General features: G+C 37.6%; 1 protein-coding gene across 1 annotated transcript; it reads right to left on the bottom strand.

The window, feature by feature from the left end:
- Nucleotides 1–47,633: 47,633 nt before the first annotated feature.
- On the bottom strand, nt 47,634–113,789 carry MUC2 (mucin 2, oligomeric mucus/gel-forming; the record flags this gene model as incomplete). The annotated part of the gene is made up of 50 exons (XM_083359356.1): nt 47,634–47,922; nt 50,314–50,373; nt 50,477–50,606; nt 52,090–52,129; nt 53,481–53,609; nt 55,186–55,284; nt 56,666–56,788; nt 57,678–57,718; nt 58,606–58,710; nt 59,080–59,260; nt 60,013–60,044; nt 60,253–60,353; nt 60,824–60,893; nt 62,095–62,273; nt 63,389–63,587; nt 64,010–64,193; nt 66,823–67,070; nt 68,482–68,662; nt 71,299–71,420; nt 74,006–77,263; nt 79,809–79,829; nt 79,935–79,961; nt 80,134–80,340; nt 82,527–82,570; nt 84,029–84,185; nt 84,934–85,065; nt 86,010–86,166; nt 87,092–87,334; nt 88,589–88,771; nt 89,337–89,441; nt 91,641–91,779; nt 91,941–92,092; nt 92,599–92,699; nt 93,774–93,826; nt 94,567–94,822; nt 95,576–95,702; nt 96,487–96,581; nt 97,186–97,350; nt 98,460–98,597; nt 99,039–99,108; nt 102,012–102,122; nt 103,608–103,746; nt 104,585–104,702; nt 105,570–105,695; nt 107,778–107,994; nt 108,199–108,308; nt 109,086–109,176; nt 110,008–110,122; nt 112,232–112,496; nt 113,720–113,789. 50 exons carry the CDS (start codon nt 113,787–113,789, stop codon nt 47,634–47,636), a joined length of 9,705 nt encoding a protein of 3,234 aa, XP_083215482.1.
- Nucleotides 113,790–142,815: the final 29,026 nt, after the last annotated feature.

Raw genomic sequence — 142,815 nt, forward strand, 5'->3', positions numbered from 1 at the left:
ACTGATGAAAACTTGACAAAGCAAATTAGAAATCAGGGACCAGCACATATCAAACGGATATATCTTGCATTGATAGAGATTGATTCAGAAACAGAGCTTGTTAAGGATTGTATGATAAAATGGGCCCAAAACATTCAGGAAGTTATTACAATGGACACGTGGGAGAAGATTTGGGTGAGGAACGTAAAATTTACTCAAGCTCAAAATCTAAGAGAGAACTTTTACAAAATGTTTTATAGATGGCATTTAGATCCTAAAAAGCTTGCAAGTATGTATCCGAATTACCAGCCTAAATGTTGGAGGTGCGGTGATGAAGATGCAACATATTTTCACATATGGTGGACATGTAAGAAGGTTAAGGTTTTTTGGATAAAAGTCTGGTGGAATATGCAGAAGATTTTTAAACGAAGGATAAAGTTTTGTCCGCAATTTTTTTTGTTGGGAATAATTGTTGACGCTACAGTTGTGGACTCTAAGTTGATGTTGAACTTAGTTACGGCAGCAAGACTTTTGATAGGTCAATATTGGAAGAAAGAGGAACTGCCGACCATAGAAGAGTGGACTTTAAAGGTTTCTGACCTGGCAGAGATGGCGAAGATTTCGTCCTATTTGAAAGATCATTCGCAAGAACGTTACATTATGGAATGGAGAAAATGGATTGAGTTTATCCAGAACAAGTATAGGGTTAATAAGTTTTATGTAGCATTCGAATAAGTCTTCTTTCGTTTTCTTTTTTCTTTTTCTATTTTAGTTTTTTATATATATTTAATATTGCTAAGGTTTGTTTTATCCTATATAAGCTAGAGAGTGATGGATTTTAGAATTTATAGTTGTTAGTATATGGTTGTTTATGATTGCTTTTTTTATATATATATACCTTGTATTTAGCTCTGGGAAGTCGGGGGGGAGGGGGGGAGGGGGGGAGGTAGGGGGGGAGGAGGGAGGGGGGAGGGGGGGAGGTAGGGGGGGGAGGAGGGAGGGGGAAGGGGGGTTATTTAAAGGAAAACTGTATTTTAAAACTTTTCAATAAAAAAAAAGATAAAGCATAAAGCAAGCATGGGGAGGAGATGTCTTCTTCTGGAATAGTTCCCCTCCCCCCCCAAGATGAGAGAAACTCCTAGCCTACTAACCACTTGTAAATCTTCATGTATCCTGGAAGGTCTTTGGTGTTTGAACAGTGGAGGGAATAATCAGATTGCAAATGTTACTATTTTATTTTGTTATTGTATTATTTTTATGTTTACAGTTTACAGTTTTATGCCACTGTCAACTCCCATGGATTGAAATGTTAAATATATATATATATATAGATAGATGATAGATAGATAGATAGATAGATAGATAGATAGATAGATAGATAGATAGATAGATATAGATAGATAGATAGATAGATAGATAGATACATATAGATATAGATATATAGATATATAGATATAGATATAGATATAGATAGATAGATAGATAGATAGATAGATAGATAGATAGATAGATAGATAGAGATAGATAGATAGATAGATAGATAGTGTGTGTGTGTGTGTGTGTGTGTGTGTGTGTGTGTAAAACATTCTTTTCTACAATGTTTTCCCCATTCCTTGGAGTGAATTAGCAAACACCTGACCCTGACGCAGTTATTCAAAGAATATGACAGGTAAGAGCACTTGGAAGTAGAATGAAGGTTCTATTTCATTATACTGTAAATGGTGTGCCAATATTACATGTTAAACATATATTTAAAAAATATTGAGCTTTAGACTTAAAAAAAAAGACTGATTAAAATGAGTCTTCTCTGGCTCTTGCTTTGCTATCTGTTTGACCCTCACTATCCCTCTAAGCCCTGCCACTTGCCTTGTGCACACAGGTGGGACAACCTGTTTGGTGGGATTTTTCTTGAAATGCTTTGTAAAAAAAGAGAGAGATAGAAAGAGAGAGAGAGAACAAGTTACTGTCTTGAGTTCTTAAAAGTTTTGATGGAATCTACAAACCTTGTCAAAATACAAAGCCTTCACTCAACATGTCAAATGTTGCATCACATTGTTGAACACATGATAGTTCTTGTTGGTTATAGTCAGTGCTTTTTTTGTAAAAGAAAAAGGTGCCGGAACTCACACATGTTATACAACCCGCCTTGCCTATCCTACAAGGTTCCATCCAAAAAAGGTGCTGGAACTCCATTCTGAGCGTTCAATGAGAAAAAAAGCCCTGGTTATAGTTTTGGAGAAATTGCTGCAAAAATTCAGTGAGCAGTCCAGTGTTCCACTTTTAAAACAGCATTCCCAAGTGTTCTTTATGATGGTTTGGTGAAGATGTGCTCAGTGTGGCAGGACCAGCAGAAAAAAGCTTTCCCCCAGAACCATCTTAAGACATTTTGCCATCTTGGATTAAAATAAAAGTTAAGCGGTCTCTTTTCCACCTGTCAAAGGTCCCAAACCCAGACCTGAGCCCAACAGAAAACAGATACGTTGGGATCAAAGGAAACCTGGTTTATTCAGGCACGCTTTGTCATATGAAGTGCAAAGCAACTGCAAAACAAATTCATGCTGGGAGCTACTGCTTCCCAGCACGCTAAATAGACGACTCCTGCCTGGACCTGCCCCCCCCACCTAACCAGCATCTGGAGTGATCCTTCTCCCATATAGCCCAAGCCTGCTCAGTTTCAGTCAGCTTCCGGGAGGTATATGCACAGGGCTGTAATGTTCCCTGTTCGTTCACCTTTAGCAGAACTGCCCCAACCACTACGTTGCTAGCATAGGCCTGGATGACGAATGGCTGGTCAGGTACAGGGGGGATGGCTATCGCTGCTGCCAGCTGCTGCCTCCAGCCGCCTCTGTTGCTCCAGTCACCACAAGACAAAAACACACACACACACTGGTTAGTGGCAAGCCCCACAGGGGCTTGACACCACCTAGAAAAGTCAACTATACTATGCTATACCTCAGCACTGGCCACAGCACAGCTTCTACCACTGTAGCCCAGGATATGTCTTAATCAGTCTGAATGGTATTCTGGGTCATAAAAAAAATCATGTGGTTGTAGTTTTCAATTTCATATGTAATATCTTATCTTTGGAATTATTGGAAAATTTATTTCTTTTTAAAAAAGAACAGTGGTACTGTTTTGTGTGGTACTTTAATTTTCCCTATAATCTGAAATCTTGAGGGCGAAGGTTCATTCTTCGAGCTTGTGGGTTGGTTTCCAAACATTTTTTTACCAAGCTAGGTAACATCTTCAGCAGAGATTATGGGATGTCAGTGGCAGTGTTCTTTTGTTTTTAAGGGCTTCAGGTGTGTGTGTGTCAAGTGAGGGTCTTGTGATGGGTCTTGTGATGGGGAGATTACATTAGATCAGGGTCATTGACCTGATGTAACCTCCCTATTACAAGACCCGTCACAAGATTCTTATTGATGACTCATACCTGAGCCATTTTTCTGTATTTTGCATAATATTGCTTTATCCAAAAAGAAATAGTACTCAGTTTGTACGTAGAATTTACGTTTGTAAAGTACCGTAGTTGCTATTGACTTTTACAAGAAATTGTACAAGTCAACTGAATAGTTCCAGATAACACTGCATACAACATTGTGCAAAAGAGACCACAGATACTTTAAAGATACTTCATTACTTTGGTATGAGATCTGTTGATTGTGTACAAGGAAGATAAGAAAAAAGTATGGGGAACTCTAAGAGCAGAATAATTAAACAGGAAATCCTGTTAAGTAATCTGAATCTGTCATCTCACTCCTTTTCTCTCTTTCTCCCTTTCTTTTTACCGTTCTAATCAAAATGGTTTAAGAATAGTTATTAATAATTTAAATACCACTTTCTTCATAATGGAAGAAAATCCATGGAAACTCAGAAGAAATGCTTCTGCAAACTGTCACCTTAAAGCATCAGTTACATTGATTTTTACTGATGATAAATTACACCCATTGTTAAGAATTTACCGTAATTCAGTTTTGTTGACAGATATGTTTAAAACAAGGAAAAAATTACTGTGTGCAGAATAAGGCATCCATATTGCCAAATATTTCTCAGCACTTCCCCTACCCTACTCTGCATATCCTATTTTTGCTTATTAATCTATTGTCATAGAAGCAAAAGGTGGATACTCTTTAACAGGAAAAAAATGAAAGACTTGTTTAATTAAACTAATTTTGGCAGGAAAAAATCTTGTCAAATGAGACACAAAATTTAAAATAACCCTATATATATAATTCATATAGTTTGGTGCAAACAATATTTTTATCTCCATTAAAGCAAAAAATGATATAGTGCAAATATAACCCATGGCAAGAAGAAGAAGAAAATAATAGACTTATGTTTGATAGAAATACAAATTAAGTTTATACTGTAAATAAAATTAAGGGAAAAGCCTTGGTTTTTATGGCACTACTACATCACAATGTAAATGGCTTAACTTGTAAAATCATTGAACATCGTTCCATATTAGACTATTCAAATTCTCAAAAATGGAAATATATTAGTGTCCTTGTTATATTTTTCCATTAATACTTTTTAGCACATTTTCCCATTTAATTATTCTGTGGAAGTTACATGTACTAGCATATCATAAAATATTCATCTTTATTTCTTCTAGACTCTCAGAGACCTTAATATTTGGGTTTTTTTTCCTTTCAATAGATTTTCAATGAGATAATATGTTAAAGAACATGGTTTTGAAGTAACATTTTCTGATTGCAATGGGGAAGTTTAGCTTGTGGTGCTTTCAAATAGATGGATCTATCAATTACTTGATATTGACTGGCATCACAACGATTACTTATGGTGTTCTTCATATCTCCCTAATCATGCTATGAACATGTTCTGGTAATCGTTTTTTATGCCAATTCCTCATGATGTTGCTTTCATCTCATACCAAGACCTCAGCTAAAACAGTTTTTTTTTCTAGTTTACCTTTTTTAAAGTAGTGTTTTCCATCTTCTGCCAGCACAACATTTGCGGTAGACCTGATCAGGCATGGTGAATTATTGAAGTAATTTAAGATAGGGCTAGAGGCTGCAATCTGTTCAGCTACTTGGAAGAGGGCACCCTGTCACTTTACTCCTCTCCCTTCTTCCATGTCCATGACCAGTCAGACAGGCTGTTTTCGAAACTAGGTTTAGAGCTCATTCAAAAAAGAGCTAGATCTCTATTCAAAAATTGGTGCAGAATATATCCATGCACAGTGGATAACATGGCAGGTGTCTTAAACCAGCTATTCTAAGCACCTACATACAATTGTTCATCCCTATAATATTAAAGAGAGACTGGCATTTTCCCCCCTGATAATGCTCAGAGGGAAGGTTGGGGGGAAATCAAAGGGAACCCAGCCATCCCCTTTCTTAACTTTTTTCTCATTAAGGAGAACACCACACTTTGATCTCATCACTGAAGCAAAATTGGGACCAGTGATGAAAATGGTGCCATTTACCTTGGCATATTTTTCTGCTAGCTAAGAGTTTGCAGGAAATTATCTCAACACAGCCTTATGGCCGTGCCCTTAGTTACCACTACCAACTTGTTTTACGAGTAGTGTGATGGATTGGGGATAATAGAATTAGCCTTGTATAACTATAATGTGAATAAACTGCATGCTGTTGGTGTGTACAGCATGGTCATACTGTGTGCACCAACCGTACACACTACACATACAGATATCTAACACCAATGGTTTATTTTTCTCCTCTAAGAATTGAATATAAATCTTCAAATTATGTCACTGCTCAGTGAATTTAAGAGCTGGCTTCACCTTTGGTCACATTGTCTGTGGCAATTAATATGGCAAAAGCATGACTGTCACTGCACTTTATCTTAGAGTAAACAATCAGTGACCCAAAGTGAGTCAGAAAAGTCTATATTAATGGTATTCATGTTATGTTACCAAAGGCAACATATTGAATAGTGAAGATTTATTTTGGTGGGTGTGGTTTTTACTTATTTATCGATGGATCAATTGATTCCCGTCACATGCAGGTTAATTGTTTTACATGCCTGTGATTTTTCTTCTTTTTACTTTTTAACTGCTGCCTCCAGGCTTTGTTTCATCAAAATTTTATTCTGCTCTTGATTCTGTGTCTTTTTGTTTACAGAGTGGGCTGAAATTCATTTCTGGAGTGAAAGTAGATGGAGATATAGTGGGGGAGAAAACTCCTATTTTTTCTATATTCTGGTCTTGATTTTCTTCTGCAAAGGTTGGATCATCCAACCCGAACTAAACAGGAATTACTTTGATTCCTTGTTTTAGTATTTTTTTATTTTTTATTTACCTTGCAAGCCATTTGGAGTCACAGCAGTGAGATGGGTGGCCATATAAATTAAATAAATGAATTTTAAAAATATCACATATCACATTCAGAACTGAATCAAGGACACTCACCAAATACAAGTCCTGAAATGATTATACTATTAGAAAAAAAATGCCATTGCAAAATGTTGGGGAAAAGTCATTAGCAAAATTCAGAAAGCATTGTCTCTGTATGCTATTCTCACCATAAGACAACAAAACCCACTATGAACCATGTCATTAAACATACATTGCATGTATAAATATAATTTGTTCTTTCTCCAAAACAAGCAGTGTTGATGAGACAACACCCTTTTGCTACATCCAAAATCCTTTCTTCACACATACGTTTTGTTCGATTACTGTAGGGATCCGGCTTACAAGTGTCATTAAGATTTCCTGACTGATAGTGGGAAAATGAAGCAGGATCCAATCTGGGTTAGTCACCAGGACCAGAGGCTTAGTTTTCTGAGCCTCTGGACTCATGCTAGAACCGATCCCCAGGGAACTTCTCTCTAGCAGAATGTGTACTTTGGGCTACTCTATATGTGGTATTTATATTGTGCCTAGCTGTGTCTGGCTTTTTAGTCATTTATTGGGGTGGCTCTTAAGTCATTGGCTGTTGTATCCTTGTGCTGCCAAGCCCTTGTCTCCTAAGTACTTGATAAGCTGGTGGTAAACATCTTGTCTTCCAAAAGCTCGGAAGACATACGAGTCTAGTCCTGGTGACTGATCCAGACGGGATCGTGCAACAGGGATATATATATATATATATATATATATATATATATATATATATATATATATATATATATATATATATATATATATATTTGCCAGGGCACATATATTTGCCTTCTTTCATGGGAAAATGAAGGCTTGTCATGGGTTCTGCAAGATATCCAAGGAGTTGTATCAGTCTTTGACCTGAAGGGGTGTGTTTTAGTCACATAGGACCTACTTTTTATTGTAATAGTTGCTGCATGGAATTTTTTTAAAAGTAAAAAAAAGCATTTGTCAAGCAGAAGAATTCTTCCTCTTGACCTCTAATTTCTAGGTGATCCCCAAAACTGCACTGATGATGACAGACAGATTAGACTTCCTGAGAAGTCAAAGAAGGCTTCTTCTAAGAAAAAAAATAACTGGTGACTTTCTCTTATCACTCTGAATCCTTTCCAAATGTAACACATTTCCCATGCCTTAAAAGAACACACAGAACACTTCAACGTGTGAGATTTAATGTTCTGTTGAAAACAATATTTCTCTGAGAATTTTATTAAGTACACTCTGTGCAAAGCTGTGTGTATGCCAGACAAGGGCCCCTATATTGCCAAGAAATTGGTTAATTTCCTAATCTGTCTGGCTATAAGTGATGAAATCCTCTATTGCGCTAGATAAAATTTATAGATACAGTTTTTAAAAACTTGGCAACAGGAAGAAAAGCATGTTGGCATGTTCATTGTTGCATGGCACACAGTACTGGGGGTTCAACCTAAATAACACAAGTTAGTGCTTCTGTTGCTCAGTCTACAGTTAATCCATATGATCAGTTTGCTTCCCTGCAATTCTAAGCATCCATGTTAGAAGTGAAATTTCTCCCAAAACGCTACGGCTACTTAATTAACTTCTTTGGAACTTCTGGAATGAACCGTTCTGAACTTCACCTCTCATGCTAATGGCAGTACTTTGGGCTAAAGAAAAGGCCTATTTGTCTTGTCATGCCATTTAAAAAGTAATTGTACAGAAAGGATTAGGTTCATGTAGCTACATTGGAGAAACATCCATGAACATAAGCTTGCCATCAAAAGACATGAACAATATTCACAAATATGGACACATATGATCGATAATAACTACTCCTTCGACTTTGCAGGGGCACAGACCATTGCCCAAGACACCTCCAAAGGAGGCAAATTACTTAAGAAAGACTGATTCTCAGACAATTAATCACCACATAGAATTGCCATCCGCCTACCAGACATTAAAAGCACATCAACAGCAGCAGAAAGGTCTACCCACGATAAAAAGGAGAGAAGCCAAAAGAGATCAAAGTTGGACAACCAGAACACTGGAAGAGATATCTAAAACACAACAACCCAAAAAACAGGAACAGAAGACAAACAATCATGCAATAACTCCCAAAGATTGGAGGTGGATGGAGCGAGGGAAGAGAACACAACATCATGCGCACGCACGAACAGATGGAGAGCACCCAAAGGACAGGAGCTTAACAGGAACGGATGAACAGACGAAGGCAACCATCCCAGGGCCAGAAAAATAACCAGTGAACGCGTGACCCATTGAAAGAAATACAGCAAACAGAGGATGACACGACTAGTACAAAAAAGAAGATACCAATCATGCAGCAACTGGCCGAGAAGACAAGGAATGTTCTGAAGACAACCCCAATTGAACATATATGGATGAATCAAGGAAAGAGAGCGCTGCAACACACATACACACCAACACACGAGGAACGTCCAAATACAGCAAGATTAACTAAATCAGATAGCGGAAAGCAAGGGCGGCATATAAATAAACCAAAAACATTGGGGTGGCTAGTCCAGGAATCAGATAAAGATCAGTGGATAAGCATTGAAAGAAAGACATACATGCAAGTGAATTGGGGTGGGGAGCTGTTTGCAGAAAACATGGAAGGGAGTCAGTCAGAGGGAAACCCAGGCATAGTCCAGAATAGCCAATCACAAGCAAGGAGGGTAGAGAAGGAGGACACAGAGAACAAGGAAGTACAAATACCAACAGCTATGACATTGGATGAGGAACAACAAAAGAAAACAGGATCAGTCCAGGTTGTCAAACCAAAACAGATAGGGAGGAGAACGATGAAAAAAAAAAGGGACAGTAAGACTGGATTGCGAGGGAACCCTGCGAGACAGTCAGAACAATCACAATTGGCTAGAGCAGGGTCCATCACGCAGCCAATAAGCAGAGCACGGAACCAAACAGGTTTACCAACAGTCTTTCAAACCGTCAATGCTTTCTCTGATGACACTGGCAGAGGACCAGCGAAAGCTTAGATTAGGTAGATATGCTTTAAACAGTTACTTTTTATTGCTTAATATGATCTTTTAGCAAAAAACGGCTGTTTTTTATCCATCCCAGTGTTCGAAGATTTTATACTTTAAGTAAATATGCCAAGGATTCATATTTTTAATTTTGCCTTGGATCATGAGACTGGAAAAGGGACTTAAGAATGGAGCAGTTGGCAGCATTCTGAGTCCTGCTGCTTCTCCAGGAGGGGTGAATTGTAGAAAATGTCCTGATTTATTTTCCTCTGCAGATCTGGTTCATTTCTGAACTCTATTTTTTTTCCTTGGCTTTTCCTTCTGCACTGAATTGGGTACCAGTGTTGGTTTGGGGGTATTATCCTGTGTGGAAACAAAGAGAAAGAGCCACTTTACATAATTTTGTTCCAACGTTCCATAGAATGGGAAAAATGGAAAGGTGGAGCGATTTTCCAAAAGAATTCAGAAGGGTTTTCCGTCGTAGAAAGTGACACATGTACAGGTAGTCCTCAACTTACAACAGTTCATTTAGTGACAGTTCCAACTTACAACAGCACTGAAAAAAGTGTTTTATGACCATTTTTCACACTTACAACCGTTGCAGCGTCCTCAGGGTCATGTGATCAAAATTCAGACGTTTGGCAACTGACCCATGTTTATGAGGGTTACAGTGTCCTGCAGTCATGTGATCACCTTTTGTTTCCTTCTGACAAGCAAAATCAGTGGGGAAGCCAGATTCACTTAACAACCATGTTACTAACTCAATAGCTGCAGTGATTCACTTAACGATGGTGTCAAGAAAGATTGCAAAACGGAACAAAACTCACTTAACAATTGTCTGGCTTAGCAAGATAAATTTTGGGCTCAATTGTGGCTGTAAGTCGAGGACTACCTGTACTGAACAATGAACATTTCTTTGCAAATTTCCTCATGGCAGTTCTGTTACAGATTTTAATATGAGAACAAACCTTCTCTAACTAATACAAATGCAGTTAGTTCTGGCTTAAAGATTACATTTATTACAACACACAGTAAAGGATGTTCTGGGGTTGAAGGAACAGCCAAAACAAATAAGAGGGATTTTTGTCACTGTCAGTGAAACAAAATGTCTGTTTGTTTACGTTTTATATCTGTCTCCTTACAAACCTCTCCGAAAAGGGATGCTAATGGATGTTACACCTCTTTTGCACAGTTATGTAAATAGTTGAATGATCTATCAAATGATATACTATAATAATTATAAGTGATTAGCAATCAGGATTTTAAAATAAATAAATGCAAATGAATTGCATTAGTCTAAACATAAAAGTGTCAGACAGCAATTCAACGAACAATGATCTTCACTAAGCTCCTCACAATGAACTAGATGGAAAAGGAAGTTGGAAGAATTTCATGCAAACTGCTACAATATAAGGATTACCTCTCTGGAGAGTTCAAGCCCATTCATGAACTTTTGAATACTTAGCCAAAAATTGATTCCTATTTGCCTTTCAAGGGGTAGGTAGCAAGGAAACAGGGAAGGAGAAAAAGGTGTGATGGGCCACAGAGAAATTCACTCCCAAAGTTCTGTTGATTTTTCCTATAAGTCAACAGATTTTTTTAAAGAAAACATTTTCTGCATTTTTTAAAATACCAGGGCCATACCGAATCTTAGAATGAGAATTAGAATTCTCTTAGAATTCTCAGAAGCATTCAAAAATAATTGTTCAGCCATGTCTGAAATCTATTTATATGCCTAATGTTTTGTTTCTGTTATTAAAATTGGAAAAATAATTTGCCCTACACAGTCTATATATAGAGGCTATTTTCACTGTTTGCCAGCCTCATATGATAAGACTAATTTTAATGTTTTCATTTTGATTTTGGCTTCACTGATTACATATTTCATTGAATCACATTCATTCCAGTTTTTGAATTTGCTATATTTGTTTGACTACCGATTATACATCTGCAGGATACTTGTAGTTTGCAACTTAAAAGAAATGCCAAGGTGATACTTATTAAGGATATTTATATCAGGTCACAGCATACCAAAGGCCTTCCATGGGTAAGCACCTTCTTCAGGGAAATAAAACATGAAAACATAAATCCTCATTTCACATATAAATAGATGCTAGAATATTATTGTTCCTCTGCATATGCATACAAATGATAGTAACCACAGAGCTAACAACACATTAGACCAAAGAGTTTAGAAGCAAGAAAAAGTGCTTTGAAAGTTGCCCGGGAACTTTAACTCTGTCCTTCAGCAGCCTGCGTAAGTAGTACGATAACAGTTTTTCAGGATACAATCACCTTGAATTGTGGTCATGGGACACATTATCAAGCAAATATTTGTTCTTTGAATATCAGTAAGTTAAATGGCACTACTTCCTCAACATTTGCCTTGGGGCAGAGTTGTCATCAGGGATGCCTTAAAAGAACTGCTGCTGAAACTCACTTAGTCCAACTCTCACTAGTTGTCAGAAATGCCTTCACAGTCCAAGAGCTGATATCCAAGCTCTCTGCTGGACCTTTCTTTTTGTTTTTCACATCATGTTCTGACCTGAGTCATGTTGAAAAGGTAGAGTGAAGTAGCCGAAGGACCACTCGGGACGACAGGCTAGTTAACTAAAAGGTTTATTTAGAGCAAGACAAAACAGAATAACCCGCCCGGCTTTTATAGCCGGCAGCTGTCAGTGAGGGCCAATCAGGAACGTCCATTTTGGCGCCGCGTCTATCTGGACCAATCCGCGTTGTCTGTTCTTGACAGTTCAGGCTTCCGCATGGCTCGGTGTTTTGACAGCCGCGAGCTGTCAGCGGTTGCGCCTGCGCTGTGCGGGGAACTTTGACAGCTGTCAAAGTTCCCACGTGTTCTCCTGTCCGATTTGCTTTTCCTCACGTATACGGTTTAATCACATCTAACTTAACTGTTTACATATATAATACACCCCTTACCCCTCCCCTGGAGCGTTTCCTCCCTCTCTGTCATTGGAACCTGCCCACTGGTAGTCCTTTAGGTAGGTGGGGGCCCTTCGGTTCCTGGTGGAACGACGTGGAAGTGGGGCGATGTCTGGGTCTGCCGGTGGTGCGTCTCTTTGCTCCTCTTCCTCTTGGTTTGGTATAGGTAGTATTTCTGGAGGGGGTTGCAGGTTGAGTTCCGACGTTTGGGGTTCTGGGGTGTATGGCGGTTGTCTGGGTCTGAGTTGGTCGATATGGCGGCGTAGGTTGCTGTGAGTTTGTGTGGATATTAGGTAAGAAATGGGTCCTGTTTGTTTTAGCACTGTCCCTTGGACCCATTTGTTTTTATCTGAGTAAGATCGTGCCCATATCATTTGCCCCGGTTTGAATGTGCGGATGGGGGGGGTTTGTTCGTTTTCTTCCGGGTATGTGTCAGGATGCAGTCTGTCAAGCCGCGTTATCAGCCTCCTCCCCCATCTTAGTTCCGCTGGTGATTTGCCCGTTGTTGTGCATGGAGTTGCGTGTTGTGACATTAGGAATTGGCTGAGTCGCCTTTGCCAGTTCCCCTTGACGAATTTTTTCAAAGCTTCTTTTGTGGAGCGTACCATAATTTCAGCCATCCCGTTAGTCGATGGGTGGAAGGGCGCAGACGTGACCAGCCTAATACAATTCTTCATAGCGAATATCTGAAATTCACGAGAGGTGAATTGAGGGCCATTGTCTGAAACTATGGTGTCTGGGAGGCCGTGTGTGGCGAATATTTTTCTTAGGGCTTGTATAGTGGCTCCTGACGTTGTTTTCTTAAGGGGAGTGACTTCTAACCATTTAGAATAACTGTCCACTACTATTAGGAAACTCTGTCCCTGGATAGGTCCTGCAAAGTCTAAATGTATGCGTGACCATGGGTTTTTTGTTGTTTCCCATTTGTGGATTGGTGCCTGGGGTGGTTCGTTCCAGGTTGCTTGACAGGTATAGCACCCTCCTACATATTTTTCTATTTCCTTATCTATGCCCGGCCACCAAACATAACTTCTGGCCATAGCTTTCATTTTGACAATGCCAGGGTGTCCTTCGTGTAAGATGTCTAACGTTTGATTTGTGTTCTTATTTGGTATTATGACACGATTTCCCCATAGCAGGCATCCCCTATGTGAAGATATTTCATTTTTCCTGTTGAAGTATGGTTGGAATTGGGGGTGTGGGTTTTTTGCTGGCCACCCTGTTGTGGCCCACCTGAGAATTCTGCTGAGTATTTTGTCCCTAGCTGAGTTGTTCGCTATAATCTTAGCAGAGAGGGGACAGTCTGGAAGTTGCGAAATTGCTAAGATCATCCCAGCTGGGTCTGGGTCTGGGTCATTGCTAGGGATTGGCAGTCTGCTGAGGCAGTCTGCGTGTCCTAATTCCTTCCCTGGTTTATGGATTAACTGATAAGAATAGGCAGATAAGAATGTGGACCACCGTAGTATTCTCGGTGAGAGAATCTGAGGTGTTATTTTATTCCAAGTGAATATCCCTAATAGGGGTTTGTGATCTGTGTATATAGTGAAGGGTCTCCCATAAAGATAGTCGTGAAATTTTTTGACCCCTGCAACTATTGCTAGGGCTTCTCTGTCTATTTGTGCGTAATTCCTTTCTGCTTTTGACAGAGTGCGTGAATAAAAGGCTATGGGTCTTTGGGTGCCATCCTTGTATAAATGACTTAATACTGCCCCAATTCCATAGGGAGATGCGTCGCAAGCGATGCATATTGGTGTATCTTCTCTGAAAAGGGTGATCGTTGAACTATTGCAAATAATCTTTTTTAGTGATTGGAAGCTATTTTCATGAATTTTGGTCCAGGACCAGGCAGTTCCCTTATCCAGGAGTCTATGCAGAGGCTCTGCGATAGTGGCTTTGTGGGGGATGAAGGCATGATAAAAATTTAATAATCCTAAAAAGGCTTGGAGTTCTTGTTTATTCCTTGGGCTAGGTGCTGTTTGAATAGCCCTTAGTTTGTCTGTGGTGGGGTGGATGCCCTGTCCGTCTATTTTGTACCCTAGGAACTCTGTGGAGGTGACTCCAATGGAGCACTTTTCCCGCTTAAGTTTGAGGCCGGCTTCTCTGAGCCGGCTCAGCACAGCTGACAGTCTGTCAGCTAAATTTTCTTCATTTTCTCCGGCGATGAGAACATCGTCGAAGTAGGGGCAGACCCCGGGTATTCCTTTCAGGGTTTTCTCCATGATACCCTGGAAGATACCCGGGGCTGCTGATATGCCGAATTGTAGCCTTTTTACTTTAAAGGCACCGCGGTGGGTGACAATTGTCTGGGCTTCCGCGGTGTCGTTTGTGACAGGCAGTTGCAAATACGCCTGCGTGAGATCAAGTTTGGCGAAAATGGCGCCGGAGCGGATGGAAGCAAAAACGTCCCTTACCGCTGGCACCGGGTAAGCATGGGGGCTAAGAGCTACGTTGAGGGTTGCCTTATAGTCCGTGCATAATCTTATTTCCCCATTAGGCTTAACCGGGGTGACTATTGGGGTCTCCCAGCTTCCCCCCTCCGTCGGTTCAAGCACCCCGAGCCCAACGAGGCGCTCTAGTTCCCTTTCAATTTTTTCTTTAAGGGCAAAGGGCACTCTCCTAGCTCTTATCTTAATGGGTTGGATGGCTGGGTTTAATTGTAAAGCGATGGGGGGACCCGTGTATTTCCCTAAAGTGCCATCAAAGACGTCTGCATACTTATTGCAAACGGCTTTGAGACTGGGTGATTGTACAGTATTTACCCCCATTATGGCGATCCCTAACGGTCCGAACCAGTTCAGCCCTATCAGGTTGGTGCGATTTCCCGGCGTTACCAGTACTTCTAGGGGACCCTTAAAAGATCTGTACTCTACTTCCACCTTAGCCCTCCCTTCCAGAGGAATAGGGGTTTTCTGGAAGTCTGCTAGGTGGACCTGGGTTTGCCTCAGGGGAATTTTTCCCTTGCCTTGTTGACAGATCTCCTGATAAGTTTTAAATGAAATTAGGGAGACTGCTGACCCTGAATCCACTTCCATGAGGCAGGGCACCCCCTGAATTCTTACCCTGATCTTAACCTTTGAGCTTAGGCTGTTTACCCTGTCAATTGTTTCTACCAGGGCCCCTGGCGGTTTTTCTCTGCTGGCCTGGGTAGCTGGCCTACCTGGGGAGTTTGCCTCCAAATCATTGATGTTGTCACGGCCCTTGCTGCGGCACACCGGTTTGATGTGGCCGGTCTTCCCACAATTGTGGCACTTAGCGTTTCTGAACCGGCAGCTCCCTCGGGCATGGTTGCCCCCGCAGCTGGCGCAGGCGGCCCGTTGCTCGTAACGCGGCGGTGGCGGAGGGGGGTTCCTGGACCTTCGGCGGTCCGAAGTGTCGCTTCTCCTTGGTTGCCTGCATTCCATTCTGCGCTGCAGGGCTTCTCCGTCGGTGAAATCCACCGACTCTTCGCTGTCGCTGAGGGTGGCGCTTTCTTGGAAGACGGTCGCTGGGCTCTCTGGGGTCGTGGTAGTCGGTTTCTTCTTGTGGTTGTACTCGTAGGCCATGATTTCTCTGGTCAGCTCTGCCAGGCTCATGTCGGTCTTGGATGTCAGCTTCTTCTGTAGGCGTTCGTCCCTCAGGCCGATCACCACCTGGTCTCTGAAGCGGTCTTCTAGGTCGGGGAAACGGCAGTTCCGCACGGCGTGTCGGACCCCGGCGTAGAAATCGTTTGCGGGTTCATCTGGGCGTTGTTTCTTCTGGGCGAATTGAACCCGCCAGTACAGTTCGGATCGGGCTGGCATGTAATGCTTCGTCAGCTGGTCTACCAGGTCCGCGTAGGATACTTCAGTGATGGGCACTGGGCTGAACAGCCCCACGGCAGCGTCGTAGACGGGGGGTCCGCTGATGTATAGCAGCGCCGTGGCCTTTGCTCGGTCATCGGTGATTTTGCTGACAAGGAGGAATCCCTCGACCTGGCCCAGGTGTGATTGCCACCTTTCGGGATGTCGGGTGTCGAATTCCCTCACGCGACCGAAGTTTGCCATGTCGTCCAGTCCTGGGTCTCGCTCCGTTGGAAGTTAAAACTTCCGTGACAGCTCTGGCCGGGAACTCTCTTCCGCGGCCGTGACTTCAGCTCTGGAGCGATCCCACCCTCGTCGCCAGTGAAGTAGCCGAAGGACCACTCGGGACGACAGGCTAGTTAACTAAAAGGTTTATTTAGAGCAAGACAAAACAGAATAACTCGCCCGGCTTTTATAGCCGGCAGCTGTCAGTGAGGGCCAATCAGGAACGTCCATTTTGGCGCCGCGTCTATCTGGACCAATCTGCGTTGTCTGTTCTTGACAGTTCAGGCTTCCGCATGGCTCGGTGTTTTGACAGCCGCGAGCTGTCAGCGGTTGCGCCTGCGCTGTGCGGGGAACTTTGACAGCTGTCAAAGTTCCCGCGTGTTCTCCTGTCCGATTTGCTTTTCCTCACGTATACGGTTTAATCACATCTAACTTAACTGTTTACATATATAATACATAGAGGTTAAGTAGAGTCTGTTTATTGCATATGTAACACAGCGCCAAATGATTGACCAATAGTACCAGTGAAGCTCGACTTCAGCCTGCAGTTGTCCCTCAGACCAAGCTCCCTGGTTCCATGAACTAAGTCCTAGCTGACCCATGAGGTAAAGAGAGCAGTCACAATATCCACAAACACCAAGTCTGCAACACACGGTCCACGGTTCCAAAAATCAAAGCATGATCCCAGAGTCCAAAGTCAGAGAAGCAAGTACAAAGTCTACAAATGAAGTCCAAAGTTCAGAGCCAAGAAACACGATCCAAGATTCACAAGGCAGTGTCCATGAACGCTGGGAAGGTGCGTATCAAAGCAAACAGGTGTTCCTGACAAACATATCTTTTCCCCAGTGTCTGGCTAAATCACCCCATCCCAGGTGTTCATTATGATGAGCATTGGCACTGCTTCCTCATGAGCAACCTCACCAACCTCCTTTGTGCCTCCCTCTGCTCCACTCTCCACACCCAAGGAATGGGTGGTGGCAGCAGTTGTTCCTCACTGTGATGCTCTGTAGCCTGTTGTCACTGCTGGCCCTCTGCAGCTGATCCTCTCCATCAGGCAGCTCCCCATCCAGTTGACTGCCCCTCCCAATGCCTGGTGGCCTGGGACTGCATCATCCTCAGCCCCTGGACTCTTGGTGACATCCCTGTCAGATGGTCCTGGTTCCAACTCCTCCTCCTACTCTGAACTGGGATCCGACGGGGCCATCATATGTCAACAGACCATTGACCTCTTTAATACTGTTGGGCAAAGTAAACCATAGCATAGCCCAAAGTCTTCAAAGATGCCAGACTTTGGATTGATTGCCAGACCAAACATCTCAATAGTCAAATTAACTGTATTGTGGCCATTAAACAAACCCTCAAAGCATGAAATGAGTTTTTCACCTAACTTATTAACCAACATTGAACTGTAGTAAAAATATATAACTCACAAAGGTTGGCTAAGTGACACCTAATTCCAGGTAGGCCAGAAAAAGCTAAGAAGCACACATGCTCTCAGTTCTCGGAACATCCATGATAGGATTGATGTAATGGGGAGAAGAAGTAATATTGAGGAATACTGTAGAAGGAAGAGCTGCAACCAAGACAATGGTCAGATAAAACAGGACTGAGTTTGAGGCAGGAATATACTCCTAGTAAGTATTTCAGACATGACCTTCCCTAGCTCTCATGAAGATAAAGGGAGGGGGAAAGCATTCAGACTTGCAAGATTCTGTTACTGTAAGCTTATAATAAAGAAAAAGAACAATGGAAAAAGAAAGGAATATCTCATGAACTGGAGGACTTCTTATTGAATTGTGTTGTCATAGATTATCCCAGTATAGATAGTCCTTGACTTACAACCACAATTAGGACTATAAAACTTGTCATTCAAAAGTACAGTCATTAAGCTAGACACCATGTGACTGCATCTAATTTTAAGTTATTTTTTTGCCGCAATCATTAAGCAAGACTTCACATGACAATACCTTGTGACCTTCCCAGCCAGCTTCTCCATTACTTTTGGTTGATGAAAGCTGGCTGTGAAGATCACAAATGGTAACCATGTGACTCTGCAATGTTGCAATTTTTGCAAATGTGAGCCAGTTGCCAAGCCCCTGGATCACAATCACATGTCCACAGGGAATCTGTGACAATCATAAGTGCAATGACCAGTTGTGAGACACTTCTTTCTGTGCCGACATAATAGTCACTATTGAATCATTGAGTAAATGTATAGTCACTAAATGAATAGTTGCAAGTCGAAGACTACCTATAGAATAGAGGTCCCCAACCTTTTGGGTACCAGGGACTGGTTCTGTGGAGAGAGGTTTTTCCACGGACTGGAGGGTGTGTGGGTTTGTGTGCTGCCTGCATCCCGTAGATGGGGCTTTGCTTGTTTGTGTGGCCCAGTTGCTGGCATGCTGCAGCCCGGTACTGGTCCACAGAACGGGGGTTGGGGACCCCTGCTATAGAAGGGTTAAGATGGATCAAGGCATTAATTAAAAGCAAAACAAAAGCAAAGTTGCCTAAATATATTTTTCAAGTGTTCTACCAACTATGGTCAAAGGCAGTTGAATCCAATTCAACTTTTTTTTTACATAAATATTTATGTACCTTTTAGCCATACTATATACCAGACCCTATTGTGGAAAATATTTAAACAACTTTAACTCAGCCCTCATAAAGTTTTTTTGATAAACCACAGAGAAAGCAGAAGGAAGGGAATGCAAACTTTACTTTGAAGTGTGCTTTGGAAGATTTGTATGAGATTGGAAGTTCTGGGAGGCAAGGGTTGCAATGCAGAAATGAAAATATGTTTTCCTTTCCATGAAAGTTCTCATTGTGCCCTTCTGCTCAAAAGTATTGATTTATGGCTTTCTCAAATTTGGGCACTGTGGTTTGCAATTTGCTACAGATGATAAACAAGAGATTACAGATTAATAGATGGGTGGCCTTCTCAGTAAAATATTTCAATGTTGATAGTACTTTTTATTTGAGTCAGCACCAGCAATGCTACATTCTTCCAGCCAAATATGATTAGGATTAGTTTTTTTAAAGATAGGGTTAGAATGTACCTCCCAGATTGGCAGGTGCTTTTCACATTTTCTACCTTTAAGAGACTTTTTGAGCAGCTGTCTTACAGAATTGCACAAATGCTGCATTCATCCCCACTTGCAGCATTTAGTACAGATTATAGTGTGTTTTAGCTTAGTCACTCTGAGATAATACAATGAGAGTAACTTTTAAATAAATAAATACACAATAAAACTGGGTGAATCGAATAGATAATTTTAGGAAAATATATTATTGTGAATGTCAGACTAGATTTCCCCTAATAAATTAACTGTAAAATTAGAAGATCATCTTGTTTCCACTGGGATTGTTTTTATCTATAATTCCTGGGTAATTATCAGGGTAACCTTCCACCCCTTCCTTTTGCACAAAATTCTTTTGCAATCCTTGTCTGAATTTTGGCATGGATATTCTTCACTGTAGATATTTTTTTTCATTGCAAGTGTTATCACATTCTTCTGAAACAAAGTTACTTCCTTGAATTGATCTAAAAAATTAGACAATATTATCATTTATAACATACACGTTTACCTGTACATTTAATCTCTTTGTACTCAAAAGTAATGCAAAATTTCAGATATGTGTTTTTCTCATGGTGGACTAGAGAGACTACGCGTGTTGCTTTTCCAGATCTTGCCCTAAATCTGGCATCGAATCAGTTGCCCTATCCCCTGAATAATTTAGAGATAGTCTACATTTCTGTGACTTCAGAATTGGATTGAATGATTCCTGAAGTCCATGCATGTAAAAGGTTCTGCTCAGATAACCTCATATATTTTCCCAGCTGTGTAACTAAAACGGTAAATGGGAATGGGAACTAGAAGACATGCAGATTAAATGTTCAAGAAAGCATCACAATTTTATTTCAACACTCATTTAGTGAAAGGTGTTCAAACACAACAGCCATGATCCAGCCAAAAGGCACTGTTTTTTAACTCTCATTAATTTCATTGGAGGAAATCCGAACGGGTGCTTTTAAATGTACCTACCTTTAATGATTTTTTTTACTTGCTTTTTATTAAAAAGAAGTGTATGATGTTTGTAAAATATAGAAAGCAGATAATCACAGGCAGGCTGATCTTTTGTAGATACAATCAATAACTGAGGAAGCAATGCAGGTAATCCTCATTTAACAACCACTTATTTAACCACCTTTGGAACTTAGGCTGGTGCTGAATGGGTGTGCTGAATGAGTGGTACTTACAGCTGGTCCTTGTAGGAGCCCTGCAGTCACATTTCTCTGCAAAGAGTTCCCGGCTGGAGTTGGGGCTAGGGTTGGCCTCCCAAAAAAGACAGGAAAAGAGTCTGCTTTCAACTTGCTTTTCCTGTTTTGCAGTGCAAAAAATGGCCCATGTGGTCTAGCTCCATAGTACAAAAGGTTGTTTTGGCACACTCTGGCTCAGGGAAGGGCTGCTTTGTGCTTTTCCCCCCCTTTCTTCACTGTGCAAAGAGAACCCATACAGCCCAGCAACCATGCAGGGCACATCTTGTCCGCAGTGGGAATAAAAATGATGGCAAAGGAATATCACGCAAAGTATTAGTACCACTTAATAAAACCCTAGTGAGAACACACCTGGAATACTGCAGCCAATTTTGGCCACCATACTACAGAAAAGATGCTGAGACCTTCAAAAAAGTTCAGAGAAGAGCAACTAAGATGATCAAAGGCCTGGAGACTAAAACATACGAAGAATGGCTGCGGGACTTGAGTTTGGCTAGTCTAAAGAAAAGAAGAAATAGGGGTGACATGATAGCAGTATTCCAGTACTTGAGGGGCTGCCACAAAGAAGAAGGTGTCAAACGATTCTCCAAAGTACCAGAGGGCAGGACAAGAAACAATGGTTGGAAATGACCAAAGAGAGAAGCAACCTGGAATTAAGGAAAAAGTTCCTAACAGTGAGGACAGTTAAGCAGTGGAACAGCTTGCCTTCAGAAATCATGGGTGCTCAATCACTGGAGGTCTTTAAGAAGAGGCTAGACAGTCACTTATCTGAAATGGTATAGGTTCTCCTGCTTGAGCAGGGTGGTTGGACTAGAAGACCTCCAAGGTCTATTCTATTCTACTCTATTCTATTCTATTCTATTCTATTCTATTCTATTCTATTCTATTCTATTCTATTCTATTCTATTCTATTCTATTCTATTCTATTCTATTCTATTCTATTCTATTCTATTCTATTCTATTCTGTTTTCTAGTACCCAAGGGCCCAAAAGGGATAGATGAGGACAGAGAGATGAGTGAGTGAGGTTAATTGCAGTGACCTTGAGGTTGTAAGTGAGGGTGGGTTGTCAACAAATTTTCATCATGTGACCACAGAGGCACTGCAATAAGTCCTTTTGTTTGGCACTATTGTAACTTTGAATGGTCACTTAATAAATGTTGTAAGTCAAGGACTACCCATATTGTGTGAAAGAACAAACCTCATGATAGTCATTGAGTGACGAGCAACCAGCACATGATTTGACCAGTTTAGAAATACTGTATTAGAGGTCATCAGGATAGAAGATGCCATAACAGGTCAAAGGCAATTTGTCATTTGTTCATGACTTGTGGAGAATATAAGTTAATTTTAGTATTCTACTACACACTGTATATAGTAGAAGAACCTATGCTAAAGAAATGGGCTTATGATTTTACACATTATAAGCAAAATCCATTTCTTATCTGTACTCATTGTTCCTTTATATAAGTCATTATAATACTAGACTCTAAAGGATCCAAAATTAGCTGATGTTCTTCCCTTCCAAAGATGGACATTTATTATGAAATAAATCTATTGTCAATTCATTATGAAATGGCAAACGGGATAAACAGGATTTTTTTCTCACAAGGAACAAAATTGACACCAGTAGATTCTCAATTAACTGCAATAGATAGCAGTAACTGAAAAAAGAGAACAGGGAGTGAGTTAAATGATTTAATCAAGTAATTTAGTGTTGCATAGTTCTTGTGTTGAGATTATATAGAATCAAGATTTTAAAGATTTTTCTAATTACCTTTACAAAAAATGTGACTTACATCCAGAGTATGAGGAAGTAATTTGTTTTGAGTACTGTGGATTTCATTCATCAGCTTTTGTAGTTATTAAATAACTTTACCAACAACAATTATTCCAGGTCACTGGGCTTGTGCCTTTTTATAAACCAGCAATTGAAATAAGGTCCTAATTCTCAAGCATCTAAAACAACATGGTAGTAATCAAATCTTTTATTATTGCCTTACATTCCATCTCCTAAACAGAAATTCTCTTATAGAAGTACTTTGGGGAAAAGTAGAAACAAACCCAAGCTTTTGGATAATCCTCAAAGAAATAGAGTTTTTTGATGGTAAAAATTCAGTAATAAAATTATTTATAACTTTTCCAGGTGACTAGGAGTTAAACAAATAATTTGAAGATTCAACCAGTCTCATGGAAATCATAATCTCCAACAGTTTCTCAAAATATGACTATCAGAAAATTAAAGATGTAAATCCCATTCTAATGTAAACTCTAGCTCTCTGTAAATATGCTTCAATGGGTGTTGAGGGGACCCTGATATCTTTTTTTTATTAAAAAGTTTTGTAAAAATTACAATATAATCCCCAAAACCAACCCACCCAAACCCCCCCTCTCCCTCCCCCACTTCCCAAAGCTGAACACAGGGTTACAAATATAATAATCATAATCTAACTAACATTAACCAACTATATAAATAACCAAGTTCATAATGCGCTTTAACTCCCCTTTAACGTAAATACAAACAAAATAAAAGTGAACATAATAATAATAAAAACATAAACAAATTAATATCCAAGTTATTAAACAATACTAATACTAAAAAAATACTAATACCAAATAATTAAAACTAATAAAAATTCCACTATAATAAACCATTAATAATAATAACAATCTAAAATTTACCCATAAGCTAAATGGAACTTTTTGGTCCCATATTTATTCTGAATATAATCTATCCATCTTCTCCAGACCAAAATGTATCTTTCTTGTGAATGATCCTTCAGATAAGCAGAAATCCTAGCCATTTCTGCTAAATTTGACACTTTAAATGTCCATTCTTCTATAGTAGGCAAACTATCAGGAAGACCAGAAAATTGGTTTTTCAATGATTGATGAAAATCTGGTAAAGCAAATTAGAGATCAAGGTCAAGCACATATTAAAAGGATATATCTTGCATTGACAGAAACCTTGCAGCTGTTATCAAGTTCAACATCAAGTTAGTTTCTTTAGTATCACAATCTATAATAACACCCAATAAAAATAGTTGTGGGGTAAACTTTATCTTTCTCTTAAAAATCTTTTGAATGTTCCACCAAATTTTAATCCAAAAAGCTTTTATATTTCTACAAGTCCACCAGATATGAAAATACGTGGCATCCAAAGTGCCACATCTCCAACATTTGGGCTGTAAATTAGGATACATACAAGACAACTTTTTAGGATCCAAATGTGATCTATAAAACATTTTATAAAAAATTTCTCTTAAATTTTGGGCCTGGGTAAATTTTACATTTCTAACCCAAATTACCTCCCATATATCCAATGGGATCGGTTCTTGAATATTTTGAGCCCACTTTACCATACAATCTTTAACTAATTCCATTTGATTCAGAGACAGAACTTGTTAAAGACTGTATGATAAAGTGGGCTCAGAATTTTCAAGAAGTTATTACAATGGATACTTGGGAAAAGATTTGGGTGAGAAATGTAAAATTTATGCAGGCTCAAAACTTAAGAGAGAACTTTTATAAAATGTTTTATAGGTGGCACTTAGATCCTAAAAATTTAGCAAGTATATATCCGAACTGCCAGCCCAAATGTTGGAGGTGTGGCGGTGAAGATGCAACGTATTTTCATATATGGTGGACCTGTAAAAAGGTTAAAGCTTTTTGGATTAAAATTTGGTGGAACATGCAAAAGATATTCAAGAAAAGGATAAAGTTTTGTCCGCAACTGTTTTTACTGGGCATTATTACTGATACTACTGTTGTGGACACTAAGCTGATGTTGAACTTAATTATGGCAGCGAGACTTTTAGTAGCGCAATATTGGAAGAAGGAAGAACTGCCGACTATAGAAGAATGGACTTTAAAAGTCTCCAATCTGGCGGAAATGGCAAAGATCTCAGCGTACTTGAAAGACCAGTCGCAACAGAGATATATTGTAGAGTGGAGAAGATGGATTGATTATATCCAGAATAAATATGGGACTAAAAAGTTTCATCTAGCATTTGAATAAGTATTGATGTGATATTTAAATTGCTTGTAGTTATTTTATAAGAGTTAAAGTGCGATAGATTTAATATTTTATTGTTGTTTGCATAAGGTAGACTATGATTGTTTGTATATTTATACCCTGTATTGAGCTCTGGGAAGTCGGGGAGGGGGGAGGGGGAGGGGAGGGAGGTGTTGGGGAGGGAGGGTTGGGGAGAGGGGAGGGGGTTGGGAGGGGTTTTGTCTTTTTAAAAATGTATTGTAAAACTTTTCAATAAAAAAAATATAGTAGGCAAACTATCCTTCTTCCAATATTGCCCTACCAATAACCTTGCAGCTGTTATCAAGTTCAACATCAACTTAGTTTCTTTAGTATCACAATCTATAATAACACCCAATAAAAATAGTTGTGGGGTAAACTTTATCTTTCTCTTAAAAATCTTTTGAATGTTCCACCAAATTTTAATCCAAAATGCTTTTATATTTCTACAAGTCCACCAGATATGAAAATAAGTGGCATCCAAACTGCCACATCTCCAACATTTGGGCTGTAAATTAGGATACATACAAGACAACTTTTTAGGATCCAAATGCGATCTATAAAACATTTATAAAAAATTTCTCTTAAATTTTGGGCCTGGGTAATTTTTATATTTCTAACCCAAATTACCTCCCATATATCCAATGGGATTGGTTCTTGAATATTTTGAGCCTACTTTACCATACAATCTTTAACTAATTCCATTTCCGAATCCAATTCTATTAAAGCATTGTAAATTCTCTTTATATGCGCTCGATTCTGATCTTTGATCTGTTTTACCAAATTTTCGTCCAGTAGTGTAATGCCAACCTTCTGATCTAACTTCCACCTAGCTTGCAATTGAGTATACTGGAACCAGGACTGTACAATATTTTCTTGTTTTAAATCAACTAACGACTTTAATTGATAATCATTCCCTACCAATCTAAGTAATTCCTTATAAGAAATCATATCCAAACTCACACTCTATTGCATGTCCAGGAATCCCCCAAATTGGTATTTTGTAATTTAACTTATAATAATACTTTTTCCAGACACGCAATAAAGCACTTCTTAAAATATGACATTTAAAAGCCTTGTCAACTTTTTTGTTATAAATTAAATATGCATGCCACCCATATAATAAGTCCCATCCCTCAAGATAAAGTGTTCTTTTATTTGTTAAATTAAGCCAATCACTAACCAATGTTAAAACTACTGCATCATAATATAATTTCAAGTTAGGCACCTTAAGTCCTCCTCTTTCCCGTGCGTCTTATAGAATCTTAAGTTTAACTCTTGGTTTTCTCCCCACCCAGATAAATTTATTAATACCCTTCTGCCATTCATCCAGATTAGCATCTTTTTTCAATATAGGTATCATTTGAAACAAAAAGACAAACTTTGGTAAAACATTCATTTTAACAGCTGCAATTTTCCCCAGCAAAGATAATTGTAGTTTTTTCCAATTATTTAAATCCTTTTGTACTTTTAGCCATAATGTCTCATAATTATTCTTATATAATTTCACATTAGAGGCTGTAATATATACTCCCAAATATTTAACCTTTTTCACTATTTCATAACCTGTCAATTTTACTAAAATTTCCTTTTCATTCGTGGTCATATTTTTAGATAATATTTTAGTCTTATTATTATTTACCTTAAAACCAGAAACTTTCCCATATTGAGTTATAATATCCATCAAGTCTATAACCGATTGAATCGACCCTGGTATCTTGAATACATGCATATCATATAAAGCTCCTTCCTAAAACACTTACTCAACTTTTTCTTCAATTGGAGCAGATGGACACATCTAATTTATTCCTGAAATACACTTCTGCATCAATGCACCATTATATACTAGTTAGTGTACCACTAACTAACTAACTAACTTTCATTTGGATATAACATATCTGACATCAAAAGAGTACATTCATTTGGTTTAATCCCTTGGCTATTAGTCTTTCTCTGAAGGCCCTTTGTTAGGAGACTGGCAGGCTTCGTTGTGCAATTGGTTGGCCTCCATGAGCACAAATTGCTGGGCTAGATGGGCTAGCTAGGGGACCTGCTCCATCAGAGATGGCTTATGTTCCTATCAGTTGATTGGATACATACTCAAACCTTCAAACTAGAAACACTCCACATAGTTTGACCATTTCTGTTGCTTGTAACACTAGCAGCAATAGTTCTGATTGCATTATCACACCTATACTTGTGTAATATGCTTCATGAATCTGGATCTGTGTGAAGCATGGGAAAGATGTACAGGTAGTTCTGAATTTAAACTCATTCGTTTAGTGATCATTCAAAGTTAGAAAAAAAGTGACTTATGACCATTTTTTCACACTTATGACCGTTGTACCATTCCCATGGTCACATGATCAAATCTTGGATCCTTGCCAACTGACTTATATTTATGATGGTTGCATTGTCCTGGGTTCATGTGATCACCTTTTGCGACCTTCTGACAAGGAAACTCAAGCCAGATTCACTTTACAACTGTGTTACTAACTTAACAACTGAAGTGATTCACTTAACTGTGGCAAGAAAGATTGTAAAATGGGGGGAAACTCACTTAACAACTGTTTTGTTAAGCAACATAAATTTTGGGTCCAACTGTGGTCGTAAGTCAAAGACTGCCTGATAATGTCATACATCATGGTAGTAAGCTAGAACAGGGAGAATTTGCATGGTTGGTGGACAAATAGCAGCAATCCATGAATTTTTCCCATTCCCAATTTTCTATCAAATTACCTCTTCTTTTTTATTTTAATGTTTTATTCATTTTTTATTATTACAAAACATAAGTGCTTAGTAAACAACATGATGTCAGGGTCCATTTGTTACTCAATATTACATCTTAGCTTCTTCAATACAAGTCTGTTCAATACTACACAATCCAGTGTTTTTTTCCTGATCCTCCTTCCTTCCCATATTGTTTTCCTTTTCCCAACACTATGCAAATACAGTTCTTGTTATTATTAATACATACAAAATTAGATATACACATCCTCATCATATTTTTCTAGTGTTATACAAATAACAATAATATTAGTTTGTAACCTCTTTTCTAACCAGTTTATATTTCAATTTCAATTCTAGTTTGGTGTCATAGCGATACAGACACAGGAAGCCAGGGCTCTGCTTTCTGCATCTGATTTCGCCCTGCTGGGGGCCCTAAAAGGGCCTAAAATAGCCCTGAAGAAACGATGAAGAAGAAGGGGTCCCTCGTTGATTACAGAGAGATGGTGGTTGATCTGTTTGATCTGAGGAAAGCCCTCCAAACTGGCAGGGAAAAGACTGGCTGCATTTCTGTGGCCAGCCTCCAGCTACTGACAACCGAAGGAACAAAGTACTAATTAGCAGATTGTAAACAGCGTGTTTGGAACTGGGTGAGAATATTGATTCCGTTTTTACTATTTTACAACTGGATTTCCTGGAAAAGGCTCCCAAGAAGCTAAAACCTCCAAACGTGACAAGGAAGGGGACTGCAACCCTACCCTTCCAGAGGAATGGAAGCACCATTTTAATTTTTTATGGGGGACAGAAATATATAATACTGAAGTGGAAGTAATATAAAGCTATAGTTTTGACAAATATGAGAACTGAGAAAACTGTTAAGATTTTCTCTTTGAAAGAATATTGGGGTGAAATACAAGAAATCAATCTTCTGTTTTAAGAGTTGGAAAATGGATACTGAATGACATCTACTGGTGGATTAGAGTATAGCACTACAACTGCAATGATTGATACTGACCTGGCAAGGAGCCTAGAAATAGATAACAACCTAGCTTCTTTGTTGTTCAGTGACTGTTAGCTTAACAGAGCTGGCAACAGAGAAAAATATTTTGGCATACTTACTACCCTGACCTTCTTGGACTATAAACATCTACTGACTTTTAATATTAAGAACTATTTGGACAGAAAGAAAAAAAATGACTTTTGGCTATGTTTGTCTGGGAGGGTCTTTTGGATTGTTTTTAGGGTGGTTGAACATTTTGAACACTTTGAACTTTGTGGATTGCAAACTTTGCCTGACTGGAAATTTTGGATGCCTGAGCAGAAGGACGGTTACAAAGCATTGCTTTTAATGTTGGACTTATATCCTGGAACCTATTGAATTATAAAGGCTATACATAAAGACCAGAAGAACTAAATGAGACTTTGTTCTCTTGACATTAAGATTGGAAATATTAGATAAGACTAGTACTTGGGGATCACATCAGTTTTGACAGAATATCTGGAGGGGGGAAATAAAATGGATGCTTCACTTCCATTTGAAGCCTCCCAGCCAGGTTTATCAAGGATCTGCAGGAGTGACACCTCCAGAAAAAACAAATACTTTCCAGAAGGAAATATATTTTATGCTACAATCAATTCACCAAACAATTGTTTCACATAAAGAAGACACAAGAAGAAACTATGATGAGATTAAGAACAATTTAGTTAACATAAATGAGCAAATCTCTAATTTAAACCTACAACTAGAAAGTTCCCAGAAAATAACCACAAAGTATGAACAAATAACTCAGAAAGCAGAACATAAATCAGAGGAAATGGATTCAAAGACAGAAGACATAAAGAAGGGGAATACAAATTGGCACAGACCAATAAAACCCTGCAAGAATTAGCTACAATAATGGAAATGGAAAAGGGACTCTACACCTTAGGTCTTCAAAATATACCTGAGGACAAGGACGAAGATCTTAAAAATGGACTATAGAGCTGTTAGGGGAAATGCCAGAAAATGGGAGACAAAAAATGAAAAGAGAAGTTGAGGGAGCAGGAAAGTGGGAGCTGTTTAAGGAATATAAATGGGCAGAATTCCCCCTTGAAAATACCCTATTTAAATTGTCTTTCCCATTTCAAGCTACATCCATAAAAATAGAGGAAAAATTCTTTGGCAATTTAATTGCCTTGGCCTGAAAAGCTATTTGACAAAGGGCGAAAGCTAGAGTTAGACTTAACAAAAACAACAGAAGATCTTACCAGAGGGGGCATTATATGATTAAATATCTGTTTGAATATGGTTGAAAGAATAGATAATCCTTAGATATAAATAGACTTTTACAATAAGAAAGATATGATTTATAATTAGAATAGCACCTTTTGATATGGGAAATATGAAAACACTAGGATGACTTGTATAAATGAAATTCTTAGCTGCACAAATATAACTAATTATGAGAAAATCATAGCCGACAAAGATATTCCAACTATTGATGGGAAATCAAACTTAAATAAGAGCTTGAATGACAGGATATTGATTTAACAAATTACCTCTTCTGATAGTACAGTATACCAATGGTTCTCAACATTTTCTCCACCATGGACCCCCTTTAAATACCTTTTGTTGCCATGGACCATTGCCATAGACCACCAAAACTTAATCATAACATTTTTTCAAGGCTTTACGGACCACCTGTGATAACATCACAGCCCCCAAGGGGTTCGCAGATCAAGAGGTGAGAACCACTGCAGTATACCAAATATGGTCCCAAATAACCTATCTGACAATGCTGTTCAAGAGTAGGCTAGTTATAGGGAGAAGAATGTTGTTCATTAGTGCCAGCCTTTATGATGATTTAATTCTGTTCACATATTCTTACAAATGCTCATCTCAGTAAAAGAAAGAATAGGGTCCACCCAATTTTGTCTCCTTCAGCATTATATCTGGGAGATAGGTTCCTGCCCAGTGTTACTGATTTTTTTTTAAAAGAAAGACAAGCTGTCAATATGTTGTTGTTGTTGTTGTTAGTTGCGAAGTCATGTCCGACCCATTGCGACCCTATGGACAATGTTCCTCCAGGCCTTCCTGTCCTCTACCATCTTCTGGAGTCCATCTAAGCTCACGCCTACTGCTTCAATGACTCCATCCAGCCACCTCATTCTCTGTCGTCCCCTTCTTCTATTGCCCTCAATCTTTCCCAGAATTAGGCTCTTCTCCAGTGAGTCCTTCCTTCTCATTAGGTGGCCAAAGTTTTTGAGTTTTAGCTTCAGGATCTGGCCTTCTAAAGAGCAGTCAGGGTTGATCTCCTCTAGGACTGACCGGTTTGATCGCCTTGCAGTCCAAGGAACTCGCAGGAGTCTTCTCCAGCACCATAGTTCAAAGGCTTCAATTCTTTGGCGCTCAGCCTTTCTTATGGTCCAGCTTTCACTGCCATACATTGCAACTGGGAAGACCATAGCCTTGACTATACACACTTTTGTTGGCAGGGTGATGTCTCTGCTTTTTAGTGTGCTGTCTAGATTTGCCATGGCTTTCCTCCCAAGGAGCAAGTGTCTTTTAATTTCTTGGTTACAGTCCCCATCTGCAGTGATCTTGGAGCCCAGGAAAATAAAATCTGTCAATATAACATCTGCCTAAGGAAAAGAATTTGGCAGTTATAGCTTCTGGTTATCTTGAGAAATATTAGCCATTCTCACCGCTTACTAATCTTGCCTCCCTAATGAAGAATGATGGGCATATTGATCTCATGGTGATATTGCTTGCCTGAAGGAGAGAAAGTGGCTATGAAGATTTCATTCTGATGCTATCAGGTTGATTAAGTGAGGCCATTATTATCTCTGCTTTTTTGGTATATATATTTTTTTAAAAAAATATTATATCAACCAACAAAAGAAAACATACACATAAGGTACAATCATTACCAATGTGATTGTACCTTTACATCAAATAACAACAGAAAAAAGGACCTGGAAAAATGTATAATAAACAAAAAGCTTGACCAAATTAGCATTTGTTCTGATTTTCTCAGGCATATAAAAATGGATGGCAAATCTCATAAATATTGAAGGTATGTCTCATACTTGTAAGTGAAACAAACCTCTTTCTATGTTCTTGGACTTTCTTAGATAGAAGATAATGTGGGATGTCTTTTTCCTCCAATTAGTTGCTCCAGCAAAAAATACTCCTTATTAATAGATTGTCCTTCATGGGAATTCTAAGAAACTTCAGAATAAATAATAGTACAGAGCTGGAAGGGACCTTAGAGGTCTTCTAGTCCAGCCCCCCACTTAAGCAGGAGAACCTATACCATCTCAGACAAGTGACTTTCTAGCCTCTTCTTAAAAATCTCCAATGATGGAGCGCCCACGATTTCTGGAGGCAAGCTGTTCCACTGGTTAATTGTCCTCACTGTCATGAAGTTTCTCCTTAATTCCAGGTTGCTTCTCTCTTTGGTCAGTTTCCAACCATTGTTTTTTGTCCTGCCCTCAGGTGTTTTGGAGAATAACATGACCCCCTCTTCTTTGTGGCAGCCCTTCAAATACTGGAATACTGCTATCATGTCATCCCTGTTTCTTCTTTCCTTTAGACTAGCCAAATCCAAGTCCTGCAGTCATTCTTTGTATATTTTAGTCTCCAGGCCTCTGATCATCTTAGTTGCACTTCTCTGAATTTTTCCCAAACTCTCAGCATCTTTTTTGTGATATGGTGACTCAAATTGGCTGCAGTATTCCAGGTGTGGTTTTATAGGGTTTTATAAAGCATAATTGCAGCTTATCAGGTGTTCAGAAAAAAGAACTTGGAATGAACTGAGCCTCTAGTTTAGACATGTCAAACTCGCTACATCACATGACATCGTGCAACGTACCGGAGCGTTTTCCCCATTGCCAGCAATTGGGTGGGCACGGTTTCCTGATGATGCATCCGACCCGTGGGCCGGCAGTTTGACACCCCTGCTCTAGTTATTTAACTGATCATCTTCTGATCTATCTTAAAGAGAACAGACTGGCCCTTGTCTACTTCTTCTGGAATTCTAGCATGTATCAAATAGATTAGTGATGTAGATATTTAAAGTTGATGTTGCAGTCTCAATGATCTTACAGGTGACTTATGACCACAGTTGGGACCAGAATTTCCATTAGTAAGCAACGCAGTTGTTAAGTGAGTCATGCGCAATTTGACAACCTTTTTTTGCCACAATTGTTAAATGAATCACTGCAGTTCTTCAGCTTGTTAAGCAAATCCAGCTTCTGCCATTGACTTGACTTGTTAGAAGTTGACCAGGAAATTTGCAAATGTCGATCACATGTCTTTGGGATGCTGCAATGCTCATAAATTCATGCCAGTTGCCAAGCACCTAAAATTGGATGAGGTGAGAGAACTGGAGAAAATTGAAATACAAAGAGATGCAAATATAAGTAGAACAACTATGGCAAAAGGAAGCAAAGATAGTATCAGTAGTAATGGGTGCAATGCCAAAATATCTGGAGCACGACTTGAACACCACTGGCATTGAGAAAATCACATCAGTAAATTTCTTTGAACAGATTACATCCTGTGATGATACTTTTAACACAATAAATCAGTATCTGCCTATCTCAGGTCCCTGAGAAGGACTGAAGAAATAGAAAAACATCCAGTCTAAACTATTTGGTTGGTTGTATGACAAACCCTGATAATACATCACCTGTTTCTGACAATTCCAAGGGCGATGGTATAGCTATCAAGACGATAACAAAAGAACAGGGTGTGCAAAATAAGTCACTGCCCATGCTACTTCATCATTTTCTGCAGGGCTACCTGATTTGAGTTGAAAACATCAAGACGACTCTTACCTGTCACCTGGTGGTCATTTGAAGCTTTGTAGCATACATCTGAAAACCCTCATTTTGTCTAAAGGAGATTCAATGGTAATTGTGTAATTGTTTGCTTGTTTATTGTTATATCTATCTGGAAGTAATTTACAAAGAGTAAATTACTCTTGAGAATCTAAAATAGAATGGAGGGGTCCCCTTCTTTAAGATCTTCTCAGATTTGCTCCTTGAGACTCAGAGGATAGAAGCTCAGTTAATGAAGAGATTAGAATAGAATAGAATAGAATAGAATAGAATAGAATAGAATAGAATAGAATAGAATAGAATAGAATAGAATAGAATAGAATAGAATAGAATAGAATAATAGAATAGAATAGAATAGAATAGAACAATAACTTTATTGTTACTTTGAATGTATACTAATCACCATGCATTAAAATGAAATTTTGTTGCATACAGCTCTCAAAAGGTCACCACCTCCCATATTCACTACATAAATATGACAAAAATAAATAAATAAATGCAGAATTATGCATATACCCACACATATTGTAGAATACAATACAGAAACAACACAGTCTAGTTCAGATTAATTTACCAAATGGATGGCATAGGGAACAAAGCTATTACAGAATTGGATAGTCTTGCTAGAAATACTTGGAAAGCAGATGGTCTCCTGAATAATGGAGTAAGTGTGAGCCCACCTTCTACACTTCAAAGCAATCTCTGTTAGGATGCAGGAGAACTTTAAGGATAATTTGGAGGACTTAACTTTAGAAATATTCAGTTTTAAGATACATTGCTGAAATAATTGTTATAATACATTTCATTTTACTTTCTTTTAACGTCCTTTGTTTCTGATTTTGTTTGTATTTGTTTCTTGGGTGTTGTCAGCATTCTGGTTCTGCTGCTTAGTTTTGTTTTTTATCCTAAATAAAGAAACTGGCCATTGTCTCTTTGTTAGGACCAATCCATATGATACCTTTGCTTCTGTATAAAAGAGAAGAAATTATAGGTTCCCTGAATTTCAGCGAGTAGTGCATGCACTTACAAGAGGTTGTAACAAACTAATAACCAGTAGCTGGTGGCATTTTTACCTATGAACTTAAAAGTGCTGGATGGATACAGGAAATATTTGTTTCTTTTTCAGTATGAAAGAAGAAACAAGAATTCCATATATTTGTGCCTAATAACATTTTGTGTGTGTGTGTGTGTCTGTGTGTCACTGAACAGAAAGTGCTGCCTTCGGAGTATTTTATAAGATTTGAATTTCCTGCTACAGAAGGCCTGTCCTTTGGTTCTCTACTGTAAATAACAGAAAGGCAACTTATTTTAAATCCTAAAGTAGGACTACGTTCTTACAAGTGAGCATAACAAAAGCAGCTTATGTTTCTGAATAGCTTGCCTTCAAAAGTTGTGGGTGCCACGCCACAGCTTTCAAAAAGATACCTGACAACCATTTGTCTGAAATGGTATAGGGCAGGGGTAGGCAACCTCGGCTCTTTTATGAGTCATGGACTTCAACTCCCAGAATTCCTGAGCCAGCTATGCTGGCTCAGGAATTCTGGGAGTTGAAGTCCATGACTCATAAAAGAGCCGAGGTTGCCTACCCCTGGTATAGGGTCTCCAACTTGAGACCTCTGAGGTCCCTTCCAACTCTATTGTTCTATGTTCTAACATATATTAGAAATAAAAAAAATATTTAATAAATGATAAATAATTCCAGCAATAAGAGACACGCACACAAAACAGTTATTGGGCCAAAAGAAAAAAAAACTGAAGATTTTTAGGCAAATTCATTTTAATATATATTGAAACATTTCATTTAAGGAAAGCTTATACTCTTAGTTACAGTTCTCTGTCCAGCAGGCACAGGCTCAAAATAAATTATAGGCGTGTTTTTTTTTTAGCTTTAACGAGCTCATCTCTTGTCTCTTACCCGATTTTCTTCACAGTATTAATAAGTGCTAACTGCTAGTTAACAAGCTTTGTTTTGTACACTTAATTAGTTGATTAGTTCCTTTCCTGACCTGACTGCTACCTGAAATTGACAAGACCTTAATCCAGGGGCCTTCAAACCTGGCCCTTTTATGACTTGTGGACTTCAACTCCCAGAATTCCTCAGTCAGGCACGCTGGGAGTTGACATCCACAAGTCATAAAAGGGCCAAGTTTGAAGACCCCTGGCTTAATCCATTAATACTGAAGGCTTTTGCCTCCTAAGATGCTTTGGCAGACTCTTGTAATTGAAAATCCAGTTTTTCTGATGCTGGAAATGTAGTTTCATCTACATGTAGGCTTATCTGAGTCCAAAATTTCCATTGCTAAAGGAGGCAGTTAGGTGAGTTTTGCCCTATCTTAATGACCTTTTTTTGCCACAGTTGTTAATTGAATCACTGCAGTTGTTAAATGAATCTGGCTTCTCCCACTGACTGCTTTTCAGAAGCTGACTGGGAAGTTACAAATGGTGATCAAATAACCCAGGGACAAGGCAACCGTCATAAATACAGGCCAGTTGCCAAGTGCCTGAATTTTGATCAAGTGATCATGGGGATACAGAAATTGTCATACGTTTGAAAGATGATCATAAGTCACTTTTTCAGTGCCATTGTCACTTTGAATGGTCACTACATTTTTATTTATTTTTTATTTTAATCCCATTTATATCCCTCCCTTCTCCGAAGACTCAGGGCGGCTTACAATCTAAGCACAAATCAATGTGCTTAGCAATAGCCTTCATTCTATGTATATGCCTGCTTATTAGGGCTTTCGGGGGGCCCCCAAGCGGCATTATTACAAAGTCAACTTATTGCCCCCAACAATCTGGGTCCTCATTTTACCTACCTCGGAAGGATGGAAGGCTGAGTCAACCTTGAGCCTGGTGGGATGCGAACCTGCACTAATTGCAGGCAGCTGGTGTTACTTAAGGAGGAGGCATATGATTGTAAGTCGAGGGCTACCTGTAGTTTCTCCAGATCATCCCAGGATGAGCACCAGGAGAGAGCATAATGCTTCCACCTCTTTTTCCATTCCAGCCCTCAGACAAAGTTTCAGCCAGACTGCCAAGCAGATCCTCTGCTAAACCTCCAAACTCTCTCCCAACAGTCCATTTGGCACCGAGTTCTAATTAAGTTCAAGAAGAAATAGGAAAAGGGAGAACATTTTGCTTATGCGTACAGTAATGGTTTTTTTTTCATTAAAATGGCATGGTTGCAATTAATTTCTAAATTTCCAGAATCATTTTAGAATTATTTCCTCAGCCTTTTAGCCCTCCTAAAAATAACATGCTTTGCTTGGTCATCTTGCATAGGAAGGCATTTTTCAAACAGTTTTTTTAAAAATTGTGTATAACTAGTTCTGTCCCCCATCATCAGCCACAATTTTGGGGAGAAGTAGCATCTTTTAAACCTGAAAAAAGCTTAGTATAGTAAACTTACTTCAAAACAGAGCAAGAGAACCTGAAAATGGAGTTTATTTGACAAATATCAAATTGGGGGAGTGTCTTGTTATTTTTGTCATTAATTTCCAGGAGCATTCAAAACAGGAATCAAGCCTAGTGATTTATAATGTTTTGTAGTGCCACCCAACCATCACATTGCTGATATAATCATCATTAGTGATTTATTGCAACAGCAATGCCTAACATAAACTCCAACATACTGTAAATCACTAATGAGGAAATGCCCCAAATTGCAGCGTGGAATGACTTTTAAAATCAAATCCTAGCCATCTAACTTCACTGGGGAAGGAGCATGTAAGTTCACATGCATGGACAAATTAATCTTGTTTCCCGATGAACATTAAATTGAAGACATTTTATGATGCTTTTGATTCACAGCTTTATGTGGGGCATCTCTGAGCAGACACAGTCATCTGTATGGAGATATGAAATCTCTGATTTATTTTCTTCAGTTCAAATGAAATTCACTCTCTCTTTATGGTATTTTGTAGCTTGGCAACATTTGCCTCTGTGCTTAATTTCACGAGTGACAAAAGAATGTCTGAATGGGAGGGGTTAAAAAACACAAATGAAACATTTGCAATTATTTTCCCCAATGGCACAAATGTCATTAACTAAATGGCATCTGCCCATGCCTTTGGCTTAGTGTAAATTGTACTTTCCCTTGTTCTCCTCTTTACAGCAATGTCCCCAAATACCAATGAAAATAAAAGGATGGCATTGTTGATTTCTGGGAGATATTGATCACTCAGGTAAATTGCTATGAATCAGCTACAGAAAGAAGGCAACTTCTTTTCTTCAGTATAAGAAAGAAGGCAACTTCTTTCTTATACTTAATAAATGTTGCCATGTTGGCTGAAAGAACAGGAGTATGCATTGGAGCTGGGTGTGTATGTGTACCTGTCTTGATAACTGCATTCTTCATTTGCTGCTGTATAAATCAGCTATGGAGGAGGAGGAGGAGGAGGAGGAGGAGGAGGAGGAGGAGGAGGAGGAGGAGGAGGAGGAGGAGGAGGAGGAGAAGGAGGAGGAGGAGGAGGAGAAGAAGAAGAAGAAGAAGAAGAAGAAGAAGAAGAAGAAGAAGAAGAAGAAGAAGAAGAAGAAGAAGAAGAAGAAGAAGAAGAAGAATCCAGCAACCACAAAACAGAAAGAATATAGATCTCTTGAGAAGATTTCAACCTGGGCTATAAGAGGACAGGTTATCATTTTCCTGTTGTATGGTATCTCTGCAGATAATTTGTACATCTATGCGATCTGTTCACAATCATGCTATGTCTTCAGTAGCGATACATCAGGAAAGAAATGTCTACTACAGTTCTACCTAAAATATAAGAGACTTGGTGGATCAGTGGGCTAATGCCTCCTTAAGTAGGCATTAGCCCACTGCTCTTTTTTTTATTGAAAAGTTTTAAAATACAATTTTCCTTTAAAAAAACCCCCTTCCCCCTCCCTCCCCTACTTCCCAGAGCTGAATACAAGGTATATATATATATATATATAAAAGCAAACCTAAGCAACCATATACTAACAACTATAAATTCTAAAATCCATCACTCTCTAGCTTATATAGGATAAAACAAACCTTAACAATATTAAATATATGTATAAAAAAAAACTAGAATAAGAAAAGGACACTCTCTAGCTTATATAGAATGGAACAAACCTTAATAGTATTAAATATATATTAAAGACAAAAAAAAAGGAAAAAGAAGAAAAAAAACCCTTCTCAACCCTATACTTATCCTAAATAAACTCCATCCATTTTATCCATTCCATGATATAACATTCTTACAAATAATTTTCCAAATTAACCAAGGATCCCAAATCAAAAAACTTTAAAGTCAACTCTTCTGTAATCGGCCGTTCCTCTTCCAGTACCACAATCCAAAAAAGCTCACCCTTTCCACAGAACCACCAAATATAAAAATATATTGCGTCTACACCCAAATCTTTTCCCCCCTCCCCTACTTGACTACTTGACTATATCGTAAAAGTTCCACAGACTTCTGCAATTCCTGCTACTTTCTCTTCTTAGATCGTTTTGCAGCAGCACGCGTCACCCTCTGTTTTATAGATTCATCCGACGAGGTTGTATCTTGATCTCCTCCAACACCGTTGTCTTCTATCTGACCATCTTCGGCCTCTTGATGCACTCCTTCTCCAGATCCCTTTCCAGCTTCCAAAAGTGTTAATGGCGTTGCATTTAAAACATTATTGTAGAAATCACGCGCTTGCATCACAGTAACCAAACGGTACTTTTTACCTTCGTGCGTCACCATCAACCCCACTGGGATCTCCCATCTGAACCTTATATCTCGCTGCTTGGGCTCTTGCACAAGAAATGTAAAATCCTTCCTTCTCCTTAGAATCTTTGGAGGAATTTCTTTTAAGACCAAAACTTCTTGATTAGCAATCATAACTTTAGTATCATAAGCAGCTTGTATAACTTCATCTCTAGTTTCCCTTTTTGCAAAATATACCACCACATCTCTAGGCAACTTTCTCTGTCTGGCAATCCATGAATTCACACGAAACACTTTGTCCATGCCTCCTTTTATTTCAGATGCTGGCTGTTTCAACACTATTTCAAAAGCCTCAGAAACCAGCTGCTTTAGATCTTCCTTAGTATTCTCCTTTAAGCCTCTAATTCTAATGGCAAACTGCATCTGGAAATATTGAGCAAGACACAGTTCCCTTTCCATTTTATTTTCATTCTCCAATAGTTTTGCTTCTAATATAGCATTCTTTTGAGACAAGTCTTCTAGCTTTTCCTCCAATTCTTCCACACACCGAGCCACTTTAAACACTGAAGTCAAGATGTCTACCCTCATCGCTTTGAGCTTCTGTTCCATCCTCTCCTCCATTCTCTCCTCCAATTTCTCCAATTTCTCCTCCATCTGTGCAAATCTAATATTAATTGATTCCAAAATTACCTGGGTATGTTTTTCAAGAGCATCTTGTAAGTCCTTTGATGTCAATACATCAGGAGGATGCAGCGCCTGCAATAATGATTGTTGCACGGGAGAAGTTCCAGCACTCCGAAGAGTTTTAGGGGGTGGTTTAGCCGCCATCTTTTACCAAATATGACGCACTTTCACTTCAGATTTGTAATCCAAAAAAGTCCATCAAGCTGGAGAGTAAAACATAGTAATCCTCTTTACCATTTCCTCTTGTATCGCTCTGCCTGCTCCTTTAAATCATAGTCATTCCTTCAGGCAGGGGTGGTCGCAGACGGCTGGCTCTGCTCCAAGAGGTCAGGAGCAGAGGCGACGGCCAGCTGGGAGCAACCCAGGCTACGGGGGAGTTCAATCCTTCAGCCGCCCAAGCCATAAGCTCAGGCGGCCCTGGAGAACTCTACCCCTACCTGGGAGCTCGCCCCCTACTCTTCTTTCGAGGAGGGGGCTTCGGATTCGCCCGAACAGCTGATCGGCGCTGTTTCGGGCGAAAAAACACCAGCTGAGCCGCGGGCAGCCCGGGAAGGCTCCCTCCGTCGCCGCGGAGCCACCGGAAGTCCTCTTTTATTTTATGATGCTTTTGATTCACAGCTTTATGTGGGGCATCTCTGAGCAGACACAGTCATCTGTATGGAGATATGAAATCTCTGATTTATTTTCTTCAGTTCAAATGAAATTCACTCTCTCTTTATGGTATTTTGTAGCTTGGCAACATTTGCCTCTGTGCTTAATTTCACGAGTGACAAAAGAATGTCTGAATGGGAGGGGTTAAAAAACACAAATGAAACATTTGCAATTATTTTCCCCAATGGCACAAATGTCATTAACTAAATGGCATCTGCCCATGCCTTTGGCTTAGTGTAAATTGTACTTTCCCTTGTTCTCCTCTTTACAGCAATGTCCCCAAATACAATGAAAATAAAAGGATGGCATTGTTGATTTCTGGGAGATATTGATCACTCAGGTAAATTGCTATGAATCAGCTACAGAAAGAAGGCAACTTCTTTTCTTCAGTATAAGAAAGAAGGCAACTTCTTTCTTATACTTAATAAATGTTGCCATGTTGGCTGAAAGAACAGGAGTATGCATTGGAGCTGGGTGTGTATGTGTACCTGTCTTGATAACTGCATTCTTCATTTGCTGCTGTATAAATCAGCTATGGAGGAGGAGGAGGAGGAGGAGGAGGAGGAGGAGGAGGAGGAGGAGGAGGAGGAGAAGGAGGAGGAGGAGGAGGAGAAGAAGAAGAAGAAGAAGAAGAAGAAGAAGAAGAAGAAGAAGAAGAAGAAGAAGAAGAAGAAGAAGAAGAAGAAGAAGAAGAAGAAGAAGAAAAAGGAGGAGGAGGAGGAGGAGGAGGAGGAGAAGAAGAAGAAGAAGAAGAAGAAGAAGAAGAAGAAGAAGAAGAAGAAGAAGAAGAAGAAGAAGAAGAAGAAGAAGAAGAATCCAGCAACCACAAAACAGAAAGAATATAGATCTCTTGAGAAGATTTCAACCTGGGCTATAAGAGGACAGGTTATCATTTTCCTGTTGTATGGTATCTCTGCAGATAATTTGTACATCTATGCGATCTGTTCACAATCATGCTATGTCTTCAGTAGCGATACATCAGGAAAGAAATGTCTACTACAGTTCTACCTAAAATATAAGAGACTTGGTGGAGCAGTGGGCTAATGCCTCCTTAAGTAACACCAGCTGCCTGCAATTATTGCAGATTCGCATCCCACCAGGCTCAAGGTTGACTCAGCCTTCCATCCTTCCGAGGTAGGTAAAATGAGGACCCAGATTGTTGGGGGCAATAAGCTGACTTTGTAAAATGCCGCTGGGGGGGCGAAAGCCCTAATAAGCAGGCATATACATAGAATGAAGGCTAAGCACATTGATTTGTGCTTCAAGGCGTTGGTGATCACTTTTAAAGCCCATCATGATATGGACCCAGATTACTTGAGGGACCATCTCACCCCACTAGGATTGGCCTGTACCACTCGTGCCAGCAGAGAAGGCATGGCCTGCAAGCCGCCCAGAGATACTATATGGTAAGATGGGTGGCCAATAATTTTTATGTATTTACAAATGAATGAATGAATGAATGAATGAATGAATGAATGAATGAATGAATGAATGAATGAATAATAGAGCAGAACAGAACAATGGACAGTAGATCCGCCTCCTTACTTGTGGGTGTGAATTGATCTTCTAGCAGGGTATGGCAGCTTGCAGAATTTTCAAACTGCACATCCTATTTACTAACTGTCTAAGGAGTCTACATGAGTTATAGTCCTGCCATAGGTATGAAAACCAGCTGCCTGACCTTGAGCCAGTCATTCTCTCTCAGCCCTAAGAGACAGGCAAAGGCCAATTACTTCAGGAATCTTGCCAAGAAAACTTCAGAGTCTTGTTTAGGCGGTTGTCTAGACCAGGGGTCAGCAACCTGAAACAGTGAAAGAGCCACTCGGAACTGGTTCCCTCACAAAAGGAAAAACTGGGAGCCGCAAAAAATGTGTGTGCATGTGCGTACATGCGCACATGCACAGAACAGGGTTTGACTGAAGAGTGGAGCCAAGTCGAGATATGCACCTACCCTGCATATTTGAATTGATTGGTTGAACTTTTTTAGTCCCACTTTTTTTTTGACTGCACGTGGCAGATGACTGGGAGCCACAGGAGGTGGCTGAAAGAGCCGCATGCGGCTCCAGAGCCGCGGGTTGCAGACTAACATGAAAGCATCAAAAGCGTTATCAGTAAATAACTTCTTTGGCTACAGTGACTGCTTTCCTTAACAACCTAAAACAGGAACAAGCATTTATGCCACAAATAGTTATGAAGACCCATTCACGTCAATGAATCACCAAGTGTACAATTTGGTTTTGGGGTTTTAGTTGGCTGTGGTTTATCTTCAATGAGCTAATTGGAACTGTTATTTTTAAACACACAAAAGAAGGTAGATCTGTTAGCAGTACAAACTATAGGAGCCAAACAATTAATCCTCCTTTGCATTTCCACACTGGAAAAGAAAAAAAATGAATGAAAAACACTGTGCACCATTCAGAGAAATATACAAAAATCTATCTCAAACTTGATTTTCAGCTTCAGAGTAAAAGAAATTATTTTCATGTATGTTACAAAATCTTTGCTGCCAAAACTAAGTAAAAAATGATAAGTAGTAAATGGTATGGCTATAGATATAAGTATTCATTATACTGGCTATGAACTTTGGCCTCAACATTAGGGTGGGTATCTCTATGGTCTCCAGGGATGAAATGCAATGGGCAGAATGCTCCTTGAAAGTAATTCTTATGATATAGCCAATATTAGCTGGCAACAGAGATCTATAGTAAATCATACGAAGTATTGCAGCCTACTACAAACTGTTCCCCCCTTCCCCCACATATATGGGATTTCATTTTCAATATTATCAGCCAGTATGGCCTCTGCATCTGAAGAGCTTTTGTTAAGGCTGACCTTAAAAATAACGTACACTGATATGAACCAGAAAATCAACAGAGTAAATGTTCATATCAATAACAGCACGTTATACCTTACCATTCTACCAGATGATAACAAGTACAGGTAAGGTGGCAGTTAGTGTGAGTTTGAATAAAGTGATATTCAATTTAATGCAAATTGTAAATTGATACCAGGTTATATTTAACATGAGCCAAAATTCTTGCATTTAATCTTTGATTTGGCTAAGTTGGAAATGTTCCAACCCCCAGGTCAAGTGCCAAGACATCTAGAAAAGCAAATGAAATGTTTGGTTCTTGATCTTTTTCCAAACATTCCACCAGTTCCCCACCCAAATATGTTGGAACAGGCCTTATTCTCAAGACAATTTGCTGAATGCACAGAGCCATGCACTCAACTATTATGGACTCTGATGTCAAAATATTTATCCTGGTGGAAGGAAACGTCCAAAGACATGAATTGCTTTGAAGGGGTGGATTCCCCCCCCTTTCTTTCACCTCCATTGCACTGGACTTTGAACCCAGTTTTCACATCTGGGATGGGATGGCAGACTATATCCTGCAGTTGGAGCTTATAATACACCAATCCCCTCCACATTATGCAAATGAACAAGGAAATCTCTGCTAATTGAAAAAAGAACATTAAAGAAAAGTCTAGGCCAGTATATGTTTCTGTGATGGGAGAGAAACAGGTGTGTGTGTGTGTGTGTGTGTGTGTGTGTGTGTGTTGTCATAATCACCATGAGTGTGACCTGACCTCAGAATTTGCTTCCCCTTCTACAGTAGTTGTTATGGACTCTTATGAACACTAGAGCAGGGGTATGAAATTCACAATATCAGGTGTTGTTCGCAACGTATCACAACTTTTTTTCCATTGCCAGCAATGGGGTGGGCACGGTTTCAGCATGATGCGTCCAGCTCTTGGGCCCGCAGTTTGATACCCCTACACTAGAGGTTCTCAGTGTAAGTCACCTATGAGGCTCAACTAGAGTATATATTAGAATATAAAAGCATGTTAATGAAGCTAGTTGAATGCCAATTGCCTAAACTAACTCAGGATTTTGTTTCTTCCAGTGACCAGTCTGATGCTTATGGATGTGATAGAGTGGGTTAAGATGCTGCAGCCTTTAGGATATTAGATAAAACCCTAAAAGATTTGAATTATCTGGTGAACTTTACAGTAAATGCATTTACGCGATACTCTTGCCAATAAGAGTAAGATAAACTCAGTTTTTCCATGTCTATGAGAACAGGTTACAGAAGATTTCTGCATGGGAAAGAAGTTGAATGAAGCTATAAAACCTAAAGAGGACTGGGTATGAGAAGTGCAGGAGTAATCAAGAGATGTTTGAAATAGCAGAGGATCCGCATTTCTTTCTCCCTCTCCATCAACCCCCCCCCCGTCGATAGGGCTCGTAACTTGGGTGTCCTCCTGGATTCACGACTCAGTTTGGATGATCATATAGAAGCCGTGACCAGGGGGACGTTTGCCCAGGTTTGCCTGGTGCACCAGTTGCGGCCCTATCTGGACCGGGATGCCCTACGTACAGTCACTCATGCACTTGTGACCTCCCGGTTAGACTACTGCAATGCTCTCTACATGGGGCTGCCCTTAAGGACCACTCAGAGGCTTCAGCTGGTGCAGAATGCAGCTGCGCAAGTAGTAATGGGAGTGTCCTGATACTCTCATGTAACACCTCTTCTCCGTGAGCTGCATTGGCTTCCAGTTGCCCTCCGGGTGAGATTCAAGGTGCTGGTGATGACCTATAAAGCCCTAAATGGCATGGGTCTGGATTACCTTAGGGAGCACCTGCTGCCAGTATCAGCTTCCCATCGTCCTGTGCATGCCCACAGGGAGGGCCTCCTTAGGGTTCCGACAATTAGAGATTGCCGGCAGGTGATTCCCAGGGGGAGGGCGTTGTCTGTGAGTGTGCTTGCCCTTTGGAACGAACTGCCGATGGAGCTTCGGACTGCCCCCGACCTTCGCTCATTTTGCCGGGACTTAAAAACCTGGTTGTTTGAATTGTCTGGCCTGGACTGAGGGATTTTAAATTTTAAATTATATTAATTAAATCAAATTAAATTAAATTAAATTAATTTTAAAATTTTAATTTTTACTGTCATTATTAATTGTGGGCTTGTACTAATTTAATTTCATTCTATTCTCTTTCTTGTACTGTTTTAACTGCCCTGTGAACCGACCTAAGTCCTTCAGGAATAGGGCGGTATATAAATTCAACTAATAAATAAATAATAAATTCAACTAAAAAAAACAGCTGGCAGCAAGAATTAATTAAAATAGGAAACATAATAACTATTGAATTCATTCATTCATTTTATGTCTTTGACTCAGTCTTGAATTCTGGTGATTGCATAGACATAACTTGCTTTTTACAATTCTGTTATTTTAAGTGAAAATGTGCATTGTTGCATATTATTGTACGGGATGTGGGGTGAGGGTGAGGAGGCATTGTATTTATTGACACCATGACACATAATAGCTGTATCTGATAGAAGTTATGGCAGTAAGCTGATACTATTGCAGGTTATATATTTCCCTAGTACAGGGGTAGGCAACCTTGGCTCTTTTGTGCCTCATGGACTTCAACTCCCAGAATTCCTGAGCCAGCATGGCTCAGCTTGGAAACCTCTCCCTTTCCCTTCAGCGTGGCTGGCTCAGGAATTCTAGGAGTTGAAGTCCACGAGTCATAAAAGAGCCAAGGTCGCCTACCCCGGCCCTGGTGTATTGATATGTCAGGCTTCAAAAGTAAGTTCCCAATCTATGGCTTTTGGGAGAGAATTTTTCATGGTTCATTTGCCATAAAGTAACATTTACTTCATATTAATACTCAGATTTACCTGAAAGGGATACTAGGGCTAGGAAGCATTATTCCTGAACCTCTGGTAAAAAGTTATCATCTACAAGAAGCTGGGGAAAATCATACAAGAAAAACAAATAAAGGGCTTTAAGCGCCTGGTCATCCTAAGAAATAAGTAATAAGTTTCTCTAGGAATGTTATACAATTGTTATTTTGACTGATTCTGCACAAGTTTAGTGTGGAACATTTTTGCCACTTTAAATTGCTTTACTGAAGAGTTGTTTCTTAACAGAAGTAACCCAGTGTTATTTTATGGTCTGCCAAAGACTTCTACACTCTGTATATAGAATACTGTATATGTTCTTTTTTCCCTATAAAAGATTCTTTGAAAATGTCCCATTTGAATAGTTATATACTGTATTTTTATACAGTATTCTTTACCATTGACTACAGAGTGTGGAAGTGGCATTATAAAATTTAATTCATTTCTCCCCCCCTCTCTCCCTCTCTCTCCCTCATTCCTCCCTCCCACACACACACTTATTCATTTGGGAGATGGCCATCCCCCAAAAGATTTAGGGCAGTTTACAATACACAGAAAGAAAGAAAAAACCCTAAAACTTGCACATCTAGAAGAGAATGATAAATGGGGAGTTTCGAATCTTTTCACAGAAAATTGATGGCACTACCAAACTGGTTTAAAGCTCGCAGTGCTGAAAATATAATTATATTGAAATCTATGATGTACATGGAAAAAGTACATGATGGAGAAGACACAATCTCATGTATATCCTATTAAAAACCGGACAGATTTTTTTTCATCTATGCGTCCATAGACTTCCCTGTCGTGGTAAAAATTACAATGTGTAGTACTTAGAAAAACCTGAAACTATAATTTCAATTTGAAAATCAAATTGTACATAAATCTACGATGAAAGTTTGCATGGTATTAGAACAAATGGACTTGAAGGTGTGTGAATTTTCTCATCCTCTCTTCATCTTTTTCTACTGACTTTTCAGCAACACTCTTTGCTTTTGGCAGCACAGTCAACACAATTCTCAACATACATACAGTATTTAGGAATCAAAAAGAAACTAGTTTGGGAAGAAATATGAGCAGTCGAGTCATGGGCATATCATCTGAGATTGCACCATGCCACATATTTGGAAGACAGAAAATCGGATGGAATCAAAAACAGTCTTGGATAATATTATTTGCCATATGCACGTAAGTGTTTATAGTTCAGTGGACTTCAATATAAGACCATGGGAAAAATATCAAAAGACCAAAATCCAGCAAAACTCCTCTGGAAACTCAACTAGTTTCTGGCATTTCCCTCGTCGATCAGCAGCATTACTTCTGAAGCATAAATTTTATAACAGTAGAAGCACAAGATTTAAGAAAGTCAGAAATGTGTCAAGAAAACCAGAAATGGAGACCTCACTTTTGAAATATGCCTTTAATTAACCAAAGCAAAAGAAGCTGATTCAAAAGTCCAAGTCATATATCCTTCATTTTTTATACATAGGAGGAAATATTTTTCTTTTTTCTTTTTAGTGCAAATAAATAAGTGAGCACAGTAAAGAAAGTCCAAAAGGCTGTAGAATAGGCATGTCCAACCTTGGTAACTTTTAAGATTTCTGAACTTCAACTCCCAGAATTCCTCAGTCAGCAGAATTCTGAGAGTTAAAGACCACAAGTCTTAAAGTTTCCAGGTTTGGACATCCCTGCTTGTAAAAAGTAAGGCAAAGTGATAGATTATAATAATATGTGTGGTCACAGTATATTTCTTCATATTTAACAAGGGTTGTCTTTTTTCATTACAAAGCTTTCCTTGTTTTAACTTCTCTCAGAGCTTTCTTGACCCGTTCCATCACCTTTTCTTCCTGGGGCTGGTGTGTTGCCAATACTTTGATTTCCCTGGATTCTTCTGAGGAGCTTCGTTCATCACCACATTCAGAGTTCAGGCACTCACAGCGGTCCACGTGGATGTAACGGTGTTTCTTTCTGATCCCACCAGGACACAGCAGCATGATTTCTTTCAGGGCTGTCTTTGACTCTCTGCAGCAGCTGCACTTATGTGTCATGGAATTAGCTTCAGGAGAGTATCTGTTTTTATAATGCAAAATGAAGAAAGCGTTACATTTGCTCGGGTTATGTGTGATTTTAAAAACTGTGCTTTTATTTTGTATTGGGGAAGTAATATTACAGAACCTCTACCATAAGAAAAGAAAAAATCTCCACTATTTATTTGACAGGTACTTAAACTATGTCCTCCGTTATATCCAGCCAAGATATGATGTCTTAAATATTGTAAAGGCAGCAAAAAAGCCCCAAACCCAAGATTTTTATTTAGGACAATTTTAAAAAATCCAAATGCCCCAATCTGGCTGAGCTTGGAGTAAACTAGTTGAAAGACCAAGTGACTAATAAACAAAGTTCACAGATTGAATTGTGCCTCTATCATGAATTCACTAGGTGAAAAATAGCCATTTCTTCTTGGAAGTTCTAAAGATTATAAATGGATATATATGATATAAATAGTCATGCTGGTCATGAGTGTGAGAGAGACTGATCTAAAAGTTCTTCACTGAAGGAAACCTTAAAGTTTGCACAGTCTAAAATAGTATTTTGTTTGGTTTCTGGTAAAGGAATTACTTGGTGGTGACTATATTTGAACACTAAAAAGGGCTGCTATTAATAATAATATTAATATTATTAATTATAATAATTATTGTCTTTCTTATTCCTCCTTAACTGTGATCTGTTCAGTTTTTATTGTCAGATTTACTTATTTTGAAGCATGCATTTGGTTTTACTTCAGAGTATCTGGAAACTGGCATTTTCACAACTCATCATAGGGAACTTTTCCATATTTCTATAAAATTCCCCACTGACAAAAAATAGGCAGCAAAAAACCCCAATCTCTATTTCTTGGAGATTTAACAAAGACAAATCAATTTTGTGCAAATAAGCATTAAAAAATGCAGTTCCAAATTTGTATTGATTCTATTTTTACTCCTCTTTGGCTATTTGCAAATGCTAAGTTGGAGATAGGATTTCTGCAATGTACAAACATGGTTTACGCAGTGTCTCTCTATATCTACAACACTAGTCTTCACCATTTGGCCTACTCCACAAGATTATCTAATTATATTCCTACCAAATATAACACGTTTTTTTAAAAAACATGTCCATGTTGAAGTGAATATATGGTAGACTAGTACTTTATGTTTTCTCTTTCCCTAGGAGCATAAGACTTTATGAAAATGTTCTTCAAAATAGCAGGTGATTCTGCTGAACAGGTGGGCTGGGTCAAGAGACTGAGGTCAAGAGAAAGGGACATTGAGAAATTCTAGCAGAAGTATCTTCTCTGAGAAGACATCTTCATCCCAAAGTCTTCTGAATTCACCTTCAGTAAATCTTCCTAAATTTATCTTTCTTAATTTGGAAGGTCCCGTGAGAAGATGAAATCTTTAAATAGTCTGTATTATTAAATAATTAATGCAATTCATGAATAGGTATAACAATAGTAGTTATATCTTTGACAACTAAGACTTAAGATGGTTTCTCAGGATGAAGATCTCAGTTCAAACATATTCAACTTAATCCGTTTTTTTAACATCTAATTTTTCTTTTTTAAAATTTTCCTACAATCTAATATCTCCAATTTGCTTTTCCAAAGAAAACTAAATCATATTGCTTTGGCAGCAGCCCTAAAGCTTATTCCCTACAATTACATTTTAATATTTTCAAGGTTTTCTTTTTTTTATTAAAAAGTTTTACAATGCATTTTATCTTTAACAAAAAAAACCCTCCCAACCCCCTTCCCTCCCACCCTCTTCCCCCTCCCCAACCCTCCCCAAGCCCTCCCTCCCTTTCCCCCCCCACTTCCCAGAGCTGAATACAGGGTATAAAAATACAAACAATCATAATCTAACTTACGCAAACAATCCTAAACTATTTAAACTATCGCACTTTAACTCATATAGATAAACTCCAAACATATATATATCATATCAATAATTATTCAAATACAAAATAATACTTTTTAATCTAATACCCAATAAAAACAATCACAGATAAAACAATTTATATCAATTTTCTAAAACTATTCTTCTTTCCAACTAGGCTTTAAATTCATACTAAAACCAAGTTTATACAACCTTTCCTTCTCCTAATATATTATACAACTTAAAATACCATACCTTACTTTCCAAACTTAAAATTTTTTATATAATCGCATCATTCTTATATTTTCTATTACCTATTTTTAAAACTATTCTTCTTTCCAACTAGGCTTTAAATTCATACTAAAACCAAATTTATACAACCTTTCCTTCTCCTAATATATTATACAACTTAAAATACCATACATTACTTTCCAAACCTTTCCAAAGGTTTTCAATTGAACATAATAATCTATAAATCAAAATTTGCCTATAAAGCCTATTATAATCCATTGGCCTATCATTCTTCCATGTGGAAACCATTCATTACCCTATTTCATTTATCCAAATCATTGGATCCCCAACTCTATCACTGCACCCTCTTTCATAGCTGGGAACAAAAAAAAAAGATAATACAATAACTTTGAACAAAGTTAGAAATCTGGAGTTGTCCTGCACACAAGGAAATCAGTGGATTTCAGCATTTTACTTACAGTGAAAAAGTTCCACATCTTCCTTCACACTGAGTCACAGGGACTAGTTCCTCTGAACGGCAGCCATTGTAATTGATATAGTCCATTGTTTGAGTGGGCGAGCACAATGAGCCACCTGGCATCAATATACCTATCAAAAAAAAAGGTATAAAAAGACTGTCATTCAAATGCAAGCATAAGCTTCAAGCTTTTAGCTCTCCTGGATGGAGTCTTCAGCATAATCAATAATTTTCTCTCAGAAATTTGTGTCAAATACCTAGCTAAATGTAATTTGGCTGGGTGTCTGAAAGGGAAAGAATGGCCATGAAAATTTCAAAACCAGATATTTTAGATAAAAAATTAAACCATTATCAATCTTTCTGATGAAATGAATGAGTGTTTTTTGAAAGTTAAATTTTGCGTAGAATTTTTCAACAGAGTGCAAATGGGGACACTTCCATTGGTTTTAAGTTGGGCATATATAAAAAAATATAAACAAAAAGAGAGGATTTTCACGTGCATTATCTGAACACAAATGCCACCTTATTAAAAATAGTTGAAACATCTGCACAAATAACTGAAATAAAAATTATATTAAAGTAAAGGTAAAGGTTCCCTCTGCACATGTGTGCTAGTCGTTTCTGACTCTAGGGGCCAGTGCTTATCTCCGTTTCAAAGCCGAAGAGCCAGCGCTTGTCCGAGGACGTCTCCGTGGTCATGTGGCCAGCATGACTAGACGCCAAAGGCGCACGGAACGCTGTTACCTTCCCACCGTAGTGGTCCCTATTTTTCTACTTGCATTTTTATGTGCTTTTGAACTGCTAGGTTGGCAGAAGCTGGGACGAGTAACAGGCGCTCACTCTGCTACGCGGCACTTGGGATTCAACCCGCCAAACTGCCAACCTTCTGATCGACAAAATTATATTATATTAGTGAGCACCATTAGCCTAGGATCTGTACATTGCTATTCTGTCACCAAGCTCACTGAAAAAAATAGTTTGACTTTGTTAAAATAAGAAGTCATCCCATTTCCTCTGTCAGGTGTACAATCCTAAAATCCAGTAGGTAGAAAATAGCTTCTATTCTTCCAGGCATGTTCCTGTAGAAATAGGAACCAGGAATGTGTTCTGTTTCCTCAACATTTTCAGTGGGATTTTCATCTCTCCCAAAACATCAAGGAAAATTAAGGGAGATCCTTAATAAGCCTATCAATTAAGAATGTCGTATTGCAACATTTGCAAATACCTTTCAATTTAGTTTCTTTGAAGGGACCATGTTCATAGGAATAAAGCTCTAAACCTTTCTTACCTAGAGCCAAGCATTCTTTAAACCACACAAACACAATCCTTCTTAACTAAGGATACTTTCATGTTTGCTAATTGTTCTTTTTAACATGGTTCATTAATCAAGCAAATATGTATAAGCTGATCATCAATAGAATGAGCATCACTTGTACTCTATCAAATTATTGCTTTTCTTCTATAGAAAAGTAATAATTTAATAGAGTACAAGTGGGTGAACCTATCTCAAATAAATATTGATTTATATAATTTAATTGCCCCTCAGCCTTTCTCATTATATACAGATATATAATTCCTTTAAAATGAAAGTATATGTGGTTTTATAATACTTACATGTCTTACAACACCCATTAGGCAAGTATACAATGGTGCCCTACAAACAAAATAATAACAATAACAAAACATGTATAACTACCTACTAGAACTGCAAATTGTACTAAAATGATTGCTATGATGTTCTGCAGTGTAATACCCGCCATGCTTCCTTGGAATTATTTGTAATTTACGATATTTCAAGGGACAGATAGAGAGGAGAACAATCTTTCCCTCTATCTTATTTCTTAGATGAAGAATATGCTAATCTCAAACATGAGCATGCTGCACATTCCGTTACTCTGCTAGTTCTTAGAAGGAAGAATTCCACCCATAGTGGAAATACATCCATGTGTATGTATTTGTTTATTCTATATTGATCCTACTGGGACTATTCTGCAGCCTAAGAACATATCCACATTGCTCACCAGAACAGGTTATGATCCATTTTTGAAGAGCAGAAATGGATGATATATGTCAGAAATGTAATAATAATAATAATAATAATAATAATAATAATAATAATAATAATAATAATAATAATAATAATAATAACAACAATAGCAACAGCAACAATAATAATAATACTCTTTTGATATAATATTTGATTGCTGGTTGATATCTTTTTCTTCAAATTATATTTATTTCTTTCAACATCATCAGCATTGAAAAATAACTGTTTGCGGCATTGTGACAATATGTGGGGATGACCTCAGAGACCCTCTACATAGGCTGTAGGTGTTCCTCCTATCTCCCAAGATCATTCTCATGTTGTATTGCATCTATTTAATGTATAAAAGAACATATATAGTTTCCTTCTTAAAAAAATCTCCAAAGTTTAATGTTTAATATCTCTTGTGATATGGATGTATTTCTCAAAGGAGAAGAAAGACCTAAAACCTTTCATTACATAACTTTATACTGCAATTCTAGGAGAATTATTTCATTTACCCTCTCATTTCCCCCCCCCCCCTTTTCACTGGAAATTATAGGTGCTGGATGTCTTATCTTACACACTGGGCTGAGGGGAACACACCAGGTGAGGCACTTTTTGGAAGACAGGTATTGACAGGAGAAGCTGCAAGCCACTCCCCTGCCAAAGGGCAGGCTGGGAGGTATAGATTCAGAGGGCTTCTGGGAATGAACTCTTGAAACCTCTGACCTTTCACCTTATGGGATGTACTGGGATACCTCAGAGTGAATAAGACATGTTTAATAGTAATTAATTGTTATATTTAAATGATAAACTTTTCCAGTCTGAAGCATCTTTCCTTATTTTTCAGTATTAAATGTGACATTATTCCAGCATCCCACATAAAATCTACTTCAACTCTTGCTTCTACCCTATTCAATCTGAATCAAATTAATGCTTTTCCATGGTATCCTATGTGTAGATTCAACTTTTAACTCACAGGTTGGCATCTCTTCTCATCAAATGATGGGCAAGTAATCACAGATGTAGAAGAAATCAGCTGCCTATGAATCCTCGTACAGGTGTAAAGAGTACAGTTGTCTTTGGGATCATTCTGACTTTCACCAGGCTGTTTCAAAGAAGCAAACAAGTTTAAGACTAAATAGGTTCCTATTTGTTTTTTTTAAAAAGCCCTTTCTTCTCACAAGGAGCAGAATAGACATTCAATGTAGGCATCCTCTTAAAGAAAATTAACTGGCATGATAAATCCTTTCCCCACTAATTGTGCCAGTCATACTCCAGACCTGGGAGGTTTTAGAGCAGGTGGGCAATTAATTTTCCTAAGGCCAACATGAAAAACTGGGACTGGTGTGGAGGGCCAAACCAATAGGGCTGTGAGATGAGGAGATAGAAGTGGAACTCCCGAAATTCGCAAACAACACCAATCTGGCAGGAATAGCCAACAATCCAGAAGATAGGCTCAAGATACACAAGAAGCTTGACAGATCTGAACACTGGGCCTTGTCTAACAAAATGAAATTCAGTGGTAAGTAAAGTAAGGTTGTACATTTAGGCAAGAAATATCAAATGCACAGATATAGAATAGGAGGTACCCGGCTCAATAGTAATAACTGTGAGAAGGATCTTCAAGTTCTAGTGAACAATCACTTAAATATGAGCCAGCAGTGGGCTGCAGCTGTTAAAAAGCCAATGCAGTTCTATGCTGCATTAACAGAGGGACAGAATCAAGTAGCACTGTATAATGCCTTGGTAAGACCACACTTGGAATATCGCATCCAGTTTTGGTCACCACAATAGAAAAAAGTTGTTGAGACTCTAGAAAGAGTGCAGAGAAGAGAGCGAGCAAGCAAGGAAGCTGCTTTGTCAGTAGCAGAAGGATGGAGTACAGAGAAAATAGACAAATTTTAAAAAAATATGTAAAGGAATGAAGTTTTTCAACTTTTGATTTACAACCTACATTCATTTTATCTTATTTCCATTCTAAACTTTACTCAATTTCCCTCACCCTCATTTAATTGAGATTTGTGTGCCTCGAGTCTCCATTATTTTTCTTGCAATTTTCATCAAGACTAAACCTGTTGATGCTCGTAGGCACAATTGAACAACCTACTCAGGACCTCATCCCTTCAACCTGTAATAGTGAACTAGACAAAAAAAATTGAAAAAAATTGATGTGAATATGCCCAAACCCATTTCTTATAAGTAGAAAAAATAGATATGAATATGCCCATATACATTTCTTATTTCACTTTTGCATTCATTTTGTATTACAACAACTATAAACTGAATGGAAATGCATTAGTTTTCTTTTTCATTTGTGCTTAATCTGAATGCGTATCCTCTGGAGAAATTTCACATAGACACCTAGGTATTGTGAGGACAGTGGATTAAGGAAAATCATGAGCAGGTGCTGATGCAGTCACAAATTTCCAATTCTTTTTACCCCGCACCTTTTTTAACATTCTGTCCCATAGCAAATGTTTTCAATGCCAAGAAAAGCATTACTACCTGAAGATCAGTGCCTTTTTTTGTAAAAGAAAAAGGTGCCGGAATTCACACATGTCATACAACCCGCCTTGCCTACCCTACAAGGTTCCATCCAAAAAAGGTGCCGGAACTCCGTTCTGAGCGTTCTATGAGAAAAAAAGCCCTGCTGAAGATAATTATAAAAAAAATAAACTTACCCTTAAGATGAGAATGTCATTTTCTATTGTTCTTATAACGCAACTTGTCTGCACGCATTTTGGACAGCATTCACTAGGGTATCGAATAGGAGAATAGCCCTAGAAAGAGATACACAACTGTTCAAATAGGACTTTTTTAAAAAAATTAATAGAGCCAAGTATCCCTATTCAAATTCCAGACAGTGCCCTGTTCTGAGTGTAGGCAATCTGGTCCTGGAGCTGTTATCTAGCTATAATTATTTCAGTTCCTCTACTGTGCCTTCAAGACTGGCAGAAATAGAGCAGGTCAAGCTACCTCCTGCCTGGAAAGCAGGTAGTGACTTATTTTCTTAACATCCTTGTCTAAGAATGCCATAAAAGGCAGAAATACAGAAATACTAATACTAAATACAGAAGTACTAATCAAAGAGACAACTGGTCCTCTGAGAGCAGAAGACACCTCCTACCTGGAGGGAAATGGGGTTTACAATGAAGTTCTTGTCCATGGATACCATGTCATATGTGGTTCTTACCAGCAAGGGAACCTCTCTAGTGCTTTTCTGTAGGGTGTTGTGGAGTCTTTGCATCTGGGCCAAAGAAGCCCAGATAAATGTGGGCTTATTTTTGATGCTATAGCCTTGGGAGTCAGTCTTGAGATTATCAGGCTAACTTCTGGTGGTTTCAACAAGATCTATAATCTTGGTTAGGGAGGGCAACTTATGAAAGAGCAGCCACCAGGGTATGGGTATGGAAAGACATAGTATTTCTGTTCCAAGGCAGTGATAGGCAAATCCCTATTAGACACACTTTTGCTCTGCCCAGAGTTTCTATACATGTGACTGGCATTGAGATTAAAGGGATTGGGTTCCTGGCAAGGCAGCTTGAGGTCCTGGGTATAACAGGAAGTTTCTGCTAGGATGAACCCATTGCTCAGTTTTTGGGTGAAAGAAGTCATAAAAAAAGCTTATTGTCCTTGAGCTGGTCTGTTCCCAAATGCATTCATTGTCACTTCAGAAGCAATAGCCCTGATTGTTAGGATAGCTCAGCCCACTATTCATCACTCCTAGCCAGCATGGTGAAATATTTTGCCTAGAATGACCACTATGATTCCACCAGTTTGACAAATCATTGTTAGAACCAGCTATTGTCTAATTTTGAAATCTTTCTCCTTCTCAGAATTTGGGGCCTATTAAAAATGTTCAGTTCTCTTTGTTGAACTATTTTGCCTTTCTCTTCCCACCTTGGGGTTCCCTCCCCCATTTCCTTAATGATATTTAGCTCTTCATAGTTGACCCAAGATACTTTTTCTGCTAGAGGCAAAGGATAAAAATCTTTCCCTCCCAGTTCTATACATAAGCTGATTGTTTTGAAAAATTTAATGTTGCTTGACTAGTGGCTGCTTCACTCTTTCTAATACAGGAAGCTGTTCTTCCACAATCCTGCTTGTCTACTTATTTTCTCTCATATTGCTTTGTCTGCTTATATAAGTGGAACTGCTTACCTCCTGGCACTTCACATTACATGGGATATCATTACACTCTATGATATTCAGAAGAGTGGTGCTGTTTTGTTGGTTTGTGCATGTGCACTCTTGGCACTGACCTCCTAAGACTTCTGAACCAGGCTGGAACAAAGCAGAGTAATTCATTCATTAGCAAAGAAAAAGGTAAACCAGATCTGATCCAATATATTTCTTACAAAATTACTGTAACTCTGATATGAGAAAGGCCAGTAGGGATTAGAGAATTTACTGCAATTTTGGAATTTATTACATGGATTCTTAAACCTCTAACTCTTTCTTTCTATTGTTGCCCACTTTGCTATTCCCTTGTAATGGTATTTGAGAATGACCTTCAGGATGGGGAAAGAGATATTGTCTAGGAAATGATCAGACAAGAGAGGCAGGAGCACCCAATGGCTTAACTGTGGTCATAAATCAAGGACAACGTGTACTTAAAAATAATGCTGCACCACTGCAGCTTCTCCCAACTGGTCACCACAATAGTTCCAGCATGATCTGTTGAGAAGACTTTCCCAGTCTACGGGCCACAGATCCACAAGTTTTGGTCTAATCAGAAACAAATCCTGCTGTGCTCAATGGGGTCTATTCGATTATAAACATGCATAGGATTTTATATAGCATCAATTTCAATAGAACTTATTTTTAAGTAGATACTGTATGTACTTTGTGTATTAATGAGGTATCCTAAAAGATCTATGCACAGTAACAAAATTGGATAAGTGAGTTGGTTCTAAAAGCAGGTTAACTGACTACGTGCTCGAATCCTGGTTATCTCAGAATGCCTTGGGCCAAGGTGGATTTAGGTCAGTCTTCTACAACTCTTTCCTTGGTTTTAGTATTTTCCCTCACATGATGCTCACTAACTCTCAGTTATAACTCATGCTTGCTATTTACTTTTATAAATAAGCCTTCTAAAATTGCAATTATGTTAAGAGGTAGACTATGAGTTTGAGTAAAAAAAATCCCTTTTAGGAAGAAAGGAAAACTTTACCTTATATTCATTACCATCCTTCACACACACTTTTTTAGGATCTGGAGAAAAGAATTATTTAAAAGTCTTTGTCAGTACTTTAGGCCCTTTGCTTAAAAGTAACTATATATTATACAGCTTGTTGATATTCTTTCTTTGCTATATAATGATAAATAAAGTAACAGCACCTTTTCTCCCCAATTATTGCATTTACAGATGCCCGCTGAAGATATTGTCATTCATTTAACTTTTTAATTTATTTAAACAACTCTGAACTGTGCAGTGCTTATGGATGAGAAATCTACGGTTATCCAAATAGTTTGTTTTAAAACCACCAACAAACCCAATGTGGCCAGTTGTGGTGGGAGATTTGGGGAAATGTAAGTGAACCAATTATCAGTCACTCCTATAGAATGTTCTTCCGAATTTCACATGAATGCAAGATGGGTAGGAATTATAGAACTCTATTATATATTATTCAAATTAATGCATAAAGAAGTATTTATAAATCAGGTATATTTCAGATGGGCAAGAAAAAGGACAAATTTATACATACGGAAGGAATTTTTTTAAAAAATCTGTGAGCAGGATATCCTGCTGTTCATTGCAAAATACCTGTAGTCAGTGGTGGGATTCAGCCAGTTCGCATCACTTCGGCAGAACCGGTAGCTAATTTTTTGTTGCCCAGGCCCAGAATGGACTTCCAGAAGCAGCATCCACATAGAGAACCAGTTGTTCACATATTTGAATCCCACCACTGCCTGTAGTCTAAAGTTGATTTGCATTCAGCTGATAAGCGCTAGGTGATGAAATAAGTATTTTGTGGAAGCAATTTCCATTGATGATAACTAGACATAATTCTAATGTAACAAATTTTGGATCAAAGTGTCAAGCTGAATTTACCAAAGCTTTATATTCATCCTCCCAGAGTTGATTAAAAGAGACTTACTGCATTGATAAGAAGGACAACAGTGTTCTTCAGTGTTGTTGGCAACAGCTATGAATCCTGGATCACACTGAGGAGGCTTGGTTGTACATTGAGTGGTATTGCACTCTATGAATAAGAAAGGAAAAAATTCAACTTCCACATTGGCAAATTATCCATTTTCTTCTAAGCATAATCTATTGAAGAATAAGGCAACTGTATTCTTGGAAATTTTTTAAGTTTAGTGACTGTTCTGTATATTGAAAAAAAAAGTGTAATGAGAAAATCTTATTAAGTTAACTTTCTTTGTAATAATGTTTTATGAATGAATTGGGCCCTGAATGCGCATCACTTGAAATACCATCAAATTTTCTACACTGAGAGTGGTTTTCCAAAGATTCTAGCCTGGCTGCCTGAGAGAGATGACATTAAGAAATAAATGTACAAAATTGTATAGGTCACACAATATCACTATCATTGACGTATGGACATACTCACCACACACAGTGTCTGAACAGCATTTGTCAAGAGGATTAATTTTGGTGATCTTCTGATATCCTTCTCCTTCACACTGTACTTCATGAACTGGTATTGGACACTTGTAGGGTTCACAGATAATGCCACTTCCACCTTCCATGCAAATACAGTCTTTGCAGTCAAACTGAAAGTTCTCCCCAAACTATCAATGGGAAAGAGTAATTGCTTAATAGCATAAGAACCTACAGAATATTAAACAGAATGAATCTGACCCCACCCACATGCATCGTTGAAGGACTATCATAAATGTTACAGGAATTTCTAGGAGTTAACAGAAGGGATTACTCAACTCATTGGGTAGAGGCATTGGCAGGTAAAAAATTTAAAATGGCAGCTCCATTCACATAATTGAAGCTCAGATTCATTTTGTATGCAATGCACATAAAAAGGGGTGGAGCTTTGATATTATTTATTTATTATATTTGCATGCCACCCATCTCACTACCCAAGATGACTTTGAGAAACATATAAATTGCATACAATTGCAACCACCATCCTGAGTTGAGTAATTTAATAATCTCATCTGTTGACCCATTGAAATTCCTGCAATATTTATGATAAAGCTTAATATATATTATTGTCATAGCTGTCATCATCAATAGAATTTTTTATTGTTTTGAAGTCTTGCCACTCATATAATGCTGGTGACTGTCATATTAGACAGTGACTTTCTGCTAAGCAAAGGTCTGTGCACCCCTGATTAAGCTACTCTCCCCAAATTCTTCATTACTAGCTTTATTAGCATGAATAAGTTCTGCAAATAGATGAAACTAAAATGTAAAATCAAGCTGATAAGAAAAGAAAAGATCAGAATTCTATCATAAAGCAAACCTATTCCAGAAAATGTATAACTGATTGTCAGACTCACAGAAAAGAAACAGACATGTTGTTTACCTTTCTGGGAATATTGTCTGGTCCAACACATCCTAAAAACAAAAGCATCTCCATTAATGTTAAAATAATTTCCATTATTTATATTTTATTACTGAGAAGAGTAAAAAATGTAATTTTATGCATGCCAGCTGAAAACTAAACTCCACTGAGTTCAATGAGATTTACTCCCAGATGCAAGCATATATTGGATCACATCCTAAGTATGTTTGAGAAAAAGCAGAGTCAGAAAACCAAACTTACCACAGGTTTCCACACATACATCTATGGCAGTGTCATAAAGTTTTGTTCCTTCAGGACAGAAACACCCTTCCATTTGTCGTGTCTGGTTTTGTTCTATTAATCTACAATAAAAGATGAGGTGGGTTTTTTTTAAAAAAATCAACAATTGTTCACATATCTGGCAAATACCTGCAGCTTTAATTAAAGGCGTTTGAGGACAGACAGGAGGAAGAGCAGTTGTGTTGCTTCTCAGAATCATAGAACAACTCAGAGTGCAGGAAGGAATTTGTTTCTTCATTCACTATATATACTAAATGACTGTCCCAACAAATGTGTAAATTGCGTGGTACGTGTTCGTAGCTTATGTGTTTCAGCTTCCTAAGCCAGATCCAGAGTTTTAAGAGTTTTTCATTTAGTTATTTATCACATTCATATGGCTGCCCATCTCAATTCAAAAACTGAATTCTGGATTTCTTCTAAAAGGATAGGAACCCTACAATCTGAAACACAGGCATGTTACATTAAACAACAACACTGCAAAAACAATCACATTTAAGTAAGTCTGAGTTTGGAATGACAGAAAATGGATTACCCTGATTTGCACGTTTCTTCTATAGTAGGACCACATGCTTTGTACACTTTATGGGGTAGGCACATAATGGCTGGAAAATAAAAACGAGGCAGGAAGGTGAAGATAATACAACGAATGATAACACCCTCCAAAATAAAGTTTGGCAAAGCTTGCATTTTACATTATTTTTTGCATTATTTGGGACTGCCTTTGGATACCACATTTGGGGGGAAAATATAACTCTTATGCTCATGGATTGAATTAACAACTCAAGATTCATTCATGAGCTAGAAGATAAGATTAAGGTAATGCCTTAAGAAGGAAGGTGCACTCTGTTAGGTGCAATGGGGCCATGATGAAGCACAAATAGGCACAAACCCTTAGAAGCAGGAAAAAGGGGAAGATGGTAGAAAGAGATTAATTGGCACATTCTTCATCCTTCCTGGACCTCTTCTGATACAGATACGGATACAAAGAAATAGAAAGGAGCTTCTGATTTCATTTGCAAGTATGATTACAAAGTTATCTTCTACTCTGTGATTACAGAAAAAGCTCACTTTTTCCTAATAAAGGAGAATATTTGTAGCTCAGATTTGACATGAGGGGTCCTTGGTGTTCTCTGAGCTTGCTTGTTTTCTTGCAGACATTCCATTATCCAAATTAGGCAACATCATCAGTGCTTTGACTGCAACTGATGATATTACCTAGTTTTTGTAATGAAATGTCTGCAAGAAAACAAGCAACCTCAGAGACCACTAAGGACTCCTCACTTTTTTTCTATTATCCTTTTTTTTTTTTGATGGGATGAGCATTCCACACCATCTCTGGGTATATGACACCATCTCTGGGTATATGAAGTGATCTAATTTATCCTGGATAGGCTACCCACATTAGGAGAATGAGTAACTGAGCATATTGGGGAAAACCCAAGAGATGCTAGCAAAACAAAGAGAGAGAGAAATGGAGGGAGACCTGTCCCCATTCTCCACATTCCACTTTTTCATTGATCTGCTATTTCTTCACTGCTAACGTGCACCTTCCAAATGTTGATACACCTTCTACACCTCTCTTGTCCCCAGAGCATATTCATTGACAGATTTACCATGTTTTAAGAGAAAGGAGAATAGTTTCCATCAATAGAAAATTCAATCGCCTAAATAAAATAACGTGTTTCAAGTTACTGTACACACATTCACTGATGTTCTCCCACTGATGTGGGACAGGTTGTTTGGAAAGGCATGTCCTGTTGTTCTTTATTCAGTTTCAGACAAATTTTAGAAATGGAGACTTACGACATGCTCCCTGGGTATCTCCTCTCCAGTCAATGCAAACCCCCTGATCTGCACAGGTTGCTGCATAAATTTGAAGACTTGCACATTCCATGGATTCGTTGGGCATTCTGCAGCTATCAAACACGCAGGCATCATAGTAGCTTGTGACATTCACAACGCCATGACACTTCTGAAATATGCTGAATAAATATATACGTATAATAAGTATAAGGTCATTGATGTTAAAGGAGCATTTCTTCAAGGAAAATGTTAATTCCCCCAGATACTTTACCTAAAGCGAGTGAGCATTCTTCTAAGCTACCAGGGAAAGCAATATAAGCTTTTATGGCTGTATTTAAAAACTACCCAGTTAGATTTGCAAAATTCTGGGCAAGGTAAAATGTAGCAAAGAGTTAGAATTTTTTGTATCACCTTGCTGCCATTTAATAAAGGCCTAAACTTTTGCAGCTGAGATTTGGAAAAGGTAAAGGTTCCCCCGCACATACGTGCTAGTCGTTTCCGACTCTAGGGGCCAGTGCTCAGCTCCGTTTCAAAGCCAAAGAGCCAGCGCTTGTCTGAGGACATCTCCATGGTCATGTGGCCAGCATGACTAGATGCCAAAGGTGCACGGAACGCTGTTACCTTCCCACCATAGTGGTCCCTATTTTTCTACTTGCATTTTTGAACTGCTAGGTTGGCAGAAGCTGGGACGAGTAACAGGCGCTCACTCTGTTACGTGGCACTCGTGATTCAACCCACCAAACTGCCGACCTTCTGATCAACAAGCTCAGTGTCCTAACCCACTGAGCCACCATGTGAGATTTGGTAGTCATAATTAATTAGTCTTAAAAAAAACCAAACACTTCCCAAATGAATATCTACTGATACCCGTAACAGCTCGGTTGACCATTATATGGCTGACAAAAAGCTCTAGATATTCCACTCCATGAAACTATGATAGGATGGTGTCAACTTAAGGGGGAAAGTATTGTTTTTATTTCAGGACAGATAATGACAAGCGCATTTCATGAATGATTTGAGAGTGTGATGAGGGAAATGTTACCAGGTCAAACTGGAAAGTTATTAATGTGGTCTAAAGTATGTTGTGAAAAAGTGCAGGTGGTACAAATTTATATACTGTATATATGGGGACAAGTCAGTGGTCCTAGAATGACATATATAGGCACGCTATCAATTGGTTAAATAAAATTACTCAGTAGAGCAGGCTACTGGAGAAAAATCAAATCGTAAGCATATGGAATGATTTAAAAACAGGAAAAAAACCAAATGTGAAAGAATTGTGCAGGCTATTTACCCTCCTTTTAGAAGCTTGCACAACTTTGATGGTTTGCACTCAGGAGGAGAAGTTGGAGGTACCACAGGTGGGAGCATATGTTCACAATGTGGTTTTTCTGGATCATGAATAATCCAGTCATCTGCCATTATTTCACAAGAACGTATAACAGTCCCGTTCCGTAACATACAGTCATCTTCGGTATTGTTGTTGCATTTTCCTAAATTGGAGTGACAAAGGAACCACACAAAAAAATCATACTTATATTTCCATCATGCTGTTTGATGGAAAATAATTTGCTACCTAAATTTGTAATAACAGTAACATGCAGCAGTTCGCAATAACCTTAACACTGCCAATAGCAATACTGAAAATAAAGAGAAGGAAAAAGCAGACAACGTCACACAGCTGATAAGAAAAACTTTTGTACATTCCATATACGTGCTTGCTTTTTATATCATATGTCAAAAATCCTCACTGTTGGAAAAAATCACTGATATGCAAAATTATGATTACATAATTTATATGTTAGAATTGATTATTTGGAAGTTGTGTCAAAATATCTACCTTGTATTCCAGATAGTCTTGCAATCATCTACTTTACAATGTTTATTTTACAGACATAAGTATAGTCATTCTTACCACATTGTCCCTGGGTATTGTTGGCAAAAATTGCATAGGGCATCCTGATTGTGAAGGCCATGCCATTGTATGTTACAGTCATATTCAATCTCTCTAGTTCCACCACATAGTTTATACCAGCCTTGTAAACCTTCAGGGTATATTTTTCATAAGGTAAACACACTTGTGCATGATTCACAGTCACCTAATGTTCAAGAAGCCAGAAAGAATATAATTAAATAGGGACTGTGGTTAAAATGAAATAATTTCTCCCCTCCTCCCATATACCTTTTTATTATGACAGACCTAAGAAGATTTTATATACAGGCAGGCAGGCAGGCAGGCAGGCAGGCAGAGTGACTCTGGAAGATCCTCAAAACATGTTTTGTCAACTAGCTTGGGGATCCCATAATAGTACTGAGCCTATTAGTTACATGATGGTTGAGTGCATAAAATAAAAATGTTTTTGAAACATCTGTTGTCTAAAGCCATCATCCCAGTCTGAAGTAAACTAGGGGTTCTCATCAGTTTCAATTATTATTCCAACAATGTTACCAAATTGATGTCACCGTCTTGAGTAAACTTGACATAAATCTTAGGAGGTACAGGAAGATCTGTTTGATGCAAGATATGAATCCAACTGTATGCAAGAAATTTCCCAGCTTAAATCCATGAAATGGGAGAAACCTGACCATATAAATTCCCTCATTCTGGGGCAGATGGGCAGGTTATCAGGTCAAATTAGGATTTTCTTCAGCAGAAATTGAAAAAAAAGAGCTCAATGTGCTTTTTAAAACTGAATGATAGAGTTAGGGGGAAAAAAGGTTTATTTGCTTTGCCTGAAACAGCTATAACATTCTCAACATTGAGTGAATTGTTGGAGTGAATTGGCACCAGTGGTGGGATTCAGCCGGTTTGCACCACTTCGGCAGAACCGGTAGCTATTTTTTTGTTGCCCAGGCCCAGAATGGACTTCCAGATGTGGCATCTACACAGAGAACTGGTTGTTCACATATTTGAATCCCACCACTGGTTGGCACTAAAGGCATATTAAAGTATGAACCGTGGCTGGCTTGTGATTACTAAGGTCATGCTTTCTTTTAAGAAGCTAAAGTTGGGGCAGAGGAAATGTATTTAAAAAGGCAAAAACAATGTTGCTTTGAAATGGGAAGCCTGCTTTATTCCATTAAAGAGTAAGGAGGTGCTGTAGATTTGATTATTCTTAGGCTACAACTAAATTCGTGGTTGAAACTGGTTTTGGAGGACTGGGACTAGATATGGTGAGTAGGATGTGAAGTATTTAAACCTCTCTAACACTGTGATATGGGCATTTTGCTACAAGGAGATTCTAGCTAGCCATAACTCAATCAATGATTGTGTCAAGTATAAATGTGCTGCAAGCAGATTTTTCTTACAGATGTGCATATATGCAAAGCCCACTGAGCTAACACCAGCAACCTAAAATGGTACCATGGACCATAGCTAACATTAGGCCAATTGATCCCATATGACATGACTAACATTAGGTCAAGGCTCAAAAGCTGGTTTTACTGTTTGTGGGAATAATAATCATGACTAATTTGAGGCCAAACTCCACAGGTCTCTGGGAATAAGGGAGCCATAAGTTTTCTTTATTTATAAAAGTGGAACGGACCAGAACAACTTATTTTACTGGGCAAATATGCCATCTCAGAAAGGAAAGAAAGATTGCCAGCAAGCTACAACTGTTAAGTTTATGTTGCACTGAGACTTGTAACTGGGCATCCCTCACCTTCCCATAAACAGCTACAGTTGCAGTCTGTCAATCAAGGAGATAAACAGTGGGCATATATATTATTAAGGCTTAGTTTGGGTATCCTGGGAACTGCATATTCCCAAAGAGCCATACTTCTCTGCATAAATCATTCAATCCTTGGGTTTCTAGCTTGGGGCTGGTTTAAATTTCAAAACATCAGGTCCAAAAAGTTAACAAGGAGCTTTTCTCAAATGTGCCTGAGTGAATGGATGGTTATTATCTTGAAATGGGATAATTGCTGGTATTTACATGGGTGTTGCTAATCCATTTTGCTTATTTATTAAGTTTTGAAGCCATTTTTGTTAAGTTGAAGAAGGACATTGCGTAGGTTCTTTGCTACACATTAGACAGTTTGGAAGTTTGTTGTGTTCTTCTTTCCACAGCCCTCCTCTCTCTGCTTTGAAAGTAAATTTCAAAACTCTATTTTAATGAAATCCATGAAGGTACTTGGTAGACATTGTCTGAATTATGCCACTAAGTAGGGATTTAGTGAAAGGAACAAGAAAAAAGCCACAGAGTTGCCTGAAAGAGATAGGAGAGAAAAGCCAAACGGAAGCAATTTTTGAAGAATGAGAAAAATGTGGCTGCTTTCAACCACCTTCCCTCCTTTCAAACTAGGGATATGGCTACCTGACCAAAAACAACACAGATATTTACCTCATAGATACGGTAGAACTGTAAGCTATCTAAGAATATATGATCACTATTAGCATTAGAGTTGATGGATGAAAGCTTTTCCATATATGTCCTTAAAGATTAAATATTTTTTTTGAACTCAGTTTTTTTCACCTGAAGTGAAAACTGGAACATTAATATGAATAATCTGTAAGTTATCTATTCAAAGGGTTGCTGAGAAGTAAATGGTGAGAAGTATTGTAATTTTTACTCTGCATGATAGGTGCCCCAGAGGTGAAAACTACTGGCCATTTGTGAGGTTAGTATAATAAATTCTCAGTTGAACCTGGATAAGTAACGATTTGTTATTGACATACCTGTTATTTACAATTTTGTACTGAAATGTAAGCCAATGTACACATACCTCTACTTTCATAGGAATCAGTTTGACCGTTTTGAGGCGCACTTCCAGGGACTCATGCTTTATGGTGAGAGTACGGGTGCAAGAGACAGATTGTGCTGGATCACAGTGGTAGTTATCAATGTACACTCCGAAGTTGTGGATGGTTTGATGAATCTCTTCCATTAGGACATAGGTACAATTACCTTGGTAACTGTAGTAGTGGCCATCAAATGTCATATAATGTGGATCTCCCCAGCCAGTGCAATAGCCTTCAGAAAGACAATAGAGTTGATTATTTGCTGGGAACTCATAAAAATAACTAAAAGAAATGGGAGGGGTTCCTAATGGAATTGGGGAATAAATTAGTCTAAAGTTGTCAAGAAAACTCTGATTAGAGTAAAACATTGTCATTCTCATTTACAGAGATGAATACAAAAGGGATATTGAAATTGTCTGACAAATTTGGGGGCAAAAAACACTGAATAGAGAAGTCTTTGAAATTTCTCTATAAGAAAAAGAAATTCTCACATTGCTTCCCAATTACAGAATTCTCCCTAAGCAGAGACAGAAGCATTTCAGTAGGGAAAGCATCCTATTCTTATTGTTTTCAGTTTTTTAATTTTGATTTTGCTCAGTATTTTAAGCAATGGCTATATAATAAGAATATGATGGAAGAGAGTATTTTTATTTATTTGAATTGATTAGATTTTCTAATCTAAGGTTAAGTTAGATTAAATTTATTATTTATTTCTCTATTTAATTATTTATTTGCATGTATTCTTTCACAAGAATAAATCTGTCTGCATTTGTTCTTTAAAAGACTGTTTTATTTGTTTTAAACAGAAATGCCAATATATACAGTTAGTAATATAATTTTTTTCTTCGTTTTGTAGAAAGAAGTAACTAGTACTGATTCATAAGAACTTCTTCATTAATTAGGTACTTTATATGTTGTTTTATTAATTGTATCTGTTCCATCCATCACATGAGAAATTGCTTCCAATAGCAATAGCATGCTTGAAATGGTGTCTGAAAATATCATTAGTATTTTTTTCAATTACTTTCTTTAGCTATTTATTTTGGAGCGCCTTTGAGTCAGTGCTGACTCTGGACAGTGATTGCCTGGACAAGATCTTGAAATTTTCTTGGCAAGATTTTAGAAATAGTTTGCCATTGCCTTCTTCTTAGGGCCGAAAGAGAATGAATAGCCCAAAGTCACTCAGCTGGTTTTGTGCCTCAGACAGGACTAGAACCCCTAGTCTCCTGCTTAGCGGCTTAAACACTACACAAACTGGTTTTTTCATTAGTATAGCATTTAACTTTCCTTCATTTTAATTGTCTACCAAATAGGATCTCAGCTGTCCAGTGTTTCTGCCTGCTAATTTTCTATAACCAGGAAACATTCTTAATGTCAAAGGCATAGGTGTTGATTTCTTATTGTTTGAGCATGGGTCAATGTGTTTTCTTACGCTTTTTTAGAAAATGCCTTTCCTTATATTTTCTTCACAACATCTTCTGAGACTGATCCCTGAATCTCTTCCCTCCAAGCTCAATTTATAGGAATAAGCAGCTTTTTCAGGAAATGCCACTATACAGTATGTGCAATACAACATCAGTCCAATAACTTGAGGGATCCTTCAAGAGAACATCAAAGTTGTTTGTATAAATATAAGCACTCACAGTCACATTCCCAATGGGTGCAGCATCCATTTTCATCCAATACTTCTACAGGAGCAAGCCCATTGGCACACGTGGGCTTTGGTGAAGGTTTGCACTCTACAGGAAACCTCTCCCATAAGTTGCCTTCAACACACCTTAACTCGGTGCAATTACATATGCCCCCACTTTCTCCTGGCGGTATCTGAGGCAACAAACAGAAAATGTATCACACTTTATAATCCTGGTCAAACATGCAATATATGAATGGATTAAGGTAAAGGTAAAGGTAAAGGTTCCCCCGCACATGTGTGCTAGTCATTTCTGACTCTAGGGGCCGGTGCTCATCTCCGTTTCAAAGCCGAAGAGCCAGCGCTTGTCCGAGGACGTCTCCATGGTCATGTGGCCGGCATGACTAGATGCCAAAGGCGCACGGAACGCTGTTACCTTCCCACCGTAGTGGTCCCTATTTTTCTACTTGCATTTTTACGTGCTTTCAAACTGCTAGGTTGGCAGAAGCTGGGACGAGTAACAGGCGCTCACTCTGTTACGCGGCACTCGGGATTCGACCCGCCAAACCGCCGACCTTCTGATAGACAAGCTCAGCATCCTAACCCACTGAGCCACTGCATCCCTTATGAATGGATTAGAAGAACTAATTTAACAGAAAAGCAGAGTTGGAAGGGACCTTGGAGGTCATCTAGTCCAACCCCCTGCTCAGGCAGGAAACCCTATACCATTTCAGACAAATGGGTGTCCAATCTCTTCCTTAAAACCTCCAATGTTGGAGCGCCCACAACTTCTGGAGGCAAGCCATTTCACTGATGAATTATTCTTATTCCCAGTCAGCACCTGCCCTTGTTGTTATCAAGTAAAATAATGCCAATGGATTGAAAACTATCTTCCATTGTATTACACGCCAATTCAAATTGTACCGCAGGCCAATTTAAATTACAGATCTCAAAGCTATGTGCTAGCCTCTTGAATTTGTTTTAATGTGTTCAATCTGAAATACAGTACTAGACACAATGGCTTTGCATATGACATTAGATAAGACTTGACTGTGCTTAAACTGAGACCGTACAGGATATTGAAATCAGTTCATTTGACCAAAGCATTTTTTCCCCTTATGGTTAATGTAAGAATCAGTCAAGGGAAATAATTTGGCCCTCTCCAATCTGAGGGAAGGAATGCACATAGATGCTGGGCTAGGAGTGGAGAAACCTGGCATGGAAGTTCACCGGACGTCTATGAAGATTCTCAGTCATCCATGTCATCGTTTGCAAGAGGGGGTCAAAGAGGCTGTCTAGATTAAGACTGAACAGCCCTGTCTCAACAGAGGGGGAGGGATACAACACTATTTATCTCCTGTTTACAACACAGTCCTTTCAGCAGTGCCAAGAAGGTTCCACACCCATTTGCACTATTCAGGTGTCCCTGTGGCACAGATAAACCTCCAAGTGGCTTCAATGACTCAGAAAGAGTGCTAATGACCAGATGACTGCAAGGAACATAAATCCTTCCATCCACCGCCATTCAGTCAGAACTGAAGAAGCTTCTTGGGTGAGAGGTGAAACATCTTCAAGGAAAAACAAAGTCCAGTTGCCTTTTGAAAAAGAACCTTTGGGACAAATTCACTGGATGATTTGGGACCAGTTGCATTTTCTCAGTGCAATCTCCCAGATGGGAGGATAAAAACCAGAGACAGTGCTGTGTATGTCACCTTGAACCACCTCCCACTATATCTCACCTCCTAAATAAAATAATGGGATATAAATATACTAAATAAATAATAACTTCTAAATGTTATGATCCCCTATGGGACTAAAAAGTTTCACTTAGCATTTGAATAAGTAGTGGTTTTATACGATGTATTATTAGTTATTAGTTATTTGTTAGTAATATAGTTATGTTTACGGAGAGTTAAAGTGCGATAGAATTTAATGTTTTATTTTTGTTGTTAGCATATTTTAGCATAAGTTTGTAAGTTTATACCCTGTATTCAGCTCTGGGAAGTCGGGGAGGGGGGAGGGGAGAGGAGGGTTGGGGGGAGGGGGGGAGTGAGTGAGGTGTTTTTTCTATTTAAAAAATGTATTGTAAAACTTTTCAATTTAAAAAAAATGTTATGATCCCCATCCAGTAAGGCCAAACCTTGATAATCTAAGTGAAATCTAATTCCAGTGTCATCCAGCACAGTTTTAGCTATATTTTTTCCAATATATACAATAAAATGGACCTAAGCCATCATATGTTTATGTTTAAAGGGAAAGGTAAAGGTTCCCCCGCACATGCGTGCTAGTCGTTTCCAACTCTAGGGGCCGGTGCTCATCTCCGTTTCAAAGCTGAAGAACCAGCGCTTGTCCGAGGACGTCTCCGTGGTCATGTGGCCAGCATGACTAGACGCCAAAGGCGTACGGAATGCTGTTAATTTTGTATATTTCACCTTATTTGAAAAGACCAGATCTTATACAATATATTTCTAATGAAATGTGAAGATAAGTGAGTATCAGTAAAAAAAATCATGTACAAAATTAATTCTGACTTACCCAGAAATTTTAAATAGGTAACTTTCTGAGGCACATTTTGGAGATAATTTTCTCTTTCAATAACTTTTGTATAAATTCTGCCTTTTATGCTTGCTAAATGATATTTAGCAAGGATAGCTGACATCTGAGCATGACAGATATAAACATACTCCAAGTTTCATGCATAATTTTAAATATGTAAATAAACAGAATAAGAATTACTAACAATTTGATCTCCTATCTCACAGGGAGGTATTGTACTCGCTTGCGATGTTTTACTTGTAGGAGTTTCTATGTATTCAGTTGTGGATTTTACTGTTGTTGTTATTGTTGTTGTAGTTGTTGAACATGGCCAATTGTGAGTCACCACCTGGCATTCAAAGGAGCAACTGGTAACGCTGCACATGCCTCCAGCACTGCTATTTGTTATTATTTCACCTGGATTTGAAAGATACATACTATAAGTAAAACAAAACAAAAGTTTTGATTTTTAATTGTAAGCAGCCCAGAGTCACTTTGTAGAGTGAGGTGGACAGCATGTAAATTTAATTAATTAATTAATTAATTAAGCAGATGTTTGTGTACAATTTTCTTTAGAATGTTATGCTTCCCAAATTCCTGGGCTTTTAGAGTTGGATGCACAGCATTTGGGATTTGATTCCAGAAAGGTACTCCAGAAAGCACCAGATTAAGAAACATACATCTGCCTGAAACTGAAACTGAAACTCTTTAAAGCAGCTGCATCTTTCAAAAGTTGCAGGCTGAGGCTACATTTATGCCTCAGTATGGTCCAAAGGACCTTAAATTCAAAACATTGTGCAACTGAATTGGTTTCTACAGAAATGCTGATGGATTAGCAGACTTCATTACTTCTTCATAGCAAACTGAACACATTTTAATTATTAAAATAATACTATAATTACTATCATAAGAATACATAACATTAAACAATTATTAGTATTAAAACAATAATACAATTGGGAACAGGTTATTAACATCTTCAAAGCAAAAATAAATGGCTATCTCTGATTATAAATGTATAAGACAAATGGTCATAATGTAAAAATAGTAAGAATAAGAGAGAACAAGGGGTTTAACTATCTAACCATGACCAACCTATAACATTCAACTGAAATGTATCAATCATTAGGACTGAACCATGGGCAGAGCTGAGCACCATGTCAAAATATAACCTTTTTTTTACAAGATTCCCATGGATTCTTCCTTGCAAGCTAAAGGTCGGTGGTTTTCTGTGTAACAAACTCTATTTCTTTTCTTCTTATTTAAGTGTGCTGTCATCTTGGAATCAGCCCAACACATTCTAAATTCTCCTCTTTATTAAATAACATTAGAAATGGAGGCCAACATTTAGGGGTATTCTATGCAATTACTGTATCAACTTTCCTCCATTGCATGCTACACTGCCCAGAAAGTTTGTTGTTGTTTTTGGTGGTGGTGGTTTGTTAAACCCCTAAATTAGTTAATTCAGAAATATGGTGCTCTGAGACCCATAGGGACAATTCTATGTTGTTGTTTAGGTACGCCACCATAATGTCTTCGATTGGATATCCTGCACAGGCATTTATAAAAAATGTTGTTACATTATAACAATTGTAATTATTGTAATAATCTAATTAAAATGCAGGGACGCGGTGGCTCAGTGGGTTAGGACGCTGAGCTTGTCGATCAGAAGGTTGGCAGTTTGGCGGATCGAATCCCAAGTGCCGCGTAACAGAGTGCGCACCTGTTACTCGTCCTAGCTTCTGCCAACCTAGCAGTTCGAAAGCACGTAAAAATGCAAGTAGAAAAATAGGGACCACTATGGTGGGAAGGTAACAGCGTTCCGTGCGCCTTTGGCCTTTGGAGACGTCCTCGGACAAGCGCTGGCTCTTCGGCTTTGAAACGAAGATGAGCACTGGCCCCTAGAGTTAGAAATGACTAGCACGCATGTGCGGGGGAACCTTTACCTTTACCTAATTAAAATAATTTTAATAATTTGTATGTATGTTAAGACCACCAGATTTGAACCAAAAATACCGGGATGGCTATTCAATGGCTGCAAAGAGTTAGATTTTTCTGTATCTCTTTGCTCCCATCTAATAGCTGCAATCAGGATCTATGTGAGTGTAGTAGTAGCAATAGCAGTTAGACTTATATACAGCTTCAAGGTGTTTTACAGCCCTCTCTAAATGAAATTCTATGGATTCCAAGTATAAAACTAATGCTAACTTTGGCCCTAAGTCAGCTAAGTCATGCAGCAGAATTTCTTGCTATTCCCATTAATTAATTCTTTATGGTAAGACTTCCAGTCAATTTCCTAAAACTTCTTTCACCTCCAAAAAAATTAGGTTAAATTTTTTGAGCCCTCCCATTCCAAGAATGATCTTAGGAGCTTTAGAAGCAGCACTGGCTGACTCATAGACAGCCCTGAACCTTCCCATTTACTTTCTGACAAGGGGAATGACAACAACTTTATACTTGATTTGAAGTCAAGAAATATACGAACTGTAAATATGTCTATGCTCACTCATTCTTTCCTATTTTATTTCTTTAAAAATATTGCCTGGAATTGTTGGAATTCACCAGCTTTTTTCCCCTGTAGGGATGAGAACAAAACAAACAAACAAAAAATGGAGCAGAGGGAAATGGAGCATTGCCACCTCCATTCAGAAGCTGCCCTCCATTATTGAGGATTGTAATAAGCTTTGGGGAATAACTTATTTGCTATGGGGAATAACTTATTTGCTATGGAATAAATATCCAAGGTGATGGATTCAGAATTTATTTACTGTTCCTAATAGTTCAAAAAGCAGTTGCTAGCATTTCCAAAATAACCATTGTCTTAAAGAGATTTGAAGATGTTGCAATGCACTGTAGTAATGTTAAAACAATCAGAGAAAACTAAATTATCAGCCAAGTTAAAAGGAAATATTATTGTTAGACAGTATATGCATAAATAGGCTACGAATTAGTGTCAGGAAAATACAGCAATAATTTAAGCAAAAAAGAATTCAGATAATTACCTGGATAATATATAGCACCGTTCACAACACAATAGCAAGGTGTTGGGGTAGGGGTAATAATTGAAGTAGGGGTACTAGTTAAAATTGTTGTGGAAATAGAAGGAGTACTGGTAACTGTGGTAGTAGGGCTTTCAGTAGTGGAGGTGGTGGTGGGAGTAGGGGTTGGAGTGGAAATAGAAGGAGTGGTGGAGATTGGGGTAGTTGGGCTTTCAGTTGTAGACGTAATGGTAGGAGTAGGCATTGGAGTGGAAATAGGAGGAGTAGTGGAGATTGGGGTAGTAGGGCTCTCAGTAGTGGAGCTGGTGGTGGGAGTAGGTGTTGGAGTGGGAGTAGATGGAGTGGTGGATATTGGGGTAGTAGGGCTTTCAGTAGTGGAGGTGGTGGAGGGAGTAGGTGTTGGAGTGGGAGTAGATGGAGTGGTGGAGATTGGGGTACTAGGGCTCTCAGTGGTGGAGGAGGTGGTGGGAATAGGTGTTACAGTGGGAGTAGATGGGGTGGTGGAGATTGGGGTAGTAGGGCTTTCAGTTGTAGAGGTAATGGTAGGAGTAGGGGTTGGAGTGGGAGTAGATGGAGTGGTGGATACTGTAGTAGGGCTTTCAGTAGTGGAGGTGGTGGAGGGAGTAGGTGTTGGAGTGGGAGTAGATGGTGTGGTGGAGATTGGGGTAGTAGGGCTTTCAGTAGTGGAGGTGGTGGAGGGAGTAGGCATTGGAGTGGGAGTAGATGGGGTGGTGGAGATTGGGGTAGTAGGGCTTTCAGTAGTGGAGGTAATGGTAGGAGTAGGGGTTGGAGTGGGAGTAGATGGAGTGGTGGATACTGTAGTAGGGCTTTCAGTAGTGGAGGTGGTGGAGGGAGTAGGTGTTGGAGTGGGAGTAGATGGAGTGGTGGATATTGGGGTAGTAGGGCTTTCAGTAGTGGAGGTGGTGGAGGGAGTAGGTGTTGGAGTGGGAGTAGATGGTGTGGTGGATATTGGGGTAGAAGGGCTTTCAGTAGTGGAGGAGGTGGTGGGAATAGGTGTTAGAGTGGGAGTAGATGGGGTGGTGGAGATTGGGGTAGTAGGGCTTTCAGTAGTGGAGGAGGTGGTGGGAATAGGTGTTAGAGTGGGAGTAGATGGGGTGGTGGAGATTGGGGTAGTAGGGCTTTCAGTTGTAGAGGTAATGGTAGGAGTAGGGGTTGGAGTGGGAGTAGATGGAGTGGTGGTAACTGTGGTAGTAGGACTTTCGGTAGTGGAGGAGGTGGTGGGAATAGGTGTTGGAGTGGGAGTAGATGGAGTGGTGGAGATTGAGGTAGTAGGGCTTTCAGTTGTAGAGGTAATGGTAGGAGTAGGGGTTGGAGGGGGAGTAGATGGAGTGGTGGATACTGTAGTAGGGCTTTCAGTAGTGGAGGTGGTGGAGGGAGTAGGGGTTGGAGTGGGAGTAGATGGAGTGGTGGATACTGTAGTAGGGCTTTCAGTAGTGGAGGTGGTGGAGGGAGTAGGTGTTGGAGTGGGAGTAGATGGAGTGGTGGAGATTGGGGTAGTAGGACTTTCAGTAGTGGATGAGGTGGTGGGAATAGGTGTTAGAGTGGGAGTAGATGGGGTGGTGGAGATTGGGGTAGTAGGGCTTTTAGTTGTAGAGGTTATGGTAGGAGTAGGGGTTGGAGTGGGAGTAGATGGAGTGGTGGTAACTGTGGTAGTAGGACTTTCGGTAGTGGAGGAGGTGGTGGGAATAGGTGTTGGAGTGGGAGTAGATGGAGTGGTGGAGATTGAGGTAGTAGGGCTTTCAGTTGTAGAGGTAATGGTAGGAGTATGGGTTGGAGTGGGAGTAGATGGAGTGGTGGATACTGTAGTAGGGCTTTCAGTAGTGGAGGAGGTGGAGGGAGTAGGTGTTGGAGTGGGAGTAGATGGTGTGGTGGATATTGGGGTAGTAGGGCTTTCAGTTGTAGAGGTAATGGTAGGAGTAGGTGTTGGAGTGGGAGTAGATGGAGTGGTGGATACTGTGGTAGTAGGACTTTCGGTAGTGGAGGAGGTGGTGGGAATAGGTGTTGGAGTGGGAGTAGATGGAGTGGTGGAGATTGAGGTAGTAGGGCTTTCAGTTGTAGAGGTAATGGTAGGAGTAGGGGTTGGAGTGGGAGTAGATGGAGTGGTGGATACTGTAGTAGGGCTTTCAGTAGTGGAGGTGGTGGAGGGAGTAGGTGTTGGAGTGGGAGTAGATGGAGTGGTGGAGATTGGGGTAGTAGGGCTTTCAGTAGTGGAGGTGGTGGAGGGAGTAGGTGTTGGAGTGGGAGTAGATGGTGTGGTGGATATTGGGGTAGTAGGGCTTTCAGTTGTAGAGGTAATGGTAGGAGTAGGGGTTGGAGTGGGAGTAGATGGAGTGGTGGTAACTGTGGTAGTAGGACTTTCGGTAGTGGAGGAGGTGGTGGCAATAGGTGTTGGAGTGGTAGTAGATGGAGTGGTGGAGATTGAGGTAGTAGGGCTTTCAGTTGTAGAGGTAATGGTAGGAGTAGGGGTTGGAGTGGGAGTAGATGGAGTGGTGGAGATTGGGGTAGTAGGGCTTTCAGTTGTAGAGGTAATGGTAGGAGTAGGGGTTGGAGTGGGAGTAGATGGAGTGGTGGAGATTGTGGTAGTAGGACTTTCAGTAGTGGAGTAGGTGGTGGGAATAGGAGTTGGAGTGGGAGTAGATGGAGTGGTGGACATTGGGGTAGTAGGGCTTTCAGTTGTAGAGGTAATGGTAGGAGTAGGGGTTGGAGTGGGAGTAGATGGAGTGGTGGAGATTGGGGTAGTAGGGCTTTCAGTTGTAGTGGTAATGGAAGGAGTAGGGGTTGGAGTGGGAGTAGATGAAGTAGTGGTAATTGTGGTAGTAGGGCTTTCAGTAGTGGAGGTGGTGGTGGGAATAGGCGTTGGAGTGGGAGTAGATGGAGTGGTGGTAATTCTGGTAGTAGTGCTTTCGACACTGGGAAGAGTGGGAGGACACACGCAGCAGAGGACGTTGATTTCATAGTCGAGACAGACTCGTGCAGGAATTACTGGTCCAGGAAACTGATCTTCATTTTTGCAAATAAGCCCAGTAGAAACATCACAGGTCACTGTCTGTTGCAAGTCATCGAATGACCACTCAGGAAATTTCCTCGCTCGGCATGATATGTTTTCTGGCTTCTCGCAGATCGTTATGTTGTGCAGTCTGATGTTTTCATAAGTTTCATTGTCGCCATTTGTAATACCAGGTTCTGGGATACTCACAGAAATCCATCCAGACCACTCACATTTTGTGGGTAAACAGGGTGCTGTCAGGAAAGAGTCAGAGAAACAGTAATTGCCTATTGTGAGAACAATATTAGAACAGTGGTTCAAGCTATGATATGCTCTTATAAATTAACAAAAAGTTAGAATTAAGAGTGCTTTCATTTGGATCAGGATTTCTTTCTTTGCTCATTAATATATTTTCTTGTGAATATCCTTTAGGGCAAGGGTGGGAAATCAAGGCCCTTGTATGACCTTTGGACTTCAACTCCCAGAATTCTTGACCCAGTTGGCTCAGGAATTCTAGGAGTTGAAGTCCACAAGTCATAAAAGAGCCATGGTTCCCCACCCTTGCTTTAGGGCTACAAGTCCTGGCCTTCAGAAATTGAGACAATCAATAGATGGCAATCCCAAGAAAATGCTTTGCTACCATTCACGATTGCCTGGTTTTCTGCAACTCAAGCCTAATTAGTCCTAGCATTATTTATCATCCCAGATGTGGAATTGGATTGTTCATACTTGTTTTTCTGTTCTGCTCCTCTAGACTGTTTTTTTTTAATATAGAAATTTCTCCACATCTGAATCCAGGTTTGGTCTACTGTATTCTCTTTCAGTAAGGATTACTACCCAATTTTAGTAGGATATCAACCCAAATGACAGATAATGTAATTGACAGAAAATAGTCTGCTTACATGTACCATTTCTCAAATCCTTCACTCCGTAAATTAAATTGTAGTTGTCCTCCCAATTCACAGCCAGTTTTTGTTGTTGTTGTTGTTGTTGTTTATTGGGAGGATGACTAATTGGTTGGTTGGTTATGTGAACACTCCAAAAAAAATTAGCATTATTGGGAGGTGGAAAGGAAAGAGTAGTGTATAATATTCATGTGGAATAATAGTCTTATATTCTTTAGTGTAGATATGTTGGTGGAAGTGGAAATGGAGAAAAGCTAAAATGTTAGTATTACAAGAGCAATTAGAATGGGAACAGGTGGCTACAAAAGTTGAAGTTGTGCTTACATTTTCTAAAATGAAAAACGTATTAGCCTTTTGATATCATAAAAGTAGAGAAAACTTTTTTCCTTAAATAATGCATTCATTCTTGAACATAGAATAACTTTGTTTGACTGAATGCATTTATGCTGACAAGCCCTCAGCACTGGGGTAAATTTTCTACAATAAACCTGATCATTGTCTTGTTTCATCTGGTGCCATCAACAACATTCAATTTGTGCAGTGTTAGCTTTGCTCAGTCTGTTGAATCTAGAGCCGCCATTAATTCTACAATCACCTTAAGTGCTCTAAAACATGCCTGACGTCTCTAAATCAAGCAGCAGTATAAAACCTTGCTCAAATGTAGATTTCAATTTACTCAGTGTCTAACATTAAATTGCTTTCAGGGGTATCCACCTGAGAGAGGTGTCAGAAGAAGTCAACATGATAGCTACACCTGCATAATGGATACTCCACTTTTTTATATGTATCTTGAACACACACACGAACAAAGGGAGGGTGCCCCCAATTTGATAGTCTGATAGTATCATAGATAGTAAGCATGGAGCATTTTAATTTAGCTCAAAGACTTACAATATATTATCCATATACTAATACAAATATTTACAAATATGTTTTTCTTTCTTAAAATCTTCATGACTTCAAAATAGTAAATAAACAGGATGTTTATTTCCTTTATTTCCTTTTGCTAACAGTCCCTACAAATTCTCAGCATCATTATCTGAGTATTTCCTGACCTGTTCCTTTAAAACAAAAAATATATGCCTTGAACTAAACATGTTTTGTACTTACTTGTGGGACCTATTTCCAATGGTGATTACATCCGTTAAAAGAGAGAGAGAGAGAACAAAATATGAAAATATAATTAATGTTAATAAAATATTAAATATGGATAAATACATGATAGTACTGTATATTCTAATGGTCTGCTGTATTATTTATTGTGAGTTAAATTGTCACATCTTATATCAAGGTAAAACATGCTGCACTTATTTTCTAAGATCCATTGATAACTATTGAAGTATGAGCTTGTCTGCAACAAGTGTTCCTACTTAGGGTTCATAGACAATAGGTTTGCACCAACACAGGGAATGTCTGTTTCTTACAACCACAGTTAATAGCTACTTGTAAGGTTACAAGATATGAGCAGCAGAAATCCAGATGACCACTAGATGGGAGCAAAAAGTTGGAGTAAGACCCAATGTATGCTGTCATAAGATGATTGTCTAGTTTTTTTCAGCCTATTTCTTATCATCCAAGCCATCTGTATGTTTGTAGTAGGTGGAAAAATGCCAAGTCACTGTTCATGTAATTAAAAACTCATCCAGGATTGCTTGTATCAAACATTGACTGGTTTGCTTTAAGCAATGTTTACTGTACTGTTAACTTTATTGTCATTATCAGAATGGGATTCTGATCATGAATCTGCCTGTTCCCTAATCCCACCCTTAGTCCATTTAGCTCTTAACATTGACAAGATTGAGAAACCCTGGTCTGTAAACTGACAATGGGTTGAGAGGATTGTGTTTTACGTTGTTACGCTTTGAACCTTCCCCATATATTTTGTATTACTCACTTGTAATTATTGTAGAAGTCCCTGAAATGAGGAAAAAAAGAATAGTAAATGAGTCCCTTTTAATGAAAGGATTGTGCTTTATCCTGCTAGACTTTGGACCTTTCCCACATTCCTTTTATTACTTACCTTCCTCAGACATTGTTATAGTAGGGGCTGAAATGAAAAAAAAAAGAATAGTAAGTCTTGGTTGGGTTTTTTAAAGAGTTTTAGAGAAAACTGGCAAAGTTTCCACACTGAACATCAACATGCCATTATCAACCAAATTTCTATAAACGTTTATTACCCTCTAGAGCAATAATAAGAATTATTAACATTAGAAACTTACTTGGAGACATAGTAGTGGTGATAGTAGTAGTGCTGGAAGTGGTGATTGTTGGAGTAGTAGAGGGAGATATAGTTGAAGTTGAAGAGCATTCATCATATTTAATTTCCATGGTACCATTTAGTGTGCATATTACGTACACACATTCGTTAGTTTTGTCATAAACCTTGTCTCCCACTTCATACTCTTCGCCATCATAAACACAACACTCTGTGTAAAAAGATATTAGCAAAGTTCAGACAGAAGGAATTTCACAACATGAGAGCTGAACCCATTTCCTTGCAATGTTCACTTCACTTCAAAAGGAATGAGTTCAGAAACGAAACTCTCATAGTTTTTTAATAGGTCAGCCAGATTCTTAGGGGGTTTGATCCAAAACCTTTAAAGTCTTAAATGTCTTAACTTACATCTTTAATTACATCGAGAAGTGAACTGATAACCAGCCCAGTGCTATTTTATGCCCTGACCTTTTAGGGCAAGTTACCATCTGGATTGCCATATTTTGACCAACTATAGTTTCCAAAGAATTTTTTAAAGGCAAACCTATGTGAGGAGCATTATAATAATGAAATCAATATGACAAAATTTGGTTTATATCAAAATGCTGCAGAACTATTCATAATGATATATCATCCATTTTTTTTTAAAAAGGCTTCTTGCGCATATATATGACCTGAGCAATAAGTAGCAAAGCTGGATGGAGGCATGTTTTTTAAATTATATAGCCATTCCTTCAGAGAAATGTAATCCTATAGGCTGGTGAGGGAGCCTTATTCTTCAGAAAGAATACTTCTTCTTATCCAGATTTAATCCTAGTTTGTAACATCAAATCCTACAGCTTTCAGACATCATTTCAGGATATGAGTATCCACACCAGGTGGGGTTGAGCATGAGATGCCCAACTGAACATCATCTACCTACAGACATCTTACTTTATAGCTCTGGATTACTTCTCCCACCAATTTCATGTCAATGTTAACCAGTGCAAAAATCTCATGGACCTTTAAGCAAACTATATAGAGCATCAATAACATTGAAAAGGCTCCTTCACATCTACATTCTGAAACTTATCTGTGAGGTTGGATCTGAATAGTCACAAGTCAGATAGGCAACCCACAATGAATAACAGTGCAAGCTCCTGAGAGAGTCATGAGAAGCAATTATTCTGCCTACCTGGGATTCTTCAACAAAAATGTTAAAGTGACTTAAGCTGTTTCAGGACCAAACCTAAGTTCTGAATCTCATCTGAAATTGTCCCAGTTAATCAGTTTCCTCTAGAAACTTTAATTCTTGTGCTATGAATCATTCTGTCACCTTGCCCAAAATGGGAATTTGAGACAGCTTGGCCATTCATTACAATTCAGAATACTAAAGTTGGGAGAGGTCATACAGTCTAACTTCCTCAGTGCTCACTTCAGGAATTTAATTTCAAAGCATACCCAAGAGATGCTGCCTAGGCTCTATTTAAGCATCCAGTAAACAGGAGCTGACCATCTCCTTGGGTGTCTGGTGTACTGTTAAACTGTTGTAAGTATTACCAACTTGTCACGTTTTGAAAAGGCTTTTTCATCAAAGAATGAACTACTGCTTGCTTCAGGCAGGATGAAAATCCTCTGGCTGTTGTTACTGTTTTAGCTAAAGTAGTTTGGCAAGGTTCAATCACACCAGTGGTTGGCTTTGATCTTTCAAGAGTTCCATCTTCATTCTCTGGTATAATAAACTAAACAGGATCTCATAATAACGTATGAGAGATAACATCATGTCATTTGATACTGGAATGGTAGAATCCATATTACAAAAGACATGAGAGACATTATCTGGAAAACCTTGGCAAAATGCTCCCAAATCTGTTATTTCAGTTCCTAGATAAGCCTCAAGAGGTTCTACACATCTTCACAAGATTCTAAACAATCAGTTTCCAGGTTGAAAAATATAATTTATAGCTGCCAGCATTGTTCAGAGTGGACCTAACAATAAACTTTATTATGTGTCTTATTGAATTCAATTTGTATATCTAATTTTCAAGCATTTCAGGTCATTATCAAAAGTTCCCCTGTAAGTCAAGGAACCATTATGGTGGTGGAAGTTGTCAGAGAACTGTAGTAAACATTGTACTCTGAAGGATCAGAATTGTAGGATTGCTGGTAAAAAATGTTTTGTAAAAAAAAAAAACACCAAATAAATACTTGTGCCTAAATGTATAGGTATTGGGATTTCATTAATCTTCCCTTAAATATACCATGTGTAGAAAAAAGTTACAAAATAAAACTGATATTCTTCTCAATATATGAAACTTTAAAACTCTGCAGCAAACACTCCAAATCATGATTTGTCTTTCAAGAGAAATATGAAGAAATATGAAGAAACTGCTTGGGTTTCATAGAGCGAAAACATACCTTTTTCACGTTTACACATCACATATCCTGATGACAGGCAGTAACTGAAAGTTTAAAAAAACAACAGAAACAAAATATTTTCAGTTTGATTTATTAAGTTCTTGTAGCCTGACTATATTCAACCTGAAATTGCTCTTGCAGTGCCTTAAATTCATAATAATAAATTTAATTTGTTCACATAATTTCACAGGACAGGAGGTTAATGCTGGCAGGAATAGATATGAAAATACAATGGAGTCATGTCTTCAGTAGCTGAATTCCACATATCTATGACTTCTATGAAGCCAATACTCTCAGAATCTATCCGTAAATAGAAATACCAGACCTAGCCTACTCAGAAATTAGTACCAAAGTAATGCCAAACTTAGTCATTTCTGATCTTTTATTTTGAGATGTATGAGCAATGTTTCCCATCCTTGGCTACTTCTACGTATGTGGAATTCAACTCCCAGCCATCTCAGCAATGGCTATGCTGCCTAGGGAATTATGGTAGTCAAAGTCAAAGTTGGGAAACACTGCAGCATAGGGCTTGTTTTTGATTCCCACCACCTAATATTTTTTTACCATGTGACAAAAATTTTTTGCAAAAACTGGACAGTTCCTTCACAATTAAGGTCCTTCACTTTGCCAGTATTTTCTCTTTAAAAGGAAAGAAGGAGCAGGAGATCACTTCCTGAAGTTTTCTTTTTGTAGAAAAGAAAGTCTTGCATGTACATTGCTTTGTATAGCATTTGTATCATGAACAATGACATTTTAATGGGGATGATAAAGTTGAAGCCCCACACAGTGAGGAAGCAATTAAGAAATTGAAGGATACTATTCTTTAACTTTAACACATCTCTCCTCATATAGAGGTCTGTGGAAAACAGCTTCATGAATTGAATAACCCCAGTAGGGGAAGCCTCATTGTCTCTTCATACTGCTACTCCCAATGTTCCTAACAATCTCTTCTAGAAAGATCAGGACCATTTAGAACAGCATACAAAGTAGTTGTGGCAGTTGGGGGATAAGGAAGGATGGGCATGACTTGCTACTATTCTTGTTCTTCTCCATGTAGGTTGGTTCCAGTTCACTGGACACCAGTTCCCTTTGGTAGTCAAAAGACCTTTTTCCACTACTGCTTTATCCACAGTACGGTATTCTTGCCTAATTTATTGGGTCATCCTAAGAAATAAAGGATGCATTAAGCAGCTTATAAAAAAATCACAAGGTGGTGATTATTTGACAAGCTCATTTTCTTCTATCAAAGAATTCATACAAATGAGTTTACTGACTTCTGGAGGAATAGCTACTGGAAGAGAGAGTACACAATGTTGCATTCTCATCACTTTTCACCTTTTTCAATGTATTCTATCCTGAAAGTGCTTTCTACTCTAGAATGCTGTTCTCCTCATGCACTCAAACACAAACCCAACAGTTTGAAACTGAATGGTTTTGGTAACAACATTTGTACAAATGCTTTCTTTCAGTTCTTACTCTATTCACTTTATATTTTCACATACCAAGTGTGACACAGTTCTCGAGGTTCATAGTTGGGGATCAAACTTCCAGGTGGGTAGGTAATATTATTAAAGTAACAACCACAATCTTCATTTGTTCCACATAATTTAGTATCCTCATTGTAGATTGGCTTGTCTGGAGGACATCGTGGATAGCAACCTATTGCACAGAAAGATGCATTTTGTAAAATGGCAGCTATTATCTGTCCATGCCATAGAAGCATTGCATGAAAAAGACATGCTCCAAAGACTTGATAAAAAAACCCTTCAATTTACATATCAGAAGGAAATGCCAGTTGGCTGGATGCCATTTCTAAGGGGCAGACAGAGTTCTGCAGTTCTTCTATATATGTTTATCTCAATATTTCCCTTGGAATAATAACACTAAGGATACACGAGAAAGGGGGCAAAAACAAGAGAATCCCCCTTTCATTAAAGACTGATAGTCAAGACTTTGGCAGCTAAAGAAACACTCATGTCATGTTTTGCCTCTGATGAAATTTAGGTTGACAGCTTTGGAACTGTTTTTTTAAGAGCCATTCTAGTAGTCTAAGCACAGAAGTAAAATGGCCAATTAGAAAGAAAAATCATGTCCTTAAGCATTTACCAGTCTTCATTCTGATGAAGCAAAAGCTGAGATCAAAGACAACAATGTTTCCTGAACTCCAGCCCAAATGCCAGAATGGACCTCAGTGGCACCATCCCATTTTGGGTCCAAAAATAAACAAGCTGTATAGTTTTCCTATAAAAGTGGATCAGCTCACTGAATGAATTTTATTTCATGTTTGTTTAACTTTATTGGTCACCCAACCATATAAGCCAACTGCATTCTCCCCCATATTGGACTAACAAATAATCCTTGAAGAACAAAACCACCACAAATTAACAAATTAACACCACAAATTTACCTTCTAAGAATGGGACTGAAAAATTGCTGCTGACTTGATTGAGGCTCCTGCAAGTTAAAATCTCACGTCCACAAGCCTCATAATGCCACTCGCACATATCTTCACTAGGATTGTAGTATTCACAAAAGATTGCTTTAAAAAGAAAGTTACTCATTAGAAAAGAAGCAGGAAAAATATTTTGTTCCAATTCCTATGTAAGATATCTCTATGTGACATCTTGTGGAACTAATGAATAATGTGACAGGTGGTATCCTATAGATATTTAGTTAAGGTATCCTGTATAGGTATCCTATGCTGCCTATCTTTGATGCTAGCAGAAATCCCTATTATATATGTTCTTTGGGGAATATCTAATAAAAGGTACATGGATGTTTGTAAATTCTGGAAGCGGAATTGTGGCTTTAAAGGCAATTATGCAGATACAGTTCCATGCATCGTTTTTTTTAATCTAAATTGACTGATCTGTAACATAGAAACACAGAAAACTAATAGCAGAAAATAGCCCAGTGATCTCTCAAGTCTACCTTTTGAGGTTTTGTTTGTTTGCTTTTAGTTTTTTTAGTTAATTAATGTATTATTTATTTGTTGTTAGCTGCAAAGTCGTGTCCGACCCATCGCGTCCCTGTAGACAACATTCCTCCAGGTCTTCCTGTCCTCTACCATCTTCTGGAGTCCATTTAAGCTCACGCCTACTGCTTCAATTATTATTATTATTATTAAACTAATTTTTGTCAGATGATAAATATATACTGCTCAAAAAAATAAAGGGAACACTTAAACAACACAATGTACTGTATTTAATAGTAGGATGACCTATTTTCTGTTCCCTTTATTTTTTTGAGCAGTATAAATATATATATGTTTATCCAAACCATGTTTAACATTTGGCGGTATCTGGCTTTATGATTTCTTAGCATAAAGCTAAAGTGTCCTAGCGTAAAATGTCACAGAGAATAAGCCTTATCAAAGTTAGAATTAACTAGGCCTATGAAAGATTATAGTCTAATGTTTCTAGCTCATCCTCCTTTCGGATATCTAGATATTGTATGCTTATCCTGTTTATCTGGAATGCTTACGACATATATCTGGAGTTCTCCAGTGGACACATGCTTCAGCTTTGATGCATTCATGTGCATATGTAGCGACTGCAGTACACAAGCATTCACAGTCCCCCCCGGAATCACAGGAGCAGGCATCGTGTACACAGGCTTCGTAGTACGGCTCTGGATCTACCTATTGAAAAATTGCAGAACCACATAATTTGTTTGCTTGTATGACTGCATCTTCCTCTGAACACCCAGAAGAGCTCAGCAAACTGAGTAAGCAAAATTATCTTTCAGTTATCCAAGACAAATCCACATGCCGTGGATGAATGGGGTCCCATCCTGTTCCTGTTGGAAGCACCAAGGTGCTTCAAGGCCTTCAAAGTTTAATTTTGTTGAACATTTCTCTCCATTCTTAGGGCAAGTAAACTGTATTTACTTAAAGTTTGCTTGCCTTACATAGCTAAGCATTGCATTCTGGATGAGATGTATTTAAGCAAAGCAGTCCATGTGGCACCTAATATAGAATTACTTGATCCATAATTCCTGCACTAATGGACTGGAATAAAACTAAGCACCATAATTTTCCTTTCCCTAAATATCATAGTTCAATAATGGTTACCATAATGCAATTAAAAATGAATGTTTCAAATGACAATACATTAGGAAATATATATCTGGAGTGTCATTGCATCTCTAAATTTGTATTTTGTGGAAATGTTCAGATACAAACTTAAATATGCATTTAAAAGATTTTTTTTAAAAAAAATGCAAATTAATATGGAAGCATGAAGGAAAAGATTGACAAATTAACATTTCCAAAAGTGATATACAGCAGCTATTGTTCAGACATACAGCAACACCTATGGCCAAAGTCTAAGGCTCCCCGATGACAGTGCTTTATTTTATCTTAAAGACCACCACTGCCTCAAAGCATTCTTTAATACAGTGTTTTTCAACACTGGCAATTTTACAATGTGTGGACTTCAATACCCAGAATTCCTTGACTAGCATTCTGGGGATTCTGGGAGTTGAAGTCCACACATCTTAAAGTTGCCAAGGTTGAAAACTAATGCCATAATAACTCAAAACCAAACCAAACCACAACTACTCACCTTGTGATGACATGTTCTAAAAACTTCACTTTTGATAAGGCTGCACTCTTTCTCTGCCCAGGGTTTCCGATGTGGCTTTATCTCACAGGGCTCAGTGACTTCCTCTACATCAGGACAAGCCGGATCCTTTTTCCATGAATTTCCAAATGTCAAGGCATTGACCGTGTCTTGAGCCATACTCCTTGTTGTGAAGTCATTGCTGGCTTTGCCATCAAAGTTACCACACAAACCACAGACTTTCCCCTACAAGTAAGAAAAGCACTCCATCAAAGCTAAAAGAAATTTGAATAATTTACTGACCTGGTTCATATTTCTATCATTATAAATTATGGAAATACAGGTAATACTTGACTTACAGCCATTCATTTAGTGGAGTGCACAAGTCTTAAAGTTGCCAAGTTTGAAGACCCCTGATTTAGTGGCTGCTTGAAGTCTCAACAGGAATGAAAAAAGTGATGTGACTGTTTTTCACATTTTCAACAGTTGCAGCATTTCCCCACGGTCATGTGATCAAAATTTGGACATTTGGAAGCTGGCATGTATTTATGGTGGTTGCAGTGTCCCAGGGTTATGGTACCTTTTGCAACCTTCTGACAAGCAAATTGGGAAGCCAGATTCACTTTATAACCATGTTACTATCTTAACAACTAGAGTGATTCACTTAAAAACTGTGGCAAAAAAGATTGTAAAATCGGGCAAAAATCATTTAACAACTGTCTTGCTTAACAAAGGAAATTTTGGCTCAACTGTGATCCTAAGTCTAGATTACCTGTATTGGGTCTTAGGGTTCCAGAAAAAAAGAACAAGCTAATATTTAAGGAAACTGGGACACAGTCTGCTTCTTCCTTTGCATACATTTTTCCAAATTACAGAGTAACTGTAACTCTCCATATACAAAAAGAAAGCAAACATAAGTGTTTGAAGAAGGAAAGAATTGGCTTGTTTATTCCTGAAATTAAACTAGATTCAATTTAGAAAATTCATTGTATTCCACGCTATAGTTATTTAAAATAATAATTACCAAGTAAACAGCAATATCTTCACACCACACACTAAAATAATTACAAACATGTATGTATCACTAGCATGGGAAAAGTGTTTAAATGAAAATCATTAAGTAAAACTACTTTAAGCATTTTAGATGTTTGCCTTGGGCTGGATGCAGTAAAAGTTTTGTTTTATTTTCCCAAGGTTTGCTTAGCTAATATTTTCCTGGAGAGGAAAATGTTTGTCCACTCCTCCCATTTATTCTATATATGAAATCCTATCTAAACATTATTCAACAAGTTCTCCCTGATGGGTTCAATAACTTGATGCGCATATTGTATTAATCAACATTTATCATGACATAATGGTGGCATCCATTGCAAAGTCATACTATACATAGAGATATATAGTATGTATTAAGACATAAATGCTATTAGAAAATATTTTTAATATATTCATCCATTAGTAACATTAATAATGTTATGGGGAAACTGTTGTAGAAGCACTGACTTTATGATAGGGCAACAGCTTGATGAAAATAGTTGTCTTCTTATCCCAGATGAGCATCACTCCATTGCTGGCTTCAATTACTATATACAACCCAACTGTTCCACGAATCCAATATGTTATAGAGCTGTGGTTACCCCACTCAATTTTTTCAATGTGTTTTTCTTGCAGCTTTAGCTCTGTGGTCTAAAAGACAGAAATACAATGGAGGCAATGTAATGAAAAGAGTAGCCGGAATTTTAAATTGTCCTCCTACTCAGTATACTCAACTAACAGTGGATTAACACAATAGATTAACAGATTTAATATGTCTATTTTTAGGTTTACACTTTTTGAAATGCAATCCTTTTCAGCCCATGGGTGAGGTAGAATAAAAAAGAGAGGACCATTCTCTAAAAAGCAGTAATCAGAATAACCCTTTCTATATCAGAAAAAATGTGCTATATTAGACAAAAGTTTATCGATTATAAAAAATAATAAAGGCAGAATAAAAAACTTAGATCTGAATCTGTTGTAATGCTTTGCTGTTGTTTTTTTAATTAATAACTTTAACTTGATCAATCCTCAACTTTCAGCTGAATTTAGCAGATTTAAATTGCATGGCATGTTACATAATGTCAGTTTTGAAAAAATACAGTTGAGTCCAATTTGTTCAAGACTTCAAAAGCATTCTCTGATTTCTTTGGATAGGAAAGATGGCTTTCAACCAATCCTTCTCAGGCATATTTTTTTTTCTGTGCTCAATACATACCCCTAGAAACAATTTAATGGCCTTGGAGCAGGTAACGCCTGTCGTTCCACAGGGAACGTTCTCTGTGATCACACTAAACATTCCTTGCTGGTCGCCACAATAATCCTAGTGGACATAGAAAAGAAAGATTATCAAAATTAATTGAAATAAAAGAAAATAATGCTTCAAATTTCTCTCACGGACCCACTCTGGGCGGTGTTAATCATTCCTTTATGTTTATGAGAACCAGTGCTTTTTTTGTAAAAGAAAAAGGTGCCAGAACTCACACATGTCATACAACCTGCCTTGCCTACCCTACAAGGTTCCATCCAAAAAAGGTGCCGGAACTCCATTCTGGGCGTTCTATGAGAAAAAAAGCCCTGATGAGAACATTCAGGCCTCAAACCACTTACTGACCAACTCCTTCACGCACACACACACACCTCCAAAATTTAATTTAAGAAGCTTCCAGTGGCTCTTTGGCTCTATCAGAGTTGAAAGTGGAGGCGCAACAGCGGGATTGCTCTCAAGCAATAAGAGCCAGGTGTGCTGCTTGCTCTTGTGCGCCCGCCTTATTGAGAGCAATCCCACTGCTGCGCCTCCAGTTTCTTCAACTCGGATGGAGGAGAGTGGGGAGGAGAACAAGGAGGAGAAGAGTGGTGAGGCTTTGTGCCAGCCGGTTGGCCAGGCAAGGGGTAGGTTGGGTGATGCTGGCTGGCTGGCTGGCTGGGGGGATCATGGCCGCTTGGGGGGCATCTGCCAAGCTTCATGGCAGCGGTATTGGCCGCTCCCTCCACCCAGCCCATTTCCCTTGCTCCATACAAGATGCTTGGCAGAACTCTCCCCCCCCCCACTGCGCCCCCGATCGAACCCACACGGCACCTTCTTTCTAGCTCCAACACAGTTCTCCATCACTTCCTCTACCACTGTGTGCAGTCTCACAAACAAAAGTTTGTGGGCAGTCCCACAAACGTTTTTTGTTTGTTGGACTGCCCACAAACTTCTCTTGTTTGAGGGACTAAAAAAAATTCAATCAAATCAATTCCAACTTCATGAGATCTTTTTTTTTTCCATCAGAAGTTGGAATTGATTGATTGAAATTTTTTTTTTTAGGTGGCAGAGGACTAGGCGAAGGACTGGGAGCCACAGTGGAGGGATGAAAGAGCTGCATGTGGATCCGGAACCACGAGTTGCTGGCCCCTGATTTAGACCAAGGTGGTCATATATGTCATAATGTGGTCATAGTCATGGGCATGAATGAGGCAAGGTAATTGATGAACCATTCAAATAAGATTCATAACAAGGAATTGTAACCCAGGAAACACTTTATTGTTGGCATAACATTTGAAATTGTCACAGGATAAAATCAATAAGCATGAAGGTTGTAAAATAAAACCCCAAACACTCATTGCAAAGAAACTAATCCATCTTTTAGAGGACCAACACTGCAGTGCCAATTCTCCAAAATATTTTGTGATTCAGTTGAAAGGACAGAATAGATTTGAGTCAAATTATTTTAATTTCAATTTAGTTTCACTTAATGTAATGACATTCCTATCAGGAAGTCAAGTGGACATAACATTAAAGAAGTTGCCCTGTTAGGATCAGGTTTTGGCAGGACATAGACAGATTAAGCCAGCCTATCTTACCCATTAGGAATTCCTGTTTTAAAAAGTGAGGTTGGCAAAGTCCCTTTTCTTTTTCAATTACATTGAGGAAGGGTGCCTGTTACCAGTAAAGATATTGTCAACACTGAAGGAAATAAATTTCAAAATCATCCAAAGAGCTGCTAAATTGTTAATATTTTAATCCAGTGTCATGGCATTCAATATGAGGCAGACTTTTTGAAGTTTGGTAAAATAATTATGTGGGGAGAGAGAAAGAAAGAAAGAAAGAAAGAAAGAAAGAAAGAAAGAAAGAAAGAAAGAAAGAAAGAAAGAAAGAAAGAAAGAGAGAGAGAGAGAGAAAGAAAGAAAGAAAGAAAGAAAGAAAGAAAGAAAGAAAGAAAGAAAGAAAGAAATAGAGAGAGAAAGAAAGAAAGAAAGAAAGAAGAAAGAAATAGAGAGAGAAAGAAAGAAAGAAAGAAAGAAAGAAAGAGAAAGAAAGAAAGAAAGAAAGAAAGAAAGAAAGAAAGAAAGAAAGAAAGAAAGAAAGAAAGAAAGAAAGAAAGAAAGAATCTTAATGCAAAGACTTAGTTGCCTGCTGGGTAAGAAGATTCCATGGAATGAAATTCTGATGGATGTTCGTGGAATAAAATTGACAGTGACTTTAAATACTATATAATTTGGATGACTGCAAAACTTGGTAGTAGTAACTGAACATTACCTGAGAAGCCACATATTCACAGTGACCATCAAAGTCATAGAATTTTCCATCAAAAGTGATGTAGTGGCCACTGCCATAAATGGTACATGTCCCATGACACACTATGTTGGTGCATTTCCAGCTTCCTTTTTGGCACATACTAGAGAGTATTAAACAGAGAGAGGGAGGAAGGGAGAGAGATGCTAAGATCAGAGCTGACTCTCAATGTAATGTTTTAAAAGTGCAAAACAAAACATTAATGACGTGTAATAAGAAATGATTATCATCTTCTATTTCTACTTTGTACATAGCATATCCTACCATGTGTTGCAGTCAACATTTATTTTTTCTCCATTGGAATAATACACGTGGTTATGAATGCACGGGCAGTCATCTTCTGCTACACATCTCCCTCGGCCATCGTCAATCAAGCCATCAGGGCAAAAACATCCTGAGATACATTCAGTCTGGAACTATGGGAAACAAGGATAATACCCACATGACTATTCAATAACACCCTTAATATGATCTAGCCAATTAAAATTTGCATGCCTTGTTTTTTGGAAAGACAAATCACACACAAGTGCATTATTTAAAGTGCACTGCCAACATGGAATCAGTATGGACGATTTGGAGTTGTGTCTCAGAATCTGTCAAATGTTTGAAATATGCTTGGGAAGAAATTGCTTTCCCATTTCTACAGGAAAATATTCATCCCCATGCCAAAAAAAGAGGAAGAATTCTGTACAGTATATGTTTGGTAGGGTGCTTTTAAATATGAAATGGCCAGTGACTTTACTTCTTGTATCAAAATGTTAACAATCAGAATGCTATGTTGGCACTTTAAGCAGTGTCTTGGTTCATCTCAGTATTCTCTCAGTGGAATTCACAAAAGATGATGGCTTCCTAGCATAAATCACTATCAAAATTACATCACTTTTTGAATACAGGCACAAAAAAGAACAGAAGAAAGACATACGTGATCAGTACCCAACGTTTGACAGCTAAGTTGTATTGGAGTTTTGGAAGACCAAGAGTCAAATTCGTTGCATTCAAAATATTTCTTATTGAATAAACATTCTGCAAAGGAAATAAGGAACACTGAAAAAAAAATCTCTTGAATCTAGTTTCATGGTAATAGAGAAATGAAAACTAGAAAAAAAAACCTAAGGAAACTGTAATGGTTTGCTGCTGTAATGTATCACATTGCAAATTGAATGCCATATACATAGAAAATGCTCTTTTCAAAATTCTTATATCGCTTTAAGATAAAATTGCCCTGCAATGCCTGAACAAACTATTCCACAGAAAACAAATCAACACCATGAATAGAAGGAGGCTGACTCCAGTTTGGAACATTAGAATAATGATGGCAGTGCAGGACTCACAGGGTTTTTTCTCTCTTTTATAGGGAAAGCTATAATCTGGTTAGATAACTTGGGTATTGTCGGAACAGACAGTAGGCAAATCATTCTGAGAGCAGATTATTCAATTCATTTTGAAATGCTCTATGTCCCTGTGATGAAAGTGTTTTAGACTTACAGATGGAAATCTTTATTATTATACTAATACAGACCAATAAAGTCTTGGCTCATAACACACCAGGTATAACTGTGGTTGAAAAGAGGAAAGTGTGGATAATTGATGTGACAATACCAGAGGATAGTAGAATAGAAGACAAAGTATTGAAGAAGATCAGAAATTATTAAGATCTGACATTCAAAATTGAAAGATTATGGTATAAATCAGTCATTGTGGTTCCAGTGGTTATCAACACACTAGGTGCCATACCAAAACATCTTGGATGGCACCTAAAAAAAACCTGTGCATTGATAAAATTTCCTTCTGTCAATTACAAAAGGCCATATTGCTTGGATCCACACGCATATTATCCCAATACATCACAGCATCCACTGTTCTTGGGAAGAACCTAAAGTGTATGAAGGCCAAAACCAGCTAAAGAACTGAAAGTTGTGACTTCACATGGTTGTGAATAGATAATAATCATAATCATAATCAATCTAATATGTTGAGGAGGAAGTGGCTTTATGGTCAAGCCTTGTCAAAAGAAAATTTCCAAAACAATGAGTAATTTAACACATACTCAAATTTAGAAAATGTATGTATTATTAAAATATGAAGGTTGATACCTACCATGAGGGCGTTTATTCACTATTACACACTGAAAACTTCCATTTTTGCAAACACTAGGAATAGCAAAAAAAGGTAAATAAATAAAATTATAAAAACAGTAGCAATAAGTATTTTGCAGCAAATGAATTCCAATTCATATACTTTTAATGAAAGTGTATTTTATTACTATGATTTCTTGAATCCCTGAATGGTATACTGCTAATACACAATACAAGCAGCCAAACTACAAGTGTCAGTGATTTGATAAGGACTGCCACATGCTTTCATATATTTATGATAATGTATCCTAAATGTTTTAAATGCACAACATTCCTGCCAACTTTCCTTCATTTTAACAGATCAACCATTCAAAATAAATGGTGGATAAATTAATTAATATTCATTATGGTATAAATCAGTCATTGTAGTTCCAGTGGTTATAAACACACTAGGTCCCCTAATTAATTAAATTAGTATAATTAATACTGTACCTATGGTATTACCCTTTAAAGTTATCTCAAAGAATCAAGCATTCTGAACCTTGAATTCTATCTCCTCTTTCCTAGAAGTATATTCCACTGAAATACTATAGTAAAGGACATACTAAAGTGTAGTGATTCTATCTTTTGACTATTTGGAGAAGGAACATCCTACTGAATTGTACCGAATGATTAATTCAGTTCCCTGGAATGTGCTGCTGAATTCTCCATCCAGGTTTAATCTGCAAATGTAACTCAACAACTTAAAGTTCTCTTGCGCTGAATGCCCATCTTCTCATCAAACTGGAACAGAGGACTCAGTCTTCACAACGTACCAGCGCTTATCATCCTTCATGATACTATCTCCAGGTTGCACATATAAGCCTTTATAATGACAGGAGCAGTCAGCCATAGGCACGCAGATGCCTTTCTCATTCACATAGCTATTGTCAGGGCAGCCACAGCCATCGACTGGAGTGAAACCTTCCAAGCAGTACTTATTTCCATCAGAAAGAGAACGGCAGGACTGTTGGCATGTGGTTAGATTGTAGCGGAAAACCTGGTTGGCTGGGCAAGAATTTACTTCTTTGTCTGAATTTAAGGGAGGAAACAATACATTCATAAATAAGTATCCAAGGTCCATCGGATATGGCTTCTGCATTCTTTTAGGCTAGTTTTCCATCTAACAGGATTTCTAAAGCAACAGTTAAGGCTAATTGCATTGTTATTGTAAGCCATTCAGAATCACTTGGTAGAGTAAGGCAGCTATAGAAATTTAATAAATAAAGAGATAAATAGATAAATAAAATATTTACTACTAATAAAAGCACCACACAAACATATAAAGACAGAGAATGTTTAACAATGAATTCTGTGATCTAAAGCTTTATGGTCCAGTTCTTCTGAATGTGTTAGGCATTATCCCATGAATTTCTCTGTTGCTACAAATAGCATATCTTAATATTTTTTCCTCAAATCTAATTTATCCAGATATGCCATATTTCAGGACTAGATTAAGGCCAACTGAGGCCTTAAACACAGTCCCACAGTGTTGCCCCTTGCCCTTTCCATTGCTTAACCAAACAAGTCACTAAGATTCAATAAGTGTTGAAAATTAAAATCGAGTATGGCAATGGAAGAGTTAAAGGCATGATACCTAGGGGAAGAAATTATGTGGGCTTCCCTTGGGGCCCTAAGCACATGCTTATTTCACTTAATGGTTAACCCAGGGCTGCCCTGTTTTGATTTAAAAAAAAACCAAGAGAGATGCTGGTATCAAAGAATTAAGAAAAAAACCCAAACATGTTTGTCATTCACAGTCAGAATGAAACTGGAGATACTTACTGCAGATTACATTTCTCCAGCCCCATAACATGACTCCTTTGAAAGCACAGGCTCTTGCATAAGATGACAGGGCACCACACAAACATTCTTCATTGGAGTTACAATTGCAGGTATCATACTTGCAACGCTGAAACAAATAGTAATCAGGTGATAGTCAGCCCTGTTTAATAAGAAGAGTTAATGGACGAAGAACTGGCACTTGAAAATAGCTATGGGTAGAATGTAGCACTCTATTCCTACAACTGCAATGGAAGTGCAATGACACAATAAGAGACCCACATTAGGAATGGTACAAACTGTGGTGGAAGAATAATACAGAGTGAGAAACTCATATTAGGACTGACCTGTTTTCCCACTCACTCTGTTGCCCTCCATCTGAGCTCAGACTCCACCTCCCAAAATGCCTGACTAAGGGCACATCTAGAACAATGTTTCTTAACCTTGGCAGCTTTAAGATTGGTAGATTTCAAGTCCCAGATTCCTAGGAGCTGAAGTACACCAATTGTAAAGGTACTAAGACTGAGAAACACTGATCTAGAGAGTTTACATAAGAGAGGTCTGGCGTACATGAATTATTCCTACCCATTTTCTTTCAAATACTGGAGTGTACTACTCCCATTTTTTAAAGTGTGTTTTTAAAAGCTGAAAATAGACTGTGTTGCAGCTCCTGGGGCAACCCTCCAAAAGGAAATCTGCTGCCTTGGCTAAAGATTAGAAATAGACTGCAGTGCTATATTGGAACTCAAATTCATGCATAAGCACTAAAAACAAACACATTGCCATTTGAGTATGCCCGAAGCCAAGATCTCAAAACAAAAATGCTTAGTAAACCACCTAGAAAGCCTCAGGTTTTAGGCAGTTTAAACTAACTTTAAAATATTGGATGATCAGCAGGATCTCAAATTTCATACCTTATAATAATCTGTTGGATCAATTACTGGATGACATCTGGCAAAAGGACTTGTTGTACTTTTCAATAAAGAGCACCAGTATTCAGCGTATTTTTCTATACCAGAGAGAGTGATGACACTTGGTTAACAGCTATTTAATACTTTTCTATGTCTCATGTGATGTTGATGGCAGCATTCTAGTGTTCAGATTATTTTGATCACCATACAGTAAAGCAAAGCAAACTAAGCACCTTATACATTACTTACATAGCTCCTATAATGAAGCAACTGTGCAACTCTATGCAATGGAATGCATAAAACAATGGATATTGCTGGATACCAGATCATCAGAGGACTATACTGCCTCTGTAGGTTTATCTCCTAGTCATTAATTGTTTGGAAGTAGAAACCATCATCAGAAGAAAAGCATATTTTCTAGGAAGCATTAAGCCAAGGTGGCATCCATTTTCATAATAGTAATTGGGAAAATGGCAATTTTCTCTATTTTCAGCAGCATGATTTTTTTCCTGAGTCTTCTAAAAAGAGAAATTGAAAGCTGCTGCTAATATTCAACTGAAAGTCTTTGGGTTAGCACAGACATATGCAATACATGTAGGACTACTACCACTTGCAATTTAGGACCAGGCTTAGAGATAGCTATTAACTATCTTGATGCTAGTGGATTTGGGAATGTATTGGCAAAAGCCACTCATTCCTTACCATTCTCAAGACTCAGAGAGCAAGGGTGTTCCAGTTTATCTTCCATGTCACTACAGCTAGCACGTGCTTTCCAGGAGTTGGCAAAGGAAGCTCCTGTTGCTTCAACCACTCCACCTGATGTTTTGAAATCATCACCTTCTATTCCATTGTAATCTCCACAAAGTCCTGTTGATAAAAACAATAGCAACTACGGTAAATGTGTTTTACTTGACTGAAACTTGTTCTTATAAGGTCTTCTAATTGTTAAGTTCCCATTACATCAAACAGGAATTCCAAATCAACATGAACATCACTAGGTAATATCAACGTTTTGTTTTGCTTTGCATCAGTTCTTACTTATGTCAATGCTCCTGATTGTATTATATCAAGAATGTTATCTTCTGAGGTGACCCTTTTTAGTCAGAATTATAAATAAAGGAATAGGAGAGTCAGGATGGCAGAGAAAAATGTATCTAACATGGAAGTTTTTAGGCTTCTTAATGTTAGCATTTTGAATCAGCACTATTAAAATTCCAAAGTAGGATGAGGGTGGAGGTTTGTCGTCTGAGCTTGTGGGTTGGTTTCTGAACCAACAGAGCCTTGGTGGAGCAGTGGGCTAATGCCTCCTTAAATAACAGCAGCTGCCTGCAATTAGTGCAGGTTCGCATCCCACCAGGCTCAAGGTTGACTCAGCCTTCCATCCTTCCGAGGTAGGTAAAATGAGGACCCAGATTGTTGGGGGCAATAAGCTGACTGTAATAATGCCGCTTGGGTGGCCCAAAAGCCCTAATAAGCAGGCATATACATAGAATGAAGGCTACTGCTAAGCTTGTAAGCCGCCCTGAGTCTTCGGAGAAGGGCGGGACATAAATGGAATTAAAATAAATAAATAAATAAATAAATAAATAAACTCAGTAACATCTTCAGATGCTACCAAATCTGTTAATGAAATGTTCAGAAACCAACCCACAAGCTCAGAGAACGAATCTCCACTCTCATCCTACACCAAGCTACAGATATTTGCCACTATCACAAATTCCAAAGTAGCTTTGTTTATATATGAAAACAGATTATTGTGAGTTTTTTTTCAGATAAAGAGAAATTAAACATCAAATTGAACAACGTACTTAATAACAAAAAATCCTAAAGATTGGGATATGCACTGGAAGGTGGAAAAGTCTCAAAATAATTTAATAGCTTGGCTGATATTCCACTTTACTATTCAAAAGTGGGATAGAAGAAATTCATTCATGATCTTTACATTTATTCTCATGGTAGATAAAAGTTCGACTTGCCGTGGATAGTTCCCTTGATGGACTCCTCCACAATGAGAAACAGTTGCATCACTGGAGACAGCTGGATCTGTATCTTTAGCCCATATATTGTGTGCACAATAGTGTAGAATGATGATGGCTGGAAAATTGAGAAACTACCTGGAAAACAAAGGGAAAGTCTAGCCATCTTCTGTCAACTGTATTCAATTGGTCCTCTATCTTAATGTGAAGGAGAAAAAAATAATAATAGTCAGCTTAAGTGTCTTTCTCCAGGAGAGTAAGAATGGTTAACTAGTACATTGATGTTATTTCATATGGGGAAGTAGATGGGAAAATTTAATGAAAAATGAAAGAGTCTTGAATTATAAGTCATTATTAAGCATGTTACTCTCAAGGATAAGTACCTACTGAATTTATCAGGAAATACATCTAAATCTCCCTTTTCAATGTCTTTTTTATTGCATTCTATTTGATGGTATCCCACATGTTAGTGATCCTTTTGTTCTTAACTTGTTTAATATCTTAAAGCCCAAACAGAATGATGTCTAGACCAATCTAGGAAATGCTGGGGTATGTAGAATCAATGGCTCCCTTCTTTACCTGTTCTGTATGGCAAATGAATCTCCATTTCATTCTGTAATATAGTACCATCTGATTTGAAAACTACAACCTGTGTGAGAGAAAATGCAGTCTGTTATGTCAGTACAACTTTGTAGGATCCTTAAAACTGAACATGATCTTAAATTAACATGGATAATCTGTGTAGAGGTGAAGGGAAATCATTCTTCTGTATTTAGAACCATAGAAGAGAACAATAGCGTTTTTCAGATAGATTACAGATATCCAATCCAATGGATTAGAAGAACTTGAGAAATAGTTTAATCAGCATTATAAGACCTGAGTAACAGAACACCTGACCCTGAGCAAATATATTCATTCTTAGATCAGAAGGCATTTTTTGCAAGTTCAGTGTCTGAGGCAAAAGTAGGATATTTTTAAAGTATATGAATGATATACAGTAAAGCAGAATTTGTCTGAGAGCTGATAGTTCTGGTTGGTTATATGCCAATTTACATTCAAATTTCTAGACTTATTATATTAGAATGACATAAGTGGTGGTAGCTTAGTAGTAAACGAATGGCATGGTGGCCTAGTGGTGAAGCTGCTTGCTTCCCACTAAGAAGGTTGAGAGTTCAGTCCTAGGTAGCAGCAGTTTTTATTTTCCTAGGGCACAAAGAAAAATATCTGCTGCAAACTCCACATAGGCATCAGGAAGGGCATCCAACCAGTAAACGCTCAGCTCAATCCAGTTGCTCCAATTCTATCCCAAATTAACGAATTACAAGATGGTAATAAGGGAGTTTTATTATATTAGAATGACATCAATAGCTCTATATTTTACCAATATCACATATTACTGTCAGTTTCTTTATGCCATATCCAATTCACTTGTGAAAGAAAACAGGTAAAATCTCACATTTAAATAAATTGAATTGGATAACTATATTTCATTTTGACAATTGGCAGTAAATTTTATGCCTTCTTCTCCTGTGTTTTCAGTGAAAGAGCAATGAAACATGTTCTCTGCGATTTCTTTTCCTGGCTGGACAGAATGTTTTGTGTTTTTTACAGGCTTCCTCCAGAGAAATGTTTCCCAAACCATAGCAAATTCCTGAAGTGTCACCTTCAGTACCCAAATTTTCCCAGCTAAATGGTCGTTGCTAAGAATTCTGGGAGTTGAAATTCATGCCTCTGAAAGTTGCAAAGATCAGGAAACCCTGCTCTAGGGCAAGAAAGGGGAACTTGTAATGCTCTAGTCTAGATTACCTTTCACCAACATTTATGATCTCCAATAGTGGCTATCCACTGCACAGCCAATTGAAAAGGACACTGTAGTCCAAAACCTGTAGAAGGAATTTGGTTGCCATCCCCCACTGAAGAGTTAATAGTATATATTACTTAGACATGCAATGAAATCAAAAAAGTATTATAGATCAAGAAGAAAGTTATTTTTAATATTATAAACTGCCCAGAATTACCTTGTGGTAAGATGGGTGGGCAATAAATTAATAAAATAAAAATAATTTTTTGAAAATAATTCTGTGTACTATTTAATATTAAAATTTTGTTGGGCAATTATAATGTTAATACATATTATGTATACATCGCATATTATCAATGTAAATAACAGCAGAATAAATAGAAGTCAAACACAATTGTGATATTAGACTAGACTAGACTGGACTGGACTGGACTAGAATAGAATAGAATAGAATAGAATAGAATAGAATAGAATAGAATAGAATAGAATAGAATAGAATAGAATAGAATAGAATAGAATAGAATAGAGCTGGAAGGGACCTTGGAGGTCTTCTAGTCCAGTCCCCTGCTCAGGTAGGAGAACCTATACCATTTCAGACAAGTGACTATCTAGTCTCTTCTTAAAAATCTCCAGTGATGGAGCACCCACAGTTTCTGGAGGCAAGCTGTTCCACTCATTAATTGTCATCACTGTTGGGAAGTTTCTCCTTAATTCCAGGTTGCTACTCTCTTTGATCAGTTTCCAACCATTGTTTCTTGTCTTGCCCTCTAGTGCTTTGAAGAATAATTTGACCCTCTCGTCTCTGTGGCAGCACCTCAAATACTGGAATATTGCTATCATATTGCCTCTGTTTCTTCTTTTCTTTAGATTAGCCAAACCCAAGTCCTGAAGCCTTTCTTCATATGTTTTACTCTCCAGGCCTTTGATCATTTTAGTTGCTCTTCTCTGAACTTTTTCCAAGGTCTCAGCATTATTTTTTGTAGTATGGTGATCAAAATTGGTTGCAGTATTCCAGGCATGGTCTTACTAGGGTTTTATAAAGTGGCACTAATACTTCGCGTGATCTTGATTCTATGCCTCTGTTTATACAACCCAGGATTGTATTAGCTTTTTTGGTTGCTGCTGCACACTGATGGCTTGTATTCAAGTGTTCATCCACTAGGACTCCAAGGTCCCTCTCACAGTTACTGTTTTTGAGCCAGGTCTCACCTAATCTGTACTTTAAACCTTTGGTTTTTCCTGTTGAAATGTAAAACTTTGCTTTTCTCCACATTAAAACTTATTTTGTTGGATAGGGCCCATTGTTCAAGTTTGTCAAGATCTTTTTGGATCCTGAACCTGTTTTCTGGGTTTTTGGCTACTCCTGCCAGTTTGGTGTCATCTGCAAATGCGATGAGTTCCCCTTCAGTTCCCTCATCTAAGTCATTTATGAAGATATTGAAGAGTATTGGGCCTAAGATGGTGCCTTGTGGTACCCCACTGCTTACTTCTCTCCATGTAGATGTAGTACCAGTGAGGGCTACCCGCTGAGTACGATTTGTCAGTCAGTTACACATCCATCTGATGGTGTTGTTCTCTGTCCCACCTTTTTATATGTAATCAGCAATAACAATCATAAATGTCATTACTTATTACAATTTCTATTTGTAATTTCTAACAAAAGTATAACATCATCTGCTGTTTTTAGGCTGACAAAGAGAAACACATATCAAATGAAATAATTATACCATCATCATTTTCATTAAACTTACATTCTTCCTCTGGTCTGTTAGTAGCACTACTGACTTTAGGCATGTCTGCTTGTCTGAAGAACTGCATGGACCCAATTCTCCCAAAAGGACATGTGTGTCATTTTTGCTGGTCTGCACATATGGAAGAACAAATACAATTAATGTGGTCAGTCATTTCCTCGGTATACTAAACAGTTATCTATTAAATAAAAAGTGCTATCATATCTATCTATCTATCCAGTGCTTTATTTGTAAAAGAAAAAGGTGCTGGAACTCACACATTTCATACAACCCACCTTGCCTACCCTACAAGGTTCCATCCAAACAAGGTGCCGGAACTCCATTCTGAGCGTTCTATGAGAAAAAAAGCCCTGTATCTATCTATCTATCTAACATCATTATCTATCTATTGCTATTGGAGATCCAGCTGCCCCAATCACATTCAATGTCCCATTCATAGCAATCTTTTTAGTCTTGTCCTAAATTTCACTGCATTTTATAAAGTGGTATAAACTAAGGACTTGCTTTCTTAATGGGGAACATGTGCTATGTGTTGGTACTTCTCCCTATCTGAAAGTAGCAGCAGTCATCAAAGCTACACAGCATTGGAGGGTATGCCCTACATTGTACAGTACAGTCAGCAGATGTCAGGCTGCCTGTAATGTCTAGTGTTGAATTCTCTGAGGCTGAGACAATTCTGCAGTGCCAGTCCAAAAAAAAAGCTAGTATCAGATGTGCATTTAAATAACACTGAAAAAGATATGTTAATTTGAAATGATCATTGATCAATTCTATAGATTTCTTCAGTTGGCCTTTGGGTTATGCCAAATATCTTTTGATGATTGCTTTACATTGTTTTATAACAGTGATTTAATTTTTAAATGCTTCTGTTTGTTTTGTATTTTACTCCAATTATTCCAAGTCTGTAAAACACTTGGTTATTTCTGTACTGAAATATCATTGCAGTGAATGATATCCGAGATTTCTTTTCTAGCTGAAGAAAATACCGGTAGGTAAAGGTAAAGGTTCCCCCGCACATGTGTGCTAGTCGTTTCCGACTCTAGGGGCCGGTGCTCATCTCCGTTTCAAAGCCAAAGAGCCAGCGCTTGTCCAAGGACGTGTCCGTGGTCATGTGGCCGGCATGACTAGACGCCAAAGGTGCACAGAACGCTGTTATCTTCCCACCAGAGTGGTCCCTACTTTTCTACTTGCATTTTTTACGTGCTTTCGAAATGCTAGGTTCGCAGAAGCTGGGACGAGTAACAGGCGCTCGCTCTGTTACGCGGCACTTGGGATTCAACCTGCCAAACTGCCGACCTTCTGATCACAAGCTCAGCGTCCTAACTCACTGAGCCACCGCGTCCCTAGCTGAAGAAAATACAGCAAGTTTATTGCAGAAGTTCTATGTTTTTGAGATAAAAGGCTGGAAAGGTTGCCATTTCTGCAGAATGAGCATTCAAAATTAACATAACCTTTTCAGTGGTATTTAAATAGGTTTAATATGTATGTAGCCCATGATGTAATTCATCTATTTCTCCTGTAGCTATCAAAACAAGCATATTTGTAATGTTCAAAACACCAGGTACACCTCCAAAGAGCAGCATTTCAAACACATACCTTGGTCAACACATAGTAGCAGTCACCATGGAAGGTATATTTCTTCCCATCAAAAGTGGTTATATGAGATCCACCTTCCAAAGCACATGTACTTGGACAGGGTAACTCCTGGCATATCCATCTCCCTGACTGACAAGTGCTGCAAATAGACAAACGGAGCATACAAACTAAGAGCTTGCATTGAAAATACATGCATTTAGAATATCCCACTGAAGGTATCTTTTGGAAGTATGTCTGTTTATATTTTCCCTACAAAACAGCCAAACCTGTTTCATTTTTCCCCCTTTTTAATAGACTGAATAAGTCATTAAAGCTTGGATGATGGTCTTTGCAGTTACAGATTAAATTACTTAGAGGCAATATTGTCAACCGCAATAAATCAGGAAGCAAGGTGGTTCAAATGAATACAGGTTATTGCATGCTAACAGTCTCTACAAGATTCTGAACTACTAACAGTCAAAGCAAATTGGCAGTAGATAAGAATCAATGGACTTAGATGTCTTCTGGTGTGAAGAGACTCAACACTGATGATGCGTTTGACCCCTCCTCCCTGGGGCTCAGCCTGGTTGTCTCCTACAAATACATTCACTTTTCTTTTGAGTTATTTGCTGATCCTGAGCATTTTTTATCTTTTTTCTATACCACACAAATGCAAAATTTCCTAATTTGACTTGGCATGTTTACTAAATATAAAATAATACTATAATATTGGAATAAAAGCAAGGGGGGTCATTGGTAATGCAAGGAAGTTATTTTGATGACATTCCCATTACTTGTTGTTTGTTGTTCTTGTTATTATTACAACAAACATCACTTACTGTCAGGGTGTTTCTGTACTAGTAATATAAAGTGTCTAAATAGCATCACTCTGTGGTTATTGACATGATAGAAACCCTTTCCTCATTTTGACACAACAATGAATGGATTACTCTAAAAAATTACTGTAAGTGCTAATAATGAGCTACTAGCATTCTTACCACTTTTCACACTCATTGGTAATTTTCTGACCAGGGGAGAATATTTTTCCATGAAGTTTACAGTGGCAGCGGCTTGTTAACACACAACCATTCCCTGTGACATCATCATATACTGTGCCTGCAAAAGTGGGGGGGGAGAAATCATTAATAGTGGATGACAACTAAAGCTGCTACTAAAGTTCTAAACTGGAAATTCCACTGAATTATTTATTTTATTTTATTTTATTTTAATTCCATTTATATCCCGCCCTTCTCCGAAGACTCAGGGCGGCTTACAAGACAATTTTCTAACTAATTACTACATTTAGTTGAAGAATACAGGGTATGAGTGACATATCCTTGGCAGAAGAGAACAAGCTTTGTAAGGATGCTTGTAGGATCTTCTTAGCCTAATTTCATGAGGTCCTAATTTCAGAGGTTTTCTGCAAACACTCAGTTCAGGACATGTTCAAGAACAAATTGAAAAAGAAAAAGAAAAAAGAAAAGAGGTTCCAAAGAGAAAAGAGGGGTGGGTCAAAAAACCCCTCTCATTTTTGATGCTAATCCAGTCTACTGCATCAGGCATCTGACTTATTATCCCCAAGAAAATGCAGCATTCAATTATAATAAGAAAGTTTGCCTGTTCCTTTTCTGAACTTGTGATAGATGGCAGTAATAATGCTTCTTTCAAAGGGAGATCATCCCTTCTGCTTAATGCTGGCAAATATTTTTTTTATTGATTTCTATTATTGCTACCTCAGAATTTCTTGACAGGGAATTACATTTTTTACATCCTTTTTCTCAGAGATAAATCTCAGTGAATCAACTACAGACTACTGCTTACTAGTATGCTTGTTCTTGCATTGAGCACTAATAGTTCAATTACTATTAACCTAAGCATAAATAACTATGAAAAGGGACTAATCAGCTTGGCCTCAACCATTCAAATGAGCAGGGATTTAAACTTGAATTTACCATCCAATCCTTTATACACTAAAATTGTTACCTTTGGGGCAAAAACAGCCATCTATAGAGTGCTCTTCACATAGTTTGCTGATCTCCAGGTGCGAACAGGAGTCCATACAGGGAGAACCACTTTCCAGGTAAATCATATTTTGAGGACATGACTTCGCTAAAAGAATAAAAGAATTGGGCAATGGTTAGGAAACACACTTTGCATTTAATGGACAAAAATCCATTTACTGTGAGGAAAAGCACACAATAGAATTGCATTTATGAGGAACTAAACTCTTTAAAATCATTGTATGCTGATTATACCATATTGTTGACTGTGAATCCAATTGATCTGCAGTTAATCTTGGACTGCAGTGAAGTGAATGGATTTGAAAATAAAGATACGAATGATCAAGGTAAGTGTTCTTCCCACAGAAACAGAGGAAGCAACAGATTACTTTATGCACAAAAATGGAAGGACACTTTCATTCCCACAATGGATGAATGGTTGGAAAAGTTGATGGAGTTAGCAGAGATGGCTAAATTGACTGCTTTGAGATTTTTTTTAAAAAAAAAACCAACCACAATTACTTTTGTTTCTACTTGGAAACCGCTTCTGGAATTTGTGCTTGAGATGAACAAAAAATAATAATGAAACTTTGATTTTAGATTTTACCAATTAGATAGGTTTGTTGTTATAGAAATGGCTAGTTTATATTACCATGTAAAAGTAAAAAGTTGAGGTTTGATGTTATTCTCTTATTCAACTGCACCAAACGAAGATGGAAATCAATGTCTTTTCTTTCTTTTTTCTCTTTGTCCTGCATTTTTCCTTTCCTTCTCCCTCCCACTATTACTTTCCCACTATTTTCCTTTTTATTTTTTGTCTTTTATATTATAAATGAATAACAATAAAACAAAGAAATAAAGGAACCAATTGTTAGACACAAATGGCAAAAAAAAAACCAACCCTCTGGCCAGGTGATAAATTTGTGTATCTCGGCAAGTTTTTTTTTTTTAAAAAAAAGATGGGTAAAGTAGCAAAATAAAATGTGCAAATTCTAGCAGAAAAGTGGTGGGTAATATCTGGTCTGTTGTGAGGAGTGACAGAAGCAAAATGGGTTATGTATAAGACCCTGCTTCTGCCCATTTAGTTATAGGAAAGTGTGTTGGGTAAATAAGGAAAGATATAAAAGTAAATTGAATGGAGTGGGAATGAGACTTAAGCATGCCTGGTAAAACAAGAAGAGACAGGGTCAAGAGTGAAAGAATAAGCAAATGAATGTGGGTTGAATACAAACTAAGTGATCAGGAGGAAAGAAATGTATTAAAGTGGTTTGATCATATCGAGAAAATGAATGAGGATCAAAACACAAAACAAAATGATGACAAAATAGTAAAAAGACAGAGAATTGATAAATTTGTATTTAAAGTAGAAAAAGGATAAAGTTCTATATAACAAAATATAACTAATTTAATGTTTTATGGCTGTGGTGGAAGCAATGCTTTTTTGCAAGAATTTAATGTTTTAGTGGTATAGCCAACATACATTGATATAAACTAGATACATTTATGTTTTTCCTTTCCTTTCCTTTCCTTTCCTTTCCTTTCCTTTCCTTTCCTTTCCTTTCCTTTCCTTTCTCATACCATTACTTTCTTTGATTAATATTTTGTTCCTTTTTTCGTGCTTTGAATAATTTGCCCAGAAATACCACGGTGGGAATTGATTGATGGATGGATGGATGGATGGATGGATAACCAACCCCAAATTCAGACAGATAAAATAATAGTCTATCGGTATTCTTTGTGAAAGTTTCCAAGTTTTTAAATGTTGTTAATATAAGACCACTGGTGGCTGCCTTGCATTTTCAAAAGAACACTTTCTACAGTCAGTTGACAATTCACATTTAATTGAATTCTCCTGCGTTTCAAAGGGTTTTAATTTTCCTTATTTTGTTTTAGCACTTTTTGTGGGTCAGCTTAGTTCCCAAGGCTGATGCTCCCTGGGAATGGCCCAAAATAAATAATCAATGCTGGAGGAGATTAAGGAGAAACATATTCAGGATGACAGATGGAGGATCTTCAGGATCATTTTGATGCAAAGTAAAAGAGTTTTAGTACCCACACCGGCATCCTGCTTAAATTTTTTCAACTTCATTTTGTTCTTGTACGCTGCCAGACTCACATTGTTTAAGTTAGGCAGCCTTATAAATCCATTCAATCAATCAATCAATATTATCGAAGCCAGTTTGTTACTTACGGCAGAGCTGAGAAGTCCTCCAATTCTGAGGTTTGCCACCAGCGTGGGAACACTGTCGTGAATACTCAGAGATGGTACTGCAGAGGCAGAAAGAGTCCTTGGTACGCTTACAAGCACATCTATCCTGCATGCAAGCTTGAACATACAGTTCTAGATTCAGGCGATTCTGGCAATCTGCAAATGCTGGCGAAGTTAGGAGAGTTTCACACTCTTCACGCTTGAAAGAGAAGAAAACAGAGAAGGTGTCTCCCTTATATTACCTTCCAATAATAAAAATAATTGATTAAAACTATAAGCCAAAATTGTGCATTTAAGTTTTGGAACTGTGAAACATGGGCCACTGCTTTCAATAAAAACTGTCGGAGCAGACAAGATTGATCTCTCCATATTTCTGATAATCCATAAGGGTCTGAGAACTTACATGCTGGTTGCACTGTTCAATAGGCTTTGTCTCATCAGGATCTTCACATTTTGTTGTGGGGTTATTAATTTTTTGTAGGTTTCCGAATGTGATTGGGTTGTAGTTTAATCCTATTAGAAACAATAAAGGTGTATTTAAACAATCTCATATTTAGCTTATCTTAGCATCCTGATAAGTGTAAATATCCATATTTGATAAATCAGCTAGATATGGAGGAGTGCACGTTGTTGTGTTATGGATACCACACAATGTACTTTGAGAACTGGAAGATGGATGATCAACAGAAATGCTGAAAAAAGAGCTGTACTATATATTTAATAAACTAGGGAACAAAACATCCTTGTTTTGCTTATATCTGGTTTTGCTTGCAAACCACAGCTTCTTATTCTACAATACATTCATCTAGAATGGACTATTTAAACCTTTTACAGTTTTATTCTAGTTGTTGATGTTCATATACTTAAAGATTTGTTTGAATATTCCTATATTTTTCATTCCATTTTCATGGAAAAATGCATGAATCTCAGAATTTAACTAGGATTGAGTGGAAGTAATACATACAGCTATTAAAGTGAATTCTATTGCTCTAAATATATTGCCCTTGAGTTCCCCTGGCTATATTAAAAATACAGATTTAATTATACAGTGGACAGTATTATATTAAATAGTAAATCAAGTTCTGCTAACTTAGTTTAATGACCTCATAATTTAGTTTAAATTTAGGATATATATACAGTAAGTCATTGTGCATTCTCATTTGCCAACTAATTTGCCTGAAAAAAATTAAAGTGTTGTGTATGTGATTTAAACTATTGTTTGACTGTCTGCATTTAAAGCATGTTCTCCAGTTTGTAGTAGAATACTTTCTGTAGTATTGCTCTACTTACCATCTGAGATAAATTCGTTGTAGATCTGTTGTCCATTATAATCTCCACAAAGGCCACAAGTATAATTGTTGAATTTAGAGTCAAGCTCAATCTACATTGAAGAAATAAAACCAGGATATTTTGACTGATGGTGGTGAATCAGTTTCTCAAGGATATGTTGTCTTTTACATGCTGAGATCCTTTAACAAGCTATGCTGGAATTCTACTTGGGACAGTATAATTAATGATACCTGTTGCACCTCTGCTTTACCACTGCTTCAAGACCAGGATGACAACCAGGATCAGAAGAAGTTCTAACTGACTTACAACAGTTCATTTAGTGACTGTTCAAAGTTACAACAGCACTGGAAAAAATAACTTATGACCATTTTTCCCAGCTACGACCATTGCAACATCCCCATGGTCATGTGATTTACATTCGGATGCTTGACAACTGATTCCTATTTATGATGGTTGCAGTGTGATCATCATTTGTGAAGTTTTGACAAGCAACGTCATTGGGGAAGCCAGATTCACTTAACAACCATGTTACTAATTTAACAACTGTAGCGATTCACTTAACAAATGTGGCAAGAAAAGTCACAAAATTAGGATAACTCACTTATCAAATTTCTCACTTAGCAACATAAATTCTGGGCTCATAAGTCGAATGCTGATTTCCTAAAGCAATTCTCTGTTACAGAACAGGATATTTTGCAATATTACAGGACATATTTCTAATGCTAAAACTTTTGCCTGAATAATTCTATGTATGAAAAAGTCCCTACAAGCTATGCAGGTTTAAGTCGTATTCAGCCTAGCCAAAAGGTAGCCAATGGGACAGAATTATTCCAAAACCTATCATAGATACTAGAAAGAAAACCACAAACAGAGTATCAGTTGCCTGTGTGATTTATATATCAGCCAGAAGTTGACATCATACCATCAAAGCATCTGCCTGGTTCCATATCAGAATTAGGCCCACTTTTGCATAGAGTTTAGTATATATATTATTATTCTCAATCAGGACACCAGAACTGTAGTATGGAGTCTTTACCCTGTAGAGAGGGATGACAGAAAGGTACATGTATTGGTGTCCATTGCAATGAAGAGCTCAAGCATTAGAAGTCAATCATATTTCTATAATTAGTAAGGAATTACATTGTACCTCTGGTCTATTTTACATCCAAACAGAATTGTTTTCAGAATTGTAATGTTTGTTGCCTGATTTGATCCCACCCCATCCCGGCAAACTGTACCTGAGTTTGGCTCCGTATTTGTGCAATCTTAATAGCTCAGTCAAGCCAACAAGTAAAAATATACTGTAAAACTGTATACTTTTTTCAGTAAAACCGATACTCTCATGAGTTAGAAGATATTTGGCAAGCATAGGCAATGGGAAAAAGAACCCCAGTTTAATGAAAAATTGGTTGCTTTCCCTAGCCTCTTCCACAAACCTCTGAAAATCTGGTAACAGGAAATAAATACGATATTAAAAGACACCAAACTTTCATTGGTTTCGGTCAGGCTAATTCCAATAATGACTTTCGGCAAGGTCACTATGTATGATTCCCGCTGGCATATTTTAAGACATATTTCCTTGTTCACTGAAATAATTGTACTCCATTCTATCTAGTGTACCAACAGATTAGTTGGAAGCATCCTATACATGTGGCTAGTCAGCAGGAAAAAAAATTAGGAGGAAAGTACTTGAATGCAAAGCTACAGAACATATTGTAACAAACATAACTTCACTGGCTGCAGCAATCGTATTAAACTGCTATAGGCTTATGATGTGTGTTTAACCTTTTCTGATACAAAAAGCAAGGGGATTGTTTAGACTCATTTTTTCCCTGTGCTAGGCTGAGCAGGATCTTATATGCAGGTTTTCTACTCATTTGCGAGATTTGCTGCAAAGTAAAATGTTAGTCAACCCTAGAATAATGGAACAGGTCACATTACAGGAAAAGAGGAATATTAACATTCATTAAGAGAAGGAATATGTTTTCTTAAGCCAATTACCCAACATTTACCATGGATTTAAAATTCAATAATCTGGTCAGGAATGTAAAATGCTAATTACAAAAGAAAAGCTACCATATCTCACCTATTCTAAGGGAGAAAAACAACTAAAGCTTCTATAGTAGTATATATAACCAGTACATCTACTGACTAAAAGGAACATTTCCCATTTGAACCTTCTAGTATAGTCTTCTAATCCTTTTAATCATCATGCTTTATGTTTAACGTGAACTTGGATGGGTCTCTAGTAATGACCGTTCAATTTTAAGTCAAAATCCCTTAATAATATTGGAAAACCTTCTCAGTAGATATTGTCAGATTGGGGTGTTTGTAACATATAGAAAATAAAAATCATTATGCTGTTGCCCATAGGATACAGAAGGAATTCTAGTGAAGTCCAGTGTTTGATCTAAAGAAAACCTACCTAATGGATCAACATGGACATAACTTTATTTGGCAGCTTTCAATACAACCTCTCTCTTAGTCTCAGTTGTATTTTTATAAGTTAACATCATAATGTTTAATTAACAATTGTTCTAAAATTCAACAAGATGAAGCTAGTATAAAACAAGGAGTGACTGTGTGTGGATTGCAATTGGGTGAAATGTGACCAGATGAAAAGTTGAAAAATATTGTTATCCTCTGGACTGAGAGTGAAATTGCTGACAATAATGTTGTAGTATATTGAAGTTCAACAGTCCAGGAGCCAGCTTTATTATTAGCCTCTACACTGAGTGTCTAATAGTAACAGAGGTGTGCAAGCCTTAGGAATAGTGATTAAAACTCATTTTATCTCAGATGGTTTTCCTGAATAATCATGCCCACCAAATTCAGTCCAAATTTTCTTTAGTTGAAAACTGGTGATGACCTGTGTTTGTATAGACTCCTTAAAGTCATTTCACATCTCTTATTCTAACTCTCGTACCTCTCTTGAAAGTTTTCTGAAGAATTTCAACATTACTTCAAACTTTGCTCAAAGCTATATTTCTTTTGAAAATGTAGCTTGAGTTTCTATAGTGTATCTTCTGAAAGTTTTGGGCTATAGCTTCTGTAATATTAAAGCTTCTGCAATGAAATTTTGGAGAAAGATTTTCAGAATTCAAAGGTTGCATGCTTGGAAACCTAATCAGATTAGAGGAACTTACATTTGCCCATCTACCACAACCCTCTTGTGAGTGAGGTAAATAGCAACATCTTTGATTGTAACAAGAACATATTGGATATTAGGGTGACGTTGGTCATTCTGCTCACGCTGGATATGAACAGAGAACTCTTTATAAGTATCTCGGCAGTCCGAAGCAAAGTTGTAATCACAGATGCCAGGAAATTGGTAAAAATCTCCATCAAAGGTTTTGAAATGGTTGTTCCCCCAAGTACTGCAGACATAGTGACCGTGGTTAGATTTTCTTACTGAAAAGACAAAAATGTGGTGACAAATAACCATTATGGACTATTATGAAACCAAAAAAACCCAACCCTCAGATCAATAACACTTAAGTAATTAAGTCAAAACAAACAATTTAAACAGCCTTGGAATTATTATTATTATTACTATTACTATTATTATTATTATTATTATTATTATTATTATTATTATTATTATTATTATTAATTTTATTTATATACCGCCCTTCTCCCGAAGGAATGGGGAAAGCTTGTCAGTATCAAATGTTTGACTAAAATTGTTAGCATTTTATATTACCATTGTTGATTGCATCATCTCAAAAAATATGCGCACATAGAGCATGAAAAAGAGGCATAAATATTGTTATTTTTTCTGGTATAACAAGATTTTTGCACTATGGGAAGCACAGGAAGAATGTTACCTGTTAATGTGAGTTAGTAATGCACTGAGATGGTAGTGTGATACTAAAGCATTTAAAACAAAATTGCTACCACTTATACCAAATAAGATATGATTTTTGATTGAAAGTTGCAGATTTGAGTTATATTCATTAACAATAGAGATATTTAGATAAGTCTTGCTCTCTTTGCAGGTCCTTAGCATTTGAAGATTAATGAAGAAATCAAAATCAGTATCCCAGTGCTGAAATGGACATTATAGTAAAGCAAAGTGTTACCCTTCCTATTAATACTGTTAATATTACGTTTATTATGATCACTGACCATAATTCAACAAGATAACAGCAGATAGAACAAAATAAAACAAAACACCAGATGCATCACTAATGCAGTCAAATAGCATCTGGTTTATCAAATTCTATAGCAAATATTGACCACATTCATAGAAACTAAATCACACTGGCCAGATAACAGTCATTGTACATAGAATAATGAGATTTGCTTAGATACTTTGTTAAATAAGATGCACTTTGCATCATTAAAAAATGCAATACAACAGGACTATAGATTCAATAAACTCTGCGACAAATACCATAAGCCAAGATCTGCCATGCCTTAATATTGGCAACATATTCATTCATATCATGCAAAATATTCTCTGTTACAAGCAGAGATGAGGAGCACCCAGTACCTTCCATAATTTCAAAGCCCTGAGTAATCATTGGAGGACTTGAAAGCTTGTCTGATGTGCATTACAACAAGCATCGTATGCTCTTTAGGTTTCCCTCTTGGCCATTTCTATATCATACAGTATTTGTTAAGCATCTTACCTGTTTTAATTTCACTTGCATAGCAAAGTACCAGCCCTAGCAATAATAGGCTGGTCACCTTTGGCCCCATGGTGGCTACCAGTGCAAGGCAGGTGCAAGTCTACAGCCTTTCTTTATATAATGCCCATTGGTGCAATCCATCCCACCAAAAGGGAGGAAGAGGAGGGGTCAAGTGTTTGTACATGTTTATTGAGTTAAGAAAGCAAACAGACCTGAATTTTTTTATTGTAATAGCTGTAATCTAACATTCAGGAAATAGAATAATATTTTTTTTAATTTATTGATTCAGTTATCATGCAATGACCCTTTTTATGGCTCGTTTATATTTTATTTCTCAAAAGGATGCTGGACTTTCTTCCATTTCACCCGGGCTTAATTTAATGTATATTTTAACTATAGACAGTAGATGCTGAATGTAGGAATATTTTATTTAAGAATAGCCCATGATCCTAGAAACACTTTTTTTTTCCTGAATAAGAACTATTTAGAATTCTTCAAATCCTAAGATTTAGCCTTTGGAATAAGATTAATTGTAGTTGTTATGAAAAAATTAAGATACTGATATTGTTTATTGATTAGCAATATTAATGCAACGGTAGATCCAAAGAATATAAACTAGCTCCATGCATCTGAAAAGATGGTTAATTTACTATTAAAACACCATGCTCACAGGACCATTATTCTCATTTTGCATGATTTCCTTCTTCCACGTTAAGGGAAAGTCTTGTTTGAGAGCCTCAGAAAGTTTGAAAGTCGCACTGTGGAATGTCTTTCAAAGAAATGAACTATATTTGTGCACTCAAGTCTTTTGGTTTGTTCCTTACATGGATGCTGGCACTGAGCTGAAGAAAAATAGGATTTAATTCTAAATAGGATATCATGTACTTTGTGCCAGCAGCTATGAAAAAAGAACATTCTCAACTTTCATGCTGGCAAAGTAACATCTTTCTTCTCTTTGTTAAAGTATACAAGAGATTTATCTCAAGTTCTCCTAGAAGCTTTGAACAACCAAAAGGCAAGGAGAGCCTCCACTAGACCCCTGCGTTTCCAGAATTACACTCATAGGTCTAGCTTTGCTGTGTTAATAGGTCTCTATTGGAATTGTATCATTTCAGATGGAAAAAGATGAGGCTCACATGACTAAATAGTCTCTTTTAATTAAAAACTAAGTTTGGGAGACTTCTGCTCATAGAACCTTCTTGTACAATTTGGAATCTGGCATTATCAGGATTCGTAGGGGTAAAAGCCACCAGAAAGAGACTAATCTCCATTTTAAAAGAGTGTTTGCCTACCATTTTACGGAATGAAATGTTGAAGGGAAGGAAAACCACAGAAAGGGGCAGTGGTGTGTTCAAATATGTGAACAACCGGTTCTCTATGTGGATACCACTCCCGGAAGTCCATTCTGGGCCTGGGCAAGAAAAAATTAGCTAGCGGTTCTGTCGAAGTGGTGCATGCAATGTAGTGGGTCCGACGCAAGGAAGAGATGCCAGCCGGCGTACGTGTTCAGCTCTTTATTGGGGGGGTGGCGTACTGGGGAATGAGGGTTACCTGGCCTCCTTAAATACCTGGCCAGGTGAGCGGACAGCCAATGGGTTTGGCCCTAGGTTTCCCGCCAAAAACTGGGTTTCCCGCCAAAACCGTTCAGGCCAACGCCCCCTGGTGGCTGTTGCTATGCAGGTGCCTGCATACATAACAGTGCGAACTGGCTGAATCCCAACACTGGAAAGGGGGCAGAATTTATGAGGGCATCCGACTTTCCTTTGCAGTATTTGATAGAGTATACTTACATAAGGCTGTCCAAGGTATCTACAGTGGCCTTTTAAAAAACCTAGAGGATTAGTGGTTCACCTGACGCATTTCCACAGTCCATAATTAAAGGTTTTCTTGTTGCTTTTCACACAGGCTGAACTCTGCCGTTTTAGATTGAGCTGAATAACCTTTAGAGGAGGGGAAGCAGCTTTCTGTGTTAATGTTTAGTGGCAATTGAGAAGAAGTATAATTTTAACATCAAAAAAACTTATCCTGTCAGATCAGCTGATCTCTAACCCTATTTGTATAAAGAAGAATTAAAAGAAAAGTAAGATGCTAGAGTGAACCCATTAGTATTACTGAACCCCAACATGTCCAGAAATTTGATGCTGGATTGATTTTGCTGCTCCCATACTTGGTACTCTCAGCAAAGCAGTTTCATCTACTCCTAGCATCAAAGAAAAGTGAAATTAATAAATAAAGCCCAGTGACTTATCTCAACACACGCATTTGGTTCTGGTCAGGAATACAGTAATGGACACATAATTTTTTTAAAAAAAAAAATCTTTATGGGATGCATGTTTTTTTTCCTATTCATTTAACAAATATATTAATTCTTTATAGTATTCCAAATCTGTTTGAATCCTCTGTAGTTCTGTGGTCTCAAAGCTGCTGAAATAAGACTGGTGCCAGAATTTCACACTCTTGATCAAAGTTTCTTCTGATTTCAATTTGTAAGCAAGCATGCCCCTTCTAATTTTTCTGTTTTTAAATAATAACATGTCACAGCCTTGTTGGGTCAGGTTAAGGACCATGTCAATCCATCATTTTATTTTTCACAGCAAGCATCTATATATCTCTGGAGGAATTTCTCAGAAGAAGATATTCTTCTCCCATCATTGTTCTTCTGCAAGTGGTATTTGGAATGCTGCTTTTTCCAGCACGGAGGCAATATTATAATTTCAAATCTAATAGGCCATAATAGAATGGTCCTCCATGACTTCATCTAATCCCTTTTTGATTTCATTCAAGGTAATGACCATTGCCACATCTTGTGGAAATTAATTCTAAGGTTTACGCTCATTGTGCAGAATTATTTCACTTTGTTAATTCTAAGTCCTTCTGAGGGAAGGGAAGGGAAGGGAAGGGAAGGGAAGGGAAGGGAAGGGAAGGGAAGAATAGGGGGAAGGAACCCGAGCATCTCTTTACTGGCCCATTCCTTCCCATGCACTCCCCCAATTTGTGCTACCCCACTACAGTACATGCCATTCCCAACCCAAATGACATGTCTTATGCACCCCCATGCACTGTCTCCAACTCATTCCCTGTGTGTCTTTCCTGACCCATGTGGCACCTGTTGCACACCCCCATGCACTTTGCCCAACCCATATCATCCACACAATTTCTCTGACCTGCACAGGATCTCTCATATACTTCCAAACAGCACCAGACACCCTTCCCTATCTACACACCCCACATGCCATACTTAACTCACAAGGCATCTCTCAAACCTTCCAGCAATCCCCATGCACCCATCTTGATCCATGTTACTCCATTCTCACACACCCTACCTGACACATGTGGTTTCCCTTGCAAACATCATCACACACCTTTCCTAACCTATGCATCCCCTCTTTCATACCCCCATATACAATTCCTGATTTGCATCCAGCACACTCCCTCGCTTCCCTTCCCAGGTAGCAGCCATTTATTGTCTGTTAGCTTGGAACCTGCAATTTCATGCTGGCTTCTCCATTGACTTTCTTTTGGCAAGCTTACCACAAGCAAAGTAAATGGGGAAGAAAAATAGAAAGAAGGAAGGAAGGAAGGAAGGAAGGAAGGAAGGAAGGAAGGAAGGAAGGAAGGAAGGAAGGAAGGAAGGATGGTCCCTACCAATCTCCCACAAGAAAACTCAGTGGGGAAGCCAATAGGAAGTCAGATGTTGCTCCCTCTCCCATTGCTATTTTTGCTCACATGTAGCATTCTGTTTATCTGTGTATATAAGGAACTATCTCTGAAACAATGACCCAATGGGGCACAGGTTATCTAGTGGTCCACAAAAGGTGTGTGCTTGTGTGTTTGATGTCATATGCAGACTTAGCTAGCTTGTTACTTATCCCTAAATCAAAATCATTAATAAACAAGTTTGGGATGCTTGGGAGATTTCACTTCTTGCTTGTCCACATTGAGGAAAGTGTCAATTTATTCTTGTACTTTGCTTCCTGTTCATAGTCTTCAGCAGTTCTTAAAAGAATAAGTCCCCTTATCCCATAATCACGATCTTAACTTCAGAGTCTTTAATGAAGGACTTCATCACAGCTTTTTTTCAAGCAAACTGCATCAACAAAATAGTTTCCTTCCACATTCTTTTTCTCTAAACAGCCACATCTTCTAAAAACATAAACAGGTTGATGAAGATATTTTTGCATCAATTTGCCCAAAACAGACACTATTCTAATGGACTATAACAGAGTTTCTCACCTTGACAGCTTGAAGATATTTGGACTTCAGTCCCCAGAATTCCCCAGCCGTTCTTCACACATTTTCAAGCTGCCAAAGTTGAAAAACACTGGCCTGTAATACGCTGAGTCTTCCCTGAATCCCTGTTTAAAAACTGAACAAATCTCTGCAGTATTTCCAGGTAGCAGTTACCAACATTTTAAGTGACTTTTGGGAAGAAAGAAAAATCATAAGTACTTTTGATAGGATGCCTGTCTTCTTTCTTATTCACACATACATGTGTATGGTTTGGTTTCTTATCAAAGAGTTATTAAACATGCATCAAAGCACAGATGAGTAACATCACACCTCACTGTGTATGAGATAACATTTTAGGTAGCCAAAGCAACATTTTGGGAATCTGGTAGGATTGGGGAAATCTGTGAACTAGACTAGGTTTAATATTACTGTAGTTAACTATTTCCTTTGTTGAGCCTTATAAATAATTTGCAATACAGAATGACTGACAGATTGAATTTCTGAAGGTATTCAATTTCTTCAGAAAATTTATTGGAATGGAATGTCTATCAGAGCTTGAGGCAAGTGTCACCCTACTCACAGTCAGCTGTGAGAAATGAAGGAAGTGAAAGAGAGGAAAATGAGCTAAAAGACCTTCAGGCCATAGGGACCCATGACCAGGGATTTAGAGTGTGGGGAGCCACAGAGCTGAAGAGAGAAGCAAAGATTGGAGAACAGCCCATCACCCAGTAAGATCTCACACAGGAGAGATCATGTTATAGTGCCAAAAAAGGTTAATGAGACCGTTAGCTGTATTCTTCACTACATCAAGGTAGATGTTTTGGTGTAACCAGATTTGGCAATCTGATATGAGATGGCTGATTCAGCGTCTTGCAGTATTTCCTCTTGAAGGACGCTGTACAGCTGTAAATGTGTCTTTCAAAAGAAAACACTTTTCACAGTTTGGAGGCTTTTTGATTTTCTTACCTTACAGCAAATAAGAAAGTTTTGCCAGTCATATTTTTTTTCCATTTTAATGATTCAGTGGTAGTTGAGATTTAATACCACTGTATTTTATTTGTTGGGGAAAAAGTGACAACTAAACAAGCACGCTTTATTTAATAAGGACCTTTACAAATACTTCCTCTTGATTTTTAAGATTGTGCTTATCATAGTTTTGTAATTACAGTGACTATTGTTAAAGAACAAGAAGTCTGCAGCTAAGCAGATGACCTATTACGTTTATTAAGAGAAAACCAGAAGGAAGCATCTTAGTTATTAGTAGTAATAATACAGACTTGCATAAGGAATCAGCCAAAGAGCTGCCTCATTCAAGGAAGAATGAGGTGTATTATTTTTCTCTTACGAATGCAGAATATTCAGCAGTTGAATTAAACCTTTTTTTACATGCACTCAAATTTCAGTTAGCGTCAATTATTACTACAGCCCTGGGAAATTCCCAGATAATTGGCTTAAGTGCCCACACATTAATTGAATCTAATGGGTTCATAAGCTGAACTTTTGCCTTGGAATACAGCATTAGTGTCTTCACTTGCATTATTATTTATTTGTACTAAAAGCAATATGATGCCAATTCTTTTTTTTTTCCTTCCCCCACCAAAATGTTCATAGCTTCCTTCTTATTCTCAAGATGCTTTTTGTATTAGTTTGATAAAAATTTCTTTTTTTTTCCTTCCCCCACCAAAATGTTCATAGCTTCCTTCTTATTCTCAAGATGCTTTTTGTATTAGTTTGATAAAAATTTCTGAGCTAATTTGATGATGAGATTTTACAAGATACTGCTGGTAAGTGGAGTGGGTGCTGTTACATATCCCCTTTGAGTTTGTGGGAATATTTATCCTCACTTTTGAGAAATCATAATCAAATTACATAACATATAACATTAACAAATTCAGATTAAAACATGTTAACTTAATAGCAGTCCCATCCATTATTCAAACTCTTCTCTTTATGATCTTCTCAAGTCTGTTCTTCAAATCTAAAGGGGTTAAAAAAATGCTCCCATGTTTCCACAGATTAAATTCACATCATTTTATTTCATCTGTAGCTTAAACTTTGGTAGGCCACCTTGTAAAAGAAGGTTTTCCCAGAGGAGTTCATAATAAAATAAAATCACTAAATAAAATCCTGAAAAAAATTAAGATATCTAATCAAACACAATTAAAGTAAGTTAGACTTCATTGAATCAAGCTGAACTAGTGTCTTTAGGGATATCTCCACATAGGAAGGTTTTGGCAATAATACATAAATTGTTTGCCAGTTCCTTCTGAGTTCTAATGTAACCCACAGCCCTGGGATTTCCCAGTAGCTTCTATTAAATTTCTAACAGGATACAACCCTGCTTAGATTTTTCTGAGAACACCTGTGATTGTGACAATAAAACAGTAGAAACAAGAGGCGGTATAACTTTTTTCCCCTAAATGACAATGCTTAAAAGAGCAACACGTGAATTCATTGCAATGCCTAGAACAATAAAAATATATTTTTCTTGTGCCAGAAACAATCAAGACAATTCCAGTTCTGAGTTGGATCCAGCAGTTTGAATAAACTGGCTGCATAGTTTAGCCAGGAATAAAAAGAAGCCTTCAGACACACTTCTCCTATGTAGGTGGACACATTTTTCTTTTTCTTTGTTGAACCCATAAATTCACTTTATTTATACTATAATAAGACTATACTATAAAAATATGAACCCAGACCAAAGTCTCAGGAGATGAGATAGTGACTTCATAACATTATAACATCAATGGTTTTATTTTAATCACTGACCAGATTGGAATAGCATAACAGAATAAGATTAATGAAATAAGGTTAATAACAGAAAACATGGTTTAAAAGGAATATAGAGTCAAATTGAAGGGAGTCAGTTTGAACTGTTCCTAGCTAGATTCTGATGGATTTTGCCAGCTATTAGACAAAATGAGGCCACATTGTAAGGCTCTACATCACTCTGATCTGATAAAAGATAGCAGAGATAAAAGGAAGAAGTGCAAAAAGGATGTAATGGAAGTATAGAAAGTTTGTGATGTGGTTTGTGGTAGGATTGATAGTAATGAACATGTGTTTCAGTAGCTCCAGTTTTACAATGACAAAGACATTCATTGTATAGGATGTTCTTGAATCTTCTAAAATTACACTTTGCAAGACATTACAATATGTAAGAGTCAACACACTTCCCAGTTTTGGTATAGTAATTTGACTGAGCTCTATGGCGGACTTATGTCTGATGGCCTGACTACCTAAATACACATTAGAGGGATCCGACTCTCAGTTTGTTCTTTCTCATCAAACATACACATTTTTTAAAAGAATTCTGGCTGAATTGCACCCAACTGTAATCAGTGAACAAAGGGGAAAAAACTACAGTAGTGTAGCTTCTCCTCAGCCCTTTTTGCTTTTTGTAATGAAGGGTCCTCTAACTCATATGGAGATAAGCCTACCAGACAATTAACAAGTTGTAGCTATATTTCAACAATATTGACCCATGCACTGGCTTCAGCTTTAAGGAGTCCTTCTTATGTTAGCTGCTTTCTACGCAGAAGCAAACTTCATAGACTCGAAGCTAATACATAACATTCCAGTTTGAGAAATGAATTTTGGGGGATTTAGAGATGAAAAAGTGGTGATCTGAGTATAATAAGTGCGCTGTATTAAGCCTAAATGAAGATTTATATGCTATTTTTATTTGGGTGGTAGAGGGGCGAATTGAAATTGTACTATTGTTTTTCAGCAGTTTGAGGTTGGAGAAAGTTGGTGAAGCAGTTTGTGGCAGTCCTAAAACAAGAGGACACATGCCAGGCAGATTAACAATCCCTGCCAGAGGTCCTAGAGTAGCATTTCAAACATGTGGGAAAGGGAGAAAGCCACTTTTTTTGTTTGTTGCTATGTGGGTATTGTAATCCTGCTGGTGACACTGGTTTTTCCAGATCCCTCCGTGGCTTCCTCTGCAACTAAAAATTCCAATCTATGCACAAGAGCAGTAAAAGGAGAAGGTACAATTTGAAACAGGGAGAAGATTGCTGAGCTCCAGCCAGAAACCAGCGCTTTTACACGCCTTTTCGTGAGCACAATTGTTTAAAACCTGACTCAGGTTACTGTTCAGTTTACAGGTGTCCTTTATTTCTGAGCTTAACAGTATTAAAAAACACTATTGAAAAATCAGGCAGAATTTTTTTCCTTTTTGACCAGGTAAATTCAGCAATGCACATTGATTGGACCAGTTGTTTTCAGGCTGATTACGGTATGGATAGTTACATACATAAGGAAGAGGGTCTTTTCAAAAGAGATTTTACCTTTTTTAAAAAAGATAAAATAAAATTGCATTATGTCATTCTCCTGCCCAGCCCATTTTATGTAATAAAACCCTTTTCAGAGAATTCTGATGAGGACATGTTATTTTCATTAAAAGGGCAGATCAATACCGTGTACCTCTTTATCTGAATGTCCCACTCATTTGTCACTCATGGAGTTTTCACTGCGGATGGAGTGGGATCATCTACAACGTTTATTATATACACTTTTATCTAAATGGAAGCTGACTATATTACAGCAAAAAAAGCTGATATATATTATATAAGTAAAAATGCACTGTGGGTGTCAAACAGTACCAAAGCCTGAACCTGGCATGAGAATATATGCTTCCTGCCCTAAAAGCCCTAAGATTTGACATGGATGTGCATTAGAAGATTGAAATCAAAATTCCACTGAAGCCTCTCCCCTCTATTTCTCCAAAGCCATTTGTGTATAGCAGTCAGAGATCATTTTATCAGGATTGCCTCTTGACCTCGACCAGCTGTTTCTTGGGATGCTTACCAATCAGAATCCAGCAGCACTGCAATTGAAAATAGCATGTCCCTCTCTTTCATTATACAGTATCAAGATCTCATTCTTCATATTGCCTCACCTTACCTCTGCTTCTTCTGGTCTATCTGAAATGTGGACAGATGAATTTTATAACTGTCACGTATTATTGCAAAAGAACATTTGAAATGGCATATCCCTCCTCCGACCAGAAACAAACCAAACCATTTCCATTCAGTTTATATCATACTGCTAATTTCTTTGCCACCCAGAATGATTTTCTACATGGACACTTGTAGGTATTATTTTGGTTTTTGCACTGTTGTCTCATTAAGTAAGTTTCCTCTATTATGTTCAACAAGCCTGTATTTCAATATATTAAACCTCTCCAGAATTTTTTCAATGAATTTGTTTATGGAAATAGTTTACACTAGGCACTTTCTTAGTCTGAGAAAATAATCTAAATAGTAAACGTGTCAGGTTTTTTTACACAGTCTTTGGGGAATATTATACTCAAGATTGTTTTGCTAGTTGTAATGCTGTTGCAACCGCTACTGTTTTAGGCAAGTCCATTCCTAGCAGGAGGTAAAATGCGACATCCATCTCAAGCATCAGATCTGAAAAGGATTTTTCTAGCTGGATTTTCCCAGACTGCTTGCCAGAAACTCCACTGAATCCATAAGGATCCTGCCCAAGAGTGCTTTCAGTTCAATATTTAAGAAACATTAATTACCCTCTCTTAAAGTTCATTGGTACAATAAAAACAGCACTCTTATTAGAGACATCCTGGACATTAGTTGTTTCACGTACATTATTTTTCCAATTCTGTATTTTATTATTTGAATTTCTATTGCAATGTGTGAAAAAGCTTATTTCTCACTTCAAGAATACATACTGTGCCTAAGTCATTTCTTAATTTACAGGCACAGTCAAAGAGGGTGTAGAAGGAAAACGCCTAACACACTGAGCTATTTTTAATTTTTATATATGCTTTCTAGCTGCTATTTGCATTTTTTGGATGACCTTTATTATTAATGTCTAAATCGTAAGAAAATGTGTCATCAGTAAGGATTCTATTTGAATAGGGATGGTTTAGTAGAGGTGATTTCCTCATTTGAAGCGTTATGACTCGATAATGGTTATTGAATAAACAGAAAAGTACCGGAGAGAACATACGATGGGAACTTTAATATACATGAAGAAATGATTACATTTACAGTAGATATACACATTCTGTAGTTAGGAATACTTAATATTGCGCAGTATCTAAAGTTGATGGCAGCATCTAGCTATCTTTGGCTAATCTCAGAAGTTAATCGGGGTCAGTCATAATTGGAACTTGGATGGAGGGCTGCCTCAAAATTCCAGGACTGTAACCTCAATTGGAAAGTGAAACAAACACTCTGGAAGAAGCCAGTGGGAAGCACTTTTGTACAACTGCCAAGAAGATTTCGCTTCATATAATCATCAGCAATTGAACTCAGCTTGTGGGCATCTGATTTTTTTTTTTAACTTACACTAACTGCACTTATAATTTGGAAGAAGGGAATGCTACCTATTTGCGTAAAAAGTCATTTATTAAGAAGTATCTAATGCTAATGTTCTCTGATCATAGGGGTCACAAAGTAAACGTAAAATATCTTCTGATGGTGTTGGCTGAAGTCCAACATGCAATCAAACCTTCTTGTTCTATAGTGGCATATTATGGGACTGGCTGATTTCATGTGCTTTAGGACTCTCTGTCTAGACAGAATTTGTTATCACTACAGAAAGAAAGAATCAGGGGAGACATGCCCAAGCCAGGAACTGATGTAAAAACTTTACAATCTTGTTGCAACATAAAACATCAAACTAATGACAACAGATAGAACAACCAGATTTAGAACTGACAATGAAGATATCAAAGAGCTGGATAGCTTTTGCCAATTTTAGTTGACTTTAAGTATTTTTCAATACACTCTTTCTAACTTTAAGAAGAATGATTAAAGAGTACCTTAAATCTAAGCAATCAGTGATGACAGTTAAAGCAAATAGTGCTACATATTCATTGCTTTTAGGAAAATATATTTCTTTTAAAAGGACACACTTAAGACAAACTATAAACATACATATACATGTGTGTGTGGGGGGGTCATTGCTATTTATAAATTTTATGCTTTACATCTATTTTTATAATACTTCCTAAATAATTGTTCCCTATCCCCCTATACTGGTCTGTGACCATAGTAAAGACTGATTTGATTTGATAATCCATAATAAAAAATTCAGAGAATATTTTAATGGATCAGTTTTAGTAATTTCTAACAAATGGAATTGATATAGTTTGTAAGGAAGTACTTGTTAATTCAAGAATTAATTGGAACCCCAGAATCAAAATAGTTCTCACTCTGTAACCCACTACCAGTAGAAAGTTAAACATCTTTCTGAATGTGATTAATGTTGACCAACGTTGACTTTGTGTTTCAATCCCTTTGATAATCCATCAAGTTATTGAGAAATGGAGCTAGAAACATTTTTTGCCATCTACTTTTGAAGTAAAATAACTTTTAAATATTAAATTCTACTCAGTTATAACGATAGTTAGAATTCTAATCAGCCAGTGCTACATCATGAGAGAAATTGTAAATATTATTTATATTATTATGCTTATCTGAAATAAATTAATTAATCTGATCTGTCTCATGACTTGAATCTATTGAATCTATCGTCCACTGTATTTTGGTAAGCTTGCTACAGCTGCTAGTACTTACACCTGGGACCAGAATTTTTGTTGCTAAGTCAATTGCACCCAATTTTACAACCTTTTTTTGCCACAGTTGTTAAGCAAATCACTGCACTTAAGTGTATCATGTGGTTATTAAGATAGTCCAATCCCCCCCCACATTTTTGCTTGTTGGAAGCCAGTTGGGAAGGTCACAAATGGTAATCGCATGAGCCCAGGTTGGTGCAACCACTGTAAAACCATGCTAGTTGTCAAATGCCTACATTTTGATCACATGACTCTGGGGATGCTGCAAAAGTCATAAGTTTGAGAACTGGTCATAAGTCACTTTTTTCACTGCTGTTGTAATTTTGAACAGTCACCAAACAAAGACTACCTATATGGAACTCAGATTAAGAATGATGGGCGGGGGACATTATACTTCCCTGAACAAGTTCCAATCCAAACAGAGACAAATGGAATCCAGCTTTACCCAACCTTTTGCTCAAAACAGGCAAACAAAGGATGCTCCCCAACATCATCCCTTCCCACTTTATTTGGTAAAAGCGTAATGCACCACATATGTACATGCAGAGAGAATGCTTATAGTACGACATAAATGCAGTGAGTGACACATTTGAAAGAGACAAGGAAACACAGACTGAAAAAAACAGTTTATATTTCCCTTTCTGACCATCTTGCTATTTGCCTGTTTTCCTTAAAAGAGAGCAAGCAAAAGGATTTCATGGCCAATTAGTAAAGAAAGTAGTTTCATTGCAAGTATTTATGACAGTAGGTAAACAGGTGGAGTTAGATACACTCTTCCATGTCAATTTCGAGTTTTCTTTTTAAAGGAACAAACAATAAATGTTCAGGATTCCAATAAAATGTGTAACAGCTGCTGGTCATGAACTGATAAAAATGTTGCCGTGCTTGTGAGGTGGCCTGGGTGTGGACCACAGACCTTTTTTTCTCAATTTACAACAAGTTCCTGTTGGTGATGAACAAAGCTCCGGTTAGAAGACCTTTACTGAGCTGCCAGCATTCATAAATAAAAGGAAATAGATTTGAAATGATAGGTTTGCTGACGATAATCTCTTCCCTCAGAACATTCTTCCTTCTTTTAAGGAAAAATAATATCTGATTTTACAGATACAGAATTACATTTTATATGAGTTTAACATTCACTGTATTCTCTTTCAACGTGTGGGGAATAGGTAGAAATATAGATGAGAAATGCTACCTCGAGGACTAGTAACCCAGATTGCTACATTAAAAATGAAGAGTTTAATTTTAACTAGCGTTTTACAGCAGAAGGGTCTATATTATGTCAAGTTGTTGCTGACGTTGTTAATTTAAATTTTATAAAATCATGGCTCATATATTGTACTTCAGTCTGCAATAAACAGTGTATAATCTTGGGGGATGGGATTTTTTTAAAAAAGTAGAGGAGAACTGACATTAAATATTAAATGTTTAAGATACATTGAATATAGTGAAAAACAGGCATGATAGAAAAAATGTAACCTTTTTATTAAAGAAAAGAACTTTATGCAAGATTGAAGTAGAGACAAGATGTATTTTCCACATTATAGCACTTCTATATTATCTTGTGGCGTAATATACAATCATCTGCGCACCTAGAAGCTGGCTCTAGAGATTTTATTAGACCTTCTCTTTATGAAAACTGGAACCCTGGAATAAGATTATGTAACTGAATTCGCTAGAGCTAAAAGAATTATTTCACAGTTATTAATTCTATCCCTCTCAAGCCCTCACAAATGAAATATAGTAATCTATGAGTATGTCTAAAAGTCAGTTTGGTGCTGTGTTTAAGGAACTGGGCTAGAAACCAGGAAACTATGAATTCTAATCCTACCTTTGGCATAAAATCAATTGTGTATTCTTGGGCCAGACATTCTCTCTCTGCCCTAGGAAGAAGGCAAGGACAAACCATTTCCCCAAAACTTGCCAAGAAAACTTCATGGACTAGTTCAGTTGATTCAATAAGAATCAACTCTAACTTAAAAGCAGATGGACACATTCATCAACACAAAAAGAGAACACCCAGCAATAGAATTATGGAGGGATCTATGGCTGAATTAAGAACAGGGACAAATAGGGGAGTACAAGTTTGACCTCAAGCAGGATCCCCAATCTCATCCTCACAGGTATGGCATGGTTTAGTTTCCCAGTACTTTAAGCAAAACCCAGCTACCCTCTGTGAGGAGAGGCTTGAAACCTGCCCCTTAGAACATTTTGAAATGGGTGAAGGCAAAGTGGCATGACATCAATGTATCTGACAGGAGGTGGAAAAAGTGAGGAGATGGATTATGGAATGAGACCGAGGATTCTACCAATGAATCCAATAATATTCAAATTCTGACATTATTACCATAGGACATTTCCCACACCAACTATCAGCATTTTCCCCTGCTGCCCTCTGGGAGATAGTTGTCCTGTTTTCCAAACACCTCCTTCTTTCACGAACATTGGAATTCTGTTGTTCAGTTGTGATATTGGTTTCCTAAGATACAAAATTATAAAGAATCAGTCAAAAGTAGGAACACAGGTGACACAGTTTTGAACATTACTATTTGTTGACCATTATGGCATGTAGCAACTGCAAAAGAAACTATCACCAATGTCTTTGTGTGTGTGCGTGTGTGTGTGGTCATTTTCACAAAAGAAATCCATTTTGCTGCAGAAACAGAAAAAGCTTTTTTTTAATTTTATTTCCAGCTCTCTATTTTGTGGTACTTTGAAGAAATTTGTCACATACCATCAGCGCCTTAAGTATATCTTTTCATGATCTTTTCTTTCTTTCTTTCTTTCTTTCTTTCTTTCTTTCTTTCTTTCTTTCTTTCTTTCTTTCTTTCTTTCTTTCTTTCTTGGTACTTCTGAAAATCTTTGCACTCTTTCAAATTGGTTGATATCTCTCTTTTCTATATAAAAGGTTCTACTGTATCTATTTAAGGTTCCAAATTCATAAAAACTAATTGCTTTTCTCTGAAAATTAAACTAGGCCACGGATTTTTCTGAGTTTTTAATCATTTGTGGTCTTTGAACCTTAGTAAAAAATAAAAATAAAAAAATATCCATTACACTGATAGCAAATGATTAGTATAATTAAGATTGAAGTTAAGAAGGCTGAGGCTTGATACTAGCTAATGCCTGATCAATATGAATCTCAAAAACCTAGTATTATACACCTCTATTCTCATTGGTTTTTAATGAAATCGGAACCCTAAGTGACCTGCCTTTTAATTGATCAACAAGCCAGGATTAACCACCTCTTCTGAAATTTCTGGTTAAAACCCCAGAATATTTGCACAGGTGTTGCCATGTTCACTCATACTATGATTCTGCACCATAGGGCTGGTTTATATTTACAATAATCTTTTGCAGTCAGCTCGAGAGGACACAGAATTGGGCATAAGACATAAGAAGGAAGAAATAGAGGTGGTGTTTATGTAACTATAGGAATATGGGGAAAGCATACAGACCATACTTCAGGAGGGTTTTTTTTCCAGCCTATTTACCAGCATAGGAGATGCTCATATTTTTGGTATATGAATGTAAAGAAATAGCATATTGTTTGTATGTTTCTGATCTCCCCTTGCATTGAATCACTATATGCATTTGTGTATATGTGCACTGTGAAATGGACTGTATAAATTCTGCTCTGGTCACATGATCAGGAGGGAGGAGGCCCTTGAATGGAACAGCGGGCAACATTTTCAGACACCTCCCAACAGCAGGATTTTCTTTTTTATGAGTCTCTTTTCTCTTCAGAAATCAGCCAGATCTGCCCCATTTTCAAATGCAATATTTCGTTTGCTGGCTTCTACTAGCATTTCAAATTCAGTTCTATTCTGTAAAATATTTAGAGAATTATCATGCTGACAGCTAAATGGAGTCCCAAGGCCCTTTGCATAATTTTATTTCCATTTTTATTCTGCTGAGCTAGAAAGAATACAAAACTAAAGCTTCTGGAAATAAATAAAATGCTTACTGAATCTGAAGCAGAAGATGAACAACTTAAAGAATGTATGATAAACAGGCTAAACCTTTGGGTATAATATACAAATGTAGCAATGGGAGTATATGCAGATAAAGGGATTGAAATTCATTTTATATTATAATCTTAAAGAGAATTTTTATAAAATGATATACCATTGGTATTTGTTTAAACTGTATACGGTAATAGTACTTTGACTATACATTGGAAATCTGTATCAGACGGTTGTAAAAAGCCATAATGTACCTATCATAGTTCTGAAGGGAAAATTAGCTCATTTGCTGGCCTACTTGTATCTCTGTCCATTTCATATCAATAAATCTTGTTAAAGAGAACTCTGTGAGAAACATGTTGGAAAAGAATCCTTTTCCATTCAGGTATTCAGCTTAACAGATATTTTCATGTGGTCCAAATTGAGAGCATGGAGGCCCTATAGAGAGGCAAATGCCTGGAAGCTATTAAACATAAATTAACCAGCAAACAAAACCCATATAAATAAATACATATAGAACATGGTTACAATTCATACAGTACATTATTTCATATTTGAATAATATGAAACAGCCCTTCACCCTTCCATATCATATTAACGTCACTCAGCTTAGGCATTCTTTTTTAAAAATTCTTTTATAAAAAAGGAATATATGAGAAAGTAGCTAGTTTGCTTTTTATCATGAATTTAACTAAATTAGTCTGCCCACGTGTAAACAGATTAGTATCCAGAATGGAGCTGTATGATGATATCTACAGTTTTCCAAATTTTATTATATGATGAACAACTAAAAAAAAATTCAGCAGCTCCTATTAAAACACTGGAAACATATTATATTAGAAAAAAAACAACTTCCAGGTACACGTTTGGAAAAAGCATGACCAAGTGCATTTTTCTGCAGTATTCTTTTGAATGGCTTGAACATTTAGAAAAATGAGAAAGTAAATGAAGTTAACTTTGACCAATTCACTCATCTCTGCCTCTCACTACTCACTAGAGCTACTATCTTCCTTTGCCCCTCAAGCTGTACACACTGCAGTCTCTGATATAGGCAAGATTTGATGACTGATGGCTGTCCATTACAAAGATCTGCAATTCCCTTCAAGGCCATTTTACCTAGTGCTCTTGCATGAGTATCTGAATAGCTAATGTCTCAACCTGGACTCAGCCTTAGCCATCCATCTGATCAATTGGAATCAGTGCCAAGAATGCAAACAAAAGCATTCCACTTCCTGACTTCTTATAGCTAGCTTGAATTGGATCATTCCCAATTAAAAAGTAAATAGAACAGATGTACATGCCACTCAGATGTGCATGGCATGGTAGAGAGAGATAAATGCTTAGAGCTAGGGACATTTATTACCATGTTATGTAAATAAGAGATTCCTTCAAAGATTTGCATTTCTTTACTCATGTACAGGATCTTCCAGTGCATGAGAAGGAAAAAAATTGAGATGAAATATAGGAGATTCATGGTTATTGAGTGACGCAGTGGCTTGATAAAGCAAATTAGAGATCAAAGTCAATCGCATATAAAAAGGTTATATAATGCTCTTATAGAGATTGATTCAGAATCGGAGTTAGTTAAAGATTGTATGATATAATAGGCTCAGAATATTCAAGAGCCCATAATGATGGATACTTGGGGAAAGATTTGGGTTAGAAATGTAAAATTTACACAAGCACAAAACCTAAGAGAGAATTTTTACAAGATGTTTTATAGATGGCATTTAGATCCTAAAAAGTTAGCATGTATGTATCTAAATCAACCACCTAAGTGTTGGAGATGTGGTAGTGAAGAGGCAACTTATTATCATATATGGTGGACATGTAAAAATGTTAAAGCCTTTTGGATAAAAATATGGTGGATTTTGCAGAAAGTCTTTAAGAAAAAAAATAAGATTTACTCCGCAGCTATTCTTATTGGGGATTATTTCGGATTGTATTGTTATAGAAACTAAATTAATGTTACACTTAATAACGGCAGCCAGACTGTTGGTGGCGCAACATTGGAAGAAAGAAGATTTACCTACAATAGAACAATGGATACTTAAAGTAATGGACGTAGCTGAAATGGCAAAAGTTTCAGCATATTTGAAAGAACAGTCACAAGAAAAATATATTTTGGAATGGAAAAGATAGATTGATTACATTCAGAACAAATATGGGACTGAAAAGTTTCAAATAGCATATGAATAATTTTTACAATTATAGAAGTGTTGTTATAATTACTTTAGTTTTGTTATAAGGGATTTAAAGGGTGGAAGGTTTGTTAATGTTGTAATAGATATTTAGCATATGTTTGCATAAGATTGCTATATGTAATACCCTGTATTCTGCTTTGGGAAGTCCGGGGGGGTAGGGAAGGGGGGAGGGTTGATGGGGAGGGGGGGTTATTATTTAAAATTTTGTAACACTTTTCAATAAAAAAAAGAGTGACGCAGTGGCCTAGGGGTGAAGACACTCATGTCCCATTCAGAAGGTTGAGAGTTCAATCCTGGGTAGCGGCATATGTTTCTCTCCTAGGGCACAAAGAAAAAAAATATATGCTGCAAATTCCACCTGGCATCAGGAAGGGCACCTGGCCATTAAATGCTCAGTTCCACCCAGTCGCCTCAACTCAATTCCATAAAAAGGCAGTTTTTATAGGAGATGCATAGGTCACAATGTTTGACTGGTTAATTATATGCCTTCAAGATGATGTTGATTCTTAGCAACTACATAGATTTTATCCCCGATAATCGGTTCCTAACCTGGTACTTCAAATCTTCCAGTGGTGCCTCCATCACTACTGTACTGAATCCATCCACATTGCTACTGGTTTTCCTCTTCTTCTCTTTCCTTCTGTCTTTCCCTTCCTTAAAGCCTTATCCAGAGAACTAGGTATTTGCATTATGCATCTTACTAAGCTAATGAGAACTCAAAGTTGATTTATTTGATGATCCATTGGCTTGCTTTCATGACATTCTCAAGAATATTCCCCAAGGCCATATTCTATTCTGCTTCTTTAAAATTCCACTTCCACTTTTGTAGTGAGTCAAGTAAAATACTACTGCCTGTACTTTTCTGATATTTGTAGGCCTATACAGTACTCACCACAGTATCTAAATTTCCTTTCCAGCTTAGTTAGAACTTTTACTGATTCTTACTCTGATGCTTGCCATTTCTCTGTGGGTATTCCAATTTCTTGTAGTCTTCCAGCGTTTAATGACTGGACTGCTGATATACTTTTTCTTGTACTGCTACAGATTCTTATAAAAAGGGAATATCTTCCATGGAATCAAAGCCACTGTTAAATATATCCAGTATTAAATTATAAAAAATATTTTCTTTAAATGCTATTTTTTAACATGAGGTTTTGTAACACATCTGATTTAGTGAGTTACAGTTCACAAAAGCTTAGGACTTTTAATAAAACATGTCTGTCTGAAAAGCTGCTACCAAACTCATGATTTAGGGGAATAAATAGTTCTTCAGATATAATCAGACTTCAATTCTCTTTCAACCATTATGGTCGGAGTTGATTGTAATTACAGTTCAGCAACATGTGGAAAGATAACCATTTGTTAGGTCTTCTGGTGAGGATTCATGATGAATTAGACATCTCCAGAGGAACAAGGACTGCCTTATGGCCAGATCAGTAGCTAGATAAGAATAAGAATAAGAATAAGAATAAGAATAAGAATAAGAATAAGAATAAGAATAAGAATAAGAATAAGAATAAGAATAAGAATAAGAATAAGAATAAGAATGGAATGGAATGGAATGGAATGGAATGGAATGGAATGGAATGGAATGGAATGGAATGGAATAGAATAGAATAGAATAGAATAGAATAGAATAGAATAGAATAGAATAGAATAGAATAGAATAGAACAGAACAGAACAGAACAGAACAGAACAGAACAGAATAGAATAGAATAGAATAGAATAGAATAGAATAGAATAGAATAGAATAGAATAGAATAGAATAGAATAGAATAGAATAGAATAGAATAGAACTGGAAGGGACCAGTCCAGCCCCCTGCTCAGGCAGGAGAACCTATACTATTTTAGACAAGTGACTGTCTAGTCTCTTCTTAAAAATCTCCAGTGATTGAGTGCCCACAATTTCTGGAGGCAAGCTGTTCCACTCGTTAATTGTCCTCACTGTCAGGAAGTTTCTCCTTAATTCAAGGTTGTTTCTTGTCCTTTCCTCTGGTGCTTTGGTGAATAATGTGACCCCGTCTTCTTTGTAGCAGTCCCTCAAATACTGGAATACTGCCATCATGTCACCCCTGTTTCTTCTTTTCTTTAGACTAGTCAAACCCAAATCCTGCATCCATTGTCCATGCCTTTGATCATCTTAGGTGCTCTCAACATCTTTTTTGTGATATGGTGACCCAAATTGGCTGCAGTATTCCAGGTGTGGTCTTACTAGGGTTTTATAAAGCAGTACTAATACTTCGCGTGATCTTGATTCTATGCCTCTGTTTATACAACCCAGGACTGTATTGGCTTTTTTGGTGGCTGCTGCACACTGCAGGCTCATAGTCAAGTGATTGTCCATTAGGACTCCAAGGTCCCTCTCACAGTTACTGTTTTTGAGCCAGGTCTTGCCTAATCTGTACTTATACCTTTGATTTTTCATGCCTAAATGTAAAACTTTGCTTTTCTCCACATTGAAACTCATTTTGTTGGATGGGGCCCATTGTTCAAGTTTGTCAAGATCTTTTCGGATCCTGAGTTTGTCTTCTGGGGTATTGGCTACTCTTATCAGTTTGGTGTCATCTGCAAATTTCCCTTGTCTAAGTCATTGATGAAGATATTGAAGAGTACTGGGCCTAAGATGAAACCTTGTGGTACCCCACTGCTTACCTCTCTCCATGTGGATGTGGTGCCATTGAGGACTACTCATTGAGTTCAATTTGCCATCCAGCTGGTGTGATGTTGTCTATTCCACCTTTTTCTAGCTTACCAAGGAGTAGGTTGTGGTCTACTTTATCAAATGCCTTACTGAAATCTAAGTATACTAAGTCCACAGCTCTTCGCCAGTCTACTAGTTTAGTCACTTTATTGAAGAATGAAATAAGATTGGTTTGGTATGATCTGTTTTTAATGAACCTATGCTGGCTATTAGTTATAAATTTGTTTGCTTCTAGTTGTTCACAGATCTGTTTTTTTATTATCTTTTCTAGGATCTTCCCAGGTATTGATGTTAAACTGTTTGGTCTGTAGTTTCCTGGGTCTGTTTCCCCCCCCCCCCTTTCTTGAAGATGGGAAGCACATCAGCCTTTTCCCAATCCTCAGGCACTTCCCCGGTACTCCAGGATTTATGAAAGATGTGGTGCAATAGTTCTGAGATAACATCTGCCAGCTCTTTCAGAACTCTGGGATGTAATCTGTTGGGTCCCAGTGATTTATACTCATCAAGGTCAGATAGGTGTTCTCTTACCATTTTCTTGCTTATTTTAATTTTTGTTTTTTGTTTCTAGTTTGTCTTTTGCAGTGGTTTTTGTTATATGTTGCTGACAATCGGCCTTAGTTATGTGCTCCTCTTTCAATTTTTTGTATTTGCCCTTTTTGTCTTTCAGTATGTCAGAGAGATCTTTGTGCAGCCATGTTGTTTTTTTCTTGAATCTCTTGTTTTTCTTTTTCAGTGGTATTGTCCTGTTATGGGCTTTTATGATCACATTTTTCAGAGTTTCCCATGCTTCTTGGGTTGTTTTGCCTTGCAGGGGTTTCATCCATGGGATCTTTCCTAGGTTCTCTCTGAGTTAATGGTGATGGTGAATTCTGATTGCTAAAAATCACTCCAGAAAAAGGAGTGATTGTGAGATTGCCCACATGTACTCTGGACAGTTGCTTCTCATGAGTAATCTGCAGGAACCAAAGTTTTTGCCATCAGCTTGCGAGTCGAGCAGCTGGGAGTTGAGGGATTCCAACTAAGTTCACAGCCACAATGTAGCCTACATGGACATAAAGTTCTGCTTGGCCTCATTTCTTAATCACTTTTGGAAACTGCTTCTTAGCTGTTTTTTTAAGAACCTTCTGATCAACAATAACATGCATTGAGTGAGTTTATTTAAATCTTCAGAAACAGACGTTTTAAAGCTAGGCTTGGCACATTAAACAATGTTTTTAATAAATAGCAAAAGAGTGATTAGAATTTGTTTTGGAAAGTTATAAATGGATGAAGGATCCCGATGGATTTGGCAAAAGATTCTGAAATTAATTGCAAGAATTCTATCTATAAAAAAATCTGTTGTGTTTAAATTCTTAAAAAAGAATATTATAGGATGGCAATTTGAACATTGGACACTAAAGGGAACCAGAAGGTACTAGCCATTACAATTAAAGGAAAGAACATTTAAATTTGACTTACTGATACAAACTGGAGCAAAATACTTTAGCATTGGATGTTTTGGAAGATATTTTTGGACAATGGACCCAGAAGTTAATTTTAAGGGTATCTGCCATTATAGATAGACTGTGTTTAAAAGAAGTTATGAAAAAAGAATAAATTTTACTGTTCAAGACTGAGACCAATCTGAAAGTGAATTTTAAAAGTGACAAGTTTTAAGAATGACAAGGAAATAGATGCTACCCCTGGATATACAAATGAAAACAGCTGATAGGATTTTGTGAGAAGGAAGGAACAAAAAAAAGGAAAATGAAACAAGCTGTGGGACATTATTTAAAGGAATTAAAGATCAACATTGTTAAATATACTATTTGAAGTTTATTCGCTCAAAAGGAAAAAGGAGGGGTCATTGTTATTTCCCTCTGTAGCTTTCTTTTTAGTTGTATTTTCAAATTTTGTAACAGCAGTGAATTAATATACAGATGTCGCCATCTCCTGGACACTAGGCAGGAGTGTTATGCAGCCAGAATTTCTTACATAATAAGGAACATGTCAAAAATCTTCAATTCTCAAAGGTCATTGCATGGCAGCACAGCATAGGAAAGGTTTGATATTTATGTGAGCAATGACAGTATAATGCTGTGCTACAAGAACAACACCAAAATAATAATTTATTAATGGCAAGCAACCTCTACCTTGGCGCAAGGAGTAGATTAAGAAGCCAATATATCATCTCTTGCTGGGCTCCATCTTACTCTGGGGTTCCCAGGCCTGCTGGCAAAACCATGTCTTCAGGGCCTTTTGAAAGAGTGTCAAAGCTGGGGCCAATAAAATAACTCAGCTACCCCATCATCTTACTGTAAAAACTGAAATTGTTGGATTTTTCAGTTTTGCTCCTCTGAGCAAATTGCTGGTCCCAGAAATTTATTTTGAAGTGTTTTCTATTTAGAACTGAATAGAGGGGAACAGGGTTCAAAGATGAATTGAAAACATAATTTAGAATAAGAGGTTATTTTATTATATATTTGGACCTATACAGGTAGACCACAATTGAGCCCAAAATTCATGTTGCTAAGCGAGACATTTGTTAAGTGAGTTTTGCCCCATTTTATGACTTTTCTTGCCACATGCGTTAAGTGAATCACTGCAGTTGTTAAACTAGTCACATGGTTGTTAAGTGAATCTGGCTTCCCCATTGACTTTGCTTGTCAGAAGGTCGCAAAAGATATGAGTCAGTTGTCAAGCATCCGAATGTAAATGGCATGACCATGGGGATACTACAACAGTCAAAAGTGTGAAAAATGGTCATGAGTCATTTTTTTCACTGCCGTTGTAACTTCGAACAGTCACCAAGTGAACCATTGTAAGTCGAGGACTATCAATGCTAAAAAAAAGTCAGAAGTCATTCTTTTTGCATTTCTTTTTCTGGTCACTTCATAACTCCCCCACCTTTCACCCTCTCCTGTTTTTTACTCTTTTGGTTAATTTGTATTTTATCTTTTTTAAAAAAATAAATAAATAAACCACAGTTCTTTTTTAAAAAAAAATGAAATCAGACCTACAAAGCTTAAATGTGACTGCAGCAAACTGTGGGACATATTATCTGCAGGACATATAAGGAAAATCCAGTCCTTTTGTTTTCACTGGGAAAAAAGAACTGGAAGAGGAAGCAAAAAAGCTACAGGCAAAAAAAAATAAAATAAAAAAATACATATTTGACTCTTTTTCCTAGCAGATTTTCTTCTTTCTAAAATTGCCCCTCAGTTCCTTTTGCTTTAAAGCTTGAGATTTAAATTAATGCCTGTTATAAAGATGCATCCATCTCATCAGGAAGCCCATGGGGCAGGAAAGCATTTCTGAAGGTAATTATGACCAAACTATGGCTGCTATAAGAAGAATTAATCTCTTTGTCACTTGCCATCATTCTTCCTTTCAAAATCTTTGCAAAGTAACTTTTTGGAAAAAAAAAATAATGCTTGGAACTTCCTTCCAAGTATTTACCTGTAATATAGTCTTCTGCTCTGGATTGAGATCATCACTGAGGTCATCAATACTGCATAGTTCCTTTGTTGTCATATGATTATTTGGTCTGGAATGCTTTAAAGTAATGCAGCAGGAGAGATTTTCTCCCTGGCCTTGCCTCCATTGGAGTACCAGCCGCAAAATAGTAAAGTTCGCAGAAATGTCCGTGCCTAATTCTGACTGGTTTATAGGAGAAGGCTTCCCAGTGGCTGTCTTGATAGGGACATATGGATTACCACTTATAATACAATTCAAATTATGCCACAGTTTAACCAGAAGTGGCCCCATATCCCTAAAAGCCTTCTGGAATACTTCATTTTATAAAAATGTATGTCAGCTATCATGCTCACTTTTTTATTCACTTTTTTTGTAAAAAATAGGTAAAATATTGATTTCTTCATTTGTTATACTTCATACACACACACACACAGACACACACAGACATACACACATACTATATATATACTATATATATACATACTATATATATACATACTATATATACATACTATATACATACTATATATATACATACTATATATACATACTATATACATATACATACACATATACACATACATACATACATGTATGTATATATGTTGTATGTTGTATATATATGTGTGTGTGTGTGTGTGTGTGTGTGTGTGTTGTAGTTAGGAATCAATCAAACCAATGATAACAATGACGTGAAACCCCACCCATTCCTGAGAAACATAAGGAAGTAACACATCAGTAGAGTGAGACTTTTCACACTGTGGTGAAAGTCCCTTCACTAGGATGGAAAAGGATATAGAAATGCTGGATGAGAGAGAAATAGCTGCTTTTAGAAATATCAATCCCATCTAAGCTACCTTAAATCATTGCTGCTTCTCTCATGAGGTGGGGCACGCCAGCTCAAGTTCTCTGTGATTTTTAAAACACTGGGATTGCTTTTCTTGATCCCCTGCCCAAGAGTTTCTGGCTGATGGCTTCTTAAATGCACCCCAAAGTAGTTCAAAGAGAGTATTCAAAATTAAGACAGAACAAACTTCTACATTGTAAAGTGTGCACCTTGAACTGGGTCACGTACAATAAACTGTAATTTATTAACCAGTTTGGCATTGTTCAATTTTGTGGTCATGGCCAGCAAAACCTGTCACAACCAGACCCTCGTAGAGGGCAGACTTTTGAAAATGAGGCCTGAGACTCTCCTGAAGTGATTGTAATATGGGAGAAATGAACTGGATGATACATATGATGTTAATAATCCAAGGATGATTTTCCCCCTTTTCATTATTATAATTTTTGATTCAAAATGTTATTTCAACATTATATACTTAAAATCTTAATGTTCAATAATTTAGCTGCCTTAGAGTATTTAACTTAGAGAAGAGGGAAGAAAAAATGAATATTCTATCAATATTAATTACAGATTTAGCATATTAATAATATGTATTGTAATTTTTCTCTTTTTAATTCAAAATTAAACATAACATTGAAAATGAAGAGATAAAGGAAGCGTAGAACATTAAGATGTTTGTTATATACTAAAGATTTGAATGAATGAACCTTTATTGTCAAAGTACAACCATGTATACATTGAGATTGGCTGAGCCTCCCTTCATGCCCCCACCCCCAACTTACATTGACACAAACCCTCCATCTTATTACACCATGTGAGCTAATTGCACAACACACCGGCCTCGCAAGTCAATCATACATAAAGTTCATAAAATTATATCCCGTTCAAAAGCCTAACAGCCCATGGATAAAAGCTGTTCTTCAGCCTGTTGGTACGGCTGGCTATACTCCTATATCTCCTACCCGATGGTAGGAGAGTAAAGAGATACCGTCCAGGGTGTGAGTCATCCCTGAAAATTTTCCTCACTCTTCCAAGGCAACGAGCCCTGGGGATGTCATCCAGTGGTGTCAGGGGACAGCCCACAATGTCTTGTGCTGTGCTCAACACCCTCTGTATTGCTTTCCTATCCGTGGCTGTCACACCAGCATACCAAACCACAATAAAATACGAGAGGATGCTCTCTATAGTAGACCAGTAAAAGAGGGTCATTAGCCGTTGTTCTACCCTGTTCTTCTGCAAATTACTTGATACTGAAATCTCTTTGTGTCTTTCTGTCTCTGTGTGTGTGTGTTTACGTGTAAAAGGAAAAAAATTATTGAATAGAAAAAGTTCAACAAAATCAAGATACCAAAAAATTTAAAAAAAGAAAAAAGGCAAGAGAAGAAAAAAAGTAAGAAAAAATGTTGTTGAGTTTCTGATTTTCCTCCTCTTTTACATTTACTAGACTGAAATATTTATAAATATTTAGGCCTCCTTAAAAGTCAAACTGTAGATTTACTTACTTACTTACTTACTTACTTACTTACTTACTTACTTACTTACTTACTTATTGGTCAGCCATCTTATATTATGTAGAAGTTTTGATTATGGTCCAGATTCTGGGCTCTTTCCCATATATAACCAAGCTAAATTGGAGCCTAGACTTTGCATTTCGAAATCCTCAGCTTTGTACAGCTTGATCAGGGTTTATTCTAACACCGGGGCAGTACATAGTTTTTATGTATGTGAGATTATTGATCAGATTTTCCATCTCAAAATGCTTTCTTCAGGTCAACATTTCTTCATTTCCTTTCCTTTTTTTTCTTTTTTCTTTTGCATTTGTTTTCTAGTTTATCAATTGTTTATTTTCAATATTGTTCTCTTTGCTGTTTCCAATAACAAATCTTAAGATGGTAAAATACTATAGATTATATAAAAGCATCTTCAGTATCCTCCCTCCCTCCCTCCCTCCCTTCCTTCTCCTCTGTCTTCTCTCTCTCTCCTGATCCCATTCCTTCTTCTCTTTCTTTTCCTCCACATTCTTTGGGTGTTTTCACTCTACAATACAATGCTGCCCTAATTCTGGTTGAGTAAGAATCCTCCTTACATAATGAATACAGTGATAACTGTTCAAGATATCTATAGCATATTCCCCTTGATGCAAAATTCTTCCCAAAGCAAGGTGATGGGGAGGACAGTCACATTCAAACATGTAATGCTTTACCCACTTCCTTAAAATTATAAGGAAAAATGATAAATTGTTTTTGTTGGTTCTAAAACCACATCTAAGATCCTAAAATCCCAGCTGCTGCCACATGGAGTCCTCTGCATAGAGCATTTCACATCTAGAAAACTGTTGTCCATGTGAATTGCATAAGCTCGCTGATAGTTTTACGCAATTTGGCAGCCAATGGATGGGAACTCCACACCATTGAAGCACTCCTTGCCAATTTCAGATATATCACAACTGCAATTCCCACAATTGTCAACCATGTGGTTAATATTATTGTTGAAGAGACTCTAGATTGGATAGCTATATTACAGTGAATGTTTTCAATGCATATCAAGGATAATAACCTGCTGTCGTCTAGATTTTTTAAACAAAAGATCCCATCAACCCAATCATTCTGGAGTATGGCAAGGATTTCTGTGCATTGTCACTGAAAATAAAAATTAGAAGAGGCCAGATTGCCTACCATAGCTGGATTATTATTTTTTGCATCACTTTTTAATCAAAATATTCTACAATGAATCACACTATCCAATTCTTAAACAAACAGAGAACATATAGAATAATTTGCTTAGCTGCTGCAGGCCAAAGAGTAAAAATGTAGCCTCCAGAATATATATATTGGACAATGATAGAAATAGAATAAAGTGCCATATTTAACATATTTTTAAGCAACAATGCCCAAGTAGTATTCATAAGAGCAGAGGTAGTGGGAAAGAAAATTAATGACACAACGTGGAGTAGCTGTGGGAGAACCAAATCAGGGAATGGTAGAGTGACCTGCTTTAGACTGAAGAATACCCGGAAAAGATGTATTCCCCCTAAGAAAACGTAATTGAAAAACAGGTGATGCTACTTTGCCCCTTCTCTCTTCTTTTCCTGACTTGACTGAGAACTTTGAACCATCCATGATGCTGCCCCGACTCTTCTAAAATTAATAAATGAAATTAAAATGTTTTCCCTGTTTTCAACGTTTGGAGAAGAGCTGGTAAAAGACATAGCCAGCTTTCTAATCATCCAAAGGGGAAAATGCAGAGATCATTAGCAAAGTGTATTTTTTTTCAAAGTAACATTATTTATAGATCACTTTATAATTCTTATACTTAGATTTAAGGCATAAAAATTATGTAAATAGTTTCACAACCATAGAGTAATTTATTTTGGCATCCCAAATTCCTGATTCTGAATCTAGGGTTGAAGAAACAAAAGTTAGAAACATATGGGGAGAAAAAGAAGAAAAAGACAAAAAGGGAATTCACAAAATACTGTTCATCCATATTGTCCAAATTACATTTTTCAGAGCAATCAATGGAACAACTATGTGTTGCTGTGGAATCCTGAGCAAAGAGCCCTACGAATGTTGGATTCTCTCATTAGATCTTTGAAAAGATTAACCAGCTGTAGCTACAGCACTCCATGCACCGCTGGGCAGAGCTACGTGTTTCATTTCTCATAATGCCCCAGAACCACACAAGCCAGCAAGAACTGCTTAGCATCCTACGTCAGAAAATAAAAGGGATGGATAGTCCAGGGTGGGAATCAATAATGGATCCTATGAGATGAGAAGTAGAAAATGTTTATGGAATAGAATAAAAATATATTTAAGTTTTAACAGGTGTATTTTAGATATTATAATTTTTATGAAATGAGATAAAGGAAATTTTGGTTACCGGTACCTGAAAGTTAAATACTATGGATATTAAAGGTTAAATTTGAATACTGTAATTAAAAATTTAAATTGGTAAAAATTTATAACAGGACATTGATTGTCTATTGAAATCTATTAAGATATGTATAAGCAAAAAGAAAAAATGTATTTATAAATGTGATAATGAAATTTTTACTGAATTTTGATATAATTAGAAATTTATTAGCTTAAATATGAAATAGCAAATGTTAAGGGAAACTGAGAAGAAATATTTGATGGTGTAACC

The sequence above is a fragment of the Vipera ursinii genome, assembly GCF_947247035.1.
Source record: "Vipera ursinii genome assembly, chromosome: 1".
NCBI classification, from domain to species: Eukaryota; Metazoa; Chordata; class Lepidosauria; order Squamata; family Viperidae; genus Vipera; species Vipera ursinii.